Raw genomic sequence first — 144,179 nt, forward strand, 5'->3', positions numbered from 1 at the left:
TTTTAATTATTGGAAAACGCATTTGGGTGTACAATTATATTTTTAATAACTTTAAGTCATATGTATTTCTAAAATGAGCTCACTATGAAGCCTTGAGAGCATGTGACATAATATGTGCTTTTGTCTCCTTTAGTACTTAGTTATCAAAAATGTGAAGGACTTGTATAATAAATGAAATTTTACAGGTTGAAGTGGATTTCATTTGACATCACTAAAAAATGTGTTGGTTAAACATTACTATTATATTTTTGAAGGCAAATTTTCTTTTTTAATTTTATAAAAGACGCTACTCCATAGAGGGTTAAATCTTAAATATCTAACATGTTTGATATAATCGGGGCAGACCTGATTTGTTGTTAGTTTGTTGTAATGTGCTCACATGCAATTCTTGTTTCGTATTAAATTGATATGTAGTAAGATCTAAAAGGCTTATGTAAATCCACTCTGGTGACTTACGTGTGGAGCTCCTGTTTGCTATACATAATAAAACAAGTTTTTACAGTAAAATCCGTAACGTTACTGTGTTTTTGGTTTGTAACACTGACATTTGTAAACATCCTCTCTGCTGGTTTCTATCACGTTGACGACGTATCCTTTCGCGTGGCCTCTTTCAATAGAAAAGTATCCATCAATGAACATTTCTGAATCTAAGAAAAAGCAGTAGGACATCCAGGAACTTCTCATCTACTTTTTTTTTTTTGAATACTGAGGTGTCGGACATACTAATCACATGCTATATAGTAGGTAATTAGGCATGTTAGAACACAAATTAAGTACGCCCATATCTCATAAGATTTAGGGCAATTTTTGCCAACTGTTTTATAGATATGGAGGATTCATACATACTCATTTTCTGCTACTTTTTGCCTGCTATATAAAATGGAAGCCTGTCCTCTATTTCATGCGTCTCTCTGATTTCTCCACTCATCTCTCTGTCTGTTTCTGGATGGACATTGTTGGAGTCTCTGCTTGACGAGTGTCTCTGTGAAGCTGTATCTTATTCAGGCAGACATCAAGAATCTCAATAGTGGTAACAATCAGAATGCTTAAAGTTTTAGGTTTCAATGTGTAATTTTAGTCGTTACTCTTGAATGGCAATGAACAGTTATTTTAATTGCCATTAAAGTGAAATAGCTAAATTTAAACACGCTGATTTTCAAAGAAAATTTCAGATGGCAATTAGAGGTTTTTGCATCTAAAATGTAAGAATGGTTAAATGTACTGATTTCTCATCAAAGCCACTTTGTGTTCAGAAGTGATAGAGAGAACAAAGACGTGGTGGAGAGATGGAAATAGATGTCAGGAAAGATGGACATAAATATAAATATATATTTAAACCTGAAGTCCAGTGTTTTACATGTGATTTTCTTGAGCAGCCAAAGCTTTGATATCTGACCTTAGATAACTTGCAATGCAAGTATTTAAAATGAGTATTTAATCAGCCTTTAGAAACAAGTTTTAAATGTTGTTTTGCATTGCTATTTCATTTTGTTGGTTATGTTTAATTGTGTTTGCTAGCCAACAGTTCAGGTTTTATTGAAGAGTTTATTAGACCCAAAGTACAAGAAACGTTTTTAATGAGTTGATTGTTTATGTATTAATGCATTTACAAAAAGGATCTGAACACTTTGTAGTGTGTACTGCAGTATAAAGGCTGAGTGGTAAGGGTTAGACATGTATTCTCTGACACTAATGGAGTATTTTTAACTCAATGAGATAATAGTACAATGCTGACATGTCAATGATTTTTCAGTGATTAATATACAATAACATATTATTAACTAATAACCTATTAGCCATTTACCAAGGATATGTTTGATTCTGTCATAATATATTGTGTTAAGATAACTTATGATTTGTGCATTGTTTGCATATAACTCATTTAATAACATATAGTCATGTTTTTCAAATTATTAGTTAACCATAATCGAATGGTTTTTTTTTCAGTCCAGAAAATGTGTACTAGCACCCCTAGTCAAGGATACTTAAAAATCATTTTAAGTATATTTCTGAGACATACAAAAAGCCCATTTCGAAGAAGTGTGTAAAAAGCAGACTAAAAGTATACTTTTATACTATTTTTATTTTAAAAGAAGTATACTAATAGGACACTTGAATAAACTTGTTTTTCGTAAGGGTTGATAAAATGGCAATTTTGGACCCTGCTAAGCAGTTTCTGTACAATCATTACTCATGGGTTTATGTCCTCATGATATTTCAGTCCATGACCACCGTTCGTATCATAACTCTCATATGTTGGTTTCTTAAGCCACTCAGGTTCATATGTTTTCTTGCTGTACACAAATGCTTCTTCGAATCTTCCCGTCTTCAGTGCGTTTTTTCCTTCACCATCCCAATCCTGCACCTCCAACTTGACCTTTTGGCGCTGGTATAACTCAGGACATTCTTCAAACTGGTCCAGGAAGTCCAGCATCTTCTGGTCTACGCAGTAGATTTCTCCTGGACGTGCTGGCCTTTCCCTGGCACATCGAGCAGGAAGGGGTAGTTGTTATCGGTGGCGATCACGAGCGGGTATCGCTCTACAGTTTGAGCGTGGGCGACGAACTCAGCCTGACCGTTAGCAGTGTTTTTTATTAAGTAGTGGTTAGGCTGACCTTTCTTCAGTGTGCCGTAGACAAAGACATGATGCATGTAAACTGCAGGAATGACAACATTGATAATGAGCTGTGGAGAAAGAGATGCTTCATTAATATTCAAAATGAACTCACTTATAATTTCAGGTTTTTAATTTGCACAGAACATTAATTTTCTCAAAAATGTGTTAAATGCAAACAGATAATTCACCACTGTTTGTTCGTTTTCAGAGCAGAAATAAAACTGTAGACAATTCAGCACGTCAAAAAACAAACAAAAAAAATCCTTCTAGGCTTTTACACATTTGCCACTTATTTGTAAGCAAATAAAACAGCTAAATAAATTCTTTGACATAAAAATGAATGTATAAACATTTTACATGACCCACTTAATATGTATTTATAATTTTTTGTTGTTTTTTCTGAGAAAGCTTGTTACAAGGTCAGCTGTTGAGGTCAAGTTCTGGGTAAACACACTCTCAACAATCTTTATCTTAAAGTAAAATTATAGTATAACAAATGTCTTTGACACATTATTATACATTTTTAGTGTGTTCATGTTTTTTTTTTACATGAATATTCACATTTATTAAACTGTCGTATGTTTATTTAAAACTTCAGATGATCAAACATTACATCAGTTTACATGAAAACACTAATGATATGATGCATTAAATGCTCGATTATATTACAGTAGTGTTGATGATGTATCTCACGGAAACACTCACACATGCTTCACCATACAATAATAGGCTACACATCTAAACCAGAAGAAAACTCTTTCTCTTACCGATAATATAATGTACACTTTCATTATCCAAAGATCAAACTGTAAGTTTGAGGGAAAAAAGGAACAAAAGTGCTGAAACAAGCTCAGTGGACTTTATCCAAACCTTTCGTGTTTCACTTTAGTAGAATCAGGAAATGCATGACATCACATGATGTGAGGAATGGGCGGGGTTTGCCTAGAAGGTACTTTCTGTTTGTAGTTCAGTAGAAATACACTTTTAAATACACTTTTATAAGCAGATTGCTAATATTTAAAATGTTACACTGAAAATTCTTAAAATGTAAAATGCATTTTATTAAATTTGGAAAGAGCGAAATAAAAACCTGTAATGCAATAAGACTAATCTGAGAAGGCATATCCAAAGGAACAAAAGGACTTCAAAAAGAGAGCAAACAACACACTCCCTGTTGTTTTTATGACACCCTCCTCAACTCTGCTCTTCCTGCTTCCCCTCCTTCTGCCCAAAAAGAGTTGGCTTAAAGTTCATTAGGAACAAGGCATTATATGTCATGTCTTATTGTGAACCTATTATTCTTCATTTTCATGCTTGGTCTCAGCCCAGATGTGTTGTGAGTCTGTTCTGGCCAAACAAGGTCTCTAAGCGACCCAGACTCCTAACAAACGATAAGTCGAAACTAGGAAGTATTATAGTTAATTAATGATCCAAATTGAATCACAACTAGAGGGATCAGCAGTTACATTTAAGTAAATATACCTACAAAAGATTGAAGTCAGATAAAATTATGTGAAGGGTCAGAATTAAAATTGGAAACGCAAAAGATTAATAAATATAAGTGATTTTAAAAGAGCCGCAAGGAAAAGACGAATGCTCATTAACCGTCGACCAGGGCCTCTGGATTCTGTTCTTCAGGAAAAGGGGGACCCTTTGAAAAAGTTTTAATAAATGTAATCAAATATATTAAAAATAATGTTAAATTAAGTTATAACCTACCGGTGTCTGTTGGTACAGTGTGAATTGGCCTGTTTGCACGATATGCACATATGATATGAATTTTGTCTTTTTTATAGAACTAAATGATTGCTGAATATAGAATAAATGCATATTGTCCATATAGGTATAAAGCTGTTACTTTCGTTTTGGGGATTTTTACAGCCTCATAGGATCCATGTCAACAGTGTCTCAGAGCAGCTGTACATAAGGTGACTGATCAACACACCGTCTTGTCAGTATGTATGTTCTATATACAGTGAAGTGGTGTTCATGTGTGTGGGGTTTTTTTAAATCAGAAGAAAAATAAACACTGGAATTTGGTATGAAGTGGCCTTCAAATCTCTGATTCAATAAAACCACTCCCCTGTATCTCCTGCTTCAAACTAAAGACTTTGCAGACCTGTAGCAACAGGATATTTACACACACATACCAGGATACTGAGCACTTGAGCAATTCATACATTACAGCACTGCCGTGCTGCAGAGGAACAACAAAAGAGGAGCTGCGGTATATTGTGAGCAGCTTAATGGTTCGATTAGTTTCTGAGCTTGTTTTAAAATCATTACCATACAATGATAAATGTTGTAAAAAATGTCTTTCAAATGATTCTAAGAAAAGGTTTTAACAGAAACTGTCAAGTGCCTGAGCTTAAAGTCACATTATAGTGCAACAATGCTAGATATTTTGCTTTTGCTGATTGTCTTTATTTTTTGTTCTTGAAATAACGTCATTTCAGCTGCAAGATTTTCAATGTTAAATTCTAACACTGATTCAATGTTGATTCATTTTGCAAGGTTTCCTTTTAATGTTGTACTGCAATTAATTTATCTGCAATGTGTCATGCTTCCATGGAAATCTGAACTAAAATGAAAGCTTATTGTATAACTCTCATCACATAAGACCTCGATGTTTGACTATAACTGGTTCAGAGCACACAAACCGGTCTGGGGCGTATCGCTGTTATTCACTACATTATAAACACATAGCCTGTGGAGTTTAGGATTGCATCTCATATTTAGAAGTCAATGCAGTCTCTCCACGGATCGCAGCAAAGCTTTTAATAAAATACCACTTTTATAAAGACACCAACAAGATCAGCAATCAGCTGTTGAAAAACACTGCAAAGGTATGTATTTTCTGTGAGGCGAATAGATCACTTGTCTCAAATTATTATTATTGTATAATTTATAATATTTTTCTTATGTTCTTTTAATCCACACCAACTGCTGTAGAATTAGGGAAGCATTTTGTTTGTGTAGATTATAAAGCTGTTACAATCTCCTAATAATGCATGATATTATGTAATGCTTTTCAGTTAATAATGCATTGTTTTAATAATTGGGGTGTGTTATACTTATATTTGCTCAATTTTATAACAGCTCAACAGGGTGATGCAGATATAGATACAGATATTTCTGTCTGCCTTGCCGTTAAATATCTGGGATCAGGATCATTTTAAACCACCATTCAATTTATTTCCACAGATTATATCGGTCCTGCTGTCTTGAAACATCTATTTACAAAAAAAAGAATTGTTTTAAAAAATAAGTCATGGCATCAAAGGGTTACATGAGGTATGTGTATATCTTACATTCAGCAATGAGTAAAAAAAAAAAAAAAAACATATTTGTTTTTTTGTACAAATATGAAAAAGGTACTAATATGTATTTTTTTTAGTAGTAGTAGTGGTTGTTTTCTTATTTTATTTAATTTTACATTAGACTCAGATATGTTGTTTTGACTGTATTTACATTGTAAGTATTTTCAACACAAATATAGTTATTTGGATAAAGTTTACTTAAAATATTTTTATGAAAATAAGGTATACTTGATGTCTTCATGCAACTTAACTATTTGACTTTTTCATCATTTTGATTCTAGATTAAATCCCATTTTAATATAAATTAGCACCATCAAACAATTAATCAAATCCCAAAAGGTTTTTGTTTACATAATATATATGTGTATACTGTGTACATTCATTATGTTCAATATATGAATATATGTGGTATGGTCTCTCTGAAATGTCCATCTAGTTTGAATTTGCTGCTTCCTAGCAATGGGTTCTTCACCGAAGCTTTGCTTTCAAATATTTCAAATATTTAAACTCAACTAACTTATTTACTCTTGTGGCAAGAATCCATGTAATGAGCGGGATGAAGTACATCCGTCAGATTGTTATTGCAGAATAAAACCTGCCAGGCTTATCGGCAGCCAGACGCGCAGCTTACATATTAAATATATGTATTGCTGTCTGCTTTCAGGTATCTGTTGGTTGCCTTGTTGATTATTTTGATAGTGGGACTTTCTCTGGCACTCATTCTAACGCTCACTCTAAAACCCACTGTACCACCCTCTGAGAAGTGTTTTACTAAAGCAGCGGTGGCAGCAGATGCGGGGACTTGCTCTGAGATCGGGAGGTATAATTCCTAAAAGGCCCCATTTTTGTTTCTGGGAAAGATTCCTTGTTTGGTCGATGAGACTCTTTGTGTTTGCAGGGACATGTTGAAGCGTAAAGGTTCAGTAGTTGATGCTGCTATCACTACTCTGCTGTGTCTAAATGTGGTCAATCCTCAAAGTATGGGCATTGGAGGAGGAGTGGTTTTCACCATATACAATGCATCAATAGGTACAAGAGCTTTGAGAGACTTCTGCAACCTGCCACAATGGATGCAAATTTTGTTAGTTTGAAAGAACAGCGCTGCTGTGAGTGTTCAAATCATATATAAGGCACATTTAGGACAGGATAGGGTTTCATCCATTGCAGAACTATCTTGCTGATACCTAGCGTTGTTACTGCCTACTGCGGCATGTAACATATGAAAAGAAGTCCTGCCATATTTTAGTTTGAACCATAAACTCACCAATTCACCGAATTCACCAAAGAAGTAACCAAGTCATTCCTTTCAAGATACAAACAAGTCTTGAGTCAAATCCCAATTCTTAAAAGAGTTAAAGTTGATGTTTTATTGGTTAAAAGATGAACACTGTCACACCTCTGGACTTTTGTTATTGTTTTTGTCTCATGCCACGTGTTGTCTGTGCCCTGCCTTCCCCTTGTGTTCAATTGTTTAATTGTCTTCCAGTTGTGTCTTGTTAATTTCCTTGTGTATTTAAGCCTTGTGTTTTGTGTTCACCGTGTCGGATTATCAAAGTTTCAACGTAACTCTGTTTTGGTTCGAGCTCCTTTTCGTGGTTTTTGTTCTGCTTGCTTTTGTATATATTTTTGCCATTTATGGAATTAAATCTATTTAAGTTTATTTTTCGAGTCTCGAGTCTTTCCCGCGAAACCACGGAAATCGTGACAGGATAATCCGACCATAAAAGTAAAGCGGCGTTTTCCTCTTTTTTGTTTTTGGGTTTTTGTTTGTCATGGATTCCCCTACAATGACCCAAATTTCCTCATCCTCCTGCTTTTTGTGCTCTATCCACTTCCGAGGACTGAACACCACCACACGAGCAAAGCTGTCCAGGAACGGCCCTCGAGAGAGCGTCGCCGCTTACATCGAGTGGGTGCTGCTCGCCGATGACCGTTGCGCCGGAGGACAACGACACCAGCCCCACTCCAGATCCAGAACCCAGCCCATCATCTCCCCGTGTTGCGGAGTTCAAACCTGTGCCTACAGAGGGCACAGTCGCCGAGTCTAGGACGACCACGGAACCATCGCTGAGGAGAGCGACAGAGCCGTGGAGCGCCACCGGACCCGAGGCGACTGCGACAGACCAGGTGCGTGAGCAGGCATCAGAGCTTGCCGCGGTGGAGAGAGCCGACAGCGAGAGCACGGAGTGGAGCTCCGCCCACTGCACATCGGCTGAGGATGAGCTGATCATCCAACTGGGGCTGCTGGACCTACAAGAGGAACTGGATGATGTGGACTCGGACTTGGACTTAGACTGGGCACCTCCCATGTATCCTGAATTCCTGGCCCCGCCCAGCCGTCCTGTTAGCCCGCTGGTCCCGCCCAGCCGTCCTGTTAGCACCCTAGAGACTGTTCCCTGTGCGCTCTCCCGAGTTCCAGTGCCAGTGCTTGCGCGCATCTCCCGAGTTCCAGTGCCCGAGTTCCTTGTGTATTTAAGCCTTAAGTGTTTTGTGTTCACCTCACCGTCATTATCAAAGTTTCAACGTAACTCTGTTTTGGTTCCGAGTTCCTTTTCGTGGTTTTTGTTCTGCTTGCTTTTGTATATATTTTTGCCATTTATGGAATTAAATCTATTTAAGTTTATTTCGAGTCTCGAGTCTTTCCCGCGAAACCACGGAAATCGTGACAGAACACCATAGTAAAACTCTGCACCCACCAACATCAATGGTACTCTGTACCCTTATCAAGCCCCTGTTTCCAAATATAAGTCAAGCACACTTGAAAAGTAATTTTAAGTGCAATTCTGAGACATACATAAAGCCTATTTCTGCAAACAGCCTAAAAAGTGGACTAAAAGTACACTTTTCTATTTTTTACTTTAAGTATACTAGTAGTACACCTGAATACATTCTTTTTCGTAAGGGTAGAAACAGTGGAGACGATTAACGCCAGAGAAACTGCTACACAGAAGGCGTCAGAGAATATGTTTGACAATGTTACAAAGAAATTAAAACCAGGTAAACCACCAAAGATGAGCATTTTCCAAACGTTTAGATTTCTTGCTATTTTAACCCATGAATGACTTGACCACTACTCTGTGTTTTGTAATAAATATCAGGATTATTCATAGCTGTACCAGGAGAACTGCGTGGTTATGAGCTGGCACACAAAAGAAGCGGGAAACTCGATTGGAGAGAGTTGTTTCAGCCCAGTATAAAGCTGGCACACAATGGTTTTAAGATTGGGAAGGCCTTGGCCAAAGCAATTAAAGAGAATGAGGAAACAATTCTCAATAATGCATCATTGTGGTAAGAATAAATTATTTTTTAATCAGCTTTTTTTTATGATTAAAAACACACTTTTCAGTGGCAGCTGTTTTGTCCACAGATTAACACAACAAATATCCAAGGCAGATGTGATTATAATACTACAATCTATCTGTTTACACCAGGGTACCTAAAGCATTAGTCTTTCCATTTTCATAACCTCATCTTGCTTCTGTTCTTGTCTCTCTTTCCAGTGAAGTGTTTTGCAAATCAAAGAACAAGATCAAGGAGGAAAATGATGACATATCATTTCCTAAACTGGCTGAGACCTATAAGAAGATAGCAGACGAAAGACCAAATGCCTTTTACAATGGGTCATTAACTGAGAGTATAGTAAAAGATATCACTAAAGCAGGTAATTTCATGCTTAAATTTGACCCAGGAAAGCATAGAACTCTATATGCGAATTCAGAAGCAAATTCAGGCTAGAAGAGACGGACACCAGCGTGTAAGTCTATTATACCTATTGCTGTGTGCTGTTCAAATTATTTCTTGCTGTTTGGAGAGAATATTTGCGCTTCCTACTTATTTGTAGTGTGTAGTTTAGTTGTGCTTTACTTATTCAGAGTGCTCTGACTGGTAACTTGTAAATTGTTTGCCTCTTAAGAGCACTTAAGTGTGAAGGTGTTAGTATCGACCTCCTGATTGGCTACTGGCTGGGCAAATTGGAACAAGCTTTTCGCGACTGTAACTATTTAAACTGCGCGCTCTCTGTCAAAGACTACGAGAGTAAAGACGCACGACTTTTCCTGCTTGCGACTTTAACCAAGCAACTCACTTCAGTACATTTTCAAGCATTCTCACACACATCTTCACTTCCTCTCTTTCCTACATCTATCATGTGTTTCTAACTCATTCCGGTTGTCTCTCGACCTCGCCCTAACAACACAGGCAGACGACAATGCACTCTTACTAACCTACGCTCTGTCCCTATATCCTCTACTACACCTCTATCTTTCTCTGTTGGTCTGTGGAACAAAGCTGACTTCATTTCTGCTTTTTCTTTACGTTCTTCACTCAACATTTTGGGCTTGACTGAGACCTGGATTCGTCCAGAAGACTCAGCAACCCCAGCAGCTCTAGCCAACAATCACTCTTTCTCACACACACCTCGTCAGGTTGGCTGGGGTGGGGGCACTGGTCTGCTCATCCCAAACAATTGGAAATATTCAACCCACTCACTTCTATGTAATTACAACTTTTTGAATTTCATGCAATCACAGTTACTACTCCGATAAAATTCCACACATTAATTTAATTTGTGGTAATTTACGGCCCCCCTGGACATATTCTAGACACCTTCCTAGAGGAGCTGGATGGATTGTTGTCCTCTTTTACAGAGGAAGGCACTCCACTCCTACTCTTTGGGGACTTCAACATTCATCTTGACAAACCTTAAGCTACACACTTCCATTCACTTCTAGCTTCATTTGACCTCAAACGCCTTATCACAACAAGCACCCACAAATCAGGCAACCAGCTTGATTTAATTTACACACGCAGTTGTACTGCAGATACCATTTCAGTACAACCGCTTCACATCTCTGACCATTTCCTTCTTACATTTAAACTACATTTTCCTATCTCTGAGCAACCAACCCCTATACCGGTTACTCTCCAACATAACCTTCGTTCCCTTTCTCCCTCCCATCTCTCCTCTGCTGTATTCTCCTCCCTTCCCTCACCTACCCATTTCTCTTCTCTGGATGTGAATGCAGCTACAGATACTTTGTTCAGTACTCTAACCTCCTGTCTAGACGACATCTGCTCCAGGCCAGCACGGACTGCCTCCTCTAACTCCTGGTTGTCTGATGTTCTCCGTGAGCATCGGGTCAAACTCAGGGCAGCGGAGAGAAAGTGGCGCAAATCTAAAGATCTGTCAGACCTGAGCAGGTATCAGACTTTGCTTTCTTCCTTCTCTGCTGAAATCCACACTGCCAAATCATCATACTTCCAAAACAAGATTATCAACACTTCAGACACACGTAAGCTCTTCAGATTCAAATTCAAATTCAAATTCAAATTTTATTTGTCACATACACATACATGTATACATACATGGTAACGACATGCAGTGAAATGTTCTTTACAACCGTCCAGCATCAAAAAAAGAAAACAGAATTTAAATATATATAAATATAAAATATAAACAAATATGTATAAAAATATGTATAGACTATCCAAAATACTAATAATTAAAAGAAAAACAAAAAGTTTTGCGGAGGCGGTCGTGACGGCAGCTGAACTCAACGGGCGCCATCTTGGAATTTGAATTTGAATTTGAATTTGAATTTTTCGACTACCGATTCCTCCACTTTCTCCTTCTGCTCCTCACTGAGGCAGAAGTATCCAAACTTCTCCTCTCCAGCCATCCAATAACATGTCCGCTAGACCCCATACCCTCTCATCTTCTGCAAGCAATCTCCCCACAGTCTTGCCAGCACTCACGCACATCATCAATACATCTCTCCTCACAGGCACCTTCCCACAGCATTTAAGCAGGCTCGGGTAACCCCACTGCTCAAAAGCCCACTTTAAACACTTCCCTTATTGATAACTACAGGCCAGTCTCTCTTCTTCCATTCATAGCGAAAACACTTGAAAGAGTTGTTTTCAACCAGGTATCACTGTTTCTTTCGCAAAACAACAAACTGGACCATAACCAATCAGGTTTCAGGTGCGGCCATTCAACTGAGACTGCGCTGCTCTCAGTCACAGAAGCCCTGCGGACTGCAAGAGCTGAATTTAAATCATCAGTTCTCATTCTGCTGGATCTATCCGCTGCTTTTGACACTGTGAATCATCAGATCCTGCTGTCTACCCTCTCATCACTGGGCATCTCTGGGATTCCACTTTGCTGGTTTGAATCCTATCTCACTGGTAGGTTTTTTAGGGTGGCCTGGAGAGGAAAGTATCCACAGCACATCAACTGGTCACTGGGGTTCCTCAGGGATCGGTTCTTGGACCTCTCCTCTTCTCCATTTATACTACATCACTAGGCCCCATCATACAGGCTCACGGCTTCTTCTACCACTGCTACGCCGATGACACACAGCTCTACCTCTCTTTTCATCCAGATGATCTAACGGTAGCTACTCGGATCTCGGGTTGCCTGGCGGACATCTCGGCATGGATGCAAGCGTACCATCTACAGCTCAACCTGACAAAGACTGAGCTGCTTGTATTCCCTGCCACTCCAACTACACAGCATGACTTCACCATCCAGCTAGGTTCTTCTACAATTACCCCATCAACCTCGGTCAGAAATCTTGGTGTAATCCTCGATGACCAACTAACCTTTAAAGATCGCATTACAAAGACTGCTCGATCCTGCAGGTTTGCACTACACAACATCAGAAAGATCAGGCCCTTTCTAACAGAGCAAGCTGCACAGCTACTTGTCCAGGCCCTTGTCATTTCTAGACTGGACTACTGCAATGCTCTTCTGGCTGGACTTTTCGTTCTCTGTTCCTGGCTGGTGGAACGATCTTCCCATACATATCCGGAATGCTGGATCTCTGTCAATCTTTAAGAAACAGCTGAAAACTCACATCTTTCAGCAATACCTGACCTCATCATAAAAAAAAAAAAAAAAAAATTATTCTCACTTCTCCTTCCCCTTGTTTATTCCTTCCCTTCTGGCATGTACTAATTTGAACACTGCCTGTGACTGGGTGTTACAAGCACTTACTCTGTCTGTTCGTCTCTCAAAAAAATGAATCGCTGTTGTACTCTCAATTGTAAGTCGCTTTGGATAAAAGCGTCTGCAAAATGACTAAATGTAAATGTAAATGTATATAAGGGTCTTGTGATATAATCTGATCAAAGCATGAAAACATGTCTGAATCTTTCTTTGTTGTGATATAGAAGGGATAATAATGCGTGAGGACCTGATGAATTATAAGGCAGAGCTGAATGAGTATGCATTAAACTTCACTGTGGGGAATTACACATTTCATGTTCCTGATGCTCCATTTGGTGGACCCGTGCTCGCTCTGATTCTCAACATACTCAAAGGTCAGTGAATGTCTACAGGGATACTGGTCAAATTGTTTCACTATAAACAAAAAATGCAGAATTTTTTCTAAAAAGGTTTTATTATGTATTTTTTTCATGATTTTTCATGATTTCATGATTTCATGATACTGGCCACTGTTAATAATAGGCTACTTAGTAAAAAGATGCAATTGAACACATTTAAAATCTACCATCTTTATATTATTTCTAAGTTCAGTGTGAAGTTAATATTAGTATTATATTATAGTAATAAATATAAAACATTCATATTTTAATAATTACAGAAAAATGTCTGAATAACTTACTTTTAAACAGCACTAATGTTAACCTTTTATAGATGTTGATGTTGAAAATATTAGTTAATTTAATATCTTTCTAATTTTATAGGCCCCTCAGAGAGAGTTCAGGATGGCTGTCATCCTTCTTGGCCCCCATCAAAAAATCATTTCGATAATCTAGCTCTCAAATGAAACTAAATGAATAGCCCTACACTACATAAACTACATGATCTGTGTATAAGGTGCAATAATTAGTGACTATATATGGATTACAGGTTAAAAAAATTAGTCTAATTTAAAAAAAAAAAAAAAAATTAAGAAAAAATTTGTATATTTATATACTATATAAATTATATATATATATCTGTTTCCTCTGTGTGTTTGTGTGTGTGTTCTCACAGTTTTGGTTCTGAGTAAGGTCAAACTTAAAAGTCATATATTTAATGACCAAATGAATGATTTTTGTAAACCTAAAAACGAAAGTGGAAAAGACAAAAATGTACAACCTAAAAAGAACAACCTAATCAAACCAGGTAAAAAACACACATTTGCATGTCTTAAGTTACATCATTGAGTATCAAGTATAAATATAGACATTCATATGTAAAATAATATTTGTTTTAAAGGTAAAAGGCCACTTTCGTCAATGTGTCCCACAATCATTGTGGACAAACACAACGGAAAGGTCAAAATGGTGGTCGGAGGTGAAGGTGGGACCAATATCACCACATCAGTTGCTCAGGTAGAAATACCTTTTGTGCAACATTTTAAGCATTACATGAACTCTGGTATTTGACTTGTAACTAAAATCTTTCCAACTAGCGTCCCCTCTCTATCTCTTCCTCTCATCTCAGGTGATCCTGAACTATCTGTTCTTTGGCTATGACCTGCAGAAAGCTGTTGAAGAGCCCAGAGTTCAGATCCCAATAAATGAGACAAATGTAGAAGACTACTTTGTTGGGGTAGGATTCTTACATTTTTGTATTCTGTGACAGATTTATAAATGCCAAAATAGTAATAATTACTCTAATTCTCTCTGTGTTGCGTTGTGTATGAATGCAGAAAGCATTCATACACAATGCAACACACATCAATCTCCAGAATGTGTGCCTATAAATGTCCAAAAACTTGTCCCTGCACTGTAAAAAATTGCTGAAACAAAACAGACCTATTTATACAGTGACATACCACAGATCTTACCATTGATATTACATGAGGAGTACATACCAATTTTACATTGTAAGCAGCAACAGGGCATTTTAAGTGTTTATAACATGCATGCACAGGTAAATTAAATGATAAACTTTTACCCTCTTTCATATTGTTAACGTGAATGGGTAGCTGAAATATCCCCCACAATAAAAATAAATCAATACAAAATAAACAACAATACTGAAATAAGAGTGTGTGGTTTATCTATATGCATGATAGAGAAGGCCAACAGTTTCAAATAAAGCTCAACAGAATTAATAAAGCAACCCACTTAGAAGCACAACAGACATGATGCAGGAATCAACATGCTCTATCATCTCGTCCACTGCAAACACTCTGACTCCTCTGACTATGGTAATGTATTTTATGCTTCATTTATTAATTGCATTAGTTTTTTTGTTTGTTTATTTTTAACCATTTGGAAAGGAGGCTCAAAATGAAAACTGAAAATCCTGAGAGAAACACAACTAGATAGGGCTAACATGGTTATATTTCTCTCTCTACTTCCGATGAAGTGATGTATAGAAGTGCCCAATTTTGTTTGAACTCGAGCAATCTAATTGTAGCTGGATGAACACCATATTTTACAAACCACACCCCAAAGGCAGGTCTGAGAAACAAAGAGGCGCGTGAGAACAATCTTTGTTTGACCAGTTGTGATGCGTGTTTGTCAAACACGCCAAGACTGGCTTGGCTTAAATAACCTCAGTAGGCGACTTCATTTGAATACGTGGACCTGTAGGTTATAAATAGACGCGAGACACCTCTGTCTGAAGAGACATCCATGCACGCCTACAGTGCAGCATTGAAGCACCTTTTTTAGGGAACAGGGTTACAGTCTATTCTCGAAGCTGTGCTGAAAAGCACTAATGGGAACGAGAATACCAACGCCGCAGCACTGGAAGTGATTCTTGTGTTGCTATTAGCAAACAAATATGCTGTATGTATTGAAAGCTTTTTCATATATTTTGGTCTAAAGGATAAAATTAACTTACATAATGAATGTGATTGAAATAAATAAGGAAAACAGCTGTCAACTACTTATTGCACAGTCATTATCAAGAGATGTTCGGTAACAGTAGATGAACACATTCGATCATGTTTACACTTGGTATTAAAATGTGTTTTGGTTGATTGGATCATAAGTGGGCACTGGAAACACATGCCTATTTACACCTGACATTTTAATCTGCATCTTCTGTCCACTTGTGACCAGATTAACTCTGTGGTCCTGATTAATAGAAGGATAAATGGGCGGATCCTTCTGTCACCATAACAACATGGGTGGGAGGGCTAAAGTTATCACACACTAGTATTACATCTGCTTTTATTTACAGCTGTTGTTTATTTTTAGTGATGAAATCTCGTATGATAAGAATGCATCCTTGTACATTTCTAAAAGATTGCACAAACACTGAAAAAATATGCAAGATTTACTTAAAAAAAAACAGCGCATCATTCTTGCAAGCTTCTTTTTAAGCCATTTTTACATTGAATTTAAAGCAATATTACTGTCATGGCGTGGTTGTAGAGAAGGAGCTCTCTATGAGAAAATACTCTTAACAGTTATAATCATACACCTAGGAGCAAATAATAATACTACTACAGGCGGGTAACAAAAAACACACATAATAAAGATGCTATGAAAGATGCTTAATTAATACATAATTAACAAGACTGAAGACAATCAACAGAAAGTAGTTCACACAGAGCATGAGGGACATGAAAACAACAACAACAGAGTCTAACTGTCTGACAATTACCTTAAAATCTTTAGCTGGTGATGCTTAAATGTTTGAGTATCCTAGCAAATGGTTTTACTCAGATTTATTGGTTGGTGTAATACAATATTTTAAGTTATTTTTTTAAATTATCAAAATTTTGAGATCATTTAGATTACAAGATTTTAGTTATTTAACTTTAAAATACCAAGTCGCTTATCAACTTACAATTAGCTGTACATTACAAGGGGTGGAAGAAACAACAGACAACTGGGGACTATTAAAGTAAAGTACTTCATTATACAAATGCATCTTAAAACTTTTCTTAAAACATGCAAGCGGTGCTATCGTTATGGTAAGACAGTTAAGATGCATTAGAATGTACAGTAGTCCTTCTCCATGACCTCAACGAAGTCTTTCCAGACCCAGATTTTTGCCTGTACAACCACTTGGCCCACTGGTACCCATCAGCTGCCTTAGGAGTCTCATGAGCCAAACAGACTTAATGGGACACCTTCTTCAGCTTGACGGCATCCTCTACTTCTGGTGTCCACCACCTCAGGCTCCTTCCCTCCCAGAGAGGTGGCATTCCATGTCTCTTGAGGCAGATTCTGTGTCCTAGGATCAGGTCACCGAGGTCCCTGCCTTGGCCGCCCCTCACAGGCACTACTCATTATCACAATGTAATTAGGTGTAGTCCACTGTAGACTTGATTTGTTCATTCAAATGTTGCCAAATTCCATGACATTGCATTTCCACATTATATAGTAAATTACATCTTGAATGGATTCTTTGATTCTTTCCGCATTTTCTCTGTTGTGGAATTCATTATCCAACATTTACACACACTTTGAGAACCCTGTTTTATATTTAATTGTTGGCTGAATGGAGCGGATGGGATTATATAGCAGTGGAATATAAAGGAATCGGCAGGAATGGAGGAAGTGACTCTTGGTTTGTCGAGAGCGGCATTGTCATGCATGAAGATGATTTTGCAACCGTTTCTGCATTAAAGTTCTGAAGTTATTTGTTTGTAATTACAATCAGTATTTTCACGTCTGCGTGGTTAGTTCTGAATTTTTTATCACAAAATGGTTTTAAACCTCGAAATGGCGTCTCTGCTTTTCCTCGTTTTACTTTCGTTTTGCAGCAAGTAACCAGCTCCCTCTAGTGACATGACATAAACATGATGTAAAACTGTAAGAATGCAAACAGGTTTTATAAAATGGATAGATTTAGAGTTAGTGTTCACTGTAGGTATTATTACAGTATTATGAAGTACACTGCTCAGACTTCCATCGACTTTATTGATATGCATCTAAACCTACCCCTCACAAAAACTACATTTATGTAAAAATATGTTTTGGACCATTTATAAGTCTTTTTTAAGTGAACTTTGAATATGCAGGCTGGTCACAGGACATGTTTAATTGGGTAAAAATAAAGATATTAGAATATGAACATATGCATAATTAACTGGACTGGACTTGTAACAAAAAGCTGTTATTTTAATGTATTATACCGCATCGTTTTATTATCCAGATGTTTAGTTCTCAGTCATACTGTGTTCAGTTGCTTTAGTTGAAAGCACATACTGCTCTGAGAAAGTCATGCTGCTCCTCGCCACTAGAGAGAGCGAGACTGTGTTTCTAATGACTGGAGACTAAAGATAAACACGACTCACCTTGACACGAATAAAGCGTAAAGTAAAAGGAAAGACGTATTAACAAGGTTTTAAGTGTTTAACACAAGGCAACACCCGCATGTTTCGTGGTAAAGCTTATTCTTCATGTAGCATTAACATAGTCTTTTAAAAAATTATTTAATAGTGCGTGTTGGATGTTGTATACAGATTTTAACACTTTAATGTTCAAGCTGTCTGTACAAAATGGCGGAAACATAGACGATGACAATTAAAGTCATTAAATATCATTAAATATGGAGCCTCGTCGTACATAATTGTGTTATCCTGATAATTCTGAGCGTAGTTGCATTTTTTCCTTCTTATTAAAAGGTCCGCAGTCACACTCTTTTTGAGTCATAGAAAGTAGGAGGGCAGCACGTCCAAAATGAGTTTGGATAAGAAAGAGAGCATAAAGACATTATGTCTGAAGCAAGTACTTCAAGTAATGAATCCATTCAAAATTTGCCCCTGGATCAGTGAGGCCACAGCGACATCTTACCCTGGTATGAAATTAGGCACTTTTCTGAAACTTCACTCTCACTCTTCACTCTTGCCAGTGGAATGCTTTCCCAACCTTACCCTGAATAGGCCTTCAATTTATTTAATTTTTTAAGAACTATTTATTTTCCTCATTTCTATTTAAACCTTTTCTTCTCTGAACACTCTTGAAACTTGGATCTTAATCAATCATTATGTTTTATTTTTAAATAAATGCTATATTTTAATGTTTTGTTTGTCCTCTGTCAATATTAGCAAGAGGAAGGAGAAAGTCAGCAGTGTGTCTGTGAAGAGTGATAATTCCATGAAGATTTGGCCCGCTGCATTCAGTGATGAACCAGTGACCTCTGACCCTTTGTGAGTGCTGACTTGCTAGTTAACTGTATAGTGCATCAGATGAATAACAATTAAACAAAAATAAAATAACCCTAGAATTCTGAGTCATTTTGCTGATATTTTTTTCCAATTTTAACAGAGGAGAAATACATGAGACATCCCACTTTCAGAACCATGTCAGGCAAGACAAAACTGAAGCAGTCCTAAAGACAAAGCACTGGAGACTAGTAATATGCAGAGAGTGAAAAACCAGCACAAAATCAGCATGAAGAAAAAGTATGAGATATTATTTGAGGACACAAACTCCAACAAAATCAAACTCTCTTGAACAAGATCTATGCACAGCTCTATATCATTGAAGGAGTGAGTGAAGGAGTGAATAAAGAACATGAGGTTTTACAGATGGAGAAAACAGCCAGAGCAAAACACTCAAAAGAGACTCCGATTGTCACGGTCGCGCTTACAGGGGGCCAAGTACACAAGGTTTAGAATGAACTTAAATGGGTTTAATTCCAAATAGGTAAAATAAAAGATATACAGACAGGCAGGTCGAACAGGCAGGCAGGATAAACACAGGTACAGACATCGGGTAAGGACCTTGATGCTCGGACCAACAGAACTCAAAACACAGGACTTAAATACACAGGGTAATTGACGAGACACAGCTGATGACAATAACATAATTAACACAGAGGAAGGCAGGGCACAGGGAGCACATGGCATGAAACAAAAACATAAACACAGAGTCCAGAGATGTGACATTACCCCCTCCCGGAAGGTGCGTCCTCGCACCTAAAGGGTAACATCAAATGAAAACAAACAAAACCAAAATGACTAGGATTTGGGGATACCGGGTCTTGGGAGGAGGTTCTGGTGGAGGACGGATCGCCAGGATGGGGCAGGCAGAAGGCAGAAGGGTCCAAGGAGGAGTAGATGGAGGAGGAGCCAGGAAGGAGACAGGAGGAGTCCGGGCAGGAGGAGATCCAGAGCCCAGCTATGGTGGTCCCAGGTGGAGCCAGACGGAGGAGGAGCCATGGAGGAGGAGCAGCCCTCGACTCCATGGGGCCGACCGGCGGCGGCGGAGCAGGTGGAGGAGGAGACTGAGGTGGAGACGGAGAGCCGAAGAGCCAGGGTGGCGTCGAGGTGCTGGAGGTCAAAGCGACGCCGCAGGCTTCGGCGACGACACGGAGGCGGGGCGGGAAGGGCGCGCGGGCGGAGCCAGGCGACTGAGGACTGAGGTGAAGCCGGAGGAAGGAGGAGCCTGACAGAGCCGGTGGGATGGAGGACGCGGCGAAGCCGGAGGAGAGGAATCCGAGGCGACGGATGGTCGGCGACAGACCAAAGCGGAGCCGGAGGGACGATGGAGCCTGGTGGAGCTGGTGGACTGACGGACCACGGTGTAGAGGAGGGAGCTAGGAGCCCAGGGGAGCCGGCGGGTCTCACGAGCCGAGGAGGAGTCTGGGTCTCGGAGGCAGGGCGGTGAGGCGAGGATCCTCCAACCTCGATGGCGATGGAGACCGGCAGACCCGTGGCGAGCTCCAGATGGTTCGCTGAGGATGAGCGCAGGGGCTGCTGGGATCCATCGGCGTGGTGTGGCATGGGTGGGGGTGGGGAAACTTGGCGGCACTGGAGGAGCGCCGCGGGCGCGGGCACAGGAGGCGTGACGGAGCGCACGCGCGGGCGCGAGCACTGGAACGGGACGGAGGCGCGCGTGGCGCGGGCACTGGAAACGGGACGGGCGCACGTGGGCGCGAGCACTGGAACGGGACGGAGCGCCGCGTGGCGCGGGCACTGGAACGGGACGGAGCGCGCGCGTGGCGCGGGCACTGGAGCAGGACAGCGCACGTGGCGCGGGCACTGAAGCGAGGACAGGCGCACGCGGGCGCGGGCACTGGAACGAGGACAGAGCGCACGTGGGCGCGGGCACTGGAGCAGGGCGGCTGGGCGGAACCAGCGGGCTAACGGGGCGGCTGGGCGGAACCAGCGGGCTAACGGGGCGGCTGGGCGGAACCAGCGGGCTAGCGGGACGGCTGGGGCGGAACCAGCGGGCTAACGGGTAGCTGAGCGAGACAGGAACTCAGGATACAGGGAGGTGCCCAGTCTAAGTCCAAGCCCAAGTCTACATCATCCAGCTCCCTTTGCAGATCCAGCAGCCCCAGGTGGATGATCAGCTCATCCTCAGCCGATGTGCAGTAGGCGGAGCTCCACTCCGCGCTCTCATCGCAGTCGGCTGTCTCCACGCGGGGAGCTCCGTTGCTGGCTCGCGCACCTGGTCTGGACGTATCACGGCTCGGGTCCTGTTACGCTCCACGGCTCTGTCGCTCTCTGACGATGGGTCCGTGGTCACGCTCGACTCCGCCCCGTGTCAGCGGTGGGCTCAGGCTGGGGCTCGACCATGCGGTGAAGGGATGGGCTAGGCTCTGGATCTGGAGTGGGGCTGGTGTGCGTTGTCCTCAGGCGCAACCATCATTGTTGATTTGCACGACACCAGCACCCACTCGGCGTATCGGCGAGAGGCTCTCTCGAGGACCGCTCCCGGACAGCTGCGCTTGGCTGGAGGTGTTAAGTCGCGGAAATAGATTTCGAGCAGAGAGCAGTCCGGGTAGCTGGAGTCGTTGGCCAGTTCGAGGAATAGTTCTGTGTAGTCCTCGAGAGCAATCCCCTGCTCCAGCAGGCGGATGAGAAGTTTGGGTCCTTAAACTGGGCAAACATGGCAAAAAAACAAAAATAAAGGGGAAAATCGCGCTATTTACTTTTTGTGGGTCGAGCGTTCTGTCACGGTCGCGCTCACAGCGGGGCGAAGTACACAAGGTTTAGAATGAACTTAAATGGGTTTAATTCCAAATAGGTAAAATAAAAGATATACAGACAGGCAGGTCGAACAGGCAGGCAGGATAAACACAGGTACAGACATCGGGTAGGACCTTGGCGCTCGGACCAACAGAACTCAAAACACAGGACTTAAATACACAGGGTAATTGACGAGACACAGCTGATGACAATAACATAATTAACACAGAGGGAAGGCAGGGCACAGGGAGCACATGGCATGAAACAAAAACATAAACACAGAGTCCAGAGATGTGACACCGATCTACCACAATGACATCTTTAAAGCCTTAGCTGAACCAGGACGTGAGGAGAAAGACCAGATCAAGACTGTTCTTACTAAAGGCATCGCTGGAATTGGAAAAACTGTTTCTGTGCAGAAGTTCATTCTGGACTGGGCCAAGGGAAAAGCCAATCAGGATGTAGATTTCATGTTTGTTCTTTCATTTTGAGAGCTAAACTTGATCCGAGATCATCAGTACAGTCTTCAGAGATTTTGCTGGACTTTCATCCTGAACTTCAAGATCTGGACTCAAAGATTTATGAGGAGTGTAAAGTTGTGTTCATATTTGATGGTCTGGATGAAAGCAGAATTACACTGATGTTTTCAGATGATCAGAAAGTTTGTGATGTGACTGAGACTTCATCGGTGAGTGTGTTGATGTCAACCCCCCCTCCAAATACATCATCGTCTGACAGAAATTCAGGGATTCACTGAGCCTCAGAAGGAGGACAGTTTCAAAAATAGAATCAGTGACCAGCATCAAGCTAGCAGAATCATCTATCATATCAAAAGAGCAAGAAGCCTCCACATCATGTGCCACTCCTGAAAGAAGATCTGAGAGCAGAAATCCCCCAAACTCTGACTGAAATGTACATCCACTTCCTGCTGATTCAGATCAACATGAGGAACCAAAAGTATAAGTAGAGTGATCTAGAAAAACTCCTAGGGTCAAACCGAGAAGTGATTGTGAAACTTGCTGAAGTTGCTTTCAAACAGCTGATGAAGGGCAATGTGATGTTCTATGAGGAGGACCTGATTGAGAGCGTTATAGACGTCATTGATGCCTCAGTGTTTTCTGGGATTTGTACTGAGATCTTTAAGGAGGAGTCTGTGATTAATCAGAGAAAGGTCTACAGCTTCATTCATCTGAGTGTTCAGGAATTTCTTGCTGCTTTTTATGTGTTTTACCATTATGTAATAAAAACAGAAGAAACATTGCAGTTTTGTGATGTGATACATAATTTGCATATAAATGCAGTAGATAAAGCCCTCAAGAGTGAGAATGGTCACCTGGATTTGTTCTTGTGGTTCTTGCTAGGCATCTCACTGGAGTCCAATCAGAGACTCTTACAGGATCTACTGACACACACAGAGAATAGCTCAGAGTACATTATGGGCTAATTAAAAATTTTTGTGTGAATTATTTCTTTAATTAAATGAACACAGGTAAACAGTATGACAAGTCAAAACGGGAAACTAGGTCAATGAAACAAAACAAGGCAGAAGAACAGGAGCAGGAGAAAATATAACTAAAAGGCCACAACCATTTATAAGTTCATGATATTTTAATGCAGAAATCTGAGACAACACTGTGTTTCTATAGGTTTTTTTAGAACAAGGGAAAAAATAGATTGGATAGGGAAAGCTCTGACTTTGTGTGGCTGGCCCTTAATGTCTTTTTTAATTTCATGCTTTGTACATTATTTAAGATGTATGTGTCTGTGTTTTGAATCCATTTGTAGGTTGTCAGGCTGTATGGTGACGGAGGAAGGCTGTGGTTATTTGTCTTCAGCTCTGAGTTCAAACCCTCACACCTGAGAGAGCTGGATCTGAGCTACAATCACCCAGGAGATTCAGGAGTGCAGCTGCTCAAACACAAACTGGAGGATCCCAACTATAAACTGATACTCAAGTATGTGGGTCTTTATTTATGTATTTATTTATTTTTTTTACACTACCTAATAATATTGGTAATGCTGTTTGATATTGGCTGAACAATATAAAGTCAACAGCTGTTGGTTATGCAACTTGCCTACCAGCATTGTGTTTTTACTGGCATTAATCAGTGAACAAAACCACTCTTTGCAGCACCAAATCAATTGTTTTGCACTTGAGAATAGGCAGTTGAAGAACTTTTCTTCAATGGATTTACTCTTTAATCTCAGTGGCTTCTTTCTGAGAGACAGGTTTTTAGAGTTGCATGCACCTTGAAGTATCTGAAAAGGTTAACATGTAGCCCACAAGACAAAATAATAATTGAGTAACTTGGTTTAAGACTTTAAGTATGATATACCTGGATGATCTTGTGTTTTGTAATAATTATTTACGAGTTAAACTGCCCAGTTTTCTTCAGCAAAATTCTCCAATTCCTGCAAATTCTTTTAGTTTTCCGGCATCATTTCCAACACAGTAACCATGATATTTTGAAAGTTGACTTTCTGGGTCTATTTTCCTAAACATTTATTTATTTAACATTTGTGGTTTATATTTGTTTGTAGTGTTGACCATGGAGCACCTTTCAGAATCACACCTGGACTGAGGAAATGTAGGTTGTGTCTTTTATTCACACACACACACACACACACACACACACACACACACACATTCTTCATGCATCTCACATCTTGGTTTCTTTGTTCAGATGGCTGTTATCTCGCACTGGACCCAAACGCAGCACACACTCAACTCATCTTGTCTAAAGAGAACAGAAGGATGATGCATGTTAAAGAGCCCCAGCCGTATCCTGATCATCCAGACAGGTTTGAGCTCTATGAGTAGGTTCTGTGTAGAGAGAGTCTGACTGGATGCTGTTACTGGGAGGCTGAGCGGAGAGGGATGCCATGTGTCAGATTGAACAACCTGCTTTGAGATACAACTGAGACACTGCAAACTTATTAAATATATTCCATTAAAGTAATATATGATTTAATATGTTCATCCTTTAATATGTTTATCTATCCCGTATATTGTTGTAAGCATTTCATACCATTATTGTATTGAACAAATCCATTTTCATTTGGTATGATTTTTTTAAAAGCTATCATAAATCATAGTTTTAGAGGATCCATAGACTCTGATCAATCAATCATTGTTATGGTCAAATCTGAAAAAAATATGTTTATTTAAAATAATGTGTTTTGCTGATCATTTGTTTTTGTTATATTTATTGTAAAGTATTAATGGAGTAAATGGTAAAGTAAAAAGTAAAATAAATAAAAAGTTAATATAGTACATTTGTATACAGCATGTAAATGCCATACTCATGTCTTTGTGTTTTTGATTTACTGTTAATTTACTTTTGCATTGCATAAGGATTTGCACTATAATTATATGTACTCAGTTGCATTTCTGAGATTAATTATTTGAATATTTTTACTGTGTCTGGTTTAGAATTCATTGAAGGATTTTATTTATAAATTACAGTCTTATTTTAGACAGTTCATCTAATTTGTTAAATTACTTATTTTTACATTTTCTTGATTCTTAAAAGAAGCATAACAGACGAAGTTTCACCCAATCTCACGTTAATCACTGCATCCTTCATATCTCCAAAAACTCTTTAGTTTTATCATATATAAAAGAAAGATACAGCTTTACGATTCTCTCCAGAGAGACCCGAGCTCCTGGAGGCGTGTCGTGTGGGCGGAGCTAAGGAGCACTGACATTTGATTTCTTTTCACTCACCGTCTGCCGTTCTGAACCATACCCCAGGTTTCAGCTCAATTTGAACAGCGTTGAAATAATGCATTAAAATGAATCTGCTCCCGTCCTGACTGTAGAGCAATTTTGTGCAGAGATTCACAAACACATGAGACACGCTTCACAAATGAATGCCAGGCTGTTGCTGTCGTTTCAAATCACATTTTATTTGTGAATTAAATTAATGTTTGTGAAGCTGTGGATCTAATTTTGTTAATTTGTCAATATGTTTTTGTCTTTAAGTTAATTTGTGCAATCTTAATAATGTAACACCTCTTTATAACCCACTACCCACTGACCTTCCTGCGATGGCGTCGAGGAAAACTCAACCTTCTGTCTGGACTAATTCTATCTTGGACTTTCTGCATTGTAATTCATCCTGCTGTTTTGTAACGCATCCTGCTGTGTAGTGACTTGCTTTTGTCTGTGGAATGATTTGCTTTTGTCTTGTAATAATTTGCTTTTGTGAAGCTGCTTTGGAACAATAGCCATTGTAAAAAGCGCTATACAAATAAACTTGAATTGAATTGAATTGAATTGAACTACTTACAGTATCTACCCGCATTTGTGTATTTGTATGAAATATATATATATATATATATATATATATATATATATATATATATATATATATATATATATATATATATATTATATATATATATACGTTTTTTTATCATAAACACATAAAATATAATTTGTTTACACACATTCTGGGCTACATTGACATTGCTTTCTCTGCTCTTTTGAAACCAATATTCTGAACAAAAATCAGCTGATGAACCAGTCCTTCAGGCTTGGTAAGACTGTAATAGTGATCTGTGCCACGAGAGGGACAAAGAGAGCTGTAGCAGGTGACTATAAAGAAGTGAAAGTAACCGAGGTGAAGGGAGAGACGCCATTTCCTTTAAACTGCTTTAAACTGCTGTCTGTTTTTCGGTAAGCTGCTCTTTTGTCTTTTATGTAGTATTTCAATCCCGCATCTCTACATTTAGACAGTTAGCACCTCAGTGACTGAAAAGTATATTTTGATAATCGCTCAAGTTCCTATACATAACCCAGATTCTACTATAGATTAAAATCTTCCGTGTATTTGTTTTAAATCTAGCATTTTAGTAGATGTCAATGAAATTGAGTTTGAGAATGAGTTCATAATGTTTATGTAAAAATATAAGAATATATAAATGTATATAAATGTATAGCCTACTGTATGTGTATATATATATATATATATATATATATATATATATATATATATACACACACACACATAATAAATATACTCTTGTACGTTTGATGAGATTAATCGTGACTAATAATTTGACGACACTAATATACACAGTACATTCTTTAACTGTATGTTTACTTTTGCTTTTACTTTTAACTCACTATTAAGCTCAGCTCTGTACAAAAACAGATAATTTTTTTAATGTTCATAAAACAAAGGCACCTTAATATCTCGGGCCTATGCAAATTATGATTTTATTTATATATATTTTTATTCATGTTTCACAGTTGTATATTTGTTATTTACATTAACTTCCTAATTCTGGAGGGTGACGACACATTAAAATGCTAGATGACTTTTTGATTATGTTTATTGGGTGCAGTCTAACATGTTTTAATGCTTTATTATATTTTAACGTTTTATTATATATAGGTTAAATACATTACAAATAAAATACTAATATAAAATAGAATTAAAAACAAAGTCCCGTACAGCTGGAGACCTCCCTCTCAAGAAGCTCACTATAAAAACACAGCCATCTTATCAGTCTGCTCTTCTGCGAAGATCTTTCTAAGATGTCCTCCTCTCCGCGTCGGGATCTCAGCACTCAACGGGAACATTCCTGTTCTTCAATGTTCTTACTAATACATATTTTATCTCAGACTATACTTTAACTAAATGCTACCTATATCATACCTAATGTCTTTTCTCAATAAACTACGTCTGACGGGGACCTTTAAAGGGTTAAAGCAGTGATCTCACACTCAATTCCTGGAGGGCCACAGCTCTGCAGAGACTAGCTGGAGTTCAGTACCCTGCTCATACGAAGAATATATATTATTCTACGGAATATAAAAGATAAAAGATTTTGAGGAATGTTTATTTTGTTTTTGTTTTTTTTCAGAGGCTGTTCTATGATGAGTTCCCTCACTTGTAAAAGGTGATAAAACATTCACATGTACACACATGCGCACACAAATAAAACATAGTATATAAGCTGGATTTGTAGTATTTGGAAGAAACCACAGATCAGAATTACGTTTTCTGAAAAATAAGTATCATAGCTCAATAACTCTGATTGTGATGTTTCAGATGCTGGATTGCCACTTTGACTGTAGTGACTCTGATGGTGTTAATCAGAATTATATACTCTCTGAGACCCTCTGATAAGTGCTATGCTAAAGCAGCAGTGGCATCGGATGCCGGGACTTGCTCTGAGATTGGGAGGTATGATTCCAAATAATACGTTTATGTTTCTGGAAGAGATTTCTTGGATGAGTGATGAGGCTCAGTAATATTAAGTTGTTGCTCTTTGTGTTTGCAGGGACATCTTGGGGCGTAAAGGTTCAGTAGTTGATGCTGCTATCGCTACTATGCTGTGTGTGAGCCTGGTTAATGCTCAAAGCATGGGCATCGGCGGAGGAGCAGTTTTCACTATATATAATGCATCAACAGGTACAAGAGTTTTGAGAGACTTCTTCCCACAACAGTCTTCCACAATAGCAACAGCCTCAGGAAAAAAGAAATTAAGCCTCTTATGAGTGCTCGTATTTATAAAGGGCATCTTAGACTAGTGAACTGTATACTATATGCAGTATCTTAAGAAATTCTGGCCAGGAAATAAGAAAATAAGTGGCAAAATAAGTGAAGGAACCATGTTGAGTATATGGCCTTTGGTTCAGTTTTTCATTTTGTTCATGTTGAAATCAGCCAAGCATTTTAATTTCGGTGGTAGTTCTGGGTGAGATCCCTTCTTTTAGGCTTCGTAAGTTAACTTCCTGAAGAAGGCATTAGTCACTACTTTTTTGTGTAACAGTTTCATTTTCACGCTTAGGAAAGGTAGAGACAATTAATGCAAGAGAAACTGCTCCACTGAGTGCTTCACAGGACATGTTTGGAGAACATCCAGAGAATGCAAAAGCAGGTACACCGTAAAAATTGGCATGAACCCAAATCCAGTTTCTATAATGGTTTTACAGCACAGACTCAGACATTAGCGCTCACAAGAGCTGCTGTGATTTATTAAAATAGCAAAGTAAATGTATCTGATGATTTCTTGCAATTTTGAACCTCGAATGAGCCACTTCTCTGTGTTTTGTCAATGAATGGTAGGATTATTTATAGGTACACCAGGACTGCTGCGTGGGATTGAGTTAGCACACAAAAGACATGGGAGACTGAAATGGAAGGAGCTGTTTGAGCCCAGTATAAAGCTGGCACGAAAGGGATTTCAGATTGGCAAGGCCTTATCCTTAGCCATTAATGAGACTAGTGGCACAATTCTGAATAATGCAGCATTGTGGTAAGAATAAGTCATTTGTGAACTTCAAAAAACTAGGCAAAGTTTGTTAAAAATTCTCTGAATTATTTAGGTTATCCTCAATATGTTATTATTTATGCTCGGGTCTCTAAATAATTTGCGCTTTAATTTTGACAGCATCATCTTGCTTCTGTTCTTGTCTTTCTTTTCTTTCTAGTAAAGTCTTTTGTGGCTCGGACAACAAAAGAATCTTAAGGGAAAAGGATACAATAAGATTTCTCCAACTAGCTCACACTTATGAGAAGATAGCAGAAGAAGGACCAGATGCATTTTACGAAGGGTCACTGACTCAGGATATACTGAATGATATCAAGGCTGCAGGTTTTTATTGCTTACATTTCTGATTTAATGCTTGAATTTCTGACTTTATTCAAATCTAAGTGGTCTAGGGGCTTAATTTGATCAAAGCATGAAAACGTGTCTGAATCTTTCTTTCTTGTGATATAGGAGGGATAATAACGCGTGAGGACCTGATGAATTATAAGGCAGAGCTGAATGAGTATGCATTAAACTTCACTGTGGGGAATTACACATTTCATGTTCCTGATGCTCCATTCGGTGGACCTGTGCTCGCTCTGATACTCAACATACTCAAAGGTCAGTGAATGTGCATCTGTGTAATTTTTATTGTTTTATTCTTCTAATACTTACATTTACATTTATTCATTTAGCAGACACTTTTATCCAAAGCAACTTACAATTGACTAGTTAGTATCCCGAAAATTAATAATGATACTTGTGAAACAACTTGTTTAAGTGTTTTCGATATGAATGAGAAAGGATGCGACTTGTGGCTATGTATGGTGTCCCATGCTTGGAATTTGTGTTAAATACACAGCAGCGAGTAGCTAACAACCATACACATGCACCTGTTAGGCAGCCAATGCTGCAGCTCCCAGAGAGCAGTTGGGGGATCTCATGGGTCTCACCTTAGCCACACCAGGGACTACCACCCTGGTAGATAACCACCTACAATCCCTGCTGGAACCCGTGACCTTCTGGTTACAGTGGGACTTTATATTTCTGATTTCCTCCGTAATGAACCTTAAGAAAGAATCATACCCCTTAACCAACGAGCTAGTATATGGGTGAAAGACGGGTATGTAGCTCTCTGTAAGAGAAGTGTTTAATATAGGGGTTTTGAGCAGAAAATGAAATGGTCTGAAGAGATTACACATGTTTGGTCTTGTTGTGGAAAATAAACATTTTACAGTATGCACGTGAGCATAGAAAGATGAAAGCAAAGATGGATACATATTCAGGTGGGACATGCCCAGAACAGATGCCTGAGCCACCGAGGCTGGAGGAGAGCCCAACTATCTCTATTCGTTACCTCTCCACCTCCTGTACTAACTCCCATTTATTTTTACAGTGTATGTTTTCTCCAGACATCTGTTCACCATTTAAATTTTAAGATCATACCATCCAGTATGAAAAGCAACACTTTTATATCTGTCTGTGTATTTAATATTAGTCTTTAAGTAATTATTTTACAATTTTCTATGGTTCACTTCAAATAATCACACATTAATTTTCAGGTTACAACATCTCAAAAAGCAGTGTTTCCACAACAAAGAACAAGACTTTGACCTATCATCGCATGATAGAGGCTTTCCGCTTCGCTGATGTCCAAAAGGGTAAACTAGGAGACCCACTGCATGAAGACCTCACTGAGGTGAATTCAGATCTACTTATATATTTCTTGGGCCTCTATCAGATATCTGCAGGCTATTATGGGTTAGTTGACCCAAAAATACTTTAAAAAAGATCATTTTACTGTTTCAAAGACATACCACAGATATGTTGAAGTAATTGTGTTGTTGGTAAAATCCTGGAATCCCCAGTTTGAGTCCTCCATTGCTGATCCTCTTCCACTCACTCTAATCCATTGTTCCCTGTCTTGTTTACGCTTTTCTTCACTGTCATACTATTATTTACTGACGTTCCTTTCCAAATATTTGAACCAAACATGAAGCGGTAACATGACGTCATATATCTCAAGACACCTTCTGTCAAAGACATCAAGCCAATGCAAGTGAATAAATTACAGAATTTTCAATTTTGGGTGAACTTCACCTTTGAGACAACTCTTAACTCTCAACTCTTTTAACCTTTTGCCACATCTGTTCTGACAGGAGTATCTTGTGTTATGATAGACGTCACTTTCTCAAAGCCTGCTGGTGTTCATATATTTACAAATTTTTTTAATATCATTTCACAGATTGTCAAAGATATGACCTCTGAGAGCCTTGCAAACAAGATCAGGAGTAAGATCAAAGATGACATCAAACAAATCAGCTACTTTGAGCAGGAGGACAGCGATGGTGTACCCTTTGATCATGGCACGTCTCACCTGTCTGTCCTTGCTGAAGATGGGAGTGCAGTGGCCGTCACCAGCAGTATCAATAACTAGTAAGATAAATATAAGAGAGCAGCGTTTCGTAATCTTGGTCTTGTTCTAACACACCCAGTTTTATTTACTGAGCGCTCTTCCATCTATAATATTGAACATGTTAGAAGTTGTCAGAGAATCATTGAAACTCGCTCAACTTCCAGTATGTTTATTATTTTCAGAGCCTCGACAAGCATTACAGACTGGAAATCTGAAAGTATGTCAGAGGCAGTAGTTTAGTCTGTCACTCCAAATTATCTGCAGCAAGAGCAGTCAGAAATTTGACATCTACCTCCAAAATCTTAAGATGGTGGAATATAGTCTTTAGCAATGATTACAAGATTTATTCAAAAGAAAATAATATCTCACCAGGACCATCATTAGTGGAGATAAAGGTGGTGATAGTGGGGCCCGGTGATTTCGTCCCACTGCCTAGGACCTGTGTGAAAGACACTAAGGAACAAACAAACAAATTTTATGAATATGCTTTGCTATTCTTTGCTAGTCTGGATATCTTGTGTTCTCACAGTTTTGGTTCTGGAGTGATGTCAGACTCAACAGGCATTATATTTAATGACCAAATGTGGGATTTCATTGATCCTGAGATGATAAGTGGACCTGGCCCAAACAACTTAATTAAACCAGGTAAAGAAAAAGAAATAAAGAAAGTAAAAACATCAATGTAAACATAATTGTTTACATGTAAAATAATATTTGTTTTGACAAAGGTAAAAGGCCACTTTCGTCAATGTGTCCCACAATCATAGTGGACAAACACAACGGAAAGGTCAAAATGGCGGTCGGAGGAGCAGGTGGAACCAATATCACCACATCAGTTGCTCAGGTACACAAAAAATGAAAATCTGAAGATGAAAAAACATAGTGGCTAAGTGTATATGTTTTAAGAAGTTACTGTCATTTTTAAATGTATTTGTCTTTTATCCAAAAACCGTTTTACCCTGTGTCTCTTATCTCAGGTGATCCTGAACTATCTTTTCTTTGGCTATGACCTGCAGAAAGCTGTTGAAGAGCCCAGAGTTCAGATCACAATAAATGAGACAAATGTCGAAAAAGACTTTGATAAGGTATACGATTCTTACATTTGACAACAAAGGTTTGTCATATAAATCAAATTTATAAAGTCAGAAAAGTTATAACTATATAAAAAAAATCTCTATGTGTTTTATTTCTGAATGCAGAGTGTAATTGATGGGCTGAGGCTGAAGAATCATATTATATATCACAATACTGCATTATCAGTGGTCCAGGCAATTGGACGAGAGGGGGACAAAATCTGTGCTGAATCTGACCACAGGAATTACGGCTATCCCGCTGGATACTGATGCTGCTGTTGTCTAATGCAGCAAAAGAAAAACCTCCAAAATAGTGTTTCGGGGTGTTTCATGGTGTTTCTGATTTCTGGCACATTTGGTTAGATTTAGGGGCTAAAATTGCATAAATACATACAATATAATTCATATTATATGTATTTATGTGTTGGTCGGAGGAGCAGATGGAACCAATATCACCACATCAGTTGCTCAGGTCCACAAAAAAATGAAAATCTGAAGATGAAAAAACATGTAAATACATTTAACACAGTGGTCTTAAATACAATTCCTGGTGGCCACTCTGCACAGTTTAGCTACAGCCCACACCTGGGCTGTATGTGAAATGGCCATTTTTAAGTGACGTCTGAAACCATAGTGGATGTTCTCTTCAATGCACCGCATATTGAGTTTGAGGTAGGAGTTAGGACAATTCAAAGAATATATAACTAGATGCCTCTGTTTCTATGAGCTGAGATACGTAAGCCGTCTGCCATATTATTTTGATTCGACATTATTTACCATAGGAGTCACTGAACATTTAAAAAGATGCTACAGTTCTGTGTGAACCTACAGTATGGTGAATGACTTCAAATACACCGCTCCGACATGGCGGTTCAGTGAGGCTTCTAGTATGTATATTAGGGCCGAAGATGGACGGGGATCCCTAAGAGGAAAACATGATTTTAAATTTTTTTATAGTAGCGGACAGCAATTTCTGCAGAGGGGAATAATATAGAACATTCCACCCCCCCCCCCCAAAATTGCTGAATGGCTAAATGAGAAAACATTTCACTCTAATATTTGTATATAATAATGCAGTGTTAATGTGCTGGTATCTTAAGGACTGCCGTGGATATTTGACTAATGAAGTATGTGATATTCTTTATATTCTGTGTGCTGGTCAGATCACTCTGACAGAAATTATTATTTTTCAATGTGTTTTAATAGTTTTAATAAAATCTGTACTTATGTCTTTTCAAAATAAATGAAAAGAAACCAAGCATGGTATATTTGTTGTACACACACACACACACACATACACACACACACAAATATATATTAATGCTAAGTGTAAACAGGATTTAAGGGTTAAAACAGTAAAGTTGGCATTACAATAACTGTGCATCTACAACCACTAAGGTGATTACTGACCACAGCCACAGGGAGTCCTGGTGCTTGTACATGATGCTCGTTATGGGCAAACCATGACTAGCACAGAAGTTCAACAACAGAACACCACTTTGGTTCAGATCAGGGGGGTCGTTCCTCCCAATCACGCCCCTCCAGGTGTCACTAGCAGATTGACAGAGTATCCAGTCGGAGCACTTTCCAGCACCCCACCCAAAGACTCCAAGAAGGCCGGATACTCTGCACTGCCATTCGGCCCCTAGACACAAATAACAGGACGAGACATATTCCCAAGCCAAAGGCACAAGGAGACGACCCTCTCACTCACCAGGGTGAACTCCAACACATGGCGGCTAGGCTAGAGGACTATGAGCAAGCCTTATGAGGAGATGGGTTTAAGAGCCCAAGCTGTGCGTGGAGGTGAGCCTGACTATCTCTAGTTGGTACCTCTCAACGTCTCGCACTAACTCCTTACACCCCAGAGAGGTGACATTCCATGTCCCTAGAGCCAGAATCTGCTCCCGAAGATTGGGTCGCCAGGGTCTCCGCCTTCGGCTGATGCCCAAACCACAATGCAGGTGGTGAGCCCACGGAAGGTTGGGCCCACATCGCTCCTTTGGACACATGGGGTAACTCCTGGAGTTGGTGGGGCTCCAGGGTGGGGCCTCAGCTGCACCGCACCGGGTGACGTCACAACCTCATATATATTTTTCTTCAAAGGGGATGGACCGCTCTCTTTCTGGCTTGTCACCTAGGACTTGTCCCAGGAGAGGTTCATGCTTATTTCTTGTTAAAGCCACTTATAAACAGGAATTGATAGCTTCTTTAAGTACACAAAAGATTGTTTAATCTAACTCGTGTTTCAGATGATTATAATTATCCATATTTATCAGATGCTTGTTATTATCCATATTCAGATAATTATCTTTATTTATTACAAGAGGTCTGAAATTGTGTAATGAGCTGTCCCATGCATATTAGATAATTCCAGTCTTTATAAACCTTTAAATTGAAATTGTATTTACTATCTTGTGTAATGTAATGCTGTTTGTGTGTTTTTTTGTATGTTGTGATCAGATCTGTGCCATCATCTACATTCCACTGTCAGACCCACATCAGGAGGACAAACCTAAAGCAGTCCTGCAGAAACATATACTGAGAAAGAAAACCTGCAAAGACTCAAAGACCAACACAAAACCAGTATGATGATCAAGTATGAGAGATTATTTGAGGGATTGAAACTCCAAAAGAATGAAACCCTCTTGAACAGAATCTACACACAGCTCTACATCATAGAGGGAGAGAGTGAAGGAGTGAATAAAGAACATGAGGTTTTACAGATGGAGAAAACAGCCAGAACAAAACACTTACAAGACACTCCAGTCTACTGCAATGACATCTTTAAAGCCTCACCTAAACCAGGATGTGAGGAGAAAGACCAGATCAAGACTGTTTTTACTAAAGGCATCGCTGGAATCGGAAAAACCGTCTCTGTACAGAAGTTTATTCTGGACTGGGCAGAGGGAAAAAACAATCAGGATGTAGATTTTATGTTTGTGCTTCCTTTTCGAGAGCTGAACTTGATCCAAGATCATCAGTACAGTCTTCACGATCTGGACTTAAAGATTTATGAGCAGTGTAAAGTTGTGTTCATCTTTGATGGTCTGGATGAAAGCAGAATCACCCTGATGTTTTCAGATGATCAGAAAGTTTGTGATGTGACTGAGACTTCATCGGTGTGAGTGTGTTGATGTCAAACCTCGTGAAAGGAGAGCTGCTTCCTCTGCTCTCATCTGGATCACCTCCAGACCAGCAGCAGCCAATCAGATCCCCTCCAATAAACAACACTCTCAATCATCTCACACATCAGAAGAGCAAGAAGCCTCCACATTATGTGCCACATCCCCGTCTTTTGCTGGATCTCATCCACTGTGCTTCAGAAGATCCTAGAAGAAGATCTGAGAGCAGAAATCCCCAAACTCTGACTGAAATGTACATCCACTTCCTGCTGATTCAGATCAACATGAGGAACCAAAAGTATTAAGAGAGTGATCCAGAAAAACTCCTGCAGTCAAACCGAGAAGTGATTGTAAAACTTGCTGAAGTGGCTTTCAAACAGCTGATGAAGAGTAATGTGATGTTCTATGAGGAGGACCTGATTGAGAGCGGCATAGATGTCACTGATGCCTCAGTGTATTCTGGGATTTGCACTGAGATCTTTAAGGAGGAGTCCGTGATTAATCAGAGAAAGGTCTACAGCTTCATTCATCTGAGTGTTCAGGAATTTCTTGCTGCTTTCTTTGTGTTTTACCATTATGTAATAAAAACAGAAGACACATTGCAGTTTTGTGATGTTATACATAATTTACATATAAATGCAGTAGATAAAGCCCTCAAGAGTGAGAATGGTCAGCTGGATCTGTTTCTGCGGTTCTTGCTTGGCATCTCACTGGAGTCCAATCAGAGACTCTTACAGGATCTAATGACACACACAGAGAACAGCTCAGAGAGCATTAGGAGAAACACACAGTACATTAAAGAGAAGATCAGAGATGGACATGGACTCTCCACTGAAAGATCCATCAATCTATTCCTCTGTCTGCTGGAAGTGAAAGATCAGACTCTGTCCAGAGAGATTCAAGAGTTTGTGAAATTAGAAAAAAACTCAGAGATGAAACTCTCTCCTGCTCACTGCTCTACAATCTCCTACATGCTTCAGATGTCAGAGGAGCCACTGGATGAGCTGGACCTCAAGAAATACAACACATCAGATGAGGGCAGAAGAAGACTGATACCAGCTGTGATCAACTGCAGAAAAGCCATGTGGGTGAAGAATCTTTGTGAAAATCTTTTTCTTAATAGAATTACAGTTTCTATTGGCAAATATTTTATCTTAAGTATAATTGCTTTATTTTATAATACATTTACATTAGGGTTAGGTATAGGGTATACATATTTTTATATTTTTAAATGACATGTATAGAAAGGTTAATTAATTTCTTTTCTTTCAGTTTTGTTGGCTGTAATCTCTCAGATAAGCATTGTGAAACTGTATCATTAGCTCTACAAACCCTAAACTCTGTCCTGAGAGAGCTAGATCTGAGTAACAATGACCTGCAGGATTCAGGAGTGAAGCTGCTCTCTGATGGACTGAAGAGTCCAAACTGTCAGCTGCCGATACTGAGGTATGTCACATTTGATTATGGATATCATGAATGCTCAGAAATTAAAAGTCCTGCCATATGTTTATTCCAGTCATGAACACCTGTGTTAAATCTATCTCTGTAGCTGCACATGCTGTTGTAAAGCAGAGACATCCGTGCTGAACAATGAGCACTCTTAGAACTCTTAGCACTTTTCTTGGTATATTTTCATACTCTTAGGAACAAAAGTTAGTGATTTGAGTTTATAATTAAAAAAATATATATTATGTATATATTTTTTGCTATACAAAAACTCTGCCTCAAAAAGGCTCATGTTGTCCCCTGAGATGTATGGGTTAGTTTTACATTGCAGATATATTTGATTTAAAGAGTTTCAAAATCATGGCCACTATTCACCAGCATTAAAAAGCTTGGAAGAGCTTAAAAAAACTCCATCTGTGTTGGTCAGAAATAAAAAAGTCTTATACACCTAGAATGGTTTTGTGGTGAGTACATTATGGGCTAATTTTAATTTTTGTGTGAACTATTCCTTTAATTAAATGAACACAGGTAAACAGTATGACATAATGGGAAACTAGGTCAATAAAACAAAAAAGGCAGAAGAACAGAAGCAGGAAAAACATAATTAAAAGGCCACAACCATTTATAAGTTCATGGTATTTTAATATAGAAATCTGAGATAATATTGTTTTTATATAGGTTTTTTGAGAACAAGGGAAAAATAGATTGGAAAGGGAAAGCTCTGGCTTTGTGTGGCTGGACCTTAATGTCTTATTTAATTTCATCCTTTGTAAAATTATTTAAGGTGTGTGTGTGTCTGTGTTTTAAATCCATCTTTAGGTTGTCAGGCTGTATGGTGACGGAGGAAGGCTGTGGTTATTTGTCTTCAGCTCTGAGTTCAAACCCCTCACACCTGAGAGAGCTGGATCTCACAATCACCCAGGAGATTCAGGAATGAAGCTGCTCACACACAAACTGGAGGATCCCAACTATAAACTGCAGATTCTGAAGTATGTGGACTGTAACAGGGTTTCACTCAAGTTTACTAATACTGATAACCAGTGCTGGCCAGTCACCGCCAGCATTGTTTACTGTTTTCACCTAAGGCTTCAGAATATATTTTCTGCTATGCATATATTAACATCTATCTTTATGTGTATCTTTATTTTGAGTCTTTTCATTTTTAACAGAATTTTTGAAATATTTATTTTGTTTAGTCACTTATTCTTGGATTTATACTCAGTTAGGAGTGCTGTTGGTTTTTTTGAGCTGTTGTGTCTTTGGTGTTCTGTAGCTATTAGTTCATTAAAGTTTTGATGATTAATAATTTAGTCATGATTTTTATTTATCTCTGTTCTAGTGTGGATAATGGACAACATTTAAGAATCACCCCAGGGCTGAGAAAATGTAGGTCTTTTCTCTGACCTCCCAACACACACACACACACATTTCTTTGACCATATTATCAAGTACATTGCATAGACTTCAGTTGACTGTAACACAAGTTAAACATATATAACCCAACCTATAACCTTTAAACCTACTCTTCACAGAAACATAGCCAAAACACTAGATTCAAAAGGCTCATGAACTGCCTTTTTGTTTGTTTTATTTTGTACTGTTCTCTTCACTCAAATATAATGTTTTCCAGATTTATCTAAAAACATTATTTTCTGCTCTGCTAATAGTTGAATAGTTCCAGTATGGTTGGCACAGCATTTGTCTTTCAGTTCTTTGAAATTCCTACATTCTTTACCCTGTTTGTAAAGAAATCTTCTTGTAAAGAAAGTTCTTACTGATGCAGTCTGGAAGTTCATCCACTTTTTCCTAATGTTGCGATGAGAAGGAATGCAAAGCAAATGCATTTTTTTCATAAACAAGTTCCTGTTGTTTTCAGAGCGACATTTAGTAGCAGAACATTTTACAAATGGTCTGCCTTCAATATAAGCAGTTTTTAGACTTATGATTAAAGTTTTAATTTTCTGAAACTTACAGAATGTTTTTTAAAATAGTACAATGATCTCTTCTATGTCAAAAGATCAATGGTATTTTGTTTTCTCAGTTCATGACCTCTTTAGGTAAAAATGTGTTTTGGCCAATTTATAAGCCTTTTTAGATAGTATGGACCAAAAAGTGTCCTTACTAGTTGATTGTTATAATATTTCCCTGTAAGGACATTTGGCCCTTACAAATACTTTTAAACAAGTGCACACACACACACACACACAAACACACACACACACACACAGAGAGAGAGAGAGTTCTAAAACTATCCTTTGTTTATTTCTCTTGCTGTTTTCAGATGTATATAATCTCACCCTTGATCCGAACACCATAAACACTCAACTCGTGTTGTCTGAAGAGAAGAGGAAGATCACACACGTGACAGAGCCGCAGTCGTATCCGGATCATCCAGACAGATTCGATAGCTGTGAGCAGGTTCTGTGTGGAGAGAGTCTGTCTGGACGCTGTTACTGGGAGGCTGAATGGAGCGGGAAGGGTGCTGAAATAGTAGTGTCATATAAAGGCATTAGAAGGAAAGGTGGGAGTGATTGTTGGTTTGGATACAACGACAAGTCCTGGAGTCTATACTGCTGCGCTAATGAATTCACTATCTGGCACAGAAATGTGAGCAATAATATATATATAATAGTATAATATATATATATAATATATATAATAGTAGGAGTGTATCTGGACTGGTCGGCCGGCTCTCTGTCCTTCTTCAGCGTCTCTGACACACACACACTCACACACTTACACACATTCAACACCACATTCACAACCCCTCTACGCTGGGATTGCAGTCTATGCTGATTCTTCAGTGTTTCTTGTGTCAGATGAAACAATGTGAGAAACAACTGAGACATCTCAAACAATCTGTCACATTTTTTCTTCTTTTCTTTCCTCTAACACAGTATAAATAGTATCTAATTATTAATCAGTAGTCAACTTAGTAATCAGTGAAAAAAAAAATTAAATTATTCATTTAATCATAGGCATTCATACTGAAGTCACATGTGGGGTGAATATAATTAAAGAGATTGTTTTGACTTTTAGCTGAAATAAAGCAAACCAATTTACCCTTCCTGGACATTTCCATAATGTCATATTTATTATTAGTGCTTGAACTGAACATATCAACATCATATCTATGTAATTGAAAAACAAATTGATCCCTGTATGCTCGGACACGTGGAGATAATTGATTGTTAAGTCATACAATAAAAGTACAAAGAGATCTTTGAATCGTCTCCTATTAAGAAATAAATGGGGTGATGTTTCATCAGTTCACCTTGGCATTATGTTTTTCAGAGTATGAATCAAAATGAATCTATTATTTATAATATATGTGGGTTCGAAGTCGTTAGTGGTGGTGGTTGTAGTCTGTTTCATCCACAATACCACGACTGAGGAGAGACCCCAGATAAAAGTGATACCATCACATAAAGTTATTCTGGCAGTTGAACATAAACCATTATTCTGGAAAGAAATGGAGTCCTGCTCATCAGCCATTTTTGTTTTGCCATGATATTCTGTGATTCTGTTAGGAAAGAGTGACCAATGTGGGCAGGTCAAAAGTACATGGCTGTTAGTTTACCACAGTTGTCTGTTGCAGTCAGCTAAAACACTCAGACCTCTCAGCAATAGTGTAAAAGGGCACCTAAAAACCATACTTGAGTAAAAGTACAGGTACTTAAAGTAAAAATTACTCCACTACAGTAAAAGTATTAGAGTATCTGATTTTAACACTATGAAGTATTTTACTTAAACGAATTATGCGCTAGTCTAAGAGACAAGCCAGTGAAAAACTGTAACGAGATGGATCTGTGTACATGAAAAAGAAACAATAAAATGTAACTTAACTTAAAAACCTCATGAAAGGAGAGCTGCTTCCCTTGACAGTTCATGTAATTTGTTAAATTACTTATTTTTACATTTTCTTGATTCTTAAAAGAAGCATAACAGACGAAGTTTCACCCAATCTCACGTTAATCACTGCATCCTTCATATCTCCAAAACTCTTTAGTTTTATCATATATAAAAGAAAGATACAGCTTTACGATTCTCTCCGGAGAGACCCGAGCTCCTGGAGGCGTGTCGTGGGCGGAGCTAAGGAGCACTGACATTTGATTTCTTTTCATTCACCGTCTGCCGTTCTGAACCATACCCCAGGTTTCAGCTCAATTTGAACAGCGTTGAAATAATGCATTAAAATGAATCTGCTCCCGTCCTGACTGTAGAGCAATTTTGTGCAGAGATTCACAAACACATGAGACACGCTTCACAAATGAATGCCAGGCTGTTGCTGTCGTTTCAAATCACATTTTTATTTGTGAATTAAATTAATGTTTGTGAAGCTGGGAATCTAATTTTGTTAATTTGTCAATATGTCAATATGTATCTTTTTTATCATAAACACATAAAATATAATTTGTTTACACAGATTCTGGGCTACATTGACATTGCTTTCTCCGCTCTTTTGAAACCAATATTCTGAACAAAAATCAGCTGATGAACCAGTCCTTCAGGCTTGGTAAGACTGTAATAGTGATCTGTGCCACGAGAGGGACAAAGAGAGGAAAGAAGTAAACAACTCACCTGCAGCAGGTGACTATAAGGAAGTGAAAGTAATCGAGGTGAAGGGAGAGACGCCATTTCCAGGCTTTAAACGTCTGTCTGTTTTTTCGGTAAGCTGCTCTTTTGTCTTTTATGTAGTGTTTCAATCCCGCATCTCTACATTTAGACAGTTAGCACCTCAGTGACTGAAAAGTATATTTTGATAATCGCTCAAGTTCCTATACATAACCTAGATTCTACTATAGATTAAAATCTTTCCGTGTATTTGTTTTAAATCATTTTAGTAGATGTCAATGAAATGAGTTTGAAAATGAGTTCAGAAAGTTCGACGTATATTTCATTAAATATGAAATCTTCATGTAAAAATATAAGAATATACATATATAAAGGTATAGCCTATGTATAGCATTTATTTATATATGTATATACATAATAAATATACTCTTGTACGTTTGATGAGATTAATCGTGATTAATAATTTGATCGACACTAATATACACAGTACATTCTTTAACTGTATGTTTACGTCTGCTTTTACTTTGAACTCACTATTAAGCTCAGCTCTGTACAAAAAAAACAGCGCCATTATTACTTTTTTTAATGTTCATAAAATAAAGGCACCTTAAACTCTCTCGCTATGTAAATTAAAAAAAAATTATATATGTTTTTGTTCCTGTTTCACAGTTGTATATTTGTTATTCACATTAACTTCCTAATTCTGGAGGGTGACGACATGCCAATTAAAAGGGTGGCTGACTTTTTTTTTTTTTTTTTGTCTCATCTTGATTGTCTTTATTGGGTGCAGTCTCACATGTTTTAACGCTTTGTTTAAAAAAATTAATAAATAAATAGTGATTTTTATGTCATGGATGACAGCATCCCAGATCAACACTGTTGATGAACCACAGGGTAAAATTAAATTAATGTATTTAGGTTTGTACACTATAGCGTGGAATCATATTAATGTTATAATTATCTATGTTCTGCTTGAGCAGATGAAAATTGTATGACAACCCAACAAATTTACATTTTTGTCTTCATTGGTTGAATGCTTAGGACATTTTTTTTTTTTTTTAATGAATAATATGCAAGCTTTGAATCTTCCGATGTTTCTCTGTGGCACTGAATCCTACAGAGCTCTGCTCCCCATACAACGGATACTCGACTGCCATTGGCTCAGCTGCATCCAAAGGGAAGGGCTTACTGATTTGAGGGATGATGAAACCTCCTGAAGTCATGTCACAATATGCAAATGTCATTTTTATATGTTTTTTGCCATCATTTTACAAATGGAAAAAATTAATAAAAACAATTAAATAACAATAATAATAACAGTAATAATAATAGTTATTATTACCCTTGATCAGAGTAAATGCTATTTAAATTATTTAAAAATCTGTTTAATATTGATGAAAGAATACATGGTATTGCAATGTTTTTAAATTTAGAAATTGTGTGTTTTATGTTAAAACATTTCTCAGAGACCTTTTTCGATATGAATTCTATTAAAATACATACATTTTACCATGATTATATTATTTCAAAATGCATTTCTCAATGTTTCATCTTCTAAGCCAATGCACAAAGGAAATAGATATATCCAACAATAAATCACTGCAAAGTAGTTTTAATAAAGTTCTAACAGAGTCCTTGGATTTTGGCCTGAAATGTCATTAAGGTTCCTGTCTGTGCTTGTAAGCGGGGTTGTGTGCACATACCTTGTCTTGGGAGACTTTTCTGCGTAATTACTGTCAGTTATGTCTTAAGTGAACTTAAACAGTTAAGAGTAACAGTGTTGTGTCAAAATATTTGAGCAGTGCAACTGGTATTAAAGCACAGGTGTCAAACTCCTGGAGGATCCCAGCCCTGCAGAGATTAGATTCATGCCCAATTAAACACGTCTGATCCAGCTAATCAAGTCCTTCGGGCTTTTTTGAAAGATCTGTTGGTAGTACTCTGTTATGTTCTTGTACATGCATTTTAGTTATTGTAGTAATTGCAATAACTACATAATAACTAGGTACTATGCCTGAACTGCCCGGTTACCTGCTACATTTGATAAAATTTGATCTATAAAGACACTGCATGAGACATTGTTTCCCAGAACACAACGGGCATTGGTGTTGTCATACAGATCCCAGGTGCACCATGTGCTTGTTTATTAGTTCACATCAGAGAGTTCAGTCTCACGTATAAAACTATGACGATGTGTTACACAGTATGAGATGACTGAAAATATTAAAACCATATATGTTCTCTAAACAGTGTTTTTGAAGCAAGAGCCATGAGTCTCTGTGAGGAGAAAGAAGATGAGAATGACTCATGAAGAATATGCCTTCTAAATTTAGTGATGCTCCCATGACCTCTGACCCCAGGTAAGACACTAAGTAATTTTACATTCTGCTGTTACTTATTTCTTTTTACAGTGACTTAGAGTATGTTCCAGAAGGCCTCGTTCAGAGTGAGCTTTGCCTCGTGGTTTCATTTACAGATAAGCTCAAAATCAATTCCTTAACCTTTCAGTTTCCTTGAGTAATTATTATTATTGTTGTTGTTGTTGTTGGAAAGTCTCTAATCTATTTGATCAAAAATACTTCAACACTTAACTTAAAGTGTTTTCCATTTAAAATGTTATTTATAACCGTGATGCAAAGCTACTACTGCATCAGACTGTAAAATAGAGAAATTAGCGATTCATTCTGCATGGACACATTGAGTTAATCAAAAGTGACAAAAATATTTATCTCAAATACATGCTGTTTATAATTCTTCATAGAAAATGTATCTTAAAACATTCCGTTGTTTCTTCACCAAAACTCGATACCTAAAGGGGTTAATCTTATCGATGTCCCTGCAGCACTAGCTAGCATGTTTGACTAGAAGCAGACCTGATTTCCGGATTTGAAAGTCATTTGTACAGAATTTGAATTCTGCCACCTACTGACACTTGCTGCACTGAACATGCACTGAAGTCTTTGCCAACACACAAAATGCTGTATATTTCTCTTTTCCTTTATTTGTCTTTTAGCAGCATCATCTGGAGGAGGAGATCAAGATCAAAGTCTCCTGATCCCAGCATAGCAAGTATGGACCCACCCAAAGCTTTCAATAATGAAGTGACCCTGACCCTCTGTGAGTATCATCATTCACGCAATTTACTCTTAATTAAGGTTGAATTATTTTAAAAATTAAATAACACTAAATGTAATCAAAATGAAAGCTGCATGCAGCCCTGGCTTACCGCCCCTGGTGGCTTTAGGAAAACTGTAAGCGGTCAACAATATGCAGTATTAAATATAGAAAGAATATGACAAATTCACATTTATATAAAAGCAAACTTTCTGCTGCCAGCTGCTATTATAACTGAACACTCTCAGAAAAAAATACAAATGGCTGTAGCTGGAGTGGTTACTATATTTTATCTCTAGTTGTACCTTTAAACAGAGGTGGATAGTCCAGGGAATGGAAGTAAAGTCATGCTGTATTTTTGTTACACCATGAACATGATGAACACCTGCCCTTATTGAGAGTTACAGAGTATCAGAAACTTTGTATTTATAGCTTTTTTGGTTTACAATAATGCCACTGTCATGTTAGATTTAGTTTGGCTCTTGACTTCTGTGTTAAAACTCTGCTATTAGTTGTATTCATATATGGTGAGATAATTATGATGAGTACTGCTCTAATAATTTATAATTAATTCATTTAGAATTAATTTATAATTAATTTCACTTCTCGAACTTTGTGCCTGAGGACTTTTTTGGTTGGTATTGGTGTTTGGTTTTACATGTGTGTACTAAATTTTATACATGTACTGGAGAAACCTAGCTTGAGGAAAGCATTGCATTAAAATTTTAAAGGGGTGCTGTCAAGCCATTTTACCACCACCCACTTATTAACCATATCAGATGTGCAGTTTCAAGTGAGTTTTCAAGCATGTTTAGGCCCACCCTCAAAACTGCAATTAATTTGGGAGAAGAGAATAATAGTCTATGCCAGGGTAGGCAGTTTCTGAGTCGGTCCTGGGTGCTGATGTCCTGTATAGTTTAGCCCGGAAACCTAAACAAAGCTCTAATCAATCCAACCCTAATCGCATGCTTGGGCCCTAAACATGTAATATGTACTATCTAGAAACATATCTACAGTCACCCTTAAAAAAAGGTCATATGATGCAATTTCAAATTGTCCTTTCTCATCTGAGTTTTGGGTAAGAACAGGTGATATATCGAGGAGATATATCAATATTTTTTTGTAGACACAGTGTTTCTGAAGAGTCATGGAAAGCTTATGTAATTATCTTTTCTGGCTACTGCACATTTCCAAATCCAAGTAATGCATCCAGGTAGAGACTGAAGATCCTACGAAGTCAGTGTATGATGACCTTCAGCCAGTGATAGACCACAACAAAACCAGCTTAAAGAACAAGTATGAAGCAGTTATATGAGGAGACAAGAAATTCCCAGGAACCGTGAAACACTCCTAAACCGAGATCTACACACGACTCTACATCATTGAAGGAGAGAGTGAAGGAGTGAATAAAGAACAGCCAAAGGAGTTTTACAGATGGAAAAAAATAGCACAAGCAAAATGACTCCACAAGCAAACTCCTATTTACTGCAATGACATCTTTAAAGCCTTAGCTGAACCAGGATGTGATGAAAGACCAGATCAAGACTGTTCTTACTAAAGGCATCGCTGGAATCGGAAAAACCGTTTCTGTGCAGAAGTTCATTCTGGACTGGGCTGAGGGAAAAGCCAATCAAGATGTAGATTTCATGTTTGTTCTTCCATTTCGAGAGCTGAACTTGATCAGAGATGATCAGTACAGTCTTCACAGACTTCTGCCAGACTTTCATCCTGAACTTCAAGATCTGGACTCAAAGATTTATGAGAGTGTAAAGTTGTGTTCATCTTTGATGGTCTGGATGAAAGCAGAATCACACTGATGTTTTCAGATGATCAGAAAGTTTGTGATGTGACTGAGACTTCATCAGTGAGTGTGTTGATGTCAAACCTCATGAAAGGAGAGCTGCTTCCCTCTGCTCTCATCTGGATCACCTCCAGACCAGCAGCAGCCAATCAGATCCCCTCCAAATACATCAACCGTCTGACAGAAATTCAGGGATTCACTGAGCTTCAGAAGGAGGAATATTTAGGAAGAGAATCAGTGACCAGCATCAAGCCAGCAGGATCATCTCACACATCAGAAGAGCAAGAAGCCTCACATCATGTGTCACATCCCTGTCTTCTGCTGGATCTCATCCACTGTAGCTTCAGAAGCTCCTGAAGAAGATCTGAGGTGCAGAAATCCCTCAAACTCTGACTAGAAATGTACATCCACTTCCTGCTGATTCAGATCAACATGAGGAACCAGAAGTATGAAGAGAGAGATCCAGAGAAACTCCTGCAGTCCAGCAGAGATGTGATTGTGAAACTTGCTGGAAGTGGCTTTCAGGCAGCTGATGAAGGGCAATGTGATGTTCTATGAGGAAGACCTGATTGAAAGCGGCATAGACGCGTCACTGATGCCTCAGTGTATTCTGGGATTTGCACTTCTTTTAAGGAGGAATCTGTGATTCATCAGAAGAAAGTCTACAGCTTCATTCATCTGAGTGTACAAGAGTTTTTCGCTGCTTCTTTATGTTTTACTTCATGTTAATAATACTGTGAAGGGATTGAAGAATTTTGTTTCTACAAGAAATGTGTTTAAAATAGTAGTGGATGAAAGCCATTGACAGACGAGAATGGTCACCTGGATCTGTTTCTGAGGTTCCTGCTGGGCATCTCACTGGAGTCAATCAGAGACTCTTACAGGATCTACTGACACACACAGAGAACAGCTCAGAGAGCATCAGGAGAACAACACAATATATTAAAGAGAAGATCAAAGATGGGCATGGACTCTCCACTGAAAGATCCATCAGTCTGTTCCTCTGTCTGCTGGAAGTGAAAGATCAGACTCTGTCAGAGAGATTCAGGAGTTTGTGAAATCAGACAAACACTCAGAGAAGAAACTCTCTCTCCTGCTCACTGCTCAACAATCTCCTACATGCTTCAGATGTCAGAGGAGCCACTGGATGAGCTGGATCCAATTAAATACAACACATCAGATGAGGGCAGAAGAAGACTGATACCAGCTGTGATCAACTGCAGGAAAGCTCTCTGTGAGTTAAGACAGTTCTGCTGGAGTTACTGTATATTTTGTACAGTACATCATACTTACACAAAATAATAAAGTATTTTAATAGATTTATTTATGTGCTTTTCCGAAAAACATTTCTAAACCTTCTGTAATTTATTAGTTGTCATAATTTGGTATGTCATAACTCAATTTATTAATTTTCATTATTAAGAGTTTGTCTTTGCAGCCTACAGTTTTCTTGTAGTTGTGTTTTTTATTTAAGAATGACAAAAAATCCATCTTTTGTTTTAGTCTTAAAAAAGTGAAATGTATATGGCTGTAAACATAACAAACATGTAAAACCAAGGAAAAAGTGAAAGCACACATAGCTGTGAAGTTATAACACAGTAAAATAGGTATTCCAGTGGAAGAGTTCTATCTAGAGTAATATCTTTTGTTAAATATTTTGTCCTTTAGATTTGCTGGCTATAATCTCACTGCTCAGGATTGTAGAAATTGTTTCATCAGTTCTACAATCCTTAAACTCTATCCTGAGGAGCTAGATCTGAGTAACAATGACCTGCAGGATTCAGGAGTGCTTGAGTTTCTGCTCTCTGATGGACTGAAGAGTCCAAACTGTCAGCTGCAGATACTGAGGTGTCAAAGATCATATAACATATAATTTATGTTCATAATGTTTATAGATGTGTGTTTATTGATGATTGTATTTGTAGGTTGTCAGGCTGTATGGTGACAGAGAAAGGCTGTGGTTATTTGTCTTCAGCTCTGAGTTCAAACCCCTCACACCTGAGAGAGCTGGATCTGAGCTACAATCACCCAGGAGATTCAGGAGTGCAGCTGCTCAAACACAAACTGGAGGATCCAAACTACTCACTGAAGATACTCAAGTATGTGGGGCAGGTGTTTTTACTCAAGATCAACAATACTGGCAATCTTTAAATGCTATGTAACAGAGGCGTAAAGTTCAGGCGCGGATAAATTAAATGTCTTGCCATATGTTGATTCCAAACATGAACCAGCTCTGCTCTCTCTGAAAACAGGCTAAACATTTGTGGTTTATATATGTCTCTTCATAGTTTTGGATCATGCAGAACATTCTAGAATCAAACAAGGACTAAGGAAATGTAGGTATACACAAGCGAATACTAACACATTTGTAAAAATCGTGTTGTTGTACTTATCGCTCCCTTTTGTGTTTAGATGCATGTGATCTCACACTGGATCAAACACAGCAAACGCTCAACTCATCCTGTCTAGGGGATACAGGATGGTAACTTATGTCAAAGAGCCACAGTTGTATCCTGATCATCCAGACAGATTTGTGCACCAGGAGCAGGTGCTGAGTCGAGAGAGTCTGACTGGACGCTGTTACTGGGAGGTCGGAGTGGGCGGCTGGGCCCATGTAGCGGTGTCATATAAAGGAATCAAGGAAAAAGTGAAAGTGACTTTTGGTTTGGATTCAATGATAAATCCTGGAGTCTGTATTGCTCTTTAAAGAGATACACTGCCTGGCATGAGAACAGGAAAACTGACATACTAAATGGTTTATCATCTAATGAAGTAGGAGTGTATGTGGACGTGTCGGCTGGCTCTCTGTCCTTCTACAGCGTCTCTGACACACACACACTCACACACTTACACATTCAACACCACATTCACCGAACCCCTCACGCTGGATTCAGGGTTTATGAGTCACTGTCTTTGTGTCAGAATAAATTATCTTTGCGGTGATAAATCATGAACAAATACTCTTACTTTGTGCAAAAAGAGTGTATTGCTATTTTCCACTTGCTGTTAACAACGTTTTGATAATAAAATTCTAAATAAAGTTCCTTTTTATTTACAACATTGGCCTACTCTGGTCCCTGGTTAGCTTGCTCATCTTCATCTTCCACAACTACTTCAGCCTCATTCTCCTCATGGCTCTGTTTAAAACATTTCAATAGATGACACATGCGTGTCTATAAAAGGAAATATTGCTTGGAAAATATCACGAATTATGGAAAATATGAGAATTCACTTTGTGCATAGCATAGCTGGCACCAAATAGTAATAATCTATTATTATTTATAAATAATAACTAAGTAGGTAGTCGTAACAGTAGTACTTACATTTGTAAAATCAACAGCCTTCTTTAACGGTGAGATCCTTATTATTAGTATTATTATTATTATTACTTAAACTTATGTTTAAATAAATTCCTAACAATTAACATTTATAATAAACAAAACATCATGCATTCTTCATAGTATGAGACAATATACACAGTAAAAAAAACAATCAAACAAAAAATAAATAACAGCTAGGAACAGGGTTAAAATGTTTTTAATTATTTATCATGATGCTTTTGTTTTGGAAACCGGAGGAATAAAACTAGTTGAATTACACAGAGTAAAAAGAAGAAAACAAGTAACCTTTGCTTATGGATACAACATTTTGCGCAGAAAATAATTAACAACATATTCAGAGATGATATTTTGGGGCTTTAAGGATAAAACAGTGGAACACGTTCGTGGAGTTAAAATGATAACAACCTAAATCAACTCCAGAATGAGCTGGTTATATTACATAAGCGAAATAAAAGTACTGCTGTTTCTTAAACAAGCCCACAAAGTGGACAAGTTTCGTCATTATCAAGACACTTACACATAGATTTATTAAACATATCTTTTAGCTTATTATAACATCATGACAAGGTAAACATAGCGGAACCGAATCATTCATAATTACTCTTAAAGCTCGTAAAGTAAGTGCTTATTGCGTAGAGATGCAGCCCAACAAAATCTCGCGTGGTTCTGCGTGATTTGGACACCCTCTAGTTATGCCCCTGTTTAGAAGTCTGCAGACGGTCCCTTCGTAGTCAAGCAGGTAAAACCGAAAGTACAAGACGGAACAGAAACGCCTTTCGAGGTTTTAAACGTCTCGACGCTGAAATGTTTGATCTGCCGCATATGTTATGGTAAGTTCAGACTTTATTCCAAAAAAGTGTTCTTCTGTAAATAGAATTCTAAACCAGAAACCTACGTGTCGACAGTTCACACTTACCAAATGGCGTCAACGAAACGATTAGAAGTGCATATACCCAACTAACTCAAAAAAAGTCGATGTCGTTGAGTTAGCTATAAACTATAAGGTGATGCAATGAAGGGATGCTTTCGACGTCTGCCTTCCTGCAGGCTCGGTGACGTCATGAGGCTGTCGCAGGAGCGCATTCGCGGAAGAATCCGGAGCACGCATGTGATGTAAACAGATTATCAGTCAAATAAGACTAGTAAGGAATAAACAAACAAGCAACAGCACTTTAATAATACAGTTTTGTGTATTTCTTTACTATAATCAGTTGTCAGATTTAAATGTACATATGTTAATTTCAAGGTTTTGCTAGCATATCACATTGGTGCACGTGTCAATATATGGTTGGTTTATAAATTAAATAAACTTTTCATGGGTGGGGGTTGAATGGGGTTGAACGTACTCAGACCAGCTCCCAAGCGTTCACATGTGGGCCAAAAGCATGCAAACCGTGCTTAGACCCTGAATGGGACCGAGGGTAATGAACACCTCTAATGAGTCCAAGCATAGAATACTATGAGAAATATATAACTTTGTGGAGACATGGCAAGTGTGGGGAATTATGATTCACACTGGTACACTTCTGAATAGATCTATTGAAGCAAACCAAGTTATTGGTTATTATTGTTATGCTAGGAAAACTATTTCCATTTATATAATGCTCACTGGGTTTCTTTGGTCTGTGTATTCACCCTGTTGAAGTTTGAAATGGCTTCTAGGTACTTCAGGGGAAGAAAAAGAGCTATATTGTCTCTGAGTGAACAGTGTCTCTGTCAGCATCCTCTGTGATTGTGGTGTGTGTCAAAAGGATCTCCTTCTGTACTCCTGGTTCCTGAAAAAGATAAGAACCATGCTCAGTGAAAGACTTTCAATTCACTTAATTCCTCTGCGTTAGACTTTTCAATGCTCATCTTTGCAAATAAACCTTATTATCATTTTACCTACCTGTGTGAGTCTGCTTCTGTTACACTCTGCAGGGCAAAAAGTCAATATCAATTATATATCATTATGAGAGCTAGTGTTTGCTCAAGACCCGCATTCTTAAAAATTCTAAGAATCTTCTCAGAGGGCTCCTATTTTAGCTTCAAAAATTTATAGCTAGGAGTTTCAGCCTAAAAGTGATTCAGGAAGAATCTGACACATACACACACAATATGTGCTTTTATTTTTTTATTTACTATGCTGTCATACTTAACATTTTATAGTAAAAATAAACAGTGACAAATCGCTTCTTAAAGTGCTGTAATTGTTTGGGTGATCACTTTTCTTATAGAAGGCTTCGACAGACCCAAATCATCAATGCTGCGTGATTTGCATTTTCCATTTGTGAAATATGTTAATGTAGTAATCTCTGCACTATCTAATGTGTAGTGTCTTATTAACTCACTGTCATGTATTGTGTGTGACATTTCTTCTCCCTCTTCATGTTTCATCCATTTTCTTCACTGCAAAGAAAATCTCAAGTGTTTTAAAAGTCCTTGTCCATACTCCCAACAATTTCAGAGCTTAAGACCTCTTATAAGCTTTCTGAATTACTTCAAAGGTTAATCACTTATCTTATTTTTTCTTGATGATGTTGATAATCATCTGTTACCTGAATGTTGACGTTGACACAATGACATTGTACTTTTGAGACATTGTAGACATATGATAATGAATGATATTTAATTTTATTCCTCATTTCTATGCCTTTGGATAGAAGTTTCTGATAAAGAAGAAAACTCTATGTAGTGCTCTAATATATATATATGCCACATATGTTGTCAGCAGCAGTAAGAGGCAGAGATCACAGTCTTCAGAACCCAGCTGTGTGTCTCTGAAAAGACCATGATGGATCCCCTAAACTGAGTGATGGACCAGGGACCTCTGACTCTCCGTCAGTATAAACATTTTCTTTTTTATTTAAACCTGGTTCAGTGTATCACAAATAAACAATACGATTTTTTTAATGAAACAACAGTAAATGTATCTGGTATATATCTGGTAACTGTGTGTTTTTTAAAGGTTTTTAATAGTCATTGTAATCACTGTCAATGTCTATTTGCTGCTATTTTCTTTTACATTTCAGAATTGTTTTTTGTTATTGCCTCTATAGGAAGAATTTAATTTTATGCACCTAATTTCTATGCCTTTGGAAAAAAAAAAATAACTCTAATGTGCATACATGTTATACAGCATATGTAGTGCTCTAAATATGTATATGTTGCATATGTAATGTCTTGTTTGTCTTTGTCAGTATCAGCAGTAGTAAGAGGCAGAGATCACAGTCTTCAGGACCCAGCTGTGTGTCTCTGAAAAGTAACACATCCATGATGGAACCCCTAAATTGAGTGATGGACCAGGGACCTCTGACTCTCCGTCAGTATAAACATTTTCTTTGTTTTAATTTTAACTTGGTTCAGTGTATCACAAATAAACTTTTAATGAAACAACACTACATTTTTTTCAAAATATGCAACATACTAAACAGAAGTGCCTCTAAAATCTAAGTCATATCTGGTAACTGTGTTTTTAAGATTCCTCTTCAGGAACTCGAGCCGTGTCGAACGTGGAACGCTATCCAACGTGACGGCTCTGAATCGTATGTAAAAATCAAACCAATGAAATGGTGGGACATCATAAGCGGTTGAAGTCATTGGCCAGGAAGCATAAAAGCATGTGGAATGCTGCTGGCTTCAGTCATTCAGCGTAAGCACTCTGTGTGTCTCCTAAAAGCGGCTGTGGCTCCTTCCCCACCAAAGCATCAAGGAGACTGTGCTCTCCTTATCGCCCCAGTTTAAGGAGCTCTTGGAGGTGGTTGCTCGTGCTGTAGCCAAGTTAAATATCGATTGGCCAGCCAAGGCAAAAGGATGAGCCATGCTTAAAAACGAAGAGGGGCCTCGCAAAAGAAGCCCTGATGGTTATTCCACAGGGCTTCAGAGGCAGCCCCCTTTGGAGAGCAGTGGTATACACTGCATTACATGGTGCCCATCTGCCTCCGATGTCCTCAGGGGACCACCCCACTCAACCCTGCCAGTGTTACAAGGTGTGCGTGTCCCTTAAGAGCATTAATCTAAATCTCCCTTTCCCAACATCATAGCAGGACTGGGAGGCTCGCCAGCAGAAGCTTAATTCCAGTTAAGCTTCACTCAGGCTCTTCTGTTCTCTCACCTTAGCTGTGCAGGTACACACACTATGCAGGATTTTGCAAGTCTGGGGCCATGGGCAACTCGTTGCCCATAGCGTTATCGAAGCAGCTTGAGTTCCTGAAGAGGAACATCTCTAGGTTGCGTATGTAACCATGGTTTCTCAAAGGAACTAGATGCCATGTCTTGTAACCACACTTTAGTCATCCCTGCCAGCCCTCACTTCATCACAGAATCTGAAGCTTGATTTTACACACGATTCAGAGCCGTCACGTTGAAAGGAGTTCCCCATAGCGTCATTGATGCAGTGTTTCATTCCTTCAAAGGAACCATCATTACATGTGCAATCTGAGAAATTACTTTTGCTGCTAGCTTTTTGCATTTCAGCATTTTTTCTGTTATTGCTTCTATATGAAGAATTGAATTCTATGCATTTGGTTGGAAGTGTCTGATAAAGAAAAAAATAAGGTGCATACATGTTATACAGCATATGTAGTGCTCTAAATATGTATATGTTGCATATGTTGTGATTTCTTGTTTGTCTTTGTCAGTATCAGCAGTAGTAAGAGGCAGAGATCACAGTCTTCAGAACCCAGCTGTGTGTCTCTGAAAAGTAACACATCTATGATGGAACCCCTAAATTGAGTGATGGACCAGGACCTCTGACTTTCCGTCAGTATAAACATTTACATGGTTTAAATTTACCTTGGTTCAGTGCATCAAAATGAATTTTTTAAATTTAATTAAACAAAACAAAATGTCTTCCAAAATATGCAAAATATTCTAAATAGAAGTGCCTTGTAAAATCAAAGTAATATGTTGTAACTGTGTGTTTTTAAGGTGTTTAATAGTCATTGTAATCATTGTCAGTGTCTTTTTGCTGCTATTTTCATTTTCATTTGGGCAGGCATGTATACTCTGCATTCCACTATCAGAACCATATGAGACAGATCAAAGATGCTTACCAATCAATAGATGATGTCCTTCAGAAAGCCAAAGACCAGCACAAAACTAGAATGAAGAAAAGATATGAGAGATTATTTGAAGGAAACCATATCCAACAGAGCGAAAGCCTCCTGAACAGTATTTACACACAGCTCTACATCATAGAGGGAGAGAAAAGAAGGAGTGAATGAAGAACATGAGGTTTTACAGATAGAAAAAACTGCCAGAACAAATGAATCACTAGACATGCCAATCTACTGCAATGACATATTTAAAGCCTCTGGTGAACCGGAATCTGAGGAGAAAGACCAGATCAAGACTGTTCTTACTAAAGGCATGGCAGGAATCGGAAAAACTGTCTCTGTGAAGAAGTTCATTCTGGATTGGACTGAGGAAAAGCCAATCAGGATGTAGATTTCATGTTTGTTCTTCCATTTCGAGAGCTGAACTTGATCAGAGATGATCAGTACAGTCTTCACAGACTTCTGCTGGACTTTCATCCTGAACTTCAAGATCTGGACTCAAAGATTTATGAGGAGTCTAAAGTTGTGTTCATCTTTGATGGTCTGGATGAAAGTAGAATCACACTGATGTTTTCAGATGATCAGAAAGTTTGTAATGCGACTGAGACTTCATCAGTGAGTGTGTTGATGTCAAACCTCATGAAAGGAGAGTTGCTTCCATCTGCTCTCATCTGGATCACCTCCAGACCAGCAGCAGCCAATCAGATCCCCTCCAAATACATCAACCGTCTGACAGAAATTCAGGGATTCACTGAGCCTCAGAAGGAGGAATATTTCAGGAAGAGAATCAGTGACCAGCATCAAGCCAGCAGAATCATCTCACACATCAGAAGAGCAAGAAGCCTCCACATCATGTGTCACATCCCTGTCTTTGCTGGATTTCATCCACTGTACTTCAGAAGATACTGGAAGAAGATCTGAGAGCAGAAATCCCCAAAACTCTGACTGAGATGTACATACACTTCCTGTTGATTCAGATCAACACAAGGAACCAGAAGTATGAAAAGAGAGATAGAAATGTGATTGTGAAACTTGCTGAAGTTGCTTTCAAACAGCTGATGAATGCCAATGTGATGTTCTATGAGGAGGACCTGATTGAGAGTGGCATAGACATCACTGATGCCTCAGTGTATTCTGGGATTTGCACTGAGATCTTTAAGGAGGAGTCTGTGATTCATCAGAGAAAAGTATATAGCTTCATTCATCTGAGCATTCAAGAGTTTCTTGCTGCTTTCTATATGTTTTACTATTATGTATGTACAACTATATGGGGAAAATGAAGAATTTTGCTTCAGTAAAACATTTACTTGAAATTGCAGTTGATAAAGCTATTGAGAGTAAATCTGGACATCTAGATCTTCTCTTGCGGTTCCTGATGGGCATCTCACTGGAGTCCAATCAGAGACTCTTACAGGATCTACTGACACACACAGAGAACAGCTCAGAGTGCATCAGGAGAACCATACAGTACATTAAAGAGAAGATCAGAGATGGACATGACCTTTCCACTGAAAGATCCATCAATCTGTTCCTCTGTCTACTGGAAGTGAAAGACCAGACTCTGTCCAGAGAGATTCAGGAGTTTGTAAAATCAGACAAACACTCAGAGAAGAAACTCTCTCCTGCTCGCTGCTCAACAATCTCCTACATGCTTCAGATGTCAGAGGAGACACTGGATGAGCTAGACCTCAAGAAATACAACACATCAGATGAGGGGAGAAGAAGACTAATACCAGCTGCTAGCTGCTGCACTAAAGCTTTGTGAGTGTTTATTTTACAATTATTAAATGGGCTTAACATTTAACATACATACATACAGTTCATGCTCAGCCTGCTTGGCGTGCCTCGTGGCTCCGATCAGCAGGTTGATGAGCGTGTCCAGGTGCTCCTCGTCAATTTCCAGGGTGACGCTGATGGTAGTTTGAGATGCTTGTCACAATATAATTATATATATATATATATATATATATATATATATATATATATATATATATAAATACAGGTCCAACTCAAATGCATTTTTCACAGTTTGTGTAAGGGTCAATAACATGCATTTTCACTGTTTAACGTATTATATTAACAAGAAAAAATGCTCTTTTTCAGTTTTTCTGGCTGTAATCTAACTGATCAGGATTGTGAAACTCTGGCAACAGCTCTGCATTCCTCAGACTCTGTCCTGAGGGAGCTGGATCTGACTAACAATGACCTGCAGGATTCAGGAGTGAAGCTGCTCTCTGATGGATTGAAGAGTCTAAAGTGCCAGTTGCAGAAACTGAGGTATGTAAGAAGGAATATGTACTCTCCTGTAAAACGAACATAATGTTTAAACGTGTCTGTAGATAATCTGCCAGTGTGTGTCTGTAGGTTGTCAGGCTGTATGGTGACGGAGGAAGGCTGTGGTTATTTGTCTTCAGCTCTGAGTTCAAACCCCTCACACCTGAGAGAGCTGGATCTGAGCTACAATCACCCAGGAGATTTAGGAGTCCAGCTGCTCAGTGACAGACTGAATGATCCACAATGCTCACTGCAGATACTCAAGTATGTGGGGCAGTAAGAGTGTTATTTTGATTTACACTAGATTATTTCACTGCAAAAGGACTGCTGGGAAAATTGAAACTGAGACCTGTGAGGAAAAAATGTTATTGTACATTTACAATGACATTAAGTCATTTAGCAGATGCTTTCATCAAAAACAGCTGTAAGCAAATTAACTCAAAAAGGAATCACTTATGTTATAGTTTGTCAGAGATTCACTGAACTAGCCTTATAACATTAACTCTGCACTGGATATTAAAATCCAAATTATAGTGAAACACAATTAACTAGCACAGTAACAAGATCCGCAGTTAATACATTTACTTGTTAACACAAAACACAAGATACTTATTAAATATAAATATGTATAAACCTAAGACACATAAAAAGACTAAAAATATGAAATCCCAAGTTTATAGCAATCTAGTCCCTCAATAAGGTTAAAATTCTTATTAAATTCACCAGTTCAGCCTGAATCTGGAGATTTGTACTAAGCGTTGCCTTCATGTTACAGGATTCCCCTTTGGTCATTCGGTTACTTAAAAATCCTAAAAGTGATGGCAAAGAGCATATTTACAAACCAAAGCATACCAAAAATGACCAAAGGCCAGAGTTGCGAGCATCGGCTAAGAGCATAATTTGAACTGTGTTTTGAGTTGTTAGGTCAGTTTAATGCTGAATGGTTAAAAATGACATCTGGTGGTTTAAATAAGTAATGTTACTGCAGTCTAAATTCAAAATATCTCTCTTAAGTGTAGAAATTAGGAAATAAGTATTGTAATTTCCTAAATGTAGTATGAAGCAGTGCCAGCAGCAGTGAAATGCTCATTCTGGTTGAGTACGATCTGTCCCAGCCATTTAACTTAACAGTAGTTATCACCTTATTGAACATTACTCGTTGGTGTGGTTTTGTCTCTCTTTAGTCTGGACCATAAAGGAGAATCCCGGATCAAGCCAGGACTGAGAAAATGTACATGCACACAAACACACATGAACACCTGTGCATATTTAATGATGCCAGATGTCCTAATCACTCTTTCTCTGTTCAGACGCCTGTGATCTCACACTGGATCCAAACACAGCATACACTCAACTCATCCTGTCTGAGGAGAACAAAACAGCAACATGTAAGAAAGAGCATCAGCCGTATCCTGATCATCAAGAGAGATTTGAGAACTGTGAGCAGGTTCTGTGCGGACAGAGTCTGACTGGACGCTGTTACTGGGAGGCTGAATGGAGCGGCACAGGTCAGGCAGCAATAACATATCAAACAATCTCCAGGAAAGGAGGAAGTAGCTGTAGGTTTGGACGGAATGAAAAGTCATGGAGTCTTTATTGCAGTGATAACTTGTACACATTTTGGTATAATAATAACAGCACTGACATTCTTGCCCCTACACCGCTCTAATAGAGTAGGAGTGTATCTGGACTGGTCAGGCGGCTCTCTGTCCTTCTACAGCGTCTCTGACACACACACACTCACACACTTACACACATTCAACACCACATTCACCCGAACCCCTCTACGCTGGGTTTACAGTGTATCCTGATTGTTCAGTTTTTCTGTGTAAGAATTAACAGCCTTCTGTGAGAAAACTCAGCTCTGCACTAATATCAGGTCTTTCAGGTAATGTGTTATAGTTTATATTTACAGAGGAGAGATTTGTCTCTGTTTTTATGAATACCGTAAGCTAATCGCTTCTGTTGTTCACACAAAATGGCTGCATTGTTTATTTATTGTGCTCAACCATCACAGAATGGAACGCTTAAAACATATTTAACTCCAGCAAAGCCAAGCAAAGAAGACTATATAAATAACATTATATATTATTTATAAAATATCTTTAAACCCATTATTACACTTCTTTGTTTTTTCCATGATGTGTTGCACCAAAAAGACATTATGCAAATTGCATTTAGTTTATAGATACATTGTATATAATGAGAAACCCTGTTTATGGACTTCTTACACACATCTTGCAGAAATAAAAATGAGAATGAGTACATGACTGTTATTGTCGTGTTAAAATGTGGCAGGAATTCATAACGCATCATTAGACAACGGAAATAAATAAATGAATAAATGAACGACACCACTTCAAGGTTTTACAAGGTGTAGTACTTGTTGTAAAATGGCTGCACATTTTCTGAGAAGTTCATTTGCTTATTTTTCATGTAAATGTCACAGAAAAATGGGTTTTTGGTCTTCTGTTATCTTTGTCCGAGTAAAATGGTATAAAGATCCACAATAAAAGTGTTTTACTCCGGTATTTGTTTTATTCTAATATCAGGCAGTAATATAAAGGTCCTAAATGTTTGACAAATGATTAGTTTCAGCAGATTATTGCCTAGTTAAACTGTTGATTGTGTCACTAGAAAATCACTAGAAAATGAGACTTTTTATGTTGTCATTACTCTCAAAATAGCCACTGAATTAGCGTTTCATTTGTGCTGTTTCAAATGAGTTCTCAGTCTGATGATCAACATCAGGAATCAACCCTCTGAATTATTTTAATAATGAACAAACAAATAAAGAAAATAAACTAAAACATTACATTGCTTAATTTAATTATAGCCCTATCTAATACATGAGGAAATATGATGAAGAAAGAAAAAAACAGTGGTGCTTTGAATGTTATTTTTGTACATTTACTGTAGAAAAATTGAAAATTAAAATGAGTCAATAATATTTTAACCCTGTGATGCACAAGCTTTGCAAACCCCTTCTAACGAACAAGTATTGATTTTATTTCATACTTCAAAGGGTTAAAAAGAATAAATAAAAAATATATAATAATATATATGGTTTATTTCAGGTTTTCAGCTAAATTATGCCTCAATATCAAAAATTTATTTTTACAATGATTAAAAATGTTAATTTAATAAATTTTTATGATATTTTATAATAAAAGGGTTGAATACAATTTAATAATTTATAAGGTAATAGATAAGGTAATTAAGAGATTCACTGAGTCATGATTGTCTTTTATTGAAGACACCTGATGATAACAAGAAGAAAGAAAATCACTATTACTGTGATCAGTGTTTTTTTTTTTTTAGTTGGACTCTTGACCTTTGACTTTATAATATATTACGTAGTGTTTGGCTGCTAAGTAAATTCATGATTTTAATAATAAAATATATTATTTTACATATACTATGTTGTATACAGAAGGTTTAACTGAGTACATGTTATGGCAGTACGGTACGTTCTTTCAGCTGACCTGTGAGTTTGCTGTAGTCTTCTGCTGACTTTATGGCTTCAAAAATCTTCAGCATATCTTCAGCTTTTCCTTCATGAAGATCTCGAATCAGCTTGTAAGGGTGCGTCTGAAAACCTAATGCAGACCAAAACATGGGAGTTTGTGTTTGTTTTAACATGAATAAAGAGCACAAATCTGAATTTGTATATTCTTCCAGAAAAGAAGAATCGGTGATGCAGCATTTTAATATTACGGCAGAACATGCTCAGAGAGACTCACAGGATGTCAATGATGAAGCCGATCTTGTGCTGATAGGCCTGACGGGTGAGAAACATGTCATAAATATTATCAGCCAAAAATTGCTTCCATCAGTGACTGAAAAAACACATTGTGCTATTTATTTTTAGAAAGAAAACCAGACGGAGCATTATAACTAATACAGGAGCAAAGTGACTCAGGAAACATTTACAAAAGTCCAGAAGAAAAGAACTAGAGACTCTTCTTCTATCTTCATCTATCACTAGTTATATTCACTCGTTTCACAAAGTCAACTTCAGGGTAGAATTTTCAATACAACTGAACATCACACATGCCATGTACGATTTTTATTATTTTATTTTTATTTACTGTTTTAATATTTAGTGTTTTTAGTTTCAAACTTTGAGATGAGCTTCTCAAACAAACTTTGGCAGTTCTGACGATCTTGTTCATGATGTCTCGAGCTTCCTTCAGATTGTCAGCTGTGGAGGACGAGATCTGCTCAAAGACCTCATCTGACAAAAGAACAGAAGAGTATTAAAACTAAATAAACAGAGGTTTGTCAACATTGTCTAATATGTAAATATTACAAATCAGGATTTTAATGATAAAAATGTATTATTTTACATATACTATGTGGTGAGACACATCAACATGAATCCTGAGGAACCAGGAACTGTCCAGAACTGCATTTCCCATCATGCCCCATACCTAGGACTGATTACCTGCCGGGTGTACCTCATTACACCAGCTATATAAACTGGGCTCAGACTCTCTCTCTCCTTGTGAAGTCTTATCTGTGCTCTGGCTGGTAATTCTAAACTTTTGTCCTACAGTTGTTGACTTTCTGCCTGTTTGACCACTCTCAATAAAGAGCTAGCACATGTATCCGAACATCTCTGACTTAATGTTACGCATGTACACTACACCTGAAAAGAATCAGGTATACCTTAATAGACAAGATTTTGTTATTTGAAGACATTCGGTCCCCTATTATTTCCTTTCTACAAACTAGTGATTAATACGTTTATTATGCCTTCAGTACCTACTTTTACCACTGGATAGCACTTCTGACTCAACTTAAACTATTGTTCATTTCATGTCCTTTAAATGTATGTTTGTATGTAAGTTTTATTTGTATTAAAAAGTGTAATTACAAGTAATATATATATATATATATATATATATATATATATATATATATATATATATATATATATATATATATATATTATTATTATTATTATTATTATTATTATATTTATTTTATTTATTTATTTATTTATTTTTAAATTAAACCAAGTAAATATTTTTGTCAAAGTAGTTATCGCATAAACAACCATTAATAAACATGAAACATGGCAACATTTTCCCTAGAGATGCTGATGATGGTCCTCCATCAGTCACACACTAAATATATTTGCATTTTGAAAAGGTTTTTGTATTTATGGACATAATTATGTTACATAATCTAGGTTACATGTAATCCATTAGGATTTTTGTCAGCTCTTCTCTGAAGGGTCTGATACACATCACAGGTATGGTCTGTGATTGTGAGTCAGTGGAGACTTCAGTGACATTCTGGGCTAAGAATTTGGTGTGATCCTATTAAAGCAGCTGTAGATGTAAAAAAATCGATGTAATGTATTTTTGTATTGTCCCACTATACCGAACAAAGAAAAAAAACTTCAGAACAACATTTACATTAATTTTTTATACTTTTATTTATTTCAATAGTAGGTGTTAATTGCCAGATGGCACTTAAAAGGAAATGTTATTTAAATACACCAAACCATTGTTACGATTCAATATTTGTATTAATATGCTTGCTTTTTAAAGATGTGTTCTGTAGATAATTTAAGTCAAATTCTCTCCAAATGCTTTTGTAGGAAATACTGAATTAAGTATTTGCGTTCTGTTGCAAATACCTATTAAACTATTTTGTTGTCTTTCAGTCTTGTTGGCTGTAATAAGGCTCAGATAAGCATTGTGAAACTGTATCATCAGCTCTTCAATCCTCAAACTCTGTCCTGATAGAGCTGGATCTAAGTAACAATGACCTGCAGGATTCAGGAGTGAAACTGCTCTCTGATAGATTGAAGAGTCCAAACTCTCAGCTGGAGATACTGAGGTACAATATAAAAAATTAAATAAAATAAAAAGCATTAGACAATTTACAAGAAACTAACCAGCGCAGAAAAAGCTACATAACGTGAAAAGTGTTTTTTGTGTGTTTTTTTACTCTTACTGGGAGGCTGAATGGTATAAAGAGCTTTGTTAGTATAGTTTGTTATAGTTTGTTGTAGTATAGTATTTGTTAGTATAAAGAAATCAACAGGAAAGGTGGGAATGACTCTTGGATTGGAGTCTGTACTGCTTTGCTAATTGACTGACTTCCTGGCAAAATAATGTGAACAATACTGTACCTACTCCATCTCACTTTTCTAATAGAGTAGGAGTGTATCTGGACTGGTCGGCCAGCTCTCTGTCCTTCTACAGCGTCTCTGACACACACACACTCACACACTTACACACATTCAACACCACATTCACCGAACCCCTCTACGCTGGGATTAGAGTGTTTGATTCCTCATTGTCACCGTGTAAGATTGAACACTCTTGCTGTAGGAAAAAAAGTAAGCAATGACTATGTTTGTATTAGTGGTGGGAATTTGCATGTTACCATCCAGTTTGACTTTAGATATTAAAGTTTTAGTTTTGCACCTGTACCTGTGTGCAATATGTAAATGAATAAGGGCTGTTTGTCTCAAAAGTGTATAAATAGACTAATTAGTTATTGATTATCCAGAAACACACATGTGAAGCAGAAGAAATAGTACTCAAAATAACAATTATTCGACAAGAAATAAATCAATTTCTTCACCATTGTTGTTGATGCAGTACAGTTTATTTAGTCAGTTTTTGAAAATAACAAACTGAAAAGCATTAAATTTTTTCCTTAACCAATGTTTCCCCAGAAATCACACAAGAACTAATCCTGCATCTTAAAAGTAAGCCTAGATGTAGAAAGGCAGAATTCCTATCAGATGTAATGTTTAAGTGTTTAACACCCAAAATATCTCACCGTAAGAAATATACCCATTTATCACTAAACAAACCTGTTATAGTATAGTAATATAACCCTTTACCATTCCTTACTGTTAATCGCTAACTAGGGCCTATTTATTAAATATCCAGCACCACACTGCGAATAACAATAACAACAAACATATCCATAACTGCTCAAGCAATAACATAAATCAGCCATTAGCCCCAAAAATCTGTCTACTGTATTTGTGAAGGTATGAGTCAAGGTAAAATCTACTTCCACTTCAGTTTAGTAGCTCTGTTTCTTTAGATTGATTTCCTATTAGAATTTAATTTTCTTATCAATAATTTTTCAGCGTACTGCTATTTGTCAGCAGCATCTGCAACAGGAAACATGAACTAATTTGGGCATGTGTGACTTTTATAGACGTCAACCAGTTGTAATTATTCAATCCTGATATTATCATTTGCAAGTCACATTGGATAAAAAGATCTGCTAAATCAAATTAACTGCATAATATGCCAAGTAATATTCAAGTTATTCAATATAGCTATTACCATTTGCAGAGAAAACCATTAAAATGAAAAAGTAAAAGAGTTTACATGATTGTGACAGCAGAGTAAAATCGCTGATTAGACCATTTTGGTTTAGAAATTATAATTAAATATGACAGCACTGCTTTGAACAGATGGCCCTACTTTAAAGATGAATGAGCGCCAAGAGATAGGAGGAGTTATAGGTCAGAATTTACTCCATTGCACGTCTAACAGACAGAGCTGGAGCAGTGGATTCACCATTGCTCCATGCTTCAGGGCTGTGATACTCCGTCTCCTGTAACAGTTGCCCTGTTCTGCTCCAGCTCCCGGTTCAATGATGGAACCCTGTTCTGGTCCAATGATGAACACACAAAATTTGAAAGTACACCTCAATTTCATGCTTAAAGAAAGAGAGAGTGTGAGAAAAACAAGTTTTATTTAAATCAGTAATTACACATTATACAGTATTTTTGTCATTCATCACATCATACCCTATAAAAAAAGATGAGAGTTAAATTAAATTTTTTTGGACTCCGCACTGAAGAGTGTCAAATTAACACTTAAGCAGAGTTAATGAGATAATAAGGTGATTAGGTGATGATTGTCCGTTATTGAAGACACCTCATGTTAGTGAGCGGAATCACCAAAGAAAAATCACAATCTTTGTCACAATCTTAGTGATCAGTAGGTATATTTTACACTTTTTGATGGGAATGAAATCAATAAGACTTATGAATCTGATTGCAGTGTTTACATGAACACTGAATTAAGTAATCAGATTGATATACGCATTTAAATGACACAATTGAATTTGATCTTTTGATATTCGCACAGTGCATGAACACACGATTTAAACCATTTCAAGATGTGCATTCTAACAGCCACTTTACCATTGCTGCTTTTTTGGTTTTAAAACAGACTTATATTAACCTCTTTCTGCTGCTTATTAGGAGACACCAAACGTGTAATGTGTTGTGCTGTGCTGCATGTATTTATCAAGGCATTGCAATGTCCCTTTCAGAGCTCAGAGCAAGACATCTGTGATGAAAGTCAAAAGCAAGGACTGGTGCTTAGCACTCAGCATCTAGCTTATGACAACATCCATGCGTTTTTACGTTATTGCACACGCGCAGAAATTTGTAGCTTTTATTTTCAATCCAATGAGGTGTTTATACGTCCTCTCGGTCGGATTAGAATAGGTTTAAACTCCATTTCACAATCTGAACAAAATTTTTATAAAATTTTAAACTAATTCATTCTGATTTTTTATTTGATTGTGTTTGCTTGAGCCAAACAAAATTCAATGTTCAAAAGCCCAATTAAAGTAATCACTGGCCACCATGATGGTGACAAACATTTTAACATCAGGTGCCTTCGATAATGGTCAGTCATTACTTAATCACCTCATTAACTTTAACACTCTTCAGGATGAAGCCAAATAAACTACCTGGAGAGTTAATTTAACTCTGGGCTTTTTGCTGTGTACCATAAACACCTACCATGTCACGGCGCCTCCAATTCATGAACTTCTTAACTTCTTCCTCCTCCTTATCACTTTTCTTTTCGTAGTAAACCCTACAAATATATTCTGTAAACTCCTCTGGCAGTAGACTGGATACCTGAGACACACAAGAAATGTAATATGTTAAACAGTTATGTATAAAGAAATTATTACCTACCCACATTTTTAAAGAAATGAATTTGTTGGTTGTCACCCTTGTTGAGCACATCTCTCAATGTCTCTGGTGAAATCAGCTGCAGAGTATATATGAACTATAAACTATGTTTAAAGTATGTCTACTGACCACATTTGAATGTATTTTTAAACGTTTATAGAGCTTTCTATGGAAATTTATATTAGACATGCAGAAAACTATGATGTGATATTTTGAACCATTACAGATATTTGCAATTGAAATTTGGCAGTTCCATTGCCTTTCAAAATATTATTTGTAAATAATGTAATAAATATACATATTTTTCAGCTTGATGATTTTCCTTAAATTACTTCGAGTACCTCATATTTCTTAATCTTGAAGACTTCAGTGGGGTTCCTCTTCCTGTAGAAATAGACAACTTTGATGGGGTCTTTTTCTGGGTCTGTGTCTTTCTGGTTATAATTCAGTCGATTCACCTGTGTGGGAGGAGATTTACATTAATGTGGTCCATAATGCAGTCACAGCGTTGAAGAAATGTAAAAGGCAAAAATTCATATAATACTGTGTTTTGAACATAACATACACGAAATTTGAAAATGTCCTCTCTCAAGTTGACATTGAAGGGATCTGTGTTCCATGTGCCCACTGGTTCTTTCCAGCGTTTCTCCTGCATTGCCTGAAGAAACAATGCCAAAAATGTATCCATACTACAGTAGTTTTGAGCATTTTTACTGAGTATTTTAATTTTGAGAAACTTTTACTCCTCTACATTACATACAAATGCATCATTCTCTGATTCATGAAGAAGCTGATTCTTTCCAATTAACCTGTTGAACTGATTCACAGATCATGCTGAAAGGTTTATTTGTAAACTTGGCAGATAAAGTAGTGTGTTTTTAAATCAACAACTGGCTGATTCAATGATCCATTCAAAACAAACCAACTAAGCATTAAAATGGTGAATTTTAACTAAACTATTATTTTCATTCGAAATGCTTTTATAAACGTATGAAAAGTGTAAAACTGGTTTGTGGAGTTAAAACTTCTTTGATTTAATCTGATATGGTTCAATTCTGGTTGCTATTTCTATTTGCAGTTGAAATAATTTAAATGGAGATGAAAAAGTTAAAGTTAAATAAAATAATTTTGCTATTTCAATTAAATAACTAATTAAAAGAATAATTTGTTTAAATTAAAAAGAAAATAAGGTGAAATTAACATGAACTGTGGTACAGAAAACAGTTATTCCAACTAAACTTTATAAGTGCAAGATTTAACTAAATTTAAGTTAGAAATGCTTAATATTACAAGTAAATGCAACATAAAAATAAAACTCAAAAAGTGGTGCATTAAACTATCTTTACAAAGAATTGAAGAATTTTGTGTCTTAATTAATCCAAGAAAATAATTTAAACATATGATAATGCATTTTGTGCATATTTAGCCATGTTTCTTCACTTGTGTGCACCTTGTTGTAACACCTAGCCGAGTACTCGTAGTGCTCCACCTCTCTGCTCCCTCTGCAGACTACACTGCCTGGTAAAGACCCATTCCCTGTTTGTTGATCACCGTCTCTTGGATTTTCCCTGAACCTGTCAGCTTGACGGACTGCCTCTCTGTGTATGACCCTCTGCCTGAATTACGTTCATGTTTGTTGCCTTTTCTTCTAATAAACCTCTGCACATGGATTCTACGTCGGCATCTGCCTCGTTACAACTGTAACAAAAACTTGATATTTAATATAAGCTTAAAATGTTTTGATAGTGTACAGATTTTACAAGTAAAGTGAATAATGCTATTCCTGGAGTAATATATATCATTAGGGTATTTTCAATGGGGTATTTCCTGTACTTTCAATCACTTCTCACAAATGAGTACTGCATTACTTTAATGTCATTGATTTTTCTTTTGTAGTCTTTTGTACAACGTCAGTTTTCCCTCAGTTACCCTTCTCTCTTTTACCTTTAACTCTTTTAGATCTTTATTTTCAGTGTTTGTAATTCGAGTCTCTTCTATACACTTTGGAACGCATCTCTTGACAACTTTCTTAAGTGTCATCTGGGCATTTTTCAGCTCGTCATCAGTGGAGTACAAGATGTCCTCAAAGATGTGATCTGATGAGCAGAGAACATTTTGACATGAGCTTTTACAGTAGAATCCCCAGTGTCAAATTAACAAAGTGTCTATGTGTGTCTACATTGCAAAGTGTACATTAACTGTAACTAGTGGTGGTAAAGTTAATAAGATTACCAATGCAGGGCTCTAGCTTTATTTGCTCACAGTACCACCTGGTGGCCTAAAAGTCTAACAAAGCAGACATATTACAGACAGAGAAGTAAATCATCACTCAATGAATCTCTTAATTACCTTTTATTACCTTTAACTGTGCTTCAGTGTTACTTTTAACTCTCTGTAGTGTGGACACATATAGACACCCAGCAGTGTTCATTTGACCAGGGATTTTGCTTTGTATAAATTAAACGTAATTATCAAAAATATGAATAAGGTGCCTTTAGCAGCTTTTCCTTTTTGCACTGACCTGTCAATTTGAGGAACTTTTCCATTTTCTCTTTTGTGACCGCTGAGGTTTCAGTTTTCATGGAATCCTTTCGTGAAATGAGTTCTGTGATTTCAGAGATGTCCCGTTTGACCATATCTACAAGAGCACCACTAATTCTGATGATAAACAATAAGTGTCAATAAATAACTTAAAGCCGAAGATTATAGAAAAACAAAAAACAGAAAAAGCACATAAAACGCACTCTTCTTCGATGATTTTAACGGTCTTGTGCATGTAGGCCTGGCGATACAGAGAGTATTGGGTGTTAAACATGACGTAAATATCATCTGCCACCTGTGAGAAGAAAAAAGAAAACATCACTCAATACTGAATGACACACTGATTCTAAAACTCCATTATTTTGTTGGGCCATTCATTGAAAATACTAGATAAATTATCTAGACTTTAATAATCTTAATCAGTGTAATATATACACACAGGGGTTGAACTATGAAACTCAAACGTCTGGTTTTAGACCACAATAATTCATTAGTATTGTGTAGGGCCTCCTTTTTTTCATCTTACCATTTTGTTGAATAGTGTTGGCTTTAGTTGATGATATTAGAGAATTACACAACTATTTTCATTGCCAAAACAATGGCCAATATAACTGTGTGATACCACAGTTACAACAACCATAGAAAAACAATGGTAAAAAGTCAAGGGTCAAGAACCCAACTAAAGCAAATGCAACTTTAACTTTACCACTCTTTTATATGAGTGGGACCATATATGTGTAGAATGAACATTTAGGAATTACACACACACACACACACACGTTGTGTTTCCATGTTTTATGGGGACTTTCCATAGGCATAATGGTTTTATACAGTACAGACTGTATGTGTTGTTGTTCTACACCTGATCCTACCCCTTACAGGAAACCACTGGCAATTTTAGTTTTCCAAAACATTAAATCCTATATGTTTTATAAGCTTATTTCCTCATTGGGACCTAAAAAAATGTCCCCTCAAGGCCAAAGTTTACTGCTATTCCTATCCTTGTGGGGACATTTGGTCTCCATAAGATGATAAATACCAGGTGCACACACACACACACACACACACACACACACACACACACACACACGTGTCAGATATAATACATACACCTGGTATCTTGTGTTTCAGGTACCTTATCTCTGAAGCAGATGCGATTTCTCTCCAGACTCGGGACTTTACAGACTAGCGCAGATTTCAGCAGCCGCTGATGATCAAAGCTGTTTGGGATCCCAAGATAATGACAGTCTCTGCAAAACAAGATTTAAATATGCATAATAAATGTATTTACATGATGTATTAAATAAATGTATTTTCCATTCATCATGAAAAAAGTCAATAAGTGTTAAGCATCAAGTATCATTCTTTTAAAGCGTTATATTTACCTTGCAAGATAATCCCATTTACGGACATCAATGTAGTTCTGTTTATTTGCCACAATCTCAAACAGGAAGGATTTGTCATGATTTTCACGCTCGTCCTTTTGGAATGAAGGAAAATATTTTCAAAACCCAACATAAACACTGTATAACTGAACAATAGCCAAAATGGTAGTTTGTAGGATTTAATAGAAATTGATTTCATTCAATTTACCTTTGGAGAACAAATTAAATCCTTAATAAAGTCCAGACTATCGAGAATTTTCTCATCCTTAAATGCTTTTTTCACTGCCTCATTGCTTTCTACTATGTCCAGAAATATCCAAGCAGAGGCCACCTCGGGCTAAGGGAATAAAACAAGTAAATCGCATCAAACATATTACCATTTATTTATTTATATTTTTGGTTTGCTTCTGTTTTCACAAATCAGTGGTAAATGTATAGATATAGATTCAATAGATATATAATTTCTATAAAATGTAATTACAATTTAGGAATAACCAAATGCATGATTTATCCAAGATGATAACTAGTTCGTGAATTAGTCTGTGTGGTTCAGGTAAACACTATTTAATGGGGACAAAATGTATAAACACTTTTTTATAACTTAAAATGTTATTTTTTTAAATTTATATAAAGATTGCATGTACATTGCCATTATTTGTAAGTAACCTACAGAGGTGAAAGAAAAAAAATGATGCAAAATGTAAAATAAAATAATAACAAAAAAAACACTTTCAGCACTATATGTACATTTGTTCAGGATAGATTTTGCTCTTACCTTCCATTGGTTAGCTAGAAAAAAAGGAAAAAGTTTATTTTGTGACTTTCTTTAATTTTTTTTAATTATCTTACAAGAACTAAAGTCAGTTGAAATCACACACTACTGAAAGTGTCTGTCTCTCTCATTATGTACATGAAACTAATAATAAGAGATCATACACAGGAACAGAACATCACTGATGTTTTAATGCCCTGAAGTGTGCTAAAGTTTATTGAAACATATATAAGGTACTGAAAGAACAGTTTATGCATATAAATCAACAGAGCCATTTAGATTGTTCAATTAAATCTAAAAACTAAATGTACCAATACTATTAGAAAAAAAGATACAGCAGAAGTGCACAGCAAAAAGCTAAAGAGTTAAATGAAACCTCCCAGGAGTTCAGCTTCACACTCAATTTTAACACTTAACACTGAAGCTGAGGTAAAGTTAATGAGATAATTAGGTGATTAATTAAGTGATGATTGACCATTATTGAAGATACCTGCTAATTAATTATTTTACCATTACGGTTATTGGTGTTTACTTAAGTTGGGCTTTTGACCATTATTTTTTATTATAATGTTATAACAGCCTTACAAACAATGTTTTAACATAAACTTCATGTAGTGATCTGACTAACAGAGTTAGGTTTTATTTATTAATTAAATCAGTGAAACTATTTTGAGAAAATAAAGAAAGCTGTAGCCAATTAAAACTCATCCATGGCTCCCATCATGCATTGAGGCATGAATAAATGAGCAGAATTGTCTTTGTAATTTTTTATTTTGTACTGTATCATTCATTAGGTATAGGACTATATCGTTCACCCAGACTTAATTTGTGAGCTGCACATATACAGCTCTGTTCACCGAGTGTTTGTCACTTAATATAACTGATTCGTCAAAATGTTTTTTTCACAGAGTAGACACCCAGCAGAGTGTAGTATGTGTGTGGCTTCACTGCCAATAAAACATGTCTATTTTCAAATCTCTAATTTTTACTGTTCTATGTCAATGGGTAAGAATGAAATTAGAAGCTTGTGAACTTACCACACAATTTAGGGAAGACCATGTCCTTAAACACATACGAGAAAGGACCGTGACCTTAAAGACAAAAAAAAAACCCAATGCATTACATCATGTGTCATAAGTAAGGTAAAAAGAATTTAAAAGGTGTTGAGTAGAGTTTATTAATGCACAAACACAAAGAGAAACATCAAGAATCAGTGTAAGAATCTCAAGAATTCTGACAATCAAAATCTTCCTGCTGCAATGCATGCTGGGTACCTAATCTCTGCAGCGAGTTCACTTTGACCTCACATTAGTACGAGGACGCTGTGAGGTTACTCTTTTAGTTCACCGTGTCCTCACGTTGTGACATCATCACGATGATCATGATGACATCACACTGTTGACTGGCTAATCCAGCTAATCACAACATTGCATATACAATAACACACAATTACATAGAAATAGTCAGTTTGTTGTTTTACATACCTGCACACAGACATTAATTCATAAACAACAGTCATGAGATGGAAAAAAAAACTCTAGACGTGCACAAAAGAACAAAAGACAATACTTAATTAAACCTTTTCTGAGAAGAAGTGTGCTCGTTTTATCAGAGGTGTAAAACCAGGGGACAAAGAGGGACATTGTCTTTTTAAGGACCTGGGATTTGACTCAAGACTGTGTCTTGTAAGGAATGACTCGCTTCCTCCTCTGCTCAAATCAGCCACTGAGTTCATGACCAGAACAAAGATATGGCAGGACTTTATGTCTTTGTCCTCTGGATTTCCTCTTCTGCTTATAATGAAAGTAAATATTTAAGTACTTCAGTCAATGATGAGACAAGCACTAATGTTTAAAATGAGAGTCCTTTGAAGCAACTGGATTGTTAAACTTCTTTAAACGCTTCTATTGTTTAATGTTTTGAAAGACGTTCAGAAATAAATGCAGGTTCATAGAAAAAAAAAAAATCTCTTTGTTTCTGACACTCACCTAAATTGTAGCACAAAGCAGCAATTTGGACACATAGGATATCTTCTTTAGTAATCTTTAGATCCTTCTGTTTTTCTTGCAGTACCTTGGCTAGCTGTCCTGCTAAATATGCAGAACTTGCACAAACAGGTATGACATTATTAAATTATATATATATATATATATATATTATCATCAGATATGTAATGGGACATTTCTGGTTCACTTAGTCGTAGGAATGTGATAATTTTTTCGAGGTAACAACATGGTTTTGTCATGGCCTTGAGATGCTATGTTGAGGGAACAACATTTTTCTTGTGGCCTCAAATTTAATCCGTAAACAAATACATTACCATAGTAACCCAGGATGTTCAGAGACATATTCATTAATATTTTATTTGAATAAAGGAATTAATACATAAATTATTAATATAGAAGAGTGACAAATTATGACTGAAGCAGAGTTAAAGTGTATGAGGTGATTATTTAGTGATTAATATTATTATTATTATTATTAAAAGACACCTGATGTTAAAAAGCAGAATCACAAGATTCATACATTGGTTCTTGATGTCTGTGTGGGCCTAAAATATTGTTGTGAAGTTTTTTTTTTGAAAGGACTTGAAAAGAATGATTTAGCCATTAAATCAACTGCTGGGTTTATGGTTGGAACAAAAATATGGCAAGATCTTTTACTTTTTGTCCTTTGGATTTCCACTCTTTGCTTGTCTGTTATATTCCAAAAACAATATAATACTAAAAGTCAAGAGCCCAACTAAAGTTCACTATAAAGTGGACTTAAATTTATGATTTTCTTCTTTAGTGATTCTTGTTAACATTAGGTGTCTTCAATCATGACTCAATGAATCTCTTAATTACCTCATTAACTTTAACACTGATTCACTGTTATTTTTAACAGTAGTTTGGACACATATAGACACCCAGCAGTGTTCATTTAACACCAGGGATTTTTCTATGTATAGTCTTAAATAGTATTAAAGTATTAAAATATCTTTTGGATGATTTTAAGTACAAAGCATGGTCTAAATGTTATTACAAAATAAATATAAATGAAGCTACAGTTTGAAGAAGTCTCACCCCAGAGAGTGCTCAAAGCGGGTGTGAGTGGCTCCTGGATACACCAGGTATGTTCCTCCCAGCTGTTTGATGTGTCTGAGCCTCTGAAACTGAGGAGTATCGATGATCTTCACCAGCAGATGAGGCAGCTCGATTTGACCATGAATGGGGTCATTGAAGATCTACAGGATACAAGTCAGTCATGTATTGTAAGTTGTTTTTTAAAGGTTTAGAAATGTGTTCTAATTAACTGTGCTTAATGAATGCATTCTGAGAAATGGCCTGCATTTCAGTGACAGCACGTACATTGTGTGAGTATAACTCCAATTCTAAAATAACCTATCAATGAGTATAACTGTTCCTTTTACTCTCTTCTTTGTTTATCAAGCTGTTATAATTCAGTTACAGCAGTCAAACACAACACAATATTAAATTCAAGGGTCAAGAGCTCAACTAAAATAAACACAGTAATAGTAATAAAAATGTAAGATTTTCTTCTTTGGTGATACTTCGTGAAAATATGTCTATATTCTAGGTTCTTCAAAGTTGCCACTTTTTGCTTTGATTACTGCTTTGCACACTCTTGGCTTTCTCTTGATAAGCTTCAAGAGGTAGTCACCTTAAATGGTCTTCACTTCACAGGTGTGCCCTGTCAGGTTTAATAAGTGGGATTTCTTGCCTTATAAATGGGGTTGGGACCATCAGTTGTGTTGTGCAGAAGTCAGGTGGATACTCAGCTGATAGTCCCACTGAATAGACTGTTAGCTGTTTTTTTCTTGCCATAATACAAATTCTAAGTAAAGAAAAACAAGTGGCCATCATTACTTTAAGAAATGAAGGTCAGTCAGTCCGAAAAATTGGGAAAACTTTGAAAGTGTCCCCAAGTGCAGTCACAAAAACCATCAAGCGCTACAAAGAAACTGGCTCACATGCGGACCGTCCCAGGAAAGGAAGACCAAGAGTCACCTCTGCTGTGGAGGATAAGTTCATCCAAGTCACCAACCTCAGAAATCACAGGTTAACAGCAGCTCAGATTAGAGACCAGGTCAATGCCACACAGAGTTCTAGCAGCAGACACATCTCTAGAACAACTGTTAAGAGGAGACTGTGTGAATCAGGCCTTCATGGTAGAATATCTGCTAGGAAACCACTGCTAAGGACAGGCAACAAGCAGAAGAGATTTGTTTGGGCTAAAGAACAGAAGGAATGGACATTAGACCAGTGGAAATCTAATGTCCAAATTTGAGATCTTTGGTTCCAACCTCTGTGTTTTTGTGCGACGCAGAAAAGATGAACGGATGGACTCTACATGCCTGGTTCCCACCGTGAAGCATAGAGGAGGAGGTGTGATGGTGTGGGGGTGCTTTGCTGGTGAAACTGTTGGGGATTTATTCAAAATTGAAGGCAAACTGAACCAGCATGGCTACCACAGCATCTTGCAGCGGCATGCTATTCCATCCGGTTTGCGTTTAGTTGGACCATCATTTATTTTTTAACAGGACAATGACCCCAAAAACACCTCCAGGTTGTGTAAGGGCTATTTGACCAAGAAGGAGAGTGATGGCCTCCACAGTCACCGGACCTGAACCCAATCGAGATAGTTTGGGGTGAGCTGGACCGCAGAGTGAAGGCAAAAGGGCCAACAAGTGCTAAGCATCTCTGGGAACTCCTTCAAGACTGTTGGAAAACCATTTAAGGTGACTACCTCTTGAAGCTCATCAAGAGAATGCCAAGAGTGTGCAAAGCAGTAATCAAAGCAAAAGGTGGCTACTTTGAAGAACCTAGAATATAGACATATTTTCAGTTGTTTCACACTTTTTTATGTATACAATTCCACATGTGTTAATTCATAGTTTTGATGCCTTCAGTGTGAATCAATAATTTTCATAGTCATGAAAATAAAGAAAACTCTTTGAATGAGAAGGTGTGTCCAAACTTTTGGTCTGTACTGTATATATATATATATACAGTATAATGTAAAGTAAATCAATTTGTAATAAATGTAATAACTGACATGGTTTCAAATTGTTTTACCTTGCCTGAGGAAGTCTGGAAGACATGAACTGAAACATCTGCTTCTTGAAAAAAAAAAAAGAAAAAGTACTTCATCTGACTAAAATGATATTGGTTACTAAACATATAACAATTAAGACAAACCTATGTTTCTAGAATTAGCACATTAACAAAGTCATACACAGAGGAATGTGCATGTTCAAGCGTCTACACCAATAACATTTGCTTGTGACTAAAACAAACATATGTCCAGGACTTCTATTCTTTGTCTGCTGGTTTTCAACCTTTGATCTTGGGCAAATATTGTCCAACGCTAACAAACTATACATCAACGGAAAACTCACTTAAACAGACAAAAGAGCAGAACTACCTGACTCATCTCTGGAATCAATGAGATCGGATTTTCTACACCAATCATGAAAGCACTTTTCAGCTATTTGCTGGACCTCTGCCTGGTGCTCCTTATCTTCAGTGTTATTGTAGTACAATCTAATGAGCCATTCATGAAACTTCTTCGGCTTGAGAGTGGACACCTACAGGGACAAAACAAAAACAAAAACACAATCAACTCACATGTGCTTTAGGTCACATACTACAGAAGCAAAGGGTCAAGAGCCCAACTAAAGCAATCGCTGATCTCCATGATGGTGACATCAACATCTGATCCTCTGTAAATTTCAATAAAAGCAGGTGTTCATCACTAATGCTCAATCATCATTTAATAATCTTGTTAACTTTAACTATTTAACCCTTTATAAGTCATCAGCAAAGTACTCAAATGTAATCAGTTTCTGCTGAAGGCAGTTGTAGTTCTTGTGTTTCTCTTTTCTTCAGTGATTCTGTTTGTTAACAGCAGGTGTTCATCACTAATGCTCAATCAGCACTTAATCACAGATTTATCTCATTAATTCACAGAGTCAGTGTTACTCTGTAGTGTGCATTTTGTTGTGGGCTTTGAAGAGTTAATGATGTAAGAAAAAAAATTCCAACATAAAAATGACAAAAACACAACATCAAAATTTTAATTTGGATTTTTAGAACAATAAAATGCAGATGGAACTAATAAATAAAGCAACCGTTTTCAAGAAATATGTAGCGCTCCCTGCCTGCTTAGATGTGTCCTTACCTAAGCTCTATAGGGTGGAGCACCGGGTTCCTTTATTGGTTGTCTCTCGACTATAAAATTTCAGCCTCACCTCTGATACTTTTAGAAATGTATGAGTAATCTAATACCTGTATGCAACAAAAGGGGTTTTTATTTATAAAACAAAAAAAAAAAGTAGAATTATGTGTGTTAGTCGGAGGATATCAAAATATGAGTATTCGCCAGGTATCCACAAATAAGACGTTCCGGTGTACTACAAAACACGAGTATTACGTTAACGTTTCACCCCTACTAAGATATATAAAACAAAACACCATATAAACTGTGGGCCCACTCACACCATAACCACCCTCATACCCACTCCCGATGCAGGCCTGATTCGTGGCTTGAGTGCGTAGTGGCCTTCAAAACGCTATTGGCCCTCGCCAAACCAATCAAGTATGACTAAGCTATAAAGAAGGAGGCATTAACTAATTAACCTCCAATCAACAGCAATCAACCAAACATGCTGTTGAAAACCACGTTTTGTTCAAGTACACCTCAACCGATCCTTAGAGTTTCGCCCAATATCTTGTACTTATACAAAAAACGTTTTACAGGCTACATAATACACATTTAAAAATATGCATATAAACAAAATAGGGTTTCAACAACATCGTAGATGGCTTTCACAAATTAGCCATACCTATACTGGAACTATACCTAACCCTCTCTTACAGGGGTTACAAATACAAATATAAAGTTTATTTATGATTATCTTTTTCCCTGCATCATGCATATAATCTGCCAAAATTCATATTACACAGTTGAATTGGTTCACTCCTTTAGACATGGACACTTATCATATTATCCTTGACAGTGGTCACAATTTTTCATCCTGCAGTGCATGATGGGAGTTTTTACTATGGTGTTACCCAGCATTGTGTTGATTGTCACCACTGTTAAGATTCATATGCTGCTTCTTGATGTCCGTGTGTTTGTCTAAACAATATAGGAGGTCAAAATTTATAAGGCTTGTAAAGAGTAACTCTTCGGGGATTGTTGAGTTCTGACATGCTTTGGTATTTGTGCTTTTTTTAGTTGCTTGTAAACATATAAATGGCTTAAATATAGAAACACTGTAAGCTCCATAAACTTTAGTACCTTTTGGGTACATGTTTGTGTTTTTGAGAAAGAAACATTTATGCTCAGTTAATGGTAAACAAAGGCCTACTTAATGATCTCCAGACTAATATGTGACTGAGAGGGAAGAGTTACAAGAAAGAATCTGAAGACAAAATAAGTATATACTTAAAAGTATATACTTTAAACTGCTTTAAGCAGCTATATTTCCAGAAAAAGTGAAAGTGAATGCGTCGGGTGCACAATATTCAAGCAGATGACAGGCTTGCTTGTGACTTTAAAATCCCACCTTTGTTTTCACATAAAATGTTTAACTTGTGTGTAATTTCATGTGTATATTGAATTCATGTGGTGTTGTTTTTTTTTGTAAGGTTGTTCTCTTTCTTTCAGTGGTTCAGTTTGTTAACAGCAGCTGCTCAATCATCACCCTATTAATCAGCTAAGTATCTCATCAACTTTTACCACTCTGTGAATAACTGAGCATTAGCTGATCAGCTGTGAGCAAGGCTTTTAACCAGATATTATAAAGCCTTTATTAAAAACTAAATAGTATAATCATTTTTGTTAAATAAATGGACAGAATTAGTGAATTGTTGTACCTTTTCCTTCTTCATCTTGAAGGCTATGTCTGGGTTTTCCTTGCTGTAAAAATGAACATTATCAATGGGCTCTTTTCCTACTTCACCAAAACCCATGTCAAGAACCTGATAGAGAAGATGATAAACAGTGCAAAAAGTCAAAATGTATAAGCAGAAAAAAATATTGTTTTTTTTACTTTTCAACATACATAAGTTTCGAAGTGATTAGCTTCCAGTTCTGGGCTGGTGTTCTTCTTCTGGTTGTACATCTCGACTATCTCTTCCTGCAGTCTAGTCTAAGGTTTGGAGAAGTATATCAAACTATATTATTATTTTCTTTTGTTTTCACACTCACAAAATAATACTTAGACAAAAATTAACAGAAAATATATCTATTATTTTGGTCAGTTTGTTACCTTTAATGCAGCTATCTCCATTCTGGCTTCTCCAATAAACTTTACCTTATGCGGGACATGATCAAAGCGGCGATCTGTAAAAAAAAAAAAGCGAAGTGTGTCTTGGGTTCTTGATATGACGTATTCAAACAGGTCATGTCATGAAAATCATCGTAAAAATGTTCGAAAAAAGTTTATTCAAGTGTGCTAATAGTATACTTCTTTCAAACATAAAATGGAATAATACTTTTAGTCTACTTTAGTACACTTTAGTGTACTTCTCAGAAACTGGTTTTATGTCTCCAAATATTCTTAAAATCACTTTAAGTATACATGACTTATACTTAGTTGCTTTATTCAAGTGTGTACAATTCAATAGTGTGTTAATAAAAGTTACTTTAGAATAAGCAAGCATAAGGTTGGTCATCTAAAAAGTAATAACCAATTGCCAATTACAAAACTGTTTTAGGAATCCTTACTGGAATTAATGTCAGGTTCTGAAGGAATTAAGTGGGATTCCTCGCACCACTTTGCAAAGTACTTCTTAAGTTCCTCTTGTGTAGGCCTCTGGATGTTCACATTTGGTTGTTCGTGGTACACTCTAACAAGCCATTCATGATGAATATTTGGCTTGTAACTGGCCACCTGGAGGGACAGGAAAACCAAACAAAACTAACCAAGCTTTTCTGTCACCCAGGAAATATTCACACCACAAACTGAACAAACTGAGCCTTTGGTTACTAATGCTAAGTAACTTTATAAAACAGATGTCACAGAAATTCCTAATGATAATATAAATAATAATTATTATTATTCTGTATAACAAGTTGGAGATTTTTACAAACATTTTTACTGCTTAAACATACATAAATTTGAGGGTCCACATTAGAAAACGTCCATTTCTTCTTCAGTTCAGTCTAAAGGTTTGAAAGAGAAAATCAGTCAATATATTATATCAAATTAAATTTAATAGACATAGAAGATATTTGAGGCTTAAAAAAACATGTCATGCAAATAAGTCAGGTACATACTAAAATAAAAAGATGCCAATTTTGAGTGAACGTGTATTTAAAGGTTTATAAACAATCTGGGCTTTTTGTTGCGTATGATTGGAATATATATCAGCTGGACAAACAAAAATCTGAAGTCAACAGGTGGTGATGGTTATAGTTAGTCATAACCATCATGTATTGGTCTGAACTATCTTTTTTTTTTATCATTATTTTGATTAAAACCTCAACTATGTTTAAATTTAGACACCCAGAAATCAACAGTCAGTGTGACAATCACAACCACAGTAACCATCAAAAAAAGTATCAGAGCTCCCATCATGCATTGTGACATTAATAAATGATGAGCGGAAATGTATTTTTACTTTATAAAAACACAGAGTTAAAAGGCTGCTATAATTCATTTATTATTAATCATCTAGTTGTTATAATTCAGTTATAGCAGCCAAACACTATGTAACATTAAAAGATTAAAAGTCAAGAGTCTGATTAAACACAGATCACTATAATGTTGACTTTAAGATACTGATTTTCTTTAGAGATTCTGATTTTTAACATCAGGTGTTTTTAATCATCACTCAGTGAATCTCTTAATTACCTCATTAACTTTAACACTGATTCACTGTTACTTTTAACACTCTGTAGTCTGGACACATACAGACACCCAGCAGTGTTCATTTAACACCAGGGATTTATGTGTATAGATGAGAATGAAGGCTTAAGTGAAATAATTAACCCCAATCAATGAATCCCCCCAGAGGGTCCAATGGGCTTGACCTGCATTAGTACTGTTGAATTCATTTAGTTTTATTATAACTTGGTACCTTAAAGTTTTCTTCACTTAGTCTGGCCTCTCCAACAAACTTTGGCAGACGTCTTTGGGTAATGTCATCTAAAATGTCTCTGGCGTCCTTCAACTCAGGGACAGTTGACTGGCTGATCTGATCACAGATGTGATCTGTTAGAAGAGAAACAAAAATAAATAAAGCTTCATGTTAGTTAGGCAGGTCAAGTTAGTCAACTTTTAGCAGATTTATTACATCAATCAAAATGTCATGCTGCAGTGCACGCTGGGTAACACCATTGTAGAAACTCCCATCAGGCACTGCTGTAAGGAAAATTATTGCCATCACTGTTGAGGATCATATCTTTAAGTGTTCATGTCTAGAAGTCTGAGCCCATTCAGCTCTTTAGTAGTCCCCAACCCCTCCTTTTTTTAATTAATTTTTTTAATTTTTTACGGTGGCATCTGTATAATTTTTTTTTTTTTTTTTTCGAAGTTCAGCGACAGCTGAATGTCAGTCAACAACCCAAACAGAAACCACTTCCTGGTGTTCATTCATCATAAACTACAAACAGAAAGAATACACTGTTATTATTAGTGGCCACAATCATTTATAAATGACTGTCCCAGTGACAGAGTGGCACTGAAAAATTGACTAAGTGCTTTTTATTAGCGTTTCTGTTTTCATTTCCAACAATTAAAGACATCTTCCATCAGGTAGATTAAATGTTTCAGATTTGAAGTTGTTTTCATGTAAGATCTTTAACACAGAGTGTATTCTTGGTTAACACACAAGACATTCTCAACAGAGCAACACATTGACGAGAATCTGTGGAAACCGATGCTAAGAAAAAGCCTGCCATGCTGTTTCTCTCTTCTTCTTCTGTTCAAAGGTCATTCACATTTCTGTTTTATCTCAAATCCATGAAATGTTTTGTTTGAATATTTGTTTGATGCAAATTATATAAGTCATTTAATATGTTTATTTCAAAAATATATTTTAATTTAATTAAAAAATCAAATAAAATGCAGATCCTTAAAATGTAAGATGATGAAAATAACATACAGTACAAAATAATATTTTGTTATAAAAGTGTTTTAGAATTTATAAAGAAATATATGGCAATGAATTTGTTATATTAACATGTATTATAATAAATACAATAATCATCTAAAAATTGTATTGCAATAATATATAATCTTCAGTGAGAAACTTGCTACTTGCATACCTTGAAACTTACCTCTGCTTTTGGAACTGAACAATACATATATCTGCTGATTTACTCTTAAACATACCAGAGTACTAGTACCAGTACTAGTACTAGTACCAGAAACTGGGCCTTTATCATACTTGTCTTTATTATTATTACTATATTTTTGTAGTTAAATCCATGCTTTTCCTGACCTGTGAGGTTGGTGAACTTTTCCATGTCAAATATGGCATCAGAGATCTTCAGCATTTCATTAGCTTTTATAAGGGCTTCTGTCATCCTAATGTACAAAGAGAGACATGCTTGTTAATAACAGGAAAGTCAAGGGAAATATCAGGAGGATGCATTAATATAAACTAATTAAATCTGCTCTCACACACAGAACTTACTTGATGTCAATGATGTAGCCGGTGTTGTGCTGTAGAGCCTGGCGATGAAGAGTGTATCGGGTGTAAAACATGTTATAAACATTATCAGCCACCTGTGAACGAGACAAAAGAAAACATAACTACTTATAATCAACATAAATTCATTACTTTTATTTAAGACCATATTTCGCATGGTGGTAAAACTGTTTAAAATAAATTATATCTATTTTACATAAAGAGTCCACCGTGTTTTTCTTACAATGTCAGAAAGTGATTCTGATATTCACATCTTGTACTAATTATGTGTCTTTTTATTTGGATTGTCTGTTTGAAAGAAACTCACTAAACTACTGTGAATGGATCGGCCTGTCTTTTCAGTTTTCAGCATGTTACATGAGTTCAGTAACACAAGATACAGACAAGACTGAGTAAAATTCATTAGGTTTAGTGAACGTCACATTCCAGATTGCAGTTTATGCAATACACGTGTCGTTGTAAAGAGATCAGTGCTGGACGGTGAGCAGCTGTTAGCTGTTTTCTTAAGATGAGATAATTATCATTAATATGTTTAGGTTTTGAAACTATAGCATATGCAAACAAAGTGTTAATTTAATAGTTGTAGTGAATGACTTTTAAATGCACTGTTGCTAATACATCTAGATATTTGAACTCTTGTACTATTTGGTAGTGATGGCCAGATGAAGCTTTTTTAGCTTTTCAGCCAAGTGGTTCACAGAATTTGCTCACAACACTTCCTGGTGACTAAAAAGTGTGAAACAAGCAGGTATATTCAAGTGCCCCAGAGTGCAGCTGGACTCTGAATTTCATTGGTTTATAACTTTTATTGGTGCATACACTTTGTGGAAAATTTTGAAATTAATTTTCATCCAGACGATCCAACGGTAGCTACTCGGATCTCGGGTTGCCTGGCGGACATCTCGACATGGATGCAAGAGTACCATCTACAGCTCAACCTGACTAAGACTGAGCTGCTTGTATTCCCTGCCACTCCAACTACACAACACGACTTCACCATCCAGCTAGGTTCTTCGTCAATTACCCCATCAACCTCAGTCAGAAATCTTGGTGTAATCCTCGATGACCAACTAACCTTCAAAGATCACATTGCAAAGACTGCTCGATCCTGCAGGTTTGCACTACACAACATCAGAAAGATCAGGCCCTTTCTAACAGAGCAAGCTGCGCAGCTACTTGTCCAGGCCCTTGTCATTTCTAGACTGGACTACTGCAATGCTCTTCTGGCTGGACTTCCATCGAACACAATAAAACCTCTACAAATGATTCAGAATGCAGCAGCACGGCTGGTATTCAATGAGCCCAAGAGAACCCATGTTACACCTCTCTTTATCTCCTTACATTGCTACCGATTGCAAGTTAAGAAACTGCTGAAAACTCACATCTTTCAGCAATACCTGACCCTATCATAAAAAAAAAAAAAAAAAAAAAAAAAAAAAAATTATACTCTCACTGTCTCTGTCTCACTTCTCCTCCCCCTTGTTTATTCCTTCCCTTCTGGCATGTACTAATTTGAACACTCCCTGTGACTGGGTGTTATAAGCACTTACCCTGTCTGTTTGTCTCTCAAAAAATGAATCGCTGTTGTACTCTCAATTGTAAGTCGCTTTGGATAAAAGCGTCTGCAAAATGACTAAATGTAAATGTAAATGTAATTTGACCATATTACACAAATACTATCTGCTATCTCTAGAGACATAGGTCTGTCTTAATTATTATCTGTTTAGTAATCATGGTATTTTGAGTCAGAAGAAATTATTTACTTATTTATTCCTTTATTACCAGTATATTTTATTAAAGACTATAACAAGTGCTAAAAATTGTGTATTCAGATTTTACAGTGGTCCTGGTTCTTTCTTTCTTATCAGTAATTTGTGCATACAGCTTCTAAAAGTATAAATACTAATGTAGCAGAAAAAAGATATGCACATTTATTATTTAAATATGCACATAATTCATAATGTTTGCTGTATGCCCGCTTTTTTAGTGAAAAAAAAACATTTAAAAATAGATATAGGACTCTATAACTCCAGATTGCAGGGGAAGGGATGGCAGCTTCTCGACTGTAAATAGATGCTATGTGAAAGCAATTATAATTATAATGAATTCAAATGAAATAAAAATTAAATAGATTCTGCTGTATGTGAAAACTTCTGCTGTCTATATGTTATGTTACCTTGTCTCTGAAGCAGATCTGCTTTGTCCCGTCCACCACACACACTCGAGCAGACTTCAGCAGCCGTTCACAGTCAAAGCCGTTAGGAATGCCGAGGTAATGACAATCTCTGTGAGGGGAAAGAGGAAGAGAACTAATGCACTAGGTGATCGAACAATGGCCACCTTTGTTTAGCTTTCTCTCATTTCGGCACCCCACTGAGCAAATATGTGTGCATTTGCCAATAGCTAATAGCATGCCAGCTAGCTTTTAGACATGAACACTTATAACTATAACTATTTAGTTGCTTATATGTACATATATATTTATAAAATTGTATGATGTATGTATATATGAATAATATACATAACTAAAACAACTAAATGGACAAGGACCTTAACATTTTTTTGTTTTGAAAATCACTTACCGAGCCAAATAGTCCCATTTGTCCACATCAATGCCGTTTACTTTGTTTGCCACAATCTCATACAGGAAAGCCTTTTCTGCTGACCGCTGCAAGATTGAAAACACTTAAATACTGTATCCTGATAAACACTGATAGAAACATGTCATAATAACAATGTTTTACCTGACTAACTTCACGTTCTTTCTTAATTAATTGCCCAATAAATACGATGTCTTCATCAGGATCCAATCCATACTGTTCCATCACCTTTTTCAGTCCATTCTTCTCTACCATGTGTTTAAACATATCAACTGATGCATTCTCATGCTTGAGAAGATGAACATACATATAAAGAAACGTAATGACAGTGTACACATGATGAAATTAAAACATTAGGAGTTCTAAGTTTACAAACATTTTTTTTACATTTTATTTCAATATACTCTTAACACATTAGTTTACGTAAAACTGGTCAGTAGTTGTATTTTATGTTTATTTTTAGATAATATACAGTTATGCTATATTTGAAGTAGATAGCAAGGTTGAGAAACACCTTGATAGCGATCGTAATAAGATGCCAGTTAGCATTTCTTTATCAAACCTTTTTAAAAATGTTATATTTTATCAAAAGGTTTTATTCTTCCTGCAGGCTTTATACACTACACAAATACACTACACAAATTATAAAGTCAAGGGTCAAGAGCCCAACTAAAGTAAACACTAACCACAGTAATGGTGACTAAAAATTTTGATTTTCTTCTTGTTATCATCAGGTGTTTTCAACAGACAATCATCACTCAATGAATCTCTTAATTACCTCATTAACTGATGATCATTTTAACCAATAAAACATTACCATCTGATCTTCTGTAATTCTCAATAACAGCATGTGTTCATCACTAATGCTCAATCATCGTTTAATTAGTCTCTTAATTATCTCATTAACTCTTTAACCATTTAAAATTCTTTAACAAAGTACTTGAATGTATTTGGAAGCTGGGACCAACACACATGCAGATTTGAGCTTCTGCGTCTACTGTATGTCATTTGCCCTATGTTTCATTGTTTAGATGTGAATAATATCCTAACTACACAGATGAACTAACCCTTTAAACATCAGAATATACATATTACACCGTGGAGAGAATAAACTGAACATATCTGAACAGTAAATGTATGATGCTTACCTCCCAGTTCTTATCTGAGAAATGAAAAAATATATATGTAAGGCACGTATAACAGATTCAATAATTTGTTAATTTACACAGACATTTTCACAGACAGATCAGTGTTTGCTTTAGTTAGATATCTCTTTAGCAATTCATAGTATTGTTAAGCACAGAGATCAGTAAACTTTTTGTTGTTTCAATAAAATGCTTAGGTTTTGTATATTCAATGCTATCAAAATCAGAGAGTGTGTGTGTGTGTGTGTGTGTGTGTGTGTGTGTGTGTGTGTGTGTGTACATACATGGTGTGAAAACATGCTGTAAACAAAGAATTCTTTCAGGAATCGACAAAATGATTGTTAATTTTTGTCAATTTGCAAAATGCAAAGTGAGTGAATAAAAGAAAAATCTAAATCAAATTAATATTTGGTATTACTACCTTTTGCCTACAAACCAGCATCAATTCTTCTAAGTACACTATTTTCAGGGATTTCGTAGAATTATAATCAGTTGTATGATCAACCAGTTATACCAGACAGGTGCTAATTATAATCAATGTCACATGTACATTGAAAGTTAGTCAACTGAACTGAAACAGAAACAGCTGTGTAGGAGGCTTAAAACTGGGTGAAGAACAGACAATCTCCGCTATCAAGGTGTGGTTGTGAAAAACAGCTTCATGTCATGGCAAGATTGAGCACAGCAACAAGACACAAGGTAGTTATATTGCATCAACAAGGTTTCTCCCAGACAAAGATTTCAAAGCAGACTGTGGTTTCAAGATGTTTCAAGATCTGCTGTTCAAGCTCTTTTTAAGAACCACAAACAGGGAACGCTGAGGATTGTGGACGCAGTGGTCGGCAAAGGAAACTTCACATCAAGCTTATTACCCTTATTACCCATCGAAATCGGAAGATGTCCAGCCGTGCAATCAGCTCAGAACTGGCAGAAACCAGTGGGACCCAGGTACACCATCTACTGTCTGGAGAAGTCTGGCTAAGTCGATTCAAGTATGCACGAAAACATAGGAAATGGGGTGCAGAAAAATGGCATCAGGTGCTTTGGACTGATGAGTCAAAATGTGAAATATTTGGCTGTAGCAGAAGGCAGTTTGTTTGTTGAAGGTCTGGAGAGCGGTACAATAATGAGTGTCTGCAGGCAACAGTGAAGCACAGTGGAGGTTCCTTGAACGTTTGGGGCTGCATTTCTTGAAATGGAATTGGAGATTTGGTCAGAATTAATGGTGTTCTCAATCCTAAGAAATACAGGCAGATACTTATCAGTCATGCAATACCATCAGGGAGGTATATGATTGGCCCCAAATGTATTCTGTGCTAGGGCAACAACAACTAAAATACATCCAAAGAACTATCTTCAGTGTAAAGAAGAACAAGAAGTACTGAAAGTGATGGCATGGCCCCAACAGAGCCCAGATCTCAACATCATCAAATGTGTCTGGTTATTCCAGACACACTCAATGATGTTGAGATTAGGGCTCTGTGTGAAGAGACCGAAGGATTTGAGAAAGTTTACATGCACAGAGGATCTGTGGGTAGTTCTCCAAGATGTTTGGAACAACCTACCAGCCGAGTTCCTTCAAAAAATGTGTGCAAGTGTATCTTGTAGAACTGCTGCTGTTTTGAAGGCAAAGTGTGTCAGGGCATTCTTTTTTTACAGCATTTTTTCACACCTGCCAAAAATTTTGCACAGTGTATATATTCACACACACACATACTCTTTGCTGCTTATATGTGAGAAAACTCAAGAACTTACCAGGCAGGACTTGAGGGATAAACATGCCATCAAACAAATGAGACAATGGACCATGACCTGACAGGAACAAAGATAACTTGACTTGACTATGTTTGTGTTATTGAATCATGAGATTTTAGCTGCTGAAAATTTAATTTTCTGAATCAGTCAAATTCACAAATGAAACATTCAGTGGAAGCCTATTTGTGAACCAACTGACTAAAAAGAATCTACTCAATAGAATTTGTCACAAATTGGGTAGGAGAAGAGATACATTTAAAATATTTATATTACTCAAATTAAATTACTTCACGGTATTCGACCGTGGGTGGCTGTGAGATTTTTGGATCTGACTTGAGCTAGGAATGACTTGGTGGTGATGAAACTGATCATTTCAAGTTATACATGACTTAGTTAAGTAAGGATATATATATATATATATATATATATATATATATATATATATATATATATATATATATATATATATATATATATAATTGTGCACACATTTATTCTACTCACCCATGTCATGACACAGAGCAGCAATCTGAACACACAACACATCTCGATCTGTAATGTTCAGCTGTTTCATCAGTTCCGGCTGTTTATCTCTTAGACTCTTGAGAAGGCATCCTGCTAAATATGCCACGCTAAAAAAACCCAAACAAACCAAGAATAGAATAAGAATATCTCAAGACATATAAATTCATCCTTTATAAAAAAGGAAATAAAGTTACCCAAGAGAGTGTTCAAAGCGGGTGTGAGTGGCTCCTGGATACACCAGATACTTTGTTCCCAGCTGTTTGATGTGTCTGAGTCTCTGAAACTGAGGAGTATCGATGATCTTCACCAGCAGGGGGTGCAGCTCCATGTGTCCATGAATGGGGTCATTGAACTGCTATAAAAGAACCAAATTGGTAATTGATTAAATAATTTGGTAAGGAGCGAAATCCAGAACCTGTAATGCAATAAGACTAATCTGAGAAGGGATATCCAAAGGAACAAAATGACATCAAAAAGAGAGTAAAGAACCCTCCCTCCCTGTAGTTTTATGACACACTCTTCACCTCTGCTCTTCCTGCTTCCCCTCCTTCTGCCCAAAAGAGTTGGCTTAAGGTTCATTAAGAATAAGCCATTATATGTCATGTGTCTTGTGAACCTATTGTTCTTCACTTTCATGTTTGGTCTTATTTGAAAGGTCTCAGTGCGATTGGTAAATTGGTCTCAATTTCATAGTAATCACTTATATTATGGGAAAGATTAAGAACTTGGTAGAACTGTGTTCTGTGGAAAAGGAGGTGTGTCCTCCTTTTGGGTCTCTGAAAGTGTTCCAGCGAGGTGTGACGCTGGAGCTTAGGAACACCAAAAGGTTTTTACAACTAAATTTGGGATCTCTTTGTTTGGTCTGAGTATATAAGGAAAGTGACAAAACACAACATGGCGTGATTCTGTAGCCAGATCGGCCTGTAGTGTGGTGGGTGTCCCAATACACCATACTATGTACTTTTTAAAAACCAGGTATAATGACCTTTTAAGTTTTGTGTTATTTTTGTACTGCTGATCAGTTGTGCAAATGTCTATGAATTATACCAATTTGGAAACTATTCTTGCCTGGCAAAATACACATCAATCTTGGTTAACTTATAATATTGTCTGAAATAACTTTTCTAGTAGGTTAGTGACTTCTGAGGTTTTCCGCATTGTTGGCGTGCTAGGGTGAGTCAGATCAACAATCGATGGATGAAGCCGGGGTGACGTTTTTGAGATCTTGACTTCTGGCCACCAAACTGGCTTAGCATGCTATTATTTAGGGAACGCATAAAAAATTACTCTTTTTGAGTCTATTGAGGAAATGGCTGCATTAAGGTAAGTGATCTACGGGGTAGCCTCTGACTAAGACCTGGACTAGCCCAGATGTGTCGTGAGTCTGTTCTGGCCAAACAAGGTCTCTAAGCGACCCATACTCCTAACCAATGATAAGTCGAAACTAGGAAGTATTATAGTTAATTAATGATCCAAATTTTAATCACAACTAGAGGGATCAGCAGTTACATTTAAATAAATATAACTAAAATCACGAAAGATTGGAGTCAGAAAAATGTATGTATAAGGTCAGTACTACAATTGGAAACGCAAAACATTAATAAATGTCAGTGATTTTTAAAGCGATGCAAAGAAAAGGCAGAACACGCATTAACCTTTGACCAGGGCCACTAGGGGGACCCTTACATTATTTTTTAACAATTTAGAGTCAAAGATTTGGATTGTGGTTTTTGATTGGTCATAGTTGTCTTTCACTAACAGAGAAAGAGAAATAGTCATGGATATATAACCCTTAAGACTTAAATCCTGAAACCCTGTTCCAGTGGAGTTTAGTCAGTGTTGTCAGTCATGATCAGGAACAGCTGTGAAATGTCATTGTAAAATTACTATACTAAAAATAATTTTTACTATAGTAAATACAAAATTAGTGTGTGAAAACATAGCACTTTAATTACATTAAGGAAATATATATTTTTTGACACTTATCTGTAACATGCAAAATTAGGATACTTGGAATAGTTGCACTTTAGCATAACAAAGTCTACTTAAAGTAGTTCTGGGTTGCAACTAAAGTTTTATTAAAGCAACAAAAGTGCATTAAGTACAAAATTAGTTTGTCCAATTTATAATTCAAGTATGCCAATTTATAGTGTGGTATATATATATATATATATATATATATATATATATATATATATATATATATATATATATACATATATATATATATATATATATATATATATATATATATATATATATATATATATATATATATATATATATATATATATATATATATATATATATATATATATATAATTTATTTATTTATTTTTAATTATTATTATTATTATTTAGGCCGCTTGTATCTGGGATCTCATCCTCTCGGTCATGACACAAAGCTCATGACCATAGGTGAGAGTAGGAACGAAGATCGACCTGTAAATTGAGAGCTTCGCCTTGCGGCTCAGCTCCTTCTTCACCATGACAGACCAGTACAGCGACCGCATTACTGCAGAAGCTGCACCGATCCGTCTGTCAATCTCTCATTCTATCCTCCCCTCACTTGTGAACAAGACCCCAAGATACTTAAACTCCTCCACCTGAGGCAGGAACTCCTCACCAACCTGAAGGAGGCAAGCCACCCTTGGCCGACTGAGAGCCATGGCCTCAGACTTAGAGGTGCTGATTCTCTTCCCTGCCGCTTCACACTCAGCTGCAAACTGCCCCAGCGCACACTGTAGGTCTTGGCCAGATGCAGCCAACAGGACAACATCATCCGCAAAAAGCAGAGACACTATCCTGTGGTCACCAAACCGGACTCTCTCTGGCCCCCGGCTGCACCTAGAAATCCTGTCCATAAAAATAATGACCATGACCGGTGACAAAGGGCAGCCCTGTCAGAGTCCAACATGCACTGGGAACAAGTCTGACTTAATGCCAGCAATGCGAACCAAGCTCCTGCTCTGATCATACAGGGACTGGACAGCCCTTAACAATGAGGCCCCTTACCCTGTATTCCCAGAGCACCCCCCACAGGACACCACAAGGAACCCGGTCGAATGCCTTCTCCAAATCCACAAAACACATGTGGACTGGTTGAGCAAACTCCCAGGAACTCTCCAGTATCCTGAAGAGGGTATAGAGCTGGTCTAGTGTTCGACATCCAGGACGAAACTCGCATTGTGAAGCTGAGGTTCCACTATCGGATGGATTCTCCTCTCCAGTACCCTGGCATAGACTTTCCCAGGGAGGCTGAGGAGTGTGATCCCCCTATAGTTGAAGCACACCCTCCGGTCCCCATTCTTAAACAGAGGAACCACCTCCCCGGTCTGCCAGTCCAGAGGCACTGTCCCCCGCATCCACGCGATACTGCAGAGGCATGTCAGCCAAGACAGCCCCACAACATTCAGAGACCTGAGGTACTCTGGGCGGATCTCGTCCACCCCCGGGGGCCTTGCCACCGAGAAGCTTCTCAACAACCTCAGTGACCTCAGCCAGGGTAATGGTAGAGTCCCCCCCTCAGGTCCCCAGCCACTGCTCCAACAATGGAAGACGTGTTGGCGGGATCCTCAAAGTATTCCTTCCACGGTCCGACAATATCCCCAGTCGAGGTCAGCAGGTTCCCACCAGCAACGTATACAGTGCTGGCAGGGCACTGCTTCCCTTTTCTGAGGCGTTGGATGGTTTGCCAGGACCTTTTTTAGGCCGTCCGATAGTCTGTTTCCATGGTCTCCCCGAACTCCTCCCAGACCCGAGTTTTGGCCTGCAAAACCACCCGAGCAGCGGTCCGCTTGGCCCACCGGTACCTATCAGCTGCCTTAGGAGTCCCATGAGCCTACCAGGCCCGATAGGACTCCTTCTTTAGCTTGACGGCATCCCTTACTTCTGGTGTCCACCACTGGGTTCGGGGGTCGCCGCCACAACATGCACCGGAGACTTTACGTCCACAGCTCCAGACGACCGCATCGACCAAAGAGGTAGAAAACATAGTCCACTCGGACTCAATGTCTCCAGCCTCCCTCGGGATCCAGTCAAAGTTCTGCTGGAGGCGAGAGTTCCTAACAGACCCTCGTTCCCAACAGACCCTCACGGTACGTTTGGGCCTGCGAAGTCTGTCTGGCCTCCTCCCCCACCAACAGATCCAACTCACCACCAGGTGGTGATCAGTTGACAGCTCCACCCGACTGTCCAAGACATGCAGCCGGAGATCAGATGATACAACCACAAAGTCGATCATCGACCTCCGCCCTAGGGTGTCCTGGTGCCACGTGTACTGGTGGACACCCTTATGCTTGAACATGATGTTCGTTATGGACAGACTATGCATAGCACAGAATTCCAACAACAGAACACCACTCTGGTTTAGATCAGGGGGGCCGTTCCTCCCAATCACGCCCCTCCATGTGTCACTAGCATCACCAACGTGAGTGTTAAGGTCCCCCAGCAGGACGATAGAATCCCCGGTTGGAGCACTTTCCAGCACTCCTCTCAAGGACTCCAAGAAGGCTGGGTACTCTACACTGCCATTAGGCCCATAGGCACAAATGACAGTGAGAGTCCTCCCCCCAACCCGGAGGTCCAGGGAGGTGACCCTCTCGTCCACCGGTGTAAACTCCAACACATGGCGGCTAAGCTGGGGGACTATGCACAAGCCCACACCAGCCCGCCGCCTCTCACTACGGGCAACACCAGAGTAGTGAAGAGTCCAGCCCATTTCGAGGAGAAGGGTTCCAGAGCCCAAGCTGTATGTGGAGGTGAGCCCAACTATCTCTAGCCGGTATCTCCCTACCTCCTGCAACAACTCAGGCTCCTTCCCCCCAGCGAGGTGATGTTCAATGTCCCTAAAACCAGATTCTGTGTTCAGGGACACCAGCCCCTTACGGTCCCTCCTGCAGGTGGTGGGCCCACGGGAGGATGGCTCCACGCCGCTGTTTCGGGCTGAGCCCAGCCGGGTCCCATGGGGCAAGACCCGTCCACCAGGTGCTCGCATGCCGGCCTCATGGCGGGGCCCCAGATGCGCTGTACCGGTCGACGTCGCAACTCTATTATTAGGATTGTTATCCATAACGGGTGGGGTGGAAAGCTCTTTGTCTGGCTTGTCACCTAGGACCTGTTTGCCTTGGGAAACCCTACCAGGAGCATATAGCCCCAGACAACCTAGCTCCTAGGGTCATTCAGGCACTGAAACCCCTCCACAACGTTAAGGTGGAGATCCTAGAAGGGGGGCGATCCTATGGTCATGAGCTTTGGGTCATGACCGAAAGGATGAGATCCCAGATACAAGCAGCCTCCATAGGGTGGCTGGGCACGCCCTTAGAGATAGGGTGAGGAGTTCAGTCACTCGGGAGGAGCTTGGAGTAGACCCGCTGCTCCTCCACATCGAGAGAGGCCAGCTGAGGTGGCTCAGGCATCTATTCTGGATGCCTCCTGGACGCCTCCCAATGGAGGTGTTCCGGGCATGTCCCACAAGGAGACTTAGAAAACCTATATTTGAGCTATACTTGTTCTCCTAGAATCCGTTTTCACAGTTATGTGGTAAGGCACATGTAATGCCTGGCCAGCAGAGTGAGCCCTCACCTGAGTACTGGCTGTGCTCAAGCTCCTCTGCTTCTTCTCTGCTCACTTCCTATTAAAGGGCTTTATAACCAGGAGCCGTCCAAATAGTTAACGTGAAGTATTGCCATTCTGATTGCCTTACCAAGTGGTTCTCCTGATTATGCTGATTGTTATTCATGTGTATGACCATTACCTGTTTACTTGATTCATGTCTCTCAGATTCTGTCTTGTTACCTGATTGGATTGCTAACCTGTTATCGACTCACTGCCAGTACTGACCTCGTATCTCATACTACCCTTGAACCTGTCTGCTGTTTGGACTGTCTGCCTGTTATCGACCCTTCATCTGTTTTATCGTTGATGTCTATTGTCTTGCCCACTAATAAACTTCCATACATGGATTCTACTTCGTCTCCTGTGTCCATGTTACAAGATGCTAGCACACATCGTAATTAATTAATTCATTCAACGGTCCCTGGGCCTATTAATATTATTACTATTACTACTATTATTACTATTTGTGATAAAGTCACATTAGCTGCCACCGCTGGGGAAGCAGCACTAAAACACACTCGCACACACACACACACACACCTGTTTACCTCATCTACTCATTGCATCTCATTTCTTTTGGTGTGTCTAACTGCTATATTTCAGTAGTCAAACAAGAGCCAAGGGTCAAGATCCCCACTAAAGCAAACACTGAGCATAATGATCATTGTGATAAAAAAGGATTTTATCCTTTATTGACTGCACTCATATTTTACTACTGTTATACTTAAAGTATACCTAAAAGTAAACTTGTATATACTAAAGTAAGACAATTCAGTCTATGTTTAGTTTTTCTCAAGCATACTTAACTCAAGGTTATTGAGTTAAGTATACTATTTTACACTAGGGAAAACATGAAAGAGAACACAGAAACCTTTACAACCTAGCTCAAAAACCACCCCAGATACCAGCACACTCACTTATGAAAGCCAAACACACCACATGTAGGACGAAATGTCATTCAGTGTGACTCAATGGACTGAGCGGAGTGACAGTTGACATCACAGAGAGGATGTATTTGTTAGAGCCACCGAAATAATAGAGCGATGCTGATCAAAACAGTGCACCACAAACCACATAATTCATTACTGTTTCCCTGCACATAATATAATGAACATCAGTATGAAGTTACTGCTTTAATATCTTCCCAGATAGCAACATATTGTTGTCAAGTGAAGCTGGTGATGCCGTTTGTGGAGTTTAATTGTCCTCTGCTGGCTCTCTCACGGTTATGAACAAACATTCCTTCAGTAATGTTAATGTTTGTTCAAAGTTATCTGTCTTTAAAAATGTTCTCAAATGGTTAGACCAAAATGTCATGTACATGTTGGTTGTAAGTTTTTAGATGTTCTCATAATAATGGGAGAAAACATTCTTGAACATCCTTCTCTGCTAACCTGGAACATTCTCAACGGGTTAACACGACAATGTTATACATTGTTTCTACAACATTGTTCTGAAATATTTTAGTAGACATCCATCTAAAGTATTTTTTTTACATTACTACTTGCTTGATCAATTTTGATCAGGTTTGTTGTTCTTAAAACAACATGAATGCATTATTAAAGCCATTTTCTTCCTAAAGTATGAGAACAGCAATTCTATGAACATCATCAGTTAACATTACTTTAATAATGATTTATCCTAACATTTCATAACATTAGTGAAACTCCTGAAAGCTCTGCGTTCATACGCGTCCACACTCAGTGTTCAAATAACACTAAAACAGTTTTGGGTTAAATTAGGTAATTAATTTAATGAGTGATGGACATGCAATTACTGAAGAAAAGTGGAACAAAAAGAAAAAAGATTAACAGAATCAGCCCTAGATCAAACACAATGCTGTGCTGTTGTGAAGCAGAGATATCAACTGACAACTAAATGTCAGTCTATAAACCAAAGGGAGAAACTTTCATGAGGTTCATTCATGATTAGTTATGAACAGAAGGCATAAACTAATCTACTACTTCAAGATTTTATTCATCATGAAAAAACAATATTGCAATTGCTTGAAAAAAAATTTTTTTTAAAAAGCCAAGACCATCTAATTATTCTTTTATTTTTTCTTCTTCCAATTGGTTTCCTCCAAGGCTGGGTTGCTTGGCCAGTTGCTCTTGCTTTCTCTTTTCTTCAGTAATGTTTATTGTTGACAGCAGGTGTTCTGTCACCATTGAACATTATCTTATTAATTTTAACTCTTTGAGAACTTGGAACTTGACTTAAAGACTTACTTGTGACCGGAAAGTCCGCCCTCTGCTTAATACTGATCTTGTGTGCGTGAAAAACAACTCGACTTCAGCGGGGCATAATGAATTAATGCGTGTTTTCGTTTTAAAATACCTGGCATCCACCCTAGTGCGGATCTTTCAACCATTCAAAAATGTGGTCCTTTCTGTGGTGCAAACACGTCCTCCCTGCGACGTCAAGATGTCAAGCTGGTCGAGCAGCTCGACGGCACTGCGCCGTTCAAGCAGCGGAGCGGAGCGCAGGAAAATAAGTGTATCTGGGCTTTTAGAGGCGCTTACCTTCATTTGTATGTCTCTGCCAGGCTCTGCGGGGGGAAAAAAGTCATTTGATAATTTCTCTGGCAATAGAAATGAGATGAAATGTACACATTTGAATACAATTCTGAAGCGTGCTATGCATTATGCTACATGGTATGAGAGCTGTCTCAAAACAGTTTCGAATTTCTGCATCTTTAGATAAGTGCTACTGGCAGACATTTAAATGACATATTATTGCATATTATTATTATTGGCTATTTATTCATGAATAAAATGATTGAAGCAAATCTTAAACCAAAAATAGCATATAATGCAACTTTTGTATTCATGATATTTATTTATTTATAATTCATATTTCAATTAAAATAATTTAGTTTTTGCTTTGACAAATTTGAGTTGGAATTTTTTTTTTACTTAAAATAATAAACATTTTCAGTAACAGCAGTAAAAGCTTTCACATGTGTTTGTTGGTTTGGATTCTACAGCACTAAAACGTTCATTATTGCTTATGTAGCCAACAAGAGATCCAAAATATATCCTATAAATATATATCCAACAAATAATAAGAAGAAAAATTCACCTCTCTTCTTTGGGATGACAGGACAAGTGTCTGATTCTTCCATTTGTCTTTTACTTGCCATTTTATTTTTATTTATCAAGCTTCAGAATAGTTGTGTAACAATTCAACTGTATTTCCAACTTTTATAGATCCAGCGACTCAACCCACTTTATTATATTGTCCAATCAGAAATCAGACGCGTGTCACAAAGGCTGGTGAAAACAATTTTTTTTTTTTAAATCAGCACAAAGATTTATAAAAATAAAAACTCGAAAAAACTTCACTGTGGAACCAAAAGGTTGTTGTAATCAAAAAGAAAACCTAACTTGGAGATTAGACTTTAAATGAACTGTGTTTCAAGAAAATAAATGCTTATGTGCTACCTTTCTACAAAAGCACTACAAAGCAGACTCACGTATCAAACATATTATTGTGATACAAAGAAATACAACTACATAGAAAATATTATTCAACTAGCAGCTTCATAATTTCATAACATTTTAAGACTATCTAATGAGTGTCAAGCGAGTAAACAAATTATTACTCCATTATTAAATTGTTTAGCATTTTCAAGTCTATTTCAGCACCTCAATACATCTGTGAACTTTTAAATACCAATACATCTCTTAGATCTCTGTTAAACAAAGATTTTTTGATAGTCCAGAGATCTCTACAAAAGTGTCAAAACGTTAGCTTTGATTCAATTTAATTTAATACTAATTATGGTTAGGTTTAGAGGGTGGGGTAGCCACTCATAATATCTTTAATGCTATATTGTTACTAAAATGATAATCTTCCTGCACATTTGGTCTACATTTACTACATGCTAGAAAATCAGTCAAAATGTGCACAAATGTATCGTGCCTATAAATGTAAAGCAGTAATACCTGCATTTAAACAATGAAACCAGTCTATTTGGGACACACCCTCATCATGACAAGACTTCCTGATTGTATCCCAGAGAGCTGAACCACTGGAGCTGTGAAGTCTGAAAGCAGATAGACAGACATCATCTAAGCTTTTAACAATCCACAATAAAATAAAAGACAAGATGCCTCGATCTGAACAAACCAGAAAAAACCTCTCTGATTACAGAAAGAGTCTCCAGGATCTCAGAAAGTCCTATGAAGCAAGTGAAGGTAATAGAAGACAGATATGCTGTGTTGAAAGTAGATGTGATGGTTATATGTAATTTTTTTGTTTTTAAAATAGGCTACAAGGAATTAGATCTTACATTAAAATGAAGCAAAACATTATATTCAGTCTTTCCTCCTGTTATCACATTACCTGCCATGTAAAAAGACTAACATAATATGATTTATCAAAGATACAGCAGTAAAATTAACACACACACATTAAAGTAAACATTATACGTGTGTGTGTGTGTGTGTGTCTTGACTTTTTCAGAGCCAGAGAAACAACACTTATGGGAGATTATCAAGGATGAATTGCATGACATTCTGAAGAAATACACCTTAGACTTCTCAAAGGAACAGATGAAGGTAGGTATTCAGTTGGTATGATAGATACCAAGATACCCCCTTTTTATAGGACTTGATGTGACATGACATGTGTCCAGGTATTGTAACCCATATTTAGAATTTGTGCTCTGCATTTAAGCCATCCACGCACATACAATCCCTGCCAGTCCAACTCTTTGTTCAGTCATGGCCTAATGGATAGAGAGTCAGACCTGTAACCTGAAGGTTGTGGGTTTGAGATTGAGGTGAGACGCTTGAGCAAAAGAAACCAAACCCCAATTGATCCTGGGTGCTGCAGCGTTGGCTGCTCATCACTCCAAATTTCCATTGACATGTCCACTATTTTTAAGATTTTTGTTTTGTGAGTACAGCCCAGATCACACAATGAATCATTAGGAATCAATTAAGTGAATGATTTAATTACTGACTCATGAAGCCAGCTAACAGAGAATATTCTCAGAACTCTGTACAAGGTCATGCTGGTGTGATAAACCGTTTTTTTATTTTTCCTGCAGATTTTCAATGACCCCATTCACGGACACATGGAGCTGCACCCCCTGCTAGTGAAGATCATCGATACTCCTCAGTTTCAGAGACTCAGACACATCAAACAGCTGGGAGGAACATACCTGGTGTATCCTGGCGCTTCTCACAATCGATTTGAACACTCACTTGGGTGAGACAGAATTATTTACAGATCTAAAATTAAATGAGTAATTTAGAATGTTAAATTAGTAGGCAAAACTATCTAACAAGAAAAATAATAATAATTAAATGCTCTTCCATGTGATGAGAAACACTAACACAATTTTTATAAACTAAAGTCTTGGTTTGGTTTGGTTTGGTTTGGTGTGTTTTGTGTGGTGTGTTAGTGTGGCATATTTAGCAGGACGTCTGGTGAAAGTTCTTCACAACAATCAACCAGAGCTCAAAATTACCAAACAGGATTTCCTGTGTGTTCAGATTGCCGGTCTGTGTCACGACTTGGGTAAGTGGGGCTAGTACTTAAACTAGAATCTTCATCTCTTAAAATGATTTAAATCAAATGAATTTAATGAAACAATTTAGAGTCATATCTTTAAATGTTAAGAAGGACAACAAACAAATACTAAGAATATCACCCACACATTCACAGATTTTAGCACAGATGTTGACTCTACCTGCACAGTACAGTAACAGTTACTAATAAAAAAAAAATACATTTTGAACATGCACTTCACATTGTATATGGGGTAAATTCCTGTTGACTCTCTTACTGAATCCTGATTTGTTCATGTTTGTGTAGATGCACAAATACTACACACAAAAAAATACATGTAGCTTGAAAGGACTCAAAATAGAGCCCTGGCGTGACCAAAAGATCATGTGGGGTGTAAATATACTAATTTATTTGCATATTATGACAACATCGGGGGCAGTCCAATGTACAGGATATTAAATTGATATTTGAATTTATTTGAATAGTTTTTTTAAATTCTTGACACTTGTACCAGAGCCACTGTGGCTGAACCCAAAGAGCTATTGCTACTTCCAGCCCTATTTCTCCTCGTTTACCCCTGTCCCCCCACTTCCCTGTTGAGTAAAGTGCTTTGTGAACACTGTGCTTCGCCTCGCACAAAAGGTGCAAAGATGTACAGAAGGACATCTGATCATTGGACAGCTGATCATCATTTCCAAAAGGCAAATATAGAGTCCCCTTTAGAGTCCAAATTGGTAAATAACATTTGCAACACATGCATTTGCAACTTTTTATTATCCACTTGGTGATTTTCTTTCACAAATCTCACAATTTACCTGCACGCTCTACTTCTGCATAAATGACACGAGCGCTCGCTTGCTCTACTGAACACGATGTTATATTGGTCTAGAATCGAAGTAGTATATGTCTAAGGGAATGTCCTATTCTTGCTCTTCCTCTCTAGTTTTAATTCTGGCCTGTTACTCAGCCACTTGGAGCTGAACATCAACCTTCATAAGAGTCATTGAACTCATTTGTTCAGATGCAAGCTTGGGTCACACAGAACATTCCCCATCATTTTAAAAATGGCTCTAAAATGTATATTTTCTGTTTATTGTTAGGCCATGGACCATTTTCTCATGTTTTTGATGGTCTGGTTATTCCTGAAGTCAAAAGAATAAAAAAATTAAAAGGTAAGTGCCAGTGTGACATGCAATCTAATCAGAAGGATCTGTGGACCTGCACGGTTCTTCTCAAATCAGTGTTACATTAGAACTCATTAACATGTAGAACTCAAGCTATTGTATAAGTATTGAAAATGTGCCTGAAGAAAACTGGTTATGTATAAAATATATCTTTCAACCTAAGAGCTGCTTCTTTTTCTTAGGCCTGATTGATGACATCCCTGAAAAGTGGAAGGTGAGCACAAACACATTGCTCATGCAGCAAATGACTGACTGTACCACATGTAATTATTGTCATCTATTTCTTTCTTGGCTGTAGCACGAGCAGATGTCAGTTCAGATGTTCGATGACATTGTGATGAGTTTACAGGCTGAGAATGAAGACATGTGGAAAGAGCATGGACTGGATGACAAAGATGTCACCTTCATTAAAGAGTTGATTGAAGGGGCAGAAACCTCAGAGGTACAGACTGGTACTCCAGCTATTTATGGTGTGCTAACGGTTCAGTAAAATTAAGTCTGCATTTTCTTATCTGTTCAGTGGTCATACAAGGGCAGAGATAAAGACAAATCCTTCCTGTATGAGATTGTGGCAAATAAACAGAACGGCATCGATGTGGACAAATGGGACTATTTCGCACGGTAAATATTAAACATTTTTCACAGATGCGAGAGATATCACAACAAACTCTATTTGCTCCTACTCTTGATAAAGTACAACTAAGTATGAACCAAAGTTAAAATGAATGACCTAATAAAATAATTAACTAACAATCAACATCACTGAAGAATAGAGAAAAAACTGACTTCAGCCACAGCCTGAAAAGAAATCAACTGTGAAATACCACGCAATCTTGTATTTTCATTATAATCTAATTTTTTTATTATTTCAAAAGGTTTAAATTAGACACACAGCCATCAAGAATCAGCGTGAGAATCACAACAACGGTGACCATCAAAAGCATCTTGTAGCCAATCAAAACCTCCCATCCTGCATTGCTGCATGATTTATAATTACTTTTATTCTCACTATATTTCTGGATTTAAGTCACTTTTAGTAGCTTGTTTTGCCATGATCTAAACTGAATATGCTGTCTTTTTGTTTAGTTTTATTTTAAGTAATCCTTTGAAAATGTATGGAAACACAAGCTCTTTCTTTGTACAATCAGAAGGTTCTTTTATCACTCTGTAGGATGGGTCCATACAGATACCCAGCAGCGTTTCAATACCAGGGATTTTGCTGTGCAGATAAATGGCAATATGTCAGAGATGGCAGACTGATATAAGACCATTACACAGTTTTAAGAGCTCGGTTTTACCAACCAGACAAACAAAGAGCAAAAGTCTGGAGGTGTTTATATTCTAACATAAAACAAAATTGTCTTGAAGCACTGATTTCATTTGAATTCTTTCTCAGAGCTACATTTCCTTGGTTGATCATAACAACCTTCTGATTTGGATTTGATTTCAAAGTGTTTTACTGTGTATGCATTTTAGGATTTCTTTCAAATACCAAAACTCCTGACTTCTACAATTTGTTTGTCTAGTCATTATAATTCAGTTACAGCGGACAAACATTACATAATATCATAAAGGCATGGCTCAAGAGCCCAACTAAAGTAAAGCCTGATCAATGTAATGGTAACATTTAGATTTGTGGTGATTTTGGTTAACATCAGGTGTCTTCAATAATGGTCAATCATCACTTTATTTTATTTACATTTAACACTAGTGTTAGTGTGGACACATATAGATGCTTGGAAGTGTTGATTTAATGCATGGGATTTTACTGTGCACTGTGATTTCATGCTTCATATTTATTTGATAGAGACTGTCATCATCTGGGTATTGAAACAGCTTTGACCATCTGCGTCTCCTGAAGTTTGCTCGAGTCTGTGAAGTGAATGGGAGAAATCACATCTGCTTCAGAGATAAGGTGACAAATCAAAACACACACTGTATGAATAATGCATATAGCAGAACCTATATGTATTCAAACACATATTAAAACTTGGCTTACTCTTAATTTGTTTACTTTAAATTTGTTTAGTAGTTTTGCCTCAGATATCACATGAGCAGAGGTGTAAAGTGTAGAGGTCTGAAAATAAAATATAGATGATTTTACCAGAGAGGGAACCAAGTCATTCCTTGCAAGAAACGAAACAAGTCTCAAGTGGAATTCCAAGTCCTAAAAGAGATAAATAAGACACTATTAATGATGAGAATTACAGAGAATCAGGTGTTGATATTTTTTGATTAAAATGATGCCACCATCATGGAGGTTGCTGTTGGGAATAATCTAAATAAAAGCTTTTTGTATGCTAGGGGCATGAACAGATTTTGCTTGTGGAGTTGTTTAATGACTTTATGCTTTATGAATTCAATTTAACAGAATTTTTACAGTGCATACATTTTCAATGTATAGACATTCTTGTTCTAGATTTGTTACTTAACAACTGTCTAAAAATGCCATTGCTTTACATGATCTGGATCTCTGACACACTGATGTTTGTTTAACAGGAGGCTGATAATGTTTATGATATGTTTCGCACCCGATACACTCTTCATCGTCAGGCCTATCAGCACAAGATCGCCAACATCATTGAAGAGATGTGAGTCTCTCTGTTTGGATTAGTGGTGCTGATCGTACAGTTTTTAAAATCTTTCATCAGTAATTCTTCCTTCTCTAGAGATTACACAAATTATGTAATGGACTGCACTCCTTATACCTGTTTGAAACACTAACTCCCTTTTTTTGTAGGCTTGCAGAAGCTCTCATACAAGCTGATCGAGATCTTCATGAAGATAAACCTAAAGATATGCTGAAGATTTCTGAAGCAATAAAGACAGCAGAGGACTACAGCACACTCACAGGTCAGTGAATTATAGTGATTAGTGTTTGCTTTAATTGGTCTTTTTTTTCAACATTAGGTTTTGTTTGCGTTTTATGGTAGTTTCCCAAACCCAAGAAAAGGTGGTTTTGGATTTGTTTTGATATAACCTTCATGTTTTTCTTTGGTAATGGTGCTTGTTAACCTTAATAATGGCTTCAGTAATAGACACTTCTCATTCAATAAATTATCTCATTAATTTAATTCTGCTTTGTTAGTTAGTTAGTTAGTTAGTTAGTTAGTTAGTTAGTGTTGGATATGAGTACAGCATCTGATCTCCATGATGGTGGCGTCATTTTAACCAGTAAAACATCAACATCTGATCCTCTGTAATTCTCAGTAAAAGCAGGTGTTCATCATTAATGCATCATTTAATTAGTCACTTAATTATCTCATTAACTTTAACTCTTAAATCCTTTATAAGACCTTTTATAAGACAGTGTCTCATACCCAACCCTACTCAGGACATACCATATATGAAATTAAATATTTTGTATTGGTGATGAATTTTCTATTCTTCTGTCAGATGAGCTCTTTGAGCATATTTTGTCCACCACTGCTGACAATCTGAAGAAGTCCAGAAATATCTTAAACAGGATCCTCAGAAGAAAACTGCCAAAATTTGTTGGAGAAGCTCGTCTGACCATTAGCATGTCAAAGGTTGGTCAGAAGTGAAAAACACAATGTTTATTTTGTTTGATTTAAACCTATAAAACTGACAAGGGCTCCCAAATCTGAAATTTCAGGAGGAGCTGACAAAAACATGGAAGGCAACAGTAGAGAACTACAAATCTACAGACCCCACTGTTTCTCTGAACACTGAAAATTTACCAGTTTATGTAAGTTTTAATCCAAATTATATTGCCTTCATGTCTGCACACACTAGCTATTTCATCTCTTCTTATTCAGGTGGTTGATCTGGATCATGGAATGAAGGACAAAAACCCCATTGAAAAGGTCTATTTCTACAGCAAGAGAAAACCCAATAAAGCTGCTCCCATTAAAGATTATCAGGTAACTGTAAAATTGTTTTATTTCAGATCATTTAAACAATTTTCCAAATTATTATTTATGAATATTTTTCAATGCATGCATTTTGGGATAAGACATAAAAATTACCTCCCAGGAATGTTTTCATGACTGTGTTTCAAAGCAGCAGGCATCTGCCTCCAGAAAAAAAAAAAGATAGATAGATGGTCTCATTCTTTAACAGGTTTTTACCGTTGCATTTCTACTGTTATTTACAGTTAAAATCACTGTCATTTTTTTTACAGTGTGTAAACATCAGTCCTTGGCAAATAATTAAAATAAATAAATTAACAATAATAATAAATGAACGGCCTTTAACTTCTCAGTGTTGGGGTCAGTGAAATATTGCTAAAGTACTGTTAGGAAACTGATTGTGTGTCACTTGTCTTATTTACAGTTGTCCAGTTTCCTGCCAAGGAGGTTTAATGAAGAGCTGGTCAGAGTTTACTACAAACAATCTGATGAGGATAAGAAGGGGAGAAGAAAAAGGTGGAGGAGGCTGAGAAGTGCTTTCAGATGTGGTGTGCCTCCAATTTTGGATTCAAATAGGCAGCTGAAAAATCCAGTAGTTTATTAGAATGCTTTTGCTCTTTGTTTTTCTGGTTATTATAATTCAGTTATAGCAGTCAAAGACTGCAAAATATTATAATTTCAAGTCTCAAGAGCCCAACTAAAGTAAACACTGATCACTGTAATGGTAACTAAAAAAAATGTGATTTTCTTCCTTGGTGATTCTTCTTGTTATCATCAGGTGTCTTCATTAATGGACAATCAAAACTTACCTCATTAACTTTAACACCGCTTCAGCAAACTGTCCCTATCCCCAAAGATGGAAAATAGTGACAAAGATTATTGAGCATCAGTGATGAACACCTGATGTTGTAGAGATTTACAGAAGATCAGATGGTGATGTTTTATTTGTTGAAATGAATTAGTTGTGCTCTTGACCTATGACTTTTTGTGTTAGATCTCTTTCTGTAACACTGCATGTTCTGTTGATTTATGGTGGCATTTGTTTAATAGTAATTTTTGTAGTTCAGTAACAGCTGAATGCCAGTGTAATTTTAGCCAGATAAAGTGATAAAGTGTACTTGTTTTTTAAAAATAAATACTTGATGATGGTTCTTCAGGCTGAATAGCGCTTCATTCATATTTAATAAATTCATCAATTCTTTCATATGGTTGAATGGTGATAGTGTGAAAATGTTGATCTTTGGATATTTATATTCGCTAAAGATTCCTGTTCATCAAAGTGTTGTTTAAAGGTTTGTGTTCAGGACTGAAAGAGAGTGAACAAAGTCATGGTGATGAAGTGGCAGGCATCAGGACAGATGAACAGAAATTCAAATACATCTTGTCCCGGGGCAATCTCCTCACAGATTCACTTTGTATCACTTTCTAAAGCTCAGTGTATGGCACATGATTTCCTTACATTGTCATACAGTTACCTGCTGATCAAAGTTTTGACAGTCAAACCTCTGATAATGTGCAATGCAAATATTTCTTTAATAGTATAATGTTAAATGGATGATGATGCTTGTATCCTCTCTCAGGAAACACTGATGTGTGCTCACACTTCTAGGAGTATGACCCATGTCACCCTGCAGCCCAAGTTTAGTTGTCCTCTGAAGCTAAGCAGGGCTGAGTCTGCTCAGTACATGGATGAGGGATCTCCACTGTAAACTAGCTTTCTGTTGGTAAATTATTAAACTGACTTCCTGACTCTCTGCGGTGATTAAAATTCCCATGATGTTCACTGTAAAGAGTCGGGTATAACCCTTGTGTCCTGGCACATTCTCTCCTCTGTCTATTAATAATCCCCATCCACTGGATTGGCTTTATCCCTCTCTCTTTTCTTCTTCACTTTGTGTAATGAGTGAATATAACTAGTGAAAGATAACAGACATGGAGGAAATGTTATTTTTCTTCTTCCATTATGTTGTGTGTTAACAACATATTAATGCACTGCTACTTAAATAGTTTAAGTAAGTGTCACTCTAAGCAGTAAGTAAATAGTTTTATTTGCATTATTTTTGGCAAAAATGTAATATGTCTCAGAAACCATCCCATCTTTCAGCCAGATAAGAGAAGATGCGTGACATGAGAGAAATTATGGAGATCAACTTTATCCAGCAGCTCATGTATATATTTGTATATTACCTTCCAATCACAATCATTCATTCATTGATTTGACTGTCAAAACTTTGCTCTTCAGTGTGCTGCTATGTACAAACAAATCAGGTTCAAAACACTGAGCTTTAGATTAGATACAAAACAATATATTTGAATTTATGTCCATCTGTTTGGATGCGTGCCACTTTATCTCCATCTCTCCCCCACGTCTCTGTTCTCTCTTTCAGTCCTGAACACAAGATCACTTTGATAAGCAGTCTCCTCCTCTTCCTCTAAAAAGGGGCATTAAAGAGGTCGGTGCTTGTTAGTAAAACTTATCCAGTTGTTACAAATATATTCTACCTGTTAAAAGCTTTTGAACGGTAGAATCTGTAATGTTTTCTAAAATGTTTAAAATATCTTTAAAACATTTGTAATATTTAAATCAATTGAGTTGCTTTTTAAATACGGTAGAAATCATTGAAATGAGCTTTGATTTAGCAAAGATGCTAAAAGCTGAAAATAGGACGTGATATTCTGAGTTCCCTTTCAGTCGGTCACTCCGAGTCACGTCGGATGACCGACGAATTGGGATCTCGCTTCGAGAGACCAATCTACTTCGAGTGTATCTAAACGAGCCAATTGAAGATTGGCATGCGCTAATCGCATCCAGCTGCCGCTGATCACAGCGCGTGTATAAATAAGCAGCGGGTGCAGCGCATATTTAGCTTTTCGCTTGGAGCCGAGCGTGACTGTTCCGCTCCAAAGACGATCTACGAGTGTTGGAGTACGGCGTTTCAGCGGAGGTCGTTTTCCTGCGTCGAGTGGATTGCCACAATCAGGCTGCACTACCCCCCTGTTTGTGTGCAAAACGGCTATCCCCTGTTGCCTCAGCACTAAAAGAGCATTCGCGGGTGCGTCTTTTTAAAGACGACGTTACGTCTGGCAAACTCGACGCGTCTTGGAAGATAGCGTGGGTCTTGCTACAGACGACGTACACCCGTGTGTTTCTGGATGCGGTTGTTACCTGGTGTTAGGTGATGGTCACAATCGTTGCCTCGTGTGCCTGGGCTTTGCATGCTGAGGTGGCGGTTGTGGATGAATCATTTCCTTGCGGGGAGGTGGTCATCTCGGAGTGATGGGCGGGCTCTGTCAACTTCAAAAAAGGAGGCGGGGCTTGTGTTTGCTCGACTTGGTTCTCATCCTGGCTGCAGACAGGTGGGCTCCATTTCGTTGTGACACAAAGCTTAAACTCTGCAACCAGTGGGGCTGCAAAAGGGGCAGTCTGGACCCTCACGTGGGGTATCAGCTGTACCCTCTTGGGCTCCCCCTGATGATCAGAAGTCAATCGCTGCATCGGAAGGTGAGCCAGACATTTCTGGAAGTGAAGATCCGGTTGCTCTGCGTCTACCAGGCGTTGAATGTACTGGATACAGATCTAGAAATGGTGGCTATGCTTGCCCAGGCCGCCGAGGTGATCGGGATCAAGTGGAAACCTCCACTGCTTCCCGGGCCCTCGAGGCTGGACGATTGGTATTTAAGGGTGGCTCGCGCTGGTTCTCAGGGCCCCACCCTGGTACCTTTCTTCCTGGAAGTGCATGAGGAGCTTACTGGGATGTGGAAAGCACCTTTCACTGCCAGAAACTGCCCCAGTGGCTCCTCCTCCTTCACCACCCTTGACAGCGACACAGCCAGGGAGTTACAGTGATCGCCCCCCCCAGTGGAGCGGTCAGTTGGGATGCAGCTGTGTCCCAATGCCGTTTCCGCTTAGTGCGGTGATCCTGTGCTCCCCTCCCGGGCCTGCAGGTACTCGTCGGCTCTGAACGGCAGTGCCTTGTGCGGCCTGTGGACAAGCTGCGTCTGCAGTACACGCTTTGGCGTTGTTGCAGGTTCATCAGGCCAAGGCACTGAAGGATCTGCACAGGGGTGGTCATGACCCGGAAGTTCTGAAAGAACTCTGTATCGTGATGGACCTCGCGCCACGAGCGACGAAGGTCACAACGCGGTCTCTGGGTTGTGGGATGGCCACTACGGTGGTCCAGAAACGCCATCTGTGGCTGTGTCTGGTTGACATGCGCGAGGTAGACAAGACACGTTCCTTGAATCCCCCCCATGTCCCAGACCGGCCTCTTCGGCGACGCAGTGGAGAACTTTGCCCAGCAGTTCTCCGCTGCCCAGAAGCAGACTGAGGTAAGAAACATCCTGCCTCGGCGTGCATCTGCTGCCTTCACCCAGCCGCCGACGGCACGCCTCAGCCAGCTCGTCGCCGATGGTGTCCCCTGGAGCTGGCAGCAGGGCAGCCACCCAGCCTGTCCAGGCTCCTGCCAAACCTGGAGGAAAGCGCAGGTGCAAGAGGCCCTCAGATCCGGGGATGGAGGGAGCCGCTCTGCCGGGCAGAGAATGTTGCCGCCACCTAAAACCTCGACAAGGGCGGTTTCCTCTGTCTCTGGATGCCTGGTTGAATCTTCCCAGGCTATCCCGGTGGCTCCTGCGAACCCTTCGACTCGGCTATATGATTCAGTTCGTCCGGCGCCCCCCCAATTTCAGTGGGATCCGCTATATGTCAGTGAACAATGCGCGCGTGCCCCTGTCTTGTGGGCGGAGATTGCTGTCCTTCTAGTAAAGGCACGATAAAGCCGGTTCCTCCAGCCGATATGAGGTCGGGGCTTACAGCCCATACTTCATAGTGCCCAAGAAAGGCGGTGGGTTACGACCAATCTTGGATCTGCGAGTCCTGAATCGAGCACTCCCGTTCAGGATGTTGACACAGAAACGCCTATTCAGTGCGTCCGTCCCCAGGATTGGTTGCAGCGATCGACCTGAAGGACACGTACTTTCATGTGTCGATTCTTCCGCGCCACAGGCCATTCCTGAGGTTCGCGTTCAAGGTCGAGCATATCAGTACAAGTCCTACCCTTCGGGCTCTCCCTGTCGCCACGCGTCTTCATGCAAGTCGCGGAGGCAGCCCTTGCTCCACTGAGAGAGTAAGGCGTTCGCATTCTCAACCAACTGGATGACTGGCTCATTCTAGCTCAGTCCCGGGCTCAGTTAAGCGAACACAGGGATCTGGTGCTACAGCACCTCAGCCAGTTGGGGTTTCAGGTCAACCAGGAGAAGAGCAAACTCTGTCCAACGCAGAGGATCTCTTTTCTTGGGATGGAGCTGGATTCGATCAATCAGATGGCACACCTCACAGAGGAGCGTGCCAATTCGGTGTTGAACTGCTTGAATATGTTCAAGAGCAGGACGGCGGTCCCACTGAAATATTTTCAGAGGCTCCTGGGGCATATGGCAGCGCGCGCCACAGTGATGCCGCTGGGACTACTCCATATGAGACCGCTTCAACATTGGCTACACGATCGAGTCCCGAGGTGGGCGTGGCAAAGTGGCACTCACGGGTTCAAATAACACCGGCCTGCCGCCAAACCTTCACCCGTTGTCAGACCTCTCGTTCCTTCGGCCGGAGTGCCCTGGAGCAGGTCTCCAGGTATGCTGTGGTTTCACGGATGCCTCGCACGTCCCTGTTCACTAGAACGTGGGACGTTTCCCAGTGTTCCAGTCTTACGAATGGGTAGTGTTACAAAAGTAGCTGGCTTCTTGTGGTTGAGCCCCGGCCTACGCCCGATAGACTGAGGGGGCTTGTGGGCTCCCACAGGACACTGGAAGAGGCAGCGTCCATGGCGTTTTGGTAGGGATCCCAATCCTGAAGAAGGGAACGGAGACGTCACGTCCCGTCGCCACGGTGCTGCACCTCTGCTGAAGGGGCCGGGTCACTAGCTCGGCTCCTCAGCGAAAACCTAAATATGCGCTGCACCCGCTGCTTATTTATACACGCGCTGTGATCAGCGGCAGCTGGATGCGATTAGCGCATGCCAATCTTCAATTGGCTCGTTTAGATACACTCGAAGTAGATTGGTCTCTCGAAGCGAGATCCCAATTCGTCGGTCATCCGACGTGACGTCTCCGTTCCCTTCTTCAGGGAACGAGGTTTATACGTAACCGAGACGTTCAGTTTCGTAAAACAAACACTTGATGCTTGACTGTTATTGAAGAGTAAGTAATTTAATTCACATAAAGAATCCACTAATAATAACTCTATTGATCAACTCTCTGAACACTTCTTCCACAGAGACAGGCCGTATTACTCAGTAGATATTAGATCATATTTAACGGTACATTTTCAAATAAAAACAAGAACTCTAAAACAAAGCAATTGCATATTTTGTTCTCTGCTGCAGTGCATTCTGGGAATCAGTTAGCAGCTAACCAAGTCATGTGTAAACCTAAAGTAAATGATCAAGTCAACCATCAGTGTTGGTATGAGTACAGCATCCGATTAGTGAACACTGATCACTATAAAGGTGACTTAAACTGATGATAACAAGAAGAATCAGCAAAGAAGAAAATCTCAGTGTCTTCAATAACAGACAATCATCACTCAATGAATCTCTTAATTACCTCATTAACTTTAACAGTGTGGACATATATAGACACCTGGAAGTGTTAAGTTAACACTGAGGATTTAGCTGTGTACAAAACACATTAGATGCCTTTTAAAAAAAAATCTAATTTTACTCAATGTAAAATGACAAAAGACACAAAAAAGCAAAGTCTAAAGGAGCTCTTCACATTTAGCATGTCTCCATAATTTATACTCCTGATTCAATCATCAGCTCATTGGGAAAGAGCTCCATGAACTCAAATGACTGCGTCAGATAAAGGAGACATGCCAAATGTTCAGAGCAGTGGGTCCTGAGGAAGCATTCGATACTATCGATCACAACATTCTCTTGGATAGACTAGAAAACTATGTTGGCATTAGAGGAAGCGCCTTAGCATGGTTTACATCATATCTATCTGACCGCTATCAGTTTGTGGCATTAAATGAGGAGGTATCATATCGATCAAAAGTGAAAAATATGGAGTTCCTCAAGGCTCAGTGCTAGGACCGTTACTTTTCAACCTTTACATGTTACCTCTGGGAGATATTATCAGGAGTCATGGTGTTAGCTTTCACTGCTATGCTGATGATACTCAGCTCTATATTTCAGCGCAGCCTGGTGATACACACCAAATTGAGAATCTAACAGAATGCATAGTCGATATAAAAAGCTGGATGATGAGTAACTTCTTAATGTTAAATTCTGAAAAAACAGAGGTGCTAATAATTGGACCTAAAAACCCCACATATAATAATCTAGAACACAGCCTATCACTTGATGGCTGCTCTGTTAATTCTTCATCATCAGTTAGGAACCTAGGTGTGCTGTTTGACCGCAATCTTTCCTTTGAAAATCATGTTTCTAGCATCTGTAAAACTGCGTTTTTCCATCTTAAAAATATATCTAAATTACGACCTATGCTTTCAACCTCTAATGCAGAAATATTAATTCATGCGTTTATGACCTCAAGGTTAGATTATTGCAATGCTTTATTGGGTGGTTGTTCTGCACGCTTAATAAACAAACTTCAGCTAGTCCAAAACGCAGCAGCCAGAGTCCTTACTAGAACTAGGAAGTATGATCACATTAGCCCAGTTCTGTCAACACTATCAAACATCGAATAGATTTTAAAATCCTATTAATTACCTATAAAGCCCTGAATGGTTTAGCTCCTCAATACTTGAGCGAGCTCTTATCACATTATAGTCCTGCACGTCCGCTGCGTTCTCAAAACTCTGGCCATTTGATAATACCTAGAATATCAAAATCAACTGCGGCGGCAGATCATTTTCCTATCTAGCACCTAAACTCTGGAACAATCTCCTAACTCTGTTCAGGAAGCAGACACACTCTGCCAGTTTAAATCTAGATTAAAGACACATCTTTTTAACTTAGCCTACACATAACACACCAACACACCTTTTATTATTCAAATCCGTTAAAGGATTTTTAGGCTGCATTACTTAGATTTGCTGGAACCGGGAACACTACTCTAAAATACGATGTACTTGTGACATCGTAAAAAGAATGGCATCTACGCTAATATTAGTCCTGTTTCTTTCTCAATCTGTTTTCACAGTTTGTATCCAGACTAGATGGTGGATCAGCACCCAGAGATTATGTTCATCAGAGACCAGAACACCTAGATGCGCCTGTGGACAGATCACCAGATCCTGATGCACACACACACACGCACACACTAAGTCATTTACACTACCTGACACAGCTGCGTTTAAAATTGAACTGGAGGTTAAGTGCTGGGCGTCCGGTCAGAGGAGAACTGACCCCAACTGAGTCTGGTTTCTCCCAAGGTTTTTTTTTCTCCATTCTATATGCATGGGGTTTTGTTTCCTTGCCGCTGTCGCCTCTGGCTTGCTTGGTTGGGGACACTTAACTTCTAGTGACTATCGTTGAATTGACTACAGAGACCGTCTCTGCATTTAATAAGAAATTGGTCACTCTCGTCACTATATATCCCTGTCATTATACTGTACAGTGCTTTGATGCAACCTGTGTTGTTAAAAGCGCTATATAAATAAAAATGATTGATTGATTGAACAGGACTGAAAAGCACTGATCTAAAGAAAGTGAAAGTGAGTTTGAATGAAAATAGAAACAGATAATCTGCTCATCTGTTCCTGCATTAAACAGAAGAACCTGCTCCACTGCATTCACTTGCTTTATAACACTCAATATTTTTTTATATTCTTATGAACACTTGCACAAAAGTAACCAAGCGCTGTGTGTTTAATCTTTCTCATGTGAAAGTTTTAGTAAAAACACACCCAACCAAAGATCTTCATCTCACATTAGATTATTAAGTAAACCCCAGAAAAGACAGATGAACACACAAACAAAAGGAATAGCTAATAACAGAGTGAATAGTAGTTCAATCATTCACCTCTGTTGTTCTAACAGTTATTAACAGTCTCAAGCATTGATGGAAATACGTTTTTGGGAGCTGTTGCCATGGTGAGTCGTAATGTCGGCGCTCAGAGTCAACCGACTTAGAGTTAAATGAACGCAAACGATTCAGCCGTTCTCAGACCCAAAGGTTTCCCATCTCAAGCCAACACAGAGTTCATCAAAAATATTACACAGAGCATCCTTATTCAAGAGAACTAAACATATCCTTAGTATGTGATCATATACTGTGTACTACACATATACTATTAAAAGGATACTTTAGGTACACTTTAAATATTTAGCATTTGAAGACTGATATTAAACAAGTATCATCAAAAGTGACATTAAAACACATTTTAGGTTTATTATTAAGAAATGTGCATTGTGCACAAGTATAGTACACCAAATACATTTATGATTTTATATCAGTAAGTCTCGGGTCATCTGTAAGTAGGTATGACACAGACTCTACGACGTTTAACTGGACTTAATATGAAATAGATATAGTATATACTATAATAAATATACTACTTTTAAATATATCTCAGTCTCTTCTGTGGCTGAATGAATTTGGTGACAGCCTTAGAAACATCTCTTAAATGTTGTTTAAATTATTGTTTTCATTTTTTGGTTTGTTTTTCTTGTCAGATTTTTTCAAGCATGTCTTGTTAGTAAAAGTGACAGGTACCTATTATAAAAAAACATAAAGCAGCATGTAGGGTGTGGAAAGATACATATAGAAGGATCACATAAAGAAGAAGAAAATAATATATTCAGTTTTAATAACATTGTGGATGTGATGGAATTTTCTTTTAAGGGTTGACAGTGAAACAGGTTCAGTTACATGAGAAGAACGGGTTCTGCTTGTCCAGATCAGCTGATCCGTGTTTGCTTTGCGTTCTGAACTTTCTCTTTGTTTTAAGCTTATAATGCTCTATAATACACCATAATGATGTATGTATAGACAGCTGTGTCTACAGTCAACACAAGTTGTTTTTTTACTAATGTTTGAGTTACAAACACTACTTTGTATAAAATGTGCTGATAAAATGTTTTCACGGCAACCTCAAGTGTTTACATTTTAATTAAATTGTTATAGCCAATATATTGATTCTCTTACAGTTTTTAAAGATTTCTATATTATAGTAATTGTTCATATGAAAGCAGACATCCAATTATTAATGCAATCCTCCTGTTGTGAACAGGATTCATTTAGATTCAATCATACATTACGTTCAATTAAACAAAGAACAAAGTCATGGTGATGAAGTGGCAGGCATCAGGACAGATGAACAGAAATTCAAATACATCTTGTCCCGGGGCAATCTCCTCACAGATTCACTCTGTATCACTTTCTAAAGCTCAGTGTATGGCACATGATTTCCTTACACCGTCATTCAGTGTGCTGCTGATCAAAGTTTTGACAGTCAAACCTCTGATAATGTGCAATGCAAATATTTCTTTAATAGTATAATGTTAAATGGAGGATGACGCTTGTATCCTCTCTCAGGAAACACTGATGTGTGCTCACACTTCTAGGAGTATGACCCATGTCACCCTGCAGCCCAAGTTTAGTTGTCCTCTGAAGCTAAGCAGGGCTGAGTCTGCTCAGTACATGGATGAGGGATCTCCACTGTAAACTAGCTTTCTGTTGGTAAATTATTAAACTGACTTCCTGACTCTCTGCGGTGATTAAAATTCCCATGATGTTCACTGTAAAGAGTCACCTGCTATTCACCATAAACACCTGCTATTAGAGGATCAGATGGTGATGTCTTATTGGTTAAAATGATCAGTGTTTGCTTTAGTTAGTCTCTGGACCCTCGACCCTGTATTAGATCGCTCTCTCTGTAAAACTGTATGAGCTGTTGAGAAGTAAAGACTCCTCGGTGCTAGACAGGAAACAGATGATAGTTGATTTTTTGTTTGTTTCATTACTATGTTACGATTTTACAACCAACTCTATGAAACTACAACATGTAAAGAAAGGGCTTTTGTAATTGATACAAGTTAAGTTTAAACATACATAATATTTATGAATAAATAAATATTTGAACTTCAGCACCGTTAGACACACACAGACATCAAGAAGCAGCATACAGCAACAGTGGTGAACGTCAGCAAAACGCTTCATACTGCAGTGCATGCTGGGTAACACCATAGTAAAAACACCCATCATGCACTGCAGTATAAAAGATTATTGTCATCACTGTTGAGGATCATATTAGAAAGGTTCATGTCTAAAAGCCAAACAAAGACTTTTCCTCCTCAATATTGAAACATTATAATGGTTTTGCTTGTTTTTTTAACATTCAATTATAGAACGCTCACTGATCATAAGTTCTAAACAGAAAGCATAAAATAATTGACATGATTCAATTGAAATTATTAATGTCACTGTTTTTTTTGTGGCTACTTAAATATTTTAAGTAAGTGTCACTCTAAGCAGTAAGTAAATAGTTTTATTTGCATAATTTTTGGCAAAAATGTAATATGTCTCAGAAACCATCCCATCTTTCAGCCAGATAAGAGAAGATGCGTGACATGAGAGAAATTATGGAGGTCGGCTTTATCCAGCAGCTCATGTATATATTTATATATTTCCTTGCAGCCACAATCATTCATTCATTGATTTAACTGTCAAAACTTTGCTCAGCAGCGCACTGAAATGTATGACAGTGTAATGTTGCTAAAATCAGATGCTAAAACTGCAGGTGTGTGTTTTATATCCACATCCTCTTCATGCTCAGAGACACTCACATGATGTCAATGATGAAGACGATCTTGATAGGCCTGACGATGAAGAGTATATCGGGTGAGAAACATAAACACGATCAGCCTCCTGTTAAACAAACATCAGTGTGTCAGAGATCGACTGTATCTGAAGTCAGCTGTTCTTGTGTTTCTCTTTTCTTCAGTGATGTTGAATGAACAGAAGGTGTTCATCACTAATGTTCAATCATCATTTAATCGGTCACTTAATTATCTCATTAACTTTGAGTCTTTAAGGTCCTCGACACTGGACTCAGATACAACACTGACTCTTACAGACAGCATTATAGACATAAAAAAGAGAAAAGCACACCCAGATCATCTGTTCATCTGGACAAGCAGCACCTGTTCTCCACACATGTGACAGAACCTGCTTCACTGTCAACCTTTAATTCCTGCAGACCGCACGATGTTCTTGTTTTGTTTTTAATCATGAACACATCTTTCATCTGAACCTGCTGAGCTGCTTCTTTCTCAGGGATGATGGATGTGTTTTATGTTTCCTGTCAGAATTACTGACAAGATGAAACTGAAAATTTAATAAAGGCATGACACACTAGCAAAAACAAACAAATAATATTCAAAATATGCTCATCAAACCTGTTACACATAGAGTTCTATGAAAAGGATATGGATCTAAAAAGCGATTGTGAAAATATGACGTGGTATTCTGAGTTCAGTTTCAGTAACAGCCAAACTATTCACATAAAGAATCCACTAACAATAACTCTATTGATCAACTCTCTGAACACTTCTTCCACAGAGACAGACCGCATTACTCGGTTTTGGAAAACTTTTCTATAAAATGTAATTCAAAATTTGTTTTTCCTACCCATAAAAACCAAAATTACTTCCATCAGTGACTAAAAACACATTGTGCTATTTATTTTTAAAAAGAAAACCAGAACCAGACAAAATAACTTTTCTTCTATCTTCATCAATCTTCACTCGTTTCACAAAGTCATCTTCAAGGTTGAATTTTCAATGCGATTAGATACACAATAGATAGATAGATAGATAGATAGATAGATAGATAGATAGATAGACAGACAATAGATAGATAGATAGATAGATAGATAGACAGACAATAGATAGATAGATAGATAGATAGATAGATAGATAGATAGATAGATAGATAGATGGGTAACACCATAGTAAAAACTCACATCATGCAGTACAATATGAGCCAATGCTCTCCTTCTTTTAAACATTGAAGCAATACGGTGTAATTTGTTTAATACTACTTTTTGCAGTTCAGAAACAGTTGAATGTCAGAAAACAACCCAAACAGAGACTACTTCATGATGTTCACTGTGTAATATTATAAAGTCAAGTGTCAAATAAAATAAACCCTGATCAAAGTAATGGTAATTAAGAAATTGTGATTTTCTTCTTTGGTGATTCTGGTTGTTAAAATCTTCAGCATATCTTCAGGTCTTCCTTCATGAAGATCTCGATCAGCTCGTAAGAGTGCATCTGAAAGCAGAACGCAGACCAAAACATGGGAGTTTGTGTTTGTTTTAACATGAACAAAGAGCACGGCTACAAATCTGAATTTGTATATTCTTCCTGAAAAGAAAAATGGTTTTATGCAGCATTTTGATATTACAGATATGTTTGGTTTCTGCAGGTGTGTGTTTAATATCCACATCCTCTTCATGCTCAGAGACACTCGGAGGTCTCTTTAATTTGATCGTTGTAGGGCTGTTTTTAAAAAGTGTGCACAGATGCTGTTTTACTTGGAGATTCACACACGAGTAAAGTAAAAGCATTTTTATATAATAAATGATCATTTAGCAACCAATCGTTATACATCATGAGTATGGAAACTTTCACAGTCAGTGTGATTCACATTTTAGCCATCAGAGGGCAGTCGTTTCCCCATAAACCCTGCACTCATTACTGTTTTATTACCACCAGCTGCTTGTCATCGTCTCATTACCCTTTAAATACTGTGTTATTAATGTGTTATTACTTAGTGTTTGATTCTATTTCATGCTTTCTTTTTGTTATAACATGGAAAGATAGATGTTATAATATCCTGAATATTGTTTAAAAAGAATGCCACTATAACGTTTCTGTATGTTTCATTTGCAAATACTTCCCGTTATTTGTATGAAGCACCTTATCTCTGAAGCACCTTATCCCATTTACTTCACAGACTCCAGCAAACTTCAGGAGATGCTGATGATCAAAATAAGTTGTTGTTAAACATTTATTTAAACAAAACAGTGTTGAATTAAAGCTGTCATATATAATATATATATATATGACAAAATAGCTGAAAAGTTGTAGTTGATAAATTCAGTTTACTGACATTTTATTCTCTTTGAGCATAGATGCTATTTAAGCTTTTTCTTTGGTCTGATTCATGAAAAATTGGGCATGGATCATCATTAAAGTTAATGAGGTAATTAAGAGATTCATTGAGTGATGATTGTCTGTTATTGAAGACACCTGATGATAACAAGAAGAATCAGCAAAGAAGAAAATCTCTTATTTACAAGTTACTGTGATCAGTGTTTACTTTAGTAGTATCTGGCCTTGACTTTCCAGAAGGCAGATTCGGATCAAAAGTCGATCGTGTCAAAATAAATTCACTATAGTTTCCCAGTCCCACATTTTTATGCATTTATTTCCATTTTTCTGTAAAATGCACCTCATATTTATGTAATGCCTTTGTTGATTCACAGTTGAACGTTGCTAAGCTGCTCATATAAGCATAGTCTTGTCTTGTCTTTATCTTTATAAGTTTTATTGATAACAGTCTAATGTGAGATATTAAATAGATCAGAATCAATAATTAAAATAGCATATATCTGGAAACTCAACACCCAAACAACAATGACATTCAACACGTCAAATACTGTAGCTGCAATACATGCTTTTAAATTTATGTTACATAAATGTAATGACTGAAACAATAACATCAAGCAATAAATCAATAATTCTCATTTTTATTAGAGCTGTGGTGCATGGCTTGAAACAGAGGACTCTCTATATGAACAATTTGCAAGTTGAAGTCAAACTTATTTGAAAAATATAAGCCATTCAGGTTTTTTTAGTTTTATAGTTTTGTGTTGCTAAACTAATTTAAATATTTAAGTGTCAACTTAACTGAGAAACACTATTCAGGCCTTAGGTCTTGTATCATCGATACCGGGTCCTCAACAAGATCACGGTTCGAATCGATACCCCCTTCCCACTGCCTTTGAGCGGTTTCAAGGGGCTTCTATTCTTACTAAACTCTGCAATGCTTACCATCTCGTGTGGATCCGGCAAGGGGACGAATGGAAGACGTCCTTCAACACCCTCACAGGCCACTATGAATATCTGATGATGCCGTTCGGGCTCACCAACGCCACGCCAGTTTTACAAGCACTAATTAATTATGTTCTTGGGGACCTACTTAATCAATTTGTTTTTGTATACCTTGACGATAATTTCCTCAAGGTCATTGGAGGAGCATGAGGGCCATGTTAGTAGGGAACTTCAGAGATTTCTTGATAATCATCTCTACACAAAACCAGAAAAGTGTGAATTTCATGTTACCCCTGGCCACCTGGAGATGGACCCTAAGAAGCTTGAGGTGGTCCGCAACTGGCCCATACCCACTACTGTCAAGTAGGTTCAACGGTTCATTGGATTTGCTAAGTTCTATAGGAGGTTCATTAAAACAGGAATATCAGAGGGAAGGCGACAACAAAAATCCAAAATCAGGCAGGGATTGGGTCAGGCAGCAAACAATCAAAAAACCAAAGTCAGAAACCAAAGAATCTACAACAGGTGACCATTACGTCGATCGCGATCGACTGGTCGATCGCAAAGGCATTGTGGGTAGATTGCATGGCATTGAAAAAAAAAGCGCATACAACTGCGCTAAGTGCTGCAAAACTCTAGCAAGCTAGCGAGTAAGAAAGGGGATAAAAATGAGTGGAAAAGCTGGACCAAGTAAAAAGCCGAAGACCTACCACTACCATACGGAGGGGGAGGAGGACTTCTTTTCACAAAGTCATTTTCGAGTGCGCTTGCCTCATCTGTCAGTCTACAATTGCTTTACTGAAGAAGAGAAATGTGGAGCGCCACTTTCGGACTGTTCATAAAAACTATGACACCGAGTTCCCTCCGAAAAGCGAGCTGAGAAGGAGTAAGGTGAAGGAACTAAAATCCCAGCTGTCCGGATAGCAGTCATTTTTCACACAGCTAACTTCAAAGGCAAGAGCGGACACTGAAGCATCGTTCGGTTGAAAAAAAAAGTACAGTTGTATTGAGTTGTGCTTTGGATAAAGGCGTCTGCTAAATGACTAAATGTAAATGTATTGTGCAATATAGGTTGATTCAGTAATGCAAGGTACACCAGCGTATACTATATAAAAATAATTCTCAATATATTTATATATAATGTGTTTTGCATTTTTAGTGGGCGGTAGATCATTTTGACTCGGTCATGTCATAAGTAGCTCTCGGGTTGAAAAAGTGTGCACCCCTGATCTACAACAAGGAAAAACAAGGCAAGAACAAATAAACAAGGCTTTGCTAACTACAATGCTACATGCAGGTGAGGGGCCTGCTTCAGAATTTATAGTCCCCAGGAAGTAGGAACAGGAAGTAGCAGCAGAGGAAGTGCTCACAGTTCATCCAGAGGTTAGAGCTCCTCTGCAGGCTTGGCGCAACATCCACGTGAGCGAGTTTTTCCAGTGACCATACAACTCATATTATTGTCATGAAAGAGGAGAGAAATGTGTATGCATTTAAATATTTTCTTTAACCAATGTGTGTGTCAAGAGAGAACATTTGTGAGAGCTTGTGTGAGACTGTCAAAAGAGCCTGCTAATATATGAGTCTTTATAATATATCATATTATACAGGCCATTATTAAGCCCTTTGATTTTGTTTTCAAGCTTGAATATTGGATCACATGTGATATGATTATTTCGATCAAAGTACTATGTTTAATATTGTCAGTTGCTCTGTTCCTGCCTTTACAAAACTCCTCCTCTCGAAAAGCACAATATACTCTGATTGGTCAGCTAGACCAGTCTATCGTGTAAATGTCGAGCCTCTTTTATCAACCGCAAGCTTCAAGCTAAAGGCCTTTCCAGATACCCATACTTGCGGTCTTTGCTCTTAGGAAAGTACAAACACAACAGGAAGTGCAGTTTAAGCTGAGTGTGGTTAAAGTGTCACTACTATGCCATTTGCAATACTACCTTTAGTGCAGTTAGCTGTAAGTGAATGCAAAATATTGGCAAAGATGTAAATAAAAAGTGCATGATGAAAAAAAAAAAAAACGATTGTCTACCAAAATAAAGAATCAATTATATACAGCCTAAACAAGTTCTTAACAATTCGAATCATTTCTGTGATGGCAACATGTCATGGGATAATACATTTGCATCATTCAAAACGAAAGAGTTTTTTCACCTTACATGCATGTATACCTATTGTAAACTAAAAAGGCATAATAGGGGCACTTTAATGCATTGTAAAGCTACACCATCCTTAAACCTCTGAAGGGTGGTCATTGAGGCTAATGTGTCTCATCATGTTTTGGGAATAGTGTAAGACTTTTGTGTTGAGATCTTGTGAGAGGTCACGTTTTCAGTGCAAGTTAAAACAGATGATGCACATTGTATCGCTTCAAAGACGAGTATGTTTATTCTATGCGTCATTTGAAGCATAAAAGCACAAAAATTGCTGAACTGCATCATCTGCTACAGAGACTACTGAACAGACATTCAGTAAGTACTGAAAATAACAACAAATATGTTTTTACAGCACTATAAATATGTGCTATCAGATAATGGAAAGTTCCACAAATACACACACACTTCATAACCACTCGAGCCCAATACAGGAAGTGCATCATGTAGTTAGAAAAGTATTCAAGTGCAAAGGCTATAAGTGGCAACCAGGCCCTGTTCTTATTTCTCCTAAGCCTTGCGTAAGATTCTCTCAGGAAAATCAACACTACAACCGAGGAAAAACCAGTGCTTGATAACATTGAGAATGAGTCCCTTTACTCTCTAAGTAGCATTACACGCTGAATAAAGGTGAAAAGAACAGGTCGTCTTGAATGAACCGTTGTCATCAGCCTCATGTGTTTCTCTGTATCTTTTACACATGTCAGCACACTTGCTGCAGCTGGGTGGAACAGTTATTATTCAAATAAGGAAGTAGAAATGTGTGAGAGACAACTGGAGGATGCGTGTGCTTGTAATAATAGTGACTTTCATTGCGTTTGAGGATCACATTTGATCAGTTCTTGCTTTCCTGGATTTTGGTGTGATCTGGTTTTGTCTGAATATCACAGAGACTGAAGTCAGTCTGGAATGAAGGCCACCGTCGTCTTCATCACTGTCTGTCTGATCTCAGGTCAGTTTTTATTTAATTATATTACGCAGGTTGTAAATATATAGAAAATAACTCAGATGATCATATGATCTTTGTGTTTGTCAGGTCAGGACTTTGTTTCAATGTGATTGGCTGCTCTGGAGGGAGTGTGATGTTCAAGTGCATGTATCCAAAAGAACATGACGGTCAACATGAAGGAAAGTATTTCTGCAGAGATAAAGAGTGTACAGGAATCAGTTCTGATCTTCAGCAGCGCTGGGTTAATAATGAGAGAATCTCTCTGTATGACGATAAAAACAACAGATTCCTGAAAGTGTTTATCAGGAAGCTCAGCAGAGAGGATGATGGGAAACACACATGTGGAAACAATCAGAAATGGAGTCGTGATGTTGAGTTAAAGGTTAACAAAGTGTATATGATACTTTCTACTTTAATATTATTTAAAATTTATAGAATTTAAAGGTGCACTATGGTATATAAATATAAACAGATATAAAGGTAAATAACAATGAAAATTAAAATAAAAAGTAAAAATAGTTTGCATGCCTTATCCTTATTCACAGTGATACACTTACAAAAATAATAGTTAATAATGATTTATAATTAAGCTTGATTTAGATTTTATCGGCATTTAACCTCCTTATAAGAAAATGATGGGCATTTATTTTCCGATTGCAATAAATACATTTTATCAGGTTTTTTGCTAAATAAGACATTGTAATCAGCAGAGGGAGCCGTAATACGAGTACTAACTGAGCTCAACCATCAGACTTCCTCTGCATCTACTTCCTGTTTGAGGCCTTTATAACCAGAGGCCCTCCATGTGCTCAAATGTGAAGTATTCCCAGTTTAACCTGCCTTAATCGAGCTGTTTCCTGATTGTTCTGCCTGACCTGTTTGTTTATGATTCTGCCTTGTTCTCTGTATTCGATTCTTTGATTCCCTTTGCTCTCTCTCTGCTTGGTTTGGATTGGTTTTTGACCCACTGCCTGTTTATTGACTTTGCCTTTGTATTTGCTCATTAAACTTCTGTGAATGGATTCTAACTGGCCATTAAAGAGCTTTATTTTTTTATTTTTGTTTTGCAAACCATACCTTTTAGTAACTAAAATAAACAATTTTAATCAGACCGATACAATATGTCAGATTATGCTCACCAAAATAGTCTCTAATGAGACATCTAGGTATATATATCTATAGTCCGGATAGCCAGGCAGCCATTTTGGAAATGCCCTGGTGACTTCTTTCTGCCTTGACGTAGAATGATGGATCTGATCTGATCACAGCTACCTGTAAATATACTTAAAAAAACTCTGCAAACATTTATCTATTAAACAGAGATGGCAGCAAAGACAAAGTATTGCACTTTTAATACTTCTAATAACATGTTCAGTTTTTTAGTGTACGCTGCAATGATTTGTTGAACTTATTTTTCAGACTCTTCTTCTTGTGGGACGCCTGTTATCGGATCTGCATATATTAGTCAAACAATCACTATCCGCTGTGAATATGATCAAGGGTTTAAAAACACACCAAAGTCTTCTACAGAGTGAACGGAGATCCTGAGCTTGTCCTGAACTCTTCATCATCATCATCATCATCATCATCATCATCATCATCTGAGGAGAAGTTCATCCTGACTGACTCTCAGAAAGATCACTTTAATGTAATCCATCACAGACGCTTCTGATGGAGGAGTTTATTTATGTGGAGTGGAGAGAGACGGATCAGATAAACCACCTTCAGAAACATCTATCACTTACATCACCTCTCATTAAAGAGATTGAGCTGAATGTCTAAAGTGAGTTTAGTTTCATTTTAATTATTTAATACTCTATCTCAAAATAAGAAAAGTAAATCTCTCCTGACTGTTAATAATGTAATAAATGAAGAAATAAATCTTGTCTTGCAGGTCAGATAACTCTCTATGTCCAGGTCGAGGCCTACATCAGTAAATCAGTCTTCATCACCTGTACATTTCACAGAAATTAAAAAGAAATAAGAAATTTTGCAGAAAGATCCTCACAGAAGATCCATGATGAAGATCAGAATCAATGGGTCCAACGTAATAAAGTGCACATGTATGATGATACCAGTGAAGGACTTCTGAAGGTTTTTATCAGTGATTTAACTGAAGGTGATGAAGGAACGTACAGATGTGGAGTGAATACTGATAAAGATCATCTGTTCACTGGAGATCAAACTGAAGATCAGCACAGGTAAAGAACATTTGGACCTTTCTAGCAGTTAAAATGAAGACATTTCTACAGTTTTATTAAGTATTATTATGCATTTCTTTTATATATAGCTGGTGATTTTCATATCAGCATCAGCTATTTTGGTAGAGAGTGTGAAGCTCACCTGTAATTCTACCCAGGAAAACAGAGACCTTCAAACACATCTGCCAAAGAAGGCAGGAAGATCTGCAGGAAGATCAGACTCCGTAGAGTTTTCTGAAAGTACAGCAGGAGTTTCTGGCGATCTTGATGATGTGAGGCTGGGAGATGCTGGAGTTGCTGGTGTGGAGAAGAGCCAGGAAAAATGACATCAGCTTCTCTTTCTCTCCACCCAATAAACGCCCAGGCTGACTTTATCCAGTATGTACAGGGGCATCTAAACACTTTAATAATATGGCCATGTATTTTTACAGTGTGTTTAATGTGTTCTCTCTTCTCTTTATTATAATTCCCTTGGTAGTTGAATGAAGAGAGTTAGTGTATCATCTATGATAAAATATTCAAAAATAAAACATCTGTCAAAATGTTTTGAAAGATGCTCAAAGAATATAATTCGATCAGATGGAAGCCCATGTTAAAGCAAATCTTTCAGTCAAGAGAGCGACACTGGGCTCTTCCTCTGTGACCATGACTAGACTGAGGCAGAGAGGATGCAAATACTGGTATTCAGTGAAAGATTAAAGCCTTCTACTTCCCTGTGGGCTCATGATCTATGGAAGGACAGTGGAAATTTATTGAGAACAATGTTGTTTCCCCAGTCATTTGTACTATCACTCATCATATTTAATGTTGCCTTGTTCTTCAGGGGTCTCTCAGGAGCGTCTGTTGGGAATCAGTAGACATCAGCTGTAAACACATCAGATCAACATCAGAGTTTTTCTATGGGAGATCAGCCCAATATCACTGCATCAGGGCGAGTTCGTGGCTCATCCAGTAACAGGATAAACCACAGATTCTCTCTGAGCTGGAAGAAACATCTGCTGGAGTCTTTATAGAATCAGAGACCTGGGAGAAGGATTCTGAGGAAATGCTGGTTGTGAAGAGGTTCTGGGTCATTCCATATTCCACTGAAGTTCAGCTACATGTTGGAGGTAAAAACAAACATAAGCAGAAATTTAATTAATAGATCTACTTCTGCGCATTGTATAATAACATGAGCTCAAAAAGGTATTACAAACCTGGAGTGATCTGAGAGCTGTTTCATGCTGCAAGGCTGACTAAGAAGATTCCAGGTTTCTTTCTCTTTTTGTACAAATGGTTTGTACAGTATATAAAAAATGCTGCAGATTTAATTGGAATATACTCCATATTTCAAAAACAAATGTAATATGCGCATATTTCGTCTGAAAATGCAGTAAAAGTCAATGGGATCAATACGATTATGTATTCATCAAAATATCTTTTTTGCGCAATAGTACGAATTTCGGGAACATGGCTCATTTAATGATGACAAAATCTTAAATCTTTTTCCATTTTTGATTACTGTACCTTTAAAGCCTTGCTGTAGTATAGTCTAGCTTCAATCTGAAAGTCATTTCACACCAGCTTTAAACCACAAACAGGAAACCAAACGACCAGTGAGCTGAGTGTTTTGCCAGGTTTGACATGTTCACGAGATAGGCCTTGTAGCCAGAAGGGCCCTCAGATCTGGCAGCTGGGAGTTTTTCATTTTTTCAAAATTGTGATTTTAAAATTTTGGAAATGTATTATTACCTCAGCAGTGGATGACAGTATAGCAATAATTCAGTGCGCTGCCAGTGCTAGTCAGCAAAAAAACCTGCTGACCGTCTTTTATCAATTTAGGCACTCAGTGGCGAGCTTTTGGTTCCACCTTAAGGTCTGGTCTGCTGGCTGCCTTTTAAGCGCTGGTATTTATTTCAAAATAAAGCGCAGCAGAAAACAAATTGAGACACACAGCGTACTACCAGTTTATTACAATCAATGTAGATTTCATCTCCTCCGCTAGTCGATGTCATATATAGATTTATGCCTGAATGTCTCAAATGCAATTCAAATCATTCCCGTTTTTGCGCGAAGCGTCATCTAAATCAGACAGGAGAGACAGAGGCCACCGAGACTATGGGTTTCACAGCTGAACTGATCATACTAAATATCTGACAAGGTGTACGCTAAGAGAGTTCTGTGGCGCAGGGCTTTTATTATTGGATCGGGAGATTCAGGTCTCAGATCCAGATCAGCTCATCCTCTATTCCACTGCAAATCCAGTCATACAATCCCCTCAGTGGGCTCCTGCCTCCTCATCCATTCCAGAAGCCTGAAAGTCTCTCAGTGACTCTTCAATCCAGTTCAGTGATGAGATTCACTGTGATGTAGTCAAGTCAATGCAGCACCACTTTTAAAAATAATATCAGCCTGGATATATAGACCCAGCTGGAGAATGGCCAGCCGGGCAGCTTATAAAAATCGTTCTATTTTATTAGACTGAGTCATTTAGGCAGGAAGAAGCTGAAACCTTGTCTTCTTACTTACTTGGTTTTCAGGTGTGTCTTATTAGTAAATTACATTTCTATTGTATATAGAGATTCCTGTTTTGTTCCTCGTCTTTTTTTATGCAAGTATGATTTCTATCTGCTTCCGTTCCAATGTGGATCATTAAAGACTATTAAAGGATGTTCCTGGGTGCTGTACTCTTTCCACTCCACCTTGTAGCACTTCCCATATAAATGTGATCTCAAGACTTTTTATTTCTCCCTATTATAAGTATCTTTGAAAATCCTTATGGCACCAATTTATAGAAATGGAAGGAAGAATAAGTATGAATTTGACTTCCAATCCTATGTTAGTGTAGGTTGTGGAAAAATCTTTTTGATGATAATTTATCATTATAATTATACGCTGATAGGTATACATTTATTTTGCTGCAGCGTCATATCTGCATAAGAAAAAGCAGAGTATAAGACTTTTACAGGTATATTACATTTTCAAAAATAAATTTATATCAAAATAATTTCATTAAACAGTGCTTAGTTTAGTATTGGCTGTTTAGTCTTTATACTTTAGTATCATTGTCTACAGACAACGGAAGCTGGATCAAATGTTTTAATCCACATGCTGAATTTGTTTTTAGTTTACTTTTATTTGTTTGTTTTATTTAATTATGGCAGCAGTGCTTGCTGAACCATACAGACAAGAAGCAGAAGCTTCCAGCCATTTTACACAGCTATGAGTGGCAGTAACCTTTTATCTAAGTGCATTGTCACATATTCTGACTCTATATAACCTTGCTCTCGTTATATGATTCCCATTTTTTTAATTATGCGCATTTAGGACTTTTGTATATAAACAAAAGGTTTCTCTCTAAGGAATGTTTTGCACTCTTAAATCAAGAGAAAAGAAATAATATTTATCTAAATATAGAGAATAGATGTGAGAAAGAAAGCATTACATTTTCATTACTCCTTTTTTAAATTCTTTTTCTTTGATTTTACTGTTTTAAACTAATTGTAAATAAACCCTTTTATATTGTACAAATGTGTTTCTGATTAATGTTTTGCAGATGCATTACCTAATTCAAGCGTGAGAATTACTTTTCATTATAAGAGCGGTTCTATCTGCATTTTGACCTGTTCCAAAATCCCATTAAAATACCCAGTATTAAGTTCAGTGTTATTCTTAAAATGCACTTGTATGAGTCTATAGTTGCTTTCGTATAGGAAAGGAACTTTGCATTCTATCTGACTTTTGCTATATAGGATACAAGAGCTTTGGAAGCTCAATATTTCAGAACTTCCTCAATTCAGATAGAACCTTACAATTTTAAGGAATCCTTGGAGTGGCAAAATATCCACTCAGGATTCTCTACAAACATAAAAGCATCTCTGAGGAATCGTAGTTTATAAAATACAACTAAATGCCTTGCTCTTGATTCATAAGCCTTATCTCTTAAAAGAGTTTAAAGACTCAAAACAAGCACATAAAGAGGATGCAGAACTACTCATTTCAAAGTATAACTGAAACTGCCATAACTGCTCCAATGTTATTTCTTCATCATTTTAACTTTCTGTTGGAAGATAAATCAGCCTTTTAAATCAAATTTTTAAATGACTTGCTAGTAAATGACTCCCGAGTCGAAGACCAAGTTACCAACAAAGGTGGCAAAATAAAAATTCATTTTAGTTTATTCTGGACTTTCTGAGACAGATCATTATCCATGAGTCAGCTCTTTGATTTGTTTTAACTTGACACTAATCGACACTTTTTTTGTGTGGAAGCACCTCACCTTATACATGGGCCCTCACAGTCCATGGTGTACCTGATGGGTGTGCTGCTCTTGTCATACTAATCTCTCCAGAACAAGACATAATTTAAACTGTAATCTACAAGTCATTGCAATCATTGATAGATAATGATTCTGCAATTTTAAGGATTATTGTTCAGATATCAATAATTATTTGTATTTTATGTAAGCGCTTACATTTGCAGGATGGGTTTAAAATGAGTCTCTATTGTTTGTCTTATTTAGAGACACTGAGAATCAAGATCACCTCACTAAACCAAGCGTAAGAGGTTAGGTAAGATATAATTGAATGTGTATAAGTGTGTGAGAGTGTATGTGTATCAGAACGCTAGAGAAGGACAGGCAGCCCGATAGTCAGATACACTCCCTAGTTTATTAAGAGGAGGGTGAAGAAGAATGTTGTTGTGTATCGGTATTCCAAAGTGAATCTGCAATATCCTGAGAAAAGGTGCTCATGGACTTATCATTGTCAGGCCGACAGTCCACTCCATGTACTTTTCTTTTGATTTCCCTTCCCTTATGTACTGCAATATGACTGAGCCTTTACATTTAACCTCCAGTAACAGCGTCCCAGTCAGACTCTCGACTGCGAGCCTGCTCAAAGAACTCAAGACATGTCTGGATGGTCAGGATGCGACTGATGATCTTTTACAGGCATTATTTCTTTGTGTCTTTGGAGCAATGGAATGGAGGTTGAGTATGCTGTATATTTGGATTCCAGTGTGTGAGATCAGGCATCTGAACTGAGGGCAGATCAGAATAACATTATTGAACTCAGTGTATTGTAGGTGTGCCAAGTTATATGTCTGGAGATGTGGGATGCGAGGATTCCATTAGAATAAATCCATCACCACCAGCAAATACATGCATCTATGAGTGAGAACTTTATTTTCTCAAATCACATAAACATAAATACCCCATATTTCCATACTGAAAGGCAAACGCACATATATAAATATTGCACATGACAATGTTGGCAGAATTAACTATGGAGTGACATTTTCTTTCTTCACAAAGACAATGAGACAATTGAATAATGAGCTGATTACCTTACCAATTCAAGTTCAGCTAAGTGTGGTTAATATTATTTCAAGTGCTCTTGCACTAGAGCATACTTGAGTTTATCAGTGATGGATTTGGATCACTCCAGTTTTGTGTTTGACAGCACTCCTGAATCTCACCAGAGCAGTTAGCTCAATTCAGCTCCTCAGATTGTGAAGGTTGTTTCAAGCTGAGAGACAAATAACCACACCTTCACCTCAAATCACCCATACAGCTGTGCCCCTAAAGATGGATTTAAAATGCACTCCACACATAAGCAGAACATACAGACACACATGGTTACATTAGATACTCTACATCATCCCATGACTCATAATACCTCAATCTCTCTCAGCTGACAGTTTGGACTCTTTGGTCATCAGAGAGAGCAGCTTCACTCCACAGAATCTGCAGATCATTTGTTACTCAGATCCAGCTCTATCAGGACCAGAGTTTGAAGATTATGCAATTGATGACACGTTCCTAATCCTGATCACTGAGATTACAGCCAGCAAGACTGAAAGAGTAAAACATATAAAATAAAATCATTTACATATTTCTACAATATGTGATATTAGTATTAATAGTGCAATAATATGAAGCTTCATCCCTTTCAAAGCAGACACAAATAATTTAGGGAGTGTGATTAATGCATAATTAAATGCTCACAGAGCTTTTCTGTGATTGATCACAGCTAGTATCAGTCTTGCCTTCTCCCTCATCAGTGTGTTGTATTAACGTTGGATCCAGCTCATCCAGTGGCTCCTCTGACATCTGGAAATATGGGATTGTTGAGCAGTAGGGCTTGGAGAGAGATTTCTTCCTCTGGGAGATATTTGTCCCAGTTTAGAGCTCCTGAATCTCTCTGGACAGAAGTCTGATCTTTTTCCTTCCAGCAGACAGTGGAAAAGATTGATGGATCTCTTTCAGTGATGGAGAGTCATATCCATCTCTGATTTCCTCTTTAATGTACTCACGTGGATTCTCCTGATACTCCTCTGAGCTGTTCTCTGTATGTGTCAGTAGATCCTCAAGTCTCTGATTGGACTCAGTAGGACACCAAGCCACAGAACCATAAGGAGCAGATCCAGGTGACCATTCTCACTCTAGAGGCCATCTCTGCAGTTTTTGACAAATATTTGTACAAAACTAAATTCCTAGATCCCTGCATAATTACACTCCACATGAAGTAAAACATGAAGATGCAGCGAGATTTCCTGGGCGCTCAGGTAAGATGAGCTGTAGACTTTCCTCTGATTGGTACGGAGCTCCTCACCAAAGATCTCGATGAGAATTCCAGAAAACACTGAGGCATCAGTATCAATCCATCTACTTTACACCTCTCATTCAAGTCTTCCTCATCAGTTTATCACATTCACCTTATCCGTGTTTGGCTTCATGGCCAAGTTTCACAATCACTTCTCTGTTGGACTGCAGGATTTCACCTCTGGATCTCTTTCTTTTAGCCCTTTTAGTTTCCTCATTTGATCTAGATCTTAGGAGTGGATGTACATTTCAATTGGAGTTTGAGATTTCTACATTCAGATCTTCTTGGAGCTTCTAGGCACAGTGGATGAGATCGACAAAAGGCAGGGGATGTGACACACATGATGTGGAGGCTTGCTTGCTCTGATGTGTGAGATGATTCTGCGGCAGTGCTGGTCACTGATCCTCTTCACAGAAATCTTCACTCCTTCCCTGAGATCATTAGTCCCTGAATTTCTGTCAAACGGTTGAGTCATGTTTGGAGGATCTGATTGGCTGCTGCTGGTCTGGAGGTGATCAGATCAGACAGAAGGGCCTGAGCTCTCCTTTCATGAGATTTAACATCTTCACTCACTTTGGTGAAGTCCTCAGTCACATCCCAGACTTTCTGATCGCACTGAAAGCATTGGTAGGATTCTACTCATCAAGATTCATCAAAGATAGACACAGCTTTGCATCCTCATAAATCTTTGGGTCAGATCTTGGCTTCGGATGAAGTCCAGCAGAAGTCTGTGAAGACTGTGCTGATAATTCTCTGATCAAGATTCGACTCAGTGGGCCTGAAGCATAAAATCCATCCTGATTGGCTTTTCCCCTCAGCCCAGTCCAGAACTCATTCCTGCACAGTCTGTTTTCCTATTCCAGCCATTACCTTTAGTAAGAACAGTCACCAGTCTGGTCTTTCTCCTCAAATCCTAGTTCAGGTAGAAACTTCAAGATGTCATTGCATTAGATTGTAGTATCTTGTAGTCTTTGTTCTGGATGTTTCTCTGTGTGTAAGAGCCTCATATTTCTTCATTTTCACACACCTTCTGTTTCCCTCCTGTAATGCAGGTTGTGTGTAAACATTGATCAGAGCGTTTCATTCTCTTGTGCTTTGGTTCCTTTAAATAATCTCTCATACATTTTTTCATGTGGATTTTGTATGGTCTTTTTGTACTGATGGTTGTTTCCAGTCTATAGTATGTGCCTTGCAGGATTGATTCTTCTTTCCTCTCTGATATAAGTCTGATCCATGGTATGTAGGGGATATAGGTATCATGAGTTAGCTCATATATTTTCCTTTCTATTCACAACAAAAGAAAAGTAACAAAAAGAGCTATTGTGGTAATGTAGTACATTACAATCAGTTACACAAAGAAAGATATCAGTTTCCACATTTGATTTCCGAAGATACAGGCAATTGTGTCTTCATGTAACCTGTTAATTCGTCATCCAAATTAGCCAAAGATGCTATAGTGTGATGAAAGACCTCGGTCTTCTCTGGTTCCTGTGGTCAAGTGTGGCATTCCTGATGGATCTTCCCCATGTTATTTCGTAAACTATGATTTTATTTCACTTACAGCTTTTTTAGAAAGGGATAACATTTTTTTATTTTGATAGAGTAACCCTTTAAGTTAAGAGTATATGAGTTTTGTTTAATGAGACTTGTTATTGTAATAGTTTTTATATTTTCACTCCTAACATTTATTTTCCTAAGTAGTAACACTTTTATAAATATAATATTTATACATCATCTGATCTCCATTGATCTGGTTCGTTAAGACAATGTTTGATTTGTCCAAATGGATTTCTTGCTTGATGTATATATCACTAACTAAAAATTAAGTTTAGAACAGAAATTTACAGAGTTTCTTTACATGGAACACAATCTGTTCTCCAATATCAGAGGATTTTTGCGCCAAGAAAAGTATGATTAGAGTTATAGTTTTGTTAAGGTATAGCTATTTCTTGTTTTCTTCATCATCTCTAGATGGATAGTTAATATCATTATTCACTGTTATTCAAATTGGTTAATTAAATAAAACAATTTTGCATTGATTGTTTTTATTTATTTATTTTATTTTGTAATCCTGTTTGTAACTTCATTAGTAGCTCTTAAGGTGAATTTATAACATGTGTAGAAAGTACTAGCAGGTCAAGGTTCTCAGTCCATCACTAAATTAGAATGGATGATCCATGAATCTGTACTCTTCAGAGATTGCACAGCTGGGTTCTGGAGACTCAGTCTCTATCTCTCCTGCTAAAGCGTACAAAACAGCATTTTACCATCTTAACTAAACTCCACATATACATTAAGTAGATAATTCACTCATTATTATTTTCATCTTTTGTTTCACAGGATAAAAAGTGTGTGCATAAAACCAGTATACTCACTGAGTGTCAAGTCATTCTGTCACTCAATTTAGGAGATGGTTAATAAAGGCAGTCACTCTTTAATGTTGCTTTCTTGGTCAGGAGGATGGGGGCCTCATTTAGAGTGCCCTCCATTTCTTTTCCATAAAATAAAATTCTGTCTGCATTAAAAGAATGCTGTACCATCAAAACCTTTTCAACACTAAGAAAATAAATCTCAAACAAGACAGATATCCATACCTTCTTTTAAAATGAAGTAAAAATACAGTTCAATATAATGTAGTTTCTCTACAGAAGAGATTTTTGGCTAGTATATTTCCCTTTATCTATTTCTTTCTCTTATTTTTATTCTGGATAAACATATTTGTATATTTTTAATTTTTTATTCAATTTTACATGATTTTATTATACAAAAAATTACTTCGAAATATGTATTTTTGGCAATTCAACTTAGATAATGCACATATATGACTGAGACAGTAGAGAGCATTACAAAGAAATTTGCACCACCATCATATGGTTTTCAATAAGTGTTTCAAATACTTTAGTATAAACTCTGTGTATTTACGATATAACACCAGGTAGAGAAATAGAGTTCAATTACATGAAATAAGTATTTTTGTAATTATCTTGTGCAGTCCATTTAGACAATCAAGCTTATTTTTCTCACATTGTCCAGACAATCCAATAATTACTTATTTATTATGTTGAAATGATCATATCTTAAAAAGTCCTGCTGTAAATCTTTGCTATTCTGTACAGATCTAGCCGCCCTTATTTAAACAATTAGATTATAATAATGTTATAAACATGAAACAATCCTAGTTTGAGAATGTCTTGAGACCAATCCCTAATTTTACATAATTGTGAAGAGACTATACTACATGGGAATATGGTGGATCTGTTTTAAAATAGTTTCAAAGGTTTTACAGCCCCCTGGGAACAGTACATGTTTTTTTTTTCCTTCACTTCTCCTTGCAGGAAGGAATTCCGTTAGTGATTTCTCACAGACTCTAACCTTTTTAATTTTGCCTGGTTGTTATACTAAAATTATGTAGGGAGAGCCAATCGCTTTTATAGTGCATTATTGTTGCGTCCAGCGCCCGTGCACTATAGGCAGGGCGTATCACCTTTTGAGTGTGTGCCGGCTAATCGTAGCGCCGTTAGCAGCGCTGTCGTCATTTCCCAAGACTAAATTAGAGCCACCCTTGAGCTCGTGAGGAGCGTATGCTATTTATTTCCTCTTTAGTTTATTATTTGAATTGAGATGTCTTTACATGTTTTAGAGACTGTGACTCAAGTACAGATTTGGACAATGCTCAACCATGCGGGGCCACTGGGGTTCGTAGAGAGTACACCAAACACTGGAAAGTGCAGACCATGGCGTAATTTTTGAAAGTGTCCCTGTCGCATCAAGGGAGACTTGTCGATCAGCGTTAGCCCATCTATTTTTTTCTCCCAGCTTATAGTAGCGGACACGCATTTCACGAGATGATTTTATTTCCCTGCATTGTGCATTACTGCACAAAGTATCAGTGGATTCAGAGCCCAAATCCAGTCCAATGGTTTTCATATAATATAGCAGTAGGGTGTGTTTTAATAATTATGGCGCTCTCTTTCTTAGCACAGGTTGAGTGAAGTCCATAAGCTGCTCTCAAGTGTGTACTACACACTTCATGATTGCAAGTACCATCTATTTGAACTTAGTTCAATATTCTTTACAGTTTCATATATCTTCTCACTCTTCTTTGAAGTTAGACTGATTTCTTTATTTGTTTTGGCTTTGATTTGTTTAACCAAGACTGGCTTGCTGAGTACCTCCGTGGAGCTAATTATGCCAACTTATATGAATAAGAAGTTGTATTTTTGTTTATTTTCTTTTGTATAACAATTCTCTTGATTGGTTGTATTGATGATCTTTATTTCATTTCTCAAGTGACAAATTACCAGCCTGCCTTTGTAAGCAACAGGGCCTGAGCACGGGGCAGAGAATTTCTTTTAGGTGGTGGTATCTTCCTCGGCGTACAGCTGATCACCTTCACTGTGTGTGTGTGTGTGTGTGTGTGTGCCGTGTGTCTCTACACAGTGGGTGCACAGTCACCAGTGAGTGGGTATGATCTGTCCTCCCTAGTTTGATAGCTCCAGCTTGGGGCCCTTGACTTTTTCATTATGCGTGTAGATACAACAGCCTTCTAGACAATTTTAAATGTTACTCCATCTAAGATTTATCAATAAAAAATATAGCCTCATTAGGTGGTTTGTTTTAATTCTTTTGGGTGGGATTCCATAGTATAGGCGTAGTGGGTGCTAGTCCTTCCATGAGTAGAATTTTGAAGAGTCACTTTTCCCACCTTACCTGACCCATCATCCCAACGCCCTCATTTTATATATTACTCTAAAGCTGGCCAGTTTCTTTCCCTCAAAACCACATTCTCAGTAATTTTATACTTCTTATATTTTATTATACATGTACATATATGCTAATTTTTATTCCATGAAATGGAATAAAATGAAAGTTACCCTAGTCAAAATAGTACACTCAGCTACATTTGATTTACTTTTTTGACTGCCATTATATAACTTCTAATTTTTCCCAACTGTTAATTTATTTAAAACATTTAAATCAGGCCCTTTTTACCAACCTTACAGTATCCTCCAACACTTCCTGTCAATTTAGATTAAGATTGTAATTAAGTGATAGTACACATCTTTTCTTATATTGGTGTATCACAAGCCAGCAGTGTAGGAAATCGCTCAAGGAGGTCAAAATCTTGATCCGGTCACATTTCTACTTCAAGTGAGGCTTTAAAGATCTATGCATTTACTTTCCAGCAGTGTCGTTCTGGCCGGTTTCTCCATCACACAAAACCCCTCATATTTCTTGTATTTGCACTCTCAAGTGCACAGCTTTGTGCTTTCCCTCTAATAATCCCAGACTTATTCTCTCTTCAGCCTGGTTTTTGCTGAGTCTACTGGCATGGGTCTGTGATGGGGAGACGGACAGCACAGATCTGACTGGCTCCGCATTTCCTCCACTACTCAGCCAACAAACACAAGTAAATAAGTTCTTGGGGAACATTTAGGTATTATTTGCATTCCTCAAATCATTTACTAGTAATTAAATCAGTAAGTAAATCATTTTACCAGCAGAGGTCAGAGGTCACTGGTCACAGAGTTCAGAGTGACCGGTTCTTGAGATCTATTCTCTTCTGAGACCACACTTCACTAGTTCTGAGACTCTATTTTTGCTTGATTAATGAACTTCATTTGGGGAGACTTTATGATGTTAAGTTGGAGGCTGTAAGTGTTTGTTCAGTGAGTATCCCTTTGTGATCAGCTGAGTGGGCCAGCTCATTTAGTATCCATCAGAATAATGTGCTTTAAATGTTCTTTACCATTTTGTTACGCGGTTTGTCGTTTATTTCTTTTGTTTTACCATGGTTAGGTTATTTGGGCGTGAAGTTATGTTTGTTTTTCAGGTATCCCTGAAAACTTTGTGTTGCACTCCATGATTTATTTCTCAGATAAAATCTTTCTAGGCCTTCTTTTCCCTAACAAGTTACTTTGTGCTCCCACTCTTGAAGATTAGGAGCGTAGCAAATTTTAATCTTGACAAACCAGTTTTTAAGATCAATGTATCATATTATTGCAAAGTTATTTAAACGTCTCGTCATTGAATTTAAAACTTTCAGTAAAAAAATGCGGCCTTGTATGATCTTTAGGTTCCAGTATTTTATTTAACACTAGTTTCAAAACCAATGAAGTTATAGTAACAAAAAGCATGCATATCAAAATGAATTATTGTCATTTTGCAGTTGTTTGTTCAAAGCTGTTGAGAAAAAAATAGGCTATATTTCATTTTATTACCATGTAAGCTGTGAGGAAGAATACCCGACTTGCCAATAAGCTGGCAGTCCTTTAAAGCCCAGTGTAGAGTCTCATACTCAGATAATACCACTTTATTTACTTCTTTCACTTTCAATTTTGGGCTCATGACAGACTCTCACTCTCTCTCTGTTGATGAAAGAGCTACCTTTTATCATCTAAGACTCAAATCAGATCTAAGTAGCACAAACAGTGTCAGTAATCATTTTACTATTATTCTTTGACTTCAGTTTAATATTCTTAATGCTCCAGAAAAACAATAGTTACCTTCAGGTATTTTAAAATAATAAAATGCAATGCATATACATGCCCTTGCATACATGCATGCTACACTTTGCCTGCACGTATACATACTCTACTTACGTACATATAAAAAAATCGAAGACAGAAGAGAGAATGGCGATATACAAAACCTAATATACTCCAAAAATAGAAAAAAGTTCAAACACAATTACAAAAGCGGTATAAAAAGACAAACTAAGTGGGTGCTAAAGTACTAAAGGCCAAACAAGCAGAGTTAAGAGCACTTTAAACTTCTGTTTTGGTATGCCTCTGGAGCCACGGATGTAGGCAGTGGACAGATACACCACATCTTACAAAGGGTGCATGTGCTGTAAAGGCGACGTGTGACATTTCCTGCTGCCTCGGCCACTGAAAGAAGTGCTTTGTTTCAGTTGAGAGATCATTTAAAGTAACATTAAAGGACAAGATATGGAGACATTTAGTAGTGGACAGATTTTCTTTAACAGCATTTCAAATTGAAGAGTGAAGATGAAGATCGATTATATTTAATCCTTATAATCCTTAAATACAGTTTCCCTGGAATAACCATAAGTTTAGAACAGAGCGCTCTTGTTCATGGGTCTCATAGCTGTTATCAGTAAAGGGGTATTTCTTTAGGAAAAGAGCTGCTCCAAGTCTCAGGAAATCTGCAGCATTTTCCACATCATCCTCAAATCAGGAAACTCATTTCAGAGTCCTGGGTCTCTAATAATCACTTTATATAGCCCATCTTATTTTAGAAGTGTATGACAAGTAGTCACTTGTAAAAAACAAGTGAGTTAAACCTTTATTTATTATTTTTGTATTTTAGTTTTATTTGTTTAGTTTGTAAAAAATACAGAAATTGTTCCAGATTATACTATTCTAAAACTCCTTCAGCATACTTTTTCTCTGATAAAATGAATACAGGCAGCATATATAACAACAAATTCATTTTATTGAAAAATATTTTCTTGCACTTTGTTTTACAAACCAAAGCATTTAGATTTACAAATAAAACATGGCATTGTAAGCGCATAAATCTTTCAGCACAAAAAGCCAGTTTTCTTTCTAGGCTGTCAGTCAAAGCTCACTTGCGCCAAATATTTCAGCTTATTTTTTAGAATGCCTCAGATGTATGGAAGATCAAAGTAGGACTGTGCCATCACTGAAGACTCTTCATGCTTCATAAGGACAGACAGAAAGAAACCTACAAACACACCCAGAACAACTGCTCAGTAAGTATATAATGTTCTCCCACGTTGTGAGGACTGATGTAGGCTGCAGACTTTACCACAGCGTTTTAAAGGGACAGTACCAAAGAATACAAAAGCGCTGCTCAACATTTGCTCCAGCCTCATGAGTGTATATAAATGCAGCTGCATTCAGAAGGTAAACATGTTATTCAGTCCTGGTTGACTTTTATGTAGCATGAAAAAAATCACACTAAATATCTAACTCTTTTATGTTGAAAGAAACAGTTACAGTGTATAATCAGTGCATCTATTTTCATTTATTTTATTTTACTTTGTTTATTGGCAGGTTATCAGCTAATTAGGTTGCTTTACTTCTCTACCTTTTCCATCTTATTTCAGACTTTAGTGATATGATTTAGAACTCTTCTCTTCTCTTACACATTTGATCCATTTTCTTAAGTTGATATATTGCTGTGCTTGGCAGTACTTTATATCAACAAAAGCTGGAGATTTCTTTAAATTTGGATTGAATCGACCTCCCTTGCCACCATTTCATATAGGCTGTCCACGTCAATCCAGCTTTAAAATATTAAAAAAGCTTACCTTTGTGTCTTTATGGTTTTGAAAACCGTCTATGTATTTTACCTGGCATTTCTCGATCAGTCCTCTGTGTCAGTCTCTACTTGCAAAAGACTGAAATGGAATGAGAAGAACTATTACCTGATCCCAGCACCACTGAATGGTTGGCTCCTCAATGTAGCGGAAGTATCACATTATAGTCACACGTCCGCTCACGTTCTCAGAAACTCAGTCATTTTGATATTGCATAGAATATAAAATCGACTGCGGGCGCCAGATCCTTTCCTATCTAGCACCTAAACTCTGGGACAATCTCCCTGGCATATACTGGGAAATGGGCTTTGCTCTATCAATTTAGATGTATACACACACACTCTAAATCCTTTGCACAATCAGCATATACGTATTTAAGTTTTCATGTGGCCATGCGTTTATTATTTATCTTTTATCTTATATTGATCATAAATGTTGACAGCTAATTTCAAGCTCATATCAAAGCGTAATATTCATTTTTCATGGTGACTTTGCTCTTTGTTGTCTGGATCTTTATAAGATTTAATTCATAGCATCCCCACAAACCTGACTATAAATATTATAAAGTCAAAGTTCAAAGGCCCAACTAAATTAGGCAGTGGTCACTGTAAATGTAACTAAGAAAAAAACTATGATTTCTGATGAGTTGCTCCATCAGCTATCTTTAATCAACAGATAGTCATCCCATCATTAGTCTAATTTACATAATTAACTACACTGATTTTAGAGTGTACTGTTAATGCTGTAGTATGGACACATAGGTATTCATTTGTATATAAGACTTGATTTGAGAATTTGGCAAGGAGCTGCCGTACTGTATAACAGTAACATGTACTGCCATTAAATTTCTGTTTTCTAGTTTATTGGAACCATAACACTTTTACAGCTATTTTCATGCCAGAGTAAGATCAATAACAAAAAATGAAGCCAATTAAGAGAGGCAAAACATAAAGCCATTCGTGTATTGGCTTCCACATAAAGGTGAGAGAAGGACTAACTAGTTTCAGGGTTTATTTTAATGAGTAATTAATTCTTTTACCAGGATCTTGGGAGATTTGTTTGCTTTTGTGTTCACAGTGCAAATGAATTTGCGATAGAAAATGTATATCGAATTATCCTTTTGCTATCTAACCTTTGTGATCCTGTGGAAAGCGGCTTTTACAAAGTTTCAAATGCTTAAAATGATACAGGAATACAACTTAGCTAAGGTGGCTCAAAAATCTGGTTTTGTTTCATTTAGTGCTTGAACATTGAATTTTTGAGTTCATACAAGGGCGTTACCTAATCCATCTGGCTTAGCAGCATTGATCTAAACTGTACTGACCTGTAGTCAGATACCAACATGCTTTCAGAGACAGGAATGCATCTGTAAAGAGCTTTTGATTGATAATACCATGTTTCAAGAAAACTATTTATTAATAGACAGCGTGTTTGTAGAAGATTTATTGCTCCCTGTTTTAATTGTGGATAGAAAATATCTTGTGCTATGAACTCCACACTCCACACCTTTACCAGCTGGATATAGATAGAGAGGAAATAAGTGTACATTTAAAGGATAGAAGTAGACCCCTAAAATTATGACTTGGCAAAGAGGCACTTTGAGTATTTTGGCTGTAGGCAGACAGGTTTCTATTTCTCATGCTAACAGTTTTTAACTATTTATTTCATCTTGTCTTGGTTTGTATGTATATTAATATTACTGATAATGCTGTCATCTTTATCTGATCTTGAATTATTCATATCATTAATTAAGCGACAAATGTTCCATAATCATTCCAATAACCATTTTCCAGAGTTGTCGTAACTCTTGGAAACAGGTTCAGTATTTTAGTTCTTCTGCTTTGTGTATATTTTACTAATTTAGCATTGCAGCTGGATTAAATTCTTTAAAGAGGAGTTAGAATTTGACACATTACTTGCAGCATAACTCAGAACTGTTGATATTTTGGTAGATGAATAGAAACTTAAAAGAAACAGGAGAAGAAACAGACTATTACTAAGCCGATTCAACGATTTTTTCTAGAGGTCTCCACTGTCCTCATGCTTTTTATAAAATTTGCATTACGAGATGATAGCAGAATATCACATTATCCATATAACACGGAGATATGAAAAAAGTACATTTATATTTGTTTATACTTAATGCATTCATTCAACTATTTATGTTAAAACGGTAAGAATGGAAGAAATGAAAAGAAAAAAGTAGGAGTGCAGTTTGTAAAACAAAGGTATATGCATATTTGTTTTACAAAGTGTAAGAAATCTATAAGTGTATGATAAATATATCAGGACCAAGTGGGTTACGTGTTTTTAATAAGGTTCTGATACGATTTTATTCAAACGGAAGCCAAACACATTTATCACGTCATTGTGCAAGGGCGTGTTCCTCCATACGGTATTAAACAAAATGTATTCCACAGTATGAATTAGCCTCGTACCCGACCGAACCCCTCTTCCTCTGGTTTTGGGTGCAGGATAAGCGCGGCCTATCACTCCGGCCACCGCTGCTAATCTGAGTTCCTGCCCAGATGCTCTTCCTGGTAGGCCACTTTCCCGGCAATGCGTCGTATCTACGCTGCCGCCCGCTGATGCGCTACCCGCCCGCCATGAATTCTGGTCACGGCCAGGTCGCCCTTCCTGCTTCCCGGCAGCCGGTCTCGCTGCTTCCACAGCAACGCTCCACGCTTCCGCTGCGGTCTGGCTCTTCCTGGCAACCCGTCTCCCTGTAAATTGGCAGCCTCTCTCGGCAACCGTCTCACCGCTTCTGCCTGCGTTTTCAGCCGCGGCGCACTAATTCTTCTGCAACATCAGCTACGCACTGGCGGCAGCTTACTGCGCCCGGCCCCGCGGTCTCGGCTGCTGTCTCCACGGCTTCTTCCGGCTACTCTGCCTGTGAGTGCGCTGCTACTGTCAGCACCTGCTATTTTCACTGCTCCTGAAGACCGTTCCCTAAGCGCTGCGACTGCACGCAGTCTTTTACCGTTCTCACTACTCTGTAGTTTGTATTTCAGCATCACAGAAATTATAATGGCTAGTTTTATTTTTCTGATATCACAGCGTCTATCTTCTTCAGCAGTTCTGTGACTGATCTTGATTCTTTCTTATTCTCATTTGTCAAATAAGTAACATCTGCCTCCATAGCTGTCAACGATTTCCTGTAAATAGGTGCTTTATGGATATATGGGTAAGGGGATTTTCCTTTCAGCTAGTCAGCGTGAGTAGACAGAATGAAGATGCAGCGCAAAAACTTCTTCTCAAAAGTTTCTCCCAAATCAAAGTTTGACAGTGTTTCTCCTCTTTTATGAATCACACCCAACTGCATAGAAACACATAGAGGACCAGGCACATCTCTACACATATTCTAATTCAGCCTTCAGCTGCTGTTTATTCCATAGCTTATGTTAAACAGCCCTGGAGTATCAATTTATGGGCCACGGTCTTTCCCGTCTTTCTCCTCCTGTTTCTCACACAGTTTGTTGATGATTTTGTAAATCAGCAGCTTCAAAGGTATTTTGCCAGGATGAGTATTTTCGCTGCACTTTGCCACCAGTCCAGTTTTAGAGACAATCCACTCAGATCACCTTTCTGAAATAATACAAAAGAAAGAGTCTTTCTGATCGCTCTAATACTGTCATTCAAGAAGCCATGCAGAAAAAATCAGATGAAATGTGCAGTATGATTCATTTCGAGAAACTGAAAAGGATGCGGGACATGTTCCAATTCTCAGAATCATGCAATAATAAAAACATTATAATTTATGTTGTCAAACTTTGTACAGTCCCAAGCTCACCATCAGTCCCACAGTGAACAACCTGTTAGCATGGTTCAAGTTCAGCAGCTCAAGACAAGAGTTTCATTTATTTATTTCAGATTTATTCTTCGTCTACTTGTGTGTGTATGCTTCTCATCAACTATCATTTACAGTCTAAACTAATGTAACTTCCTCTGTATAAATTACAAAATCAGCTAACTCAGTAAATCTTTTCACTCTGGAAGCATGATGCCAGTACTGGGGTTTAACCCTGGACTTTGCAGGACTCCCAGTCATTTATTTTATTTTGGCATGACTCTCTGCGATTGCGTCCTATCAGGTTTTATCAGAGACATATAAACTTGTTTATATTAAATTACTTAATTGTCCATTT

At 37.7% G+C, this 144,179-nt stretch overlaps 6 protein-coding genes and 2 pseudogenes across 11 annotated transcripts; 6 read left to right on the forward strand and 2 right to left on the reverse strand.

The window, feature by feature from the left end:
- Positions 1-2,065: 2,065 nt before the first annotated feature.
- Positions 2,066-3,524, reverse strand: LOC122323803 (annotated as a pseudogene).
- A 1,311-nt stretch (positions 3,525-4,835) lies between these two features.
- Positions 4,836-7,509, forward strand: LOC122324528 (glutathione hydrolase 5 proenzyme-like). The gene is made up of 4 exons (XM_043219076.1): positions 4,836-5,463; positions 5,822-5,911; positions 6,602-6,757; positions 6,836-7,509. Exons 2-4 carry the CDS (start codon positions 5,889-5,891, stop codon positions 7,026-7,028), a joined length of 372 nt encoding a protein of 123 aa, XP_043075011.1. The 5' UTR covers positions 4,836-5,463; positions 5,822-5,888; the 3' UTR covers positions 7,029-7,509.
- A 1,282-nt stretch (positions 7,510-8,791) lies between these two features.
- LOC122362220 (glutathione hydrolase 1 proenzyme-like) lies at positions 8,792-18,541 on the forward strand. Its single transcript, XM_043263606.1, has 7 exons — positions 8,792-8,934; positions 9,036-9,225; positions 9,438-9,598; positions 13,111-13,260; positions 14,165-14,280; positions 14,393-14,500; positions 18,486-18,541. The coding sequence occupies exons 1-7, from the start codon at positions 8,901-8,903 to the stop codon at positions 18,513-18,515; spliced, it is 789 nt and encodes a 262-aa protein (XP_043119541.1). The 5' UTR covers positions 8,792-8,900; the 3' UTR covers positions 18,516-18,541.
- Positions 18,542-26,327: 7,786 nt separating this feature from the next.
- On the forward strand, positions 26,328-33,792 carry LOC122359083 (glutathione hydrolase 1 proenzyme-like). Of its 2 annotated transcripts, none has more exons than XM_043259357.1 (14): positions 26,328-26,460; positions 27,654-27,689; positions 27,842-27,976; positions 28,074-28,204; positions 28,584-28,673; positions 28,862-29,051; positions 29,227-29,390; positions 29,517-29,666; positions 30,608-30,744; positions 31,291-31,481; positions 31,991-32,106; positions 32,190-32,305; positions 32,478-32,546; positions 32,661-33,792. In XM_043259357.1, the coding sequence occupies exons 2-14, from the start codon at positions 27,664-27,666 to the stop codon at positions 32,802-32,804; spliced, it is 1,659 nt and encodes a 552-aa protein (XP_043115292.1). In that variant the 5' UTR covers positions 26,328-26,460; positions 27,654-27,663; the 3' UTR covers positions 32,805-33,792. The 2 variants fall into 2 exon arrangements, with proteins under 2 accessions (XP_043115292.1, XP_043115210.1); XM_043259275.1 differs by having other exon boundaries at positions 26,339-26,460; positions 32,439-32,546.
- A 2,106-nt stretch (positions 33,793-35,898) lies between these two features.
- LOC122361735 (NLR family CARD domain-containing protein 3-like) lies at positions 35,899-40,051 on the forward strand. Its single transcript, XM_043262706.1, has 5 exons — positions 35,899-36,743; positions 36,932-37,105; positions 37,925-38,094; positions 38,445-38,491; positions 39,387-40,051. Exons 1-3 carry the CDS (start codon positions 36,043-36,045, stop codon positions 38,040-38,042), a joined length of 993 nt encoding a protein of 330 aa, XP_043118641.1. The 5' UTR covers positions 35,899-36,042; the 3' UTR covers positions 38,043-38,094; positions 38,445-38,491; positions 39,387-40,051.
- A 10,365-nt stretch (positions 40,052-50,416) lies between these two features.
- Positions 50,417-63,558, forward strand: LOC122357326 (annotated as a pseudogene).
- A 1,530-nt stretch (positions 63,559-65,088) lies between these two features.
- On the reverse strand, positions 65,089-97,412 carry LOC122355940. Of its 5 annotated transcripts, none has more exons than XM_043254680.1 (32): positions 97,316-97,412; positions 96,757-96,782; positions 88,813-88,973; positions 88,598-88,725; positions 88,094-88,150; positions 86,342-86,355; positions 85,338-85,481; positions 85,176-85,261; positions 84,770-84,878; positions 82,579-82,670; positions 82,384-82,469; positions 81,019-81,152; positions 80,051-80,101; positions 79,664-79,829; positions 79,206-79,279; positions 78,999-79,085; positions 78,811-78,915; positions 76,355-76,517; positions 76,006-76,043; positions 73,993-74,153; positions 72,916-73,031; positions 71,965-72,018; positions 70,931-70,944; positions 70,364-70,492; positions 70,156-70,250; positions 69,906-70,020; positions 68,974-69,065; positions 68,751-68,887; positions 68,174-68,325; positions 66,795-66,887; positions 66,571-66,687; positions 65,089-66,172 (listed from the first exon to the last, which is right to left on the reverse strand). In XM_043254680.1, the coding sequence occupies exons 1-32, from the start codon at positions 97,374-97,376 to the stop codon at positions 66,014-66,016; spliced, it is 3,216 nt and encodes a 1,071-aa protein (XP_043110615.1). In that variant the 5' UTR covers positions 97,377-97,412; the 3' UTR covers positions 65,089-66,013. The 5 variants fall into 5 exon arrangements, with proteins under 5 accessions (XP_043110615.1, XP_043110461.1, XP_043110540.1 ...); XM_043254526.1 differs by having other exon boundaries at positions 76,006-76,049; positions 88,813-88,970; positions 97,316-97,394; XM_043254605.1 differs by having other exon boundaries at positions 65,090-66,172; positions 76,006-76,046.
- Positions 97,413-98,265: 853 nt separating this feature from the next.
- On the forward strand, positions 98,266-105,961 carry LOC122359187 (deoxynucleoside triphosphate triphosphohydrolase SAMHD1-like). The gene is given in 17 exon segments (XM_043259496.1): positions 98,266-98,433; positions 98,702-98,796; positions 99,291-99,451; positions 99,648-99,763; positions 100,855-100,926; positions 101,121-101,152; positions 101,237-101,380; positions 101,459-101,559; positions 102,746-102,765; positions 102,768-102,853; positions 103,438-103,529; positions 103,679-103,791; positions 104,335-104,468; positions 104,555-104,647; positions 104,718-104,822; positions 105,235-105,312; positions 105,315-105,961. Coding segments are annotated over 17 exon segments (1,602 nt in total). The 5' UTR covers positions 98,266-98,345; the 3' UTR covers positions 105,387-105,961.
- Positions 105,962-144,179: the final 38,218 nt, after the last annotated feature.

This window comes from Puntigrus tetrazona, chromosome 1, assembly GCF_018831695.1.
Source record: "Puntigrus tetrazona isolate hp1 chromosome 1, ASM1883169v1, whole genome shotgun sequence".
NCBI classification, from domain to species: domain Eukaryota; kingdom Metazoa; phylum Chordata; class Actinopteri; order Cypriniformes; family Cyprinidae; genus Puntigrus; species Puntigrus tetrazona.

What these genes read in the sequence shown, in the direction of transcription:
- LOC122362220 (XM_043263606.1), top strand. Translation starts at nt 8,901, where the DNA reads ATGTTTGACAATGTTACAAAGAAATTAAAACCAG. An exon ending in TACAAAGAAATTAAAACCAG is followed by an intron (nt 8,935 to 9,035) that starts GTAAACCACCAA and finishes AATAAATATCAG; the next exon opens with GATTATTCATAGCTGTACCA. An exon ending in GATTCTCAACATACTCAAAG is followed by an intron (nt 13,261 to 14,164) that starts GTCAGTGAATGT and finishes TTTGTTTTAAAG; the next exon opens with GTAAAAGGCCACTTTCGTCA.
- LOC122355940 (XM_043254493.1), bottom strand. Translation starts at nt 97,376, where the DNA reads ATGGCAAGTAAAAGACAAATGGAAGAATCAGACACTTGTCCTGTCATC. An exon ending in AAATGGGACTATTTGGCTCG is followed by an intron (nt 84,879 to 85,175) that starts GTAAGTGATTTT and finishes TTCCCCTCACAG; the next exon opens with AGATTGTCATTACCTCGGCA. An exon ending in GGCTACATCATTGACATCAA is followed by an intron (nt 82,470 to 82,578) that starts GTAAGTTCTGTG and finishes TTTGTACATTAG; the next exon opens with GATGACAGAAGCCCTTATAA.
- LOC122359083 (XM_043259275.1), top strand. Translation starts at nt 27,664, where the DNA reads ATGATGAGTTCCCTCACTTGTAAAAG. An exon ending in AGTTCCCTCACTTGTAAAAG is followed by an intron (nt 27,690 to 27,841) that starts GTGATAAAACAT and finishes GTGATGTTTCAG; the next exon opens with ATGCTGGATTGCCACTTTGA. An exon ending in TATATATAATGCATCAACAG is followed by an intron (nt 28,205 to 28,583) that starts GTACAAGAGTTT and finishes TTTCACGCTTAG; the next exon opens with GAAAGGTAGAGACAATTAAT.
- LOC122324528 (XM_043219076.1), top strand. Translation starts at nt 5,889, where the DNA reads ATGGCATCAAAGGGTTACATGAG. An exon ending in GCATCAAAGGGTTACATGAG is followed by an intron (nt 5,912 to 6,601) that starts GTATGTGTATAT and finishes GTCTGCTTTCAG; the next exon opens with GTATCTGTTGGTTGCCTTGT. An exon ending in ACTTGCTCTGAGATCGGGAG is followed by an intron (nt 6,758 to 6,835) that starts GTATAATTCCTA and finishes TTGTGTTTGCAG; the next exon opens with GGACATGTTGAAGCGTAAAG.
- LOC122361735 (XM_043262706.1), top strand. Translation starts at nt 36,043, where the DNA reads ATGAAGAGTAATGTGATGTTCTATGAGGAGGACCTGATTGAGAGCGGC. An exon ending in ATCAACTGCAGAAAAGCCAT is followed by an intron (nt 36,744 to 36,931) that starts GTGGGTGAAGAA and finishes CTTTTCTTTCAG; the next exon opens with TTTTGTTGGCTGTAATCTCT. An exon ending in TGTCAGCTGCCGATACTGAG is followed by an intron (nt 37,106 to 37,924) that starts GTATGTCACATT and finishes ATCCATCTTTAG; the next exon opens with GTTGTCAGGCTGTATGGTGA.